The 121,896-nt window shown below is 45.4% G+C and overlaps 2 protein-coding genes across 10 annotated transcripts; one reads left to right on the top strand and one right to left on the bottom strand.

The window, feature by feature from the left end:
- The first annotated feature begins 723 nt into the window (after positions 1 to 723).
- On the top strand, positions 724 to 70,350 carry MFSD6 (major facilitator superfamily domain containing 6). Of its 4 annotated transcripts, none has more exons than XM_080798490.1 (7): positions 724 to 1,113; positions 25,739 to 27,338; positions 51,413 to 51,510; positions 64,826 to 64,987; positions 65,870 to 65,968; positions 67,413 to 67,693; positions 69,617 to 70,350. In XM_080798490.1, exons 2-7 carry the CDS (start codon positions 25,792 to 25,794, stop codon positions 69,818 to 69,820), a joined length of 2,391 nt encoding a protein of 796 aa, XP_080654616.1. In that variant the 5' UTR covers positions 724 to 1,113; positions 25,739 to 25,791; the 3' UTR covers positions 69,821 to 70,350. The 4 variants fall into 4 exon arrangements, with proteins under 4 accessions (XP_080654616.1, XP_080654617.1, XP_080654618.1 ...); XM_080798491.1 differs by lacking the exon at positions 724 to 1,113 and adding an exon at positions 1,717 to 1,785; XM_080798492.1 differs by lacking the exon at positions 724 to 1,113 and adding an exon at positions 2,238 to 2,337.
- A 6,317-nt stretch (positions 70,351 to 76,667) lies between these two features.
- Positions 76,668 to 101,950, bottom strand: NEMP2 (nuclear envelope integral membrane protein 2). Of its 6 annotated transcripts, none has more exons than XM_080798497.1 (9): positions 101,727 to 101,950; positions 91,962 to 92,077; positions 87,177 to 87,408; positions 86,973 to 87,045; positions 85,798 to 85,891; positions 84,876 to 84,990; positions 82,546 to 82,771; positions 79,199 to 79,434; positions 76,668 to 78,551 (listed from the first exon to the last, which is right to left on the bottom strand). In XM_080798497.1, the coding sequence occupies exons 1-9, from the start codon at positions 101,830 to 101,832 to the stop codon at positions 78,502 to 78,504; spliced, it is 1,248 nt and encodes a 415-aa protein (XP_080654623.1). In that variant the 5' UTR covers positions 101,833 to 101,950; the 3' UTR covers positions 76,668 to 78,501. The 6 variants fall into 6 exon arrangements, with proteins under 6 accessions (XP_080654623.1, XP_080654622.1, XP_080654624.1 ...); XM_080798496.1 differs by having other exon boundaries at positions 79,199 to 79,375; XM_080798498.1 differs by having other exon boundaries at positions 78,551 to 78,723.
- Positions 101,951 to 121,896: the final 19,946 nt, after the last annotated feature.

The following is a 121,896-nucleotide window of genomic DNA, read 5'->3' as shown; positions in this document are numbered from 1 at the left end:
CCCGCCCTAACGAGGCCAATGAAAACCACATTTTCTGCCGTGCTGACCCCTGAGGCCACCCTGTCCTTTCCGCAACAGAAACACCAGCGCAAATCTCTAGGTGACTCGGCTTCGCCAGTCCCCAGGCAGCCCCCCTGGAGCCCCCGTGGCTTAAGAGCTGCCCTTCCTTCTCCAGTTTCCTGCTCGTCCCCCCCCCCCGCCCCCCCACTATACGCAGGAGAGAAGCGGAGCCACGTCAGACCATGTTTTTTTAAAGGCTCCTTCTTTAAGAGCCGGACAGAAAAGAATGATAATTCTGTTATCGCAGCTACCAGCTGGGTACTTTGGGAGCTGTCCGTTCCGACGAGGCAGTAGGAGGCCACACTAGGCCAAAGTGTCTCGTTCCCCAACAAGCCGCCTTCGTCTCTTTCATTTGAAAAGGCGGCATTTACGGCCTTCAGTCGTCTTGGCTTTTCCGCAGAAGTATTGCAACTGGATTTGGCCTGAGGCTAATGTAGTTCAAGCTTCCGGGACCCTTCCTGGCCTCCAGGACTTCGCATTCATAATTTTGTTAAATTTTTCCTCAAGAGGGACCTCAAGTTCTGAGGCTTCGGGGCCTCTGGAATTCTCATCAATATGATTTCATGGCTAAGAGCCTTAAATCCTGGAGATAAAAGACTTCCCTTCCTTCTATTATTTAGTAATTTTGGGTTGGTCACTTTAAGCTTCAGCCTCGGTTTTATCGTTGTGAAATGGGAATACGATCTGCATCTTTAGGACTACGGTAACGTTCGATGCCCGGAAGCAGTTTTTCATACATAAGAAACGTTCCTGAATGTTGGCTGTCATCATTATTGTTGTTGTTATCGCCTGAACAGGACCGTAAGCTCCCCGAGAGCAGGGTGCGGCACCCCGGAGCCCTTCACAGGCCTGTGGCCGAGGGATGCGGCCTTCAGCGCCGGCGCCGCGTCCCCACCTTCTCACCGCGTCTAACCAGAAATGCAACTTTGGTTACGTTCTCGGTGCGACACGCAGGGTTACCTCCTCGGCGACGCGCCGGACACTCAGCGGCCCCTTCCCACCTGGAGAGGCTGCGGTAGCTCCGCTGCGTCCCGGCCCGGCGAGTCCCGCCCGGTGAGTCCCGGAACCCGCTGTGCGCCGCAGCCCCGACCCCGTCCCTCTCCGGGGTCGGCCGGGGCCAAGGTCGGGCGCGCGGCGCCGAGAGCTCGGGCGTGCGTCAGCGCGTGTTTGCGCCTCACGAGCGCCCGGCGAGCGGCGGCGATGCTGCTTCCCGGTCGGCGACCATCTCCGCCCCCGGGTCCGCGCGGGAACCAGGCGCGCGGGAGCCGGGCGCGGGGACCGAGCCGCCCGCGCCCTCCCCTCCGCCGCGCGCTGCGCCTGCAGGCCGGGGCCGGGGGTCCCCCGGGGCGCGGGGCGGGCGGGAGGCCGGGAGGAGCGGCCCCGACGCATCCGCCGGCGCCGCAGGAGGCGGGGCGCTGCACCTGGCGGCGGGTCCTCGGGCCTGACGCGGGTCCGGCCGGCCGCGAGCTGCGCGCCCCGGGCCGCGGGGAGGGAGGCGGGAGTCCGCGCCGGCGCTGCGCCCGGCTGGCCGCTGCGGGTCGCCCCTCCGCACGCGCCCCTCGGCCGCGCCCCGCCCGCCGCAGCCCCCGAGCAGCCCCCGCCCGCCCGCGATGGCGCGCGCCGCCCCGACAGCCGCCGCCCCGGCGCCCCGAGCCGCCGCCCCGCGCCGGGGGGAGAAGGCCCCCGGCGCCCCGCGCCTCTGAGCGCCGGCGCCGCCCGCAGCAGGTGAGTCCGGGCCCCGCGCGGGGAGGGGGCGCTCGGCCGGGGGGGGGGCGCGGCAGCCCCGCCCCAGCTTCCCCCGCGGGGGCGGTCGGCTCGGAGGGCGGGGGCTCCCCTGCCGCGCGCGCACCTGCTGGGGGGGGGTCTCGGAGGCGCGGCTCGGGGCGGGCGTGGGCGGCTCTGCTCCGGGCTCACCCGCCCTCCCCCCTCCCTCCCCCCGGCTTCTGGGTCGCTTGTCATCCTCATGGGGCGCTGGGGGGGCTGCAGCGGGCACCCCGGGCCCGGGCGCGGGCGGCACTTCCGCAAACGTAACTGCGGCAGGAAAACAAAGGCGCTGCCCGAGGGGCCCCGCCCGGCGCCGGCAGCTGCGGGGGTGCGGGTGCGGGTGCGGGGACAGGGCCGGGCCCCCCCGCCCCGGGCAGGCCCTTCTCCTCCGCGCTCCCGGCGCCCTCGCGGTCAACACCCTCGGGGAAGGGGGAGCGAGAGTCTCCGGACAGACCCAGTGACAGGCCCGGACCGCCTGTGCGCCGGGAGGACGGACGGCGCCGGATCCCGCAGGTGAATAAACAGGAAAACTGCCTCCACCCTCAGCTGCGCCGCCCGCGCCTCCTCCCTTAACCGGAGCCTGCCTGCTCTGACGCGTCCCCAGAGCCCTTTGCGGATACTAACGGGGGCTCCTCGCCTGTCGGGGTCCTGGTTATTCCCCACCCCCCTGTAATTTTAAGTGGGAAGGTGAAAAATTGGAAACGCAATTTACGCTTCGTTTCTCCTCCTCGCAGACAGACAGGTGGATTAATTCTGCTTAAGGCAGGAACACGGTGCATTTTGCTTCTCCCACACACATTCAGGACCACAGGCATTTTCTTTTCAACCAAAAATATTTAATAAACACCTTGCAGAGCTCCTGGAACAGATAAAACCTCGCCTGATATTTGTAGGAAAGAACCTTAAAGCGTCGAGGTTCTGGTGACAATTGCTGTCTAGATAGTCGTGCGTCCTTGGGTATGTCACATCTGCCCCAGCCTCAGTTTCCTCGCATGTAAAAGGAGATGGTTGGATACTATGGTGGCCAGGTTTCCCCTTCACTGTTCTAGAAGTTAAGGATTTTGTGGAAATCTAACCTCTTCAATATAGAGGACTACAAGGGGTGGGGGGACAGACAGTGGGCCGACAGAGGTGTATTTACTAGACTTCTGGGGTGGGCAGAGCGTCCCTTCCCTGGAGACTCGGGAACTGGCCCGCTGAAGGCGCATGCATCATTGATGGCCTTGCTAAGTAAAAGGAAAGGACAGGAACCCTAGTCATTGTTAAGACTGGCTTTTGACACCTTGAGCAGCTGGCCATTAGCAGACATCAAGATATTCTCAGTTATTTTGATAGCCAGATGGCCTGTGTTTATCGCAGGTTGGAAGTAAGATTTAGGATTGCTTAAGAGCAGGCTGGGACATTGCTGTTGAGCCCAGAGCAAGACATGGGGTGAGTAGGAGAGAGGCTCACATTTCAATAATGCGTTAAGTTACTAAGCATGTTCCCAGTAATTTATTTCTAAGGCCCTTTGTGTTTCTGTATGGATGAGGCCGACTAAACCATGAAGCAGAGCGGCAGCAAGGTTTGCACGTTCGGTGGTAGGAGGCCTGGGAACCCCTAGTCTGCCTGGATTGCTGACAGTAAGAAGGCACTTTCTGAGCTCTTACGATGTCCAAAACACCATCTTACACACTTAATTTCTAAGTGTCTGTGAGAGAAGTCTTTTCCCCAGCACTGAAAACGATGAAAAGGAGGCAGGGAAGAGTTAAAGAATTGACACAAACCACATCATCAGTGAGAGTTAGATGGGCCCCGTGTCTCTGGCTCCAAAGCCTAAGAAATTTCCACCCAGGTGTTCCTCCTTATTCAGGACCCACTGGGCCTCACTACCCAGGCAGATTCCCTCCTTCACTTTTTGACTTTGAAAATTAACTACCTTTCAGGGTACATATATTACATATGTTCGTATCTATGTAAGATAATCTGTAATTTGCATTGCAAATTACATATTCATGCATATATACCTGTTTGTTCTCACCATTTTTAGGTTGAAGGCAAGTGTAAGAAAAATGAAAATAACCAAAGATATATTTAGTATTAGGCCAACAGGTTTTTTTGGCTTTCTTTTTTTGATATCCAGGAAATCTTGATTTAGCAATCACGTTGTAGATGAAAGGGAGATAAACGATAAATGTAAATATGTCTGTTAGCCACCTTGGCGCATTGTCTTGGGAAAAGTCAAGACACAGTAAGTGAAAAGAGGAAATAGAAAAAGATATTTAGATGCATATACTTAAACATGCACGCAGGCCCGCGTGCACCTCATTGTCCCGAAACCGTTGACATCGACAGCGTGAAGGAAGTAGGATGGGCTGGGGTGATAAGAAGATGCTTTTACTTTTTTCCTTATGAAGTTATGTTTGGACTTGTTTTTTAAGGGTCTCTGTTAGCCTGATTTGTTGCCCTAAATCCCAAATGACACATTTATGTAGTCATTAGCCCTGTTGTTGGTTTCAGTAACATTTCTTTCCTAGCTGCTTTTCCCTCTCTATATTTAGAAGACAGTTATTTACTATTTTGTAAAATGGCACTGTCTCAATTTAGGTGACCAGGAAGCTTTAGGAAACTATCAGAGTCCTTTGTTAAGGCAATGATTTCCTGGTGCAGAGCCCCAAGCAGAAAACCAAACCCAAACAAAATAACCTCAATGTGAAACACCTAAACCTCGAGCCTGTATATCAGTATGTATTTGCTATAGATGCTGCAACTCATCTTGCTAGTTTCTGGGTCTAAGTAGGTCCCAAGCAGGCCCACACCCCTACCTCAGCACCAACAAAAAGCACACAGAGTGTTGTATTGAAAGTAGCCTCCATCTGCCTTGGTCCAAGGTAATGTAAATGCGGCTGAGTCGAGGATGTGTAGAGGGGTGTCTGAGGCTTGGAAATGTGAATGAGAACACTGTACTACCTTAGGACCTGGCGGTCCTGCTGCATTTGAGGCTGGGGGGCGGGGTGGGGCAGATGGAATGAAATGTAGGCTCAGAGAAAAACCCGTATTCCAGAGGTAGGAAAGAGGATTGGGTAAAGGAGGGCTGAGACACCTTTTTTGACATTTGTTCTCATGTGTGTTTGGGAAGGGAAGACAAATCCAGGGAACATGTTGCAAATAGAAAACAGGAAAGTCCAACTTTTAATAACTCAGGGGAAATCTTTTGATCGGAGACTAAGCGTGGGACTGGGGGAGAGTGGGAGTCTGGCCCTCATGAGTCAGCAGTGGCCAGAGGGAGCTGCGCTGTGGCTTTGTGGAGGATAAAAGGAGAACTAGAAAGAGGAACTGATGTTGTCTCAACAAGCCTGATTTATAGGTTAATCGTGCCAAGGGAAAGTGAGTAAGGAGCCTGGGGTGGTGGTGAGCTGCTATGTAGAGAGACCTCCGCTGCCCGCAAGGTGCCTCACAGTGGGCCCTGCCGCCCGTGGGGTGCCGAGCCGCAGAGGATGTCTGGAATCCAGAACAGTGAAGGAGCGGGTCCCTGGGAGCCATGTGACAAATTCTTGTCTCGTAACTGCACTAGGTACTTTTAGGGACCAGATTGAGAGAACACGCTTGGGCCCAAGGTAAACAAGGTGTCTCTTAACAGAGCGAAGTCTGGAGCCCTTACCCTAAGCATCAAGCAGAACCACACAAAGGGACACGCACAGCGTCCACAATTTGACAGAAGGCACTCTTCTGGTCCAGCACAGTCAAGCCTCTGTGTGTGGCTGACGGGGAGCTAGCAGGGAGCGCGTTCTTGATTCTGTTTCAAAATAAGTTCTGCGGAGCTGGGTTTAATGAACCAGTGAAACTCAAATTCACCTTTATGAGGGAATTTGAATAAACGATTTTATTGTTATGCTTTCAGAGGGTAAAAATGACACACATTTTAACTTACTGTATAATCAGGTTCCTTATGTTTTGAAGGCATGACATCTTTTTAAAAACTATTTTTTATTGAGGTATAATTAACATACGATATTACATTAGTTTCAGGTGCATAACATAGTGATTCAACACGTCTATACTTTATGCAATGGTTACAACAGTAAGTGCTAGCTCATGTGTCACCCTACAAAGTTGCTGCAGTTTCATTGACTGTACCCCCCATGCTGGAGTCTTCCTCCCCTGATTTCACAGGAATTTGTACCTCCCCATCCCTAACCCTTCAACGTGCCCCCCCTGTGGCAACCACCAGTTCTCCGTACGTATAAGTCTGATTCTGTTTTTTGTTTGTTCATTCCTTTTGTGTTTTAGATGCCACACGTAAGTGAAATCATATCGCATGTGTCTTCTTGTCGGGCTTACTGCACTTGGCATGATACCCTCTGGGTCCATTCATGTTGTCGCGAATGGCAAGATTTCATTCTTTTCTTGTGGCTGAGTCACGGGCCGTTGTGTGTATATACACCACCTCTTCCTCGTCCGCTCATCTGGTGGTGGACGCGTGGTTGCTTCCGCAACTTGGCTGTTGTAGGTAATGCTGCGGTAAACAGAGATGCATGTATCTTTTCGAATCTGGTTTTCATTTTCTTTGGGTAAACACCCAGCAATGGAATTACTGGACCCTGTGGTAATCTCATTTAAAATTTTTCGAGGAATCTCTGTAGAGTTTTTTGTAGTGTCTGCACCAATTTCTATCTCATCAGCAGTGCACAGGGGTTCTCTCCCTATCGTGAAGATACACAACTCTTTAAGGGTATCTCAAAGCCCTTGTAACAGGCCTTTCAGTTGTCTCTACACATAAGTGGGATCAGCCCAAGGAAAAGCAGACTTCAATTTAGCAACTTCCCATGACTTTTCAAGAGCTCCAGAATCAAGGGGTCTTGATTGTAACTCAAATGCCCTGTTTTTTTTTTTTTTATAATTTTTAAAATATTTTATTTATTTATTAGAGAGAGAGAGCATGAGCAGGGGGAGGGGCTGAGGGAGAGAGGAGCAGGCTCCCCGCTGAGCAGGGAGCTCAGCCCCAGGCTGGATCTCAGGATGCTGGAATCATGACCTGAGCTGAAGGCAGATGCTTACCGTTAATGGACTGAGCCACCCAGGCACCCCGTCAAAGGTTTTAAAATAATGCCTCTTCTGTATTTTAAAAATGATAAATGCTCATTGAAGGAAAATCCAGCAAAGTAAAAGAAAAAATTAAAGTAATGCCTAACCTCTCAGAGATAGCCCTACTGACGTGTTGTTATTATTTTCCTCGGGTTTTTTGCAAAACATACTTCATATGAAGTACATAAACTTGCAGGTAGAACTCTTGCAGTACAGGGGGTTTGTGTCCTGCCCCTTTTCACTTAGTGTGATGCAGAGTAGATCATGAGCGTTTCTCCGTATTCTATTAACGGCAGTCAATTGAGTTCTCTTCTGCTCTTGTTGGATGTACCACGCTTTATTTAACTTTATTTAACTGCTCCTGTCACTGATTGCCTCCTGTGCTTCAGTTTGGTTATTATGAGAAGTGCTGAAATGAACATCCTTATACTTAAATTGTTGCATTCTAGAAAGGTGTTGCTCTTCTCAGTTAACGAGAGTCCCTGTCGGTCTTTGTCCTTACCAGCACTGAATATTTTCATTTTCAAAAGCATTGGTGTGGCGTGTGTGTATTTGTACTTTAATGGGCTCGACAATCAGTCTTTTTCTGAAAGAAACTGATACTTCATGTTAGCTGTCTATCGGGGTTCTAACAGTACAAGAAACAATTTAGGTTACGTATACTGGAATGTGTGTAGGATATAAAGTATTGTTTTAGATGCTAGCATCTGGGGATATAAATAAAAGTCAGAGATGGGAGCTCATGTGCTTAAATGTACTTTAAGTCTTGAGATCTATATTTTGATCTAAATTATAAATTCATAAAAGATGTGCCTGAGCACCTCTAAATTTCTGTTTAAAATGCCTTGTCTTGGGGCGCCTGGGTGGGTCAGTGGGTTAGGCCTCTGCCTTCAGTTCAGGTCGTGATCTCAGGGTCCTGGGATTGAGCCCCGCGTCGGGCTCTCTGCTCAGCAGGGAGCTTGCTTACCCACCTCCGCCCCGCTGCCTCTCTGGGTACTTGTGATCTCTCTCTCTCTGTCAAGTAAATAAGTAGAATCTTTACAAAAAAATGCCTTGTCTTATGTCTTATGGGTAGCTTGTGCTTTCCTTAGCCTTCCTAACTTCCCCAGTCTCTTAACCGTGTTGGAACAGCCAGGTAATCGCCCCAGTCATTTACTGAATAAGCTTTCATCAAATACCCATTATAAATATAACATCATTTTTCATTTGTATGCCCACATGCCCATAAGTGCTCTAACGTAATGTTTTATTACTAGTACCTGGAATTGTGTTTTTATTTTTTCTTATAATTCTTATTTTTCCACAATCAGCTTTTCCTGTGTTCCTAGTATTTTTATTTTATTTTTTTTGTTATAATAGTCTTTTTTTTCATTATAATAGTCTTTTTTTTTTAAATTTCTTTTCAGCGTAACGGTATTCATTGTTTTTTCACCACATCCAGTGCTCCATGCAATCCGTGCCCTCCCTAATACCCACCACCTGATTCCCCCAACCTCCCACCCGCCGCCACCCCTTCAAAACCCTCGGGTTGTTTTTCAGAGTCCATAGTCTCTCATGGTTCACCTCCCCTTCCAATTTCCCTCAACTCCCTTCTCCTCTCCATCTACCCTTGTCCTCCATATTATTTGTCCTAGTATTTTTAGATCTTGAACCCATACTCCTATATTAATATATTTAGGGTCAGCTTTTTTCTGAAAAGATTTGAAAAAAAAAAAGTCTCTATGTATAAAACAGATTCACATAACAAGGTTTAAAAATAAACCAAAAAGCATTTTAATAGAATTATAATGTCTTTTTTTAAACTAATGCATCTTCTCTATAAATTGCTCCTCAAGTGTAGCAAGCAAAGATTTATTGAGAAAAATCTTTCTCTAAAACCGTAAGCAGATCACTTCTTTCAGTATCAACCTTTTAAAAACCTTTTGTTTCATGCTTTGAAAATATAAGTCTGAGATTTTCCATGTTGGCTTCTTGGCAAAGAAACAAAGGTTACATTTATATTCATTGAAACAGTAAATCATTTCATAATAGAGATTGATAATAGGGAGGTAAGTGTTGACTTGCTGAGGTGGCCAGGTTCCCTGTGGCCTGGGCTGGGGCCGGCTGGGTTCCACCTGCGCGCGCGCGCGCTCTCTCTCTCTCTCTCTCTCTAACCCTGTGCCTCTTCTGGTGCCTGGAAGCTGTGGGAAGCCACCGTTCGGTGTCAGTCGACTCTCCAGGCTCTCACGTGGGAATAGCTGCGCGGGTAGGGTTCCCCGTCCGAGAAAAGCGAAGAAGAATTACATTCACATTTGAAACTGAGCAGGCAGCTTCTGGGTGACACGTATTTAGCTCTCGGAGACTCCTGGGAAAGACTGCACGGCCCCCCAGGTGGGAACCCGTGGCCCGGAGGACCCGAGGGGCCGCTGCGGCTGGAGGGCAGTGACAGGAGCGCTCTGGGTGGGCCTGTCTCGGGAGACGGTTGTCGGTGTGCCAGACTGCAACACAGGATTCCCTCTGGTTTAGAAGTGATGCACTCCGCCCAGCCGATCTCGGGGTCGTGAGTTTGAGTCCTACGTTGGGTGTAGAGATTACTTGAAATAAAATCTTAAAAAAAAATAAATAAATAAAAGGTAGGCACTCTGTGGCGCCCCCGGGGCTCCAGCCCTGCTTGTGGGGTGGCTCAGAGGGGGCCGCTGCCGGGCTCCAGCAGCCTGCGGCCCAGGAACGCGGGACCCTCTTCCTCCTGTGCTTGTGCCCAGCCTCCTCCACCGCGTTTCCTTTCTGGCTGGTGCCGGTGGCTCAGGGGACCAGGGGACGGGGAAAGCAGCGCGAGCACCTGCACGTCCGCTGGCTCGCGCCCGGCTCGGCACCCACTGCGTTCTGCTCCTGTTGGAGAAGCTCACGGGACCGAAGTAGCTTAAAACGAAATTCTGTTCGTGGTGTGATTTGAGCTGCCGGCTTACTCCTCACGCTGGGCTTGTTTTCAGCCGGGAAGTGAGTAAAGGCGTCGAAGGAAGCCGGGTTCTGGGGCCCGCTTCACGCTGGCGCTGCGAGCTCCCAGCCCAGCCCTTCACCGGGAGCCCGAAGCAAACGAACAGGAATTTGCTTCCGTGATGCTCGCCAAGGTCTAAGGCCACCCGTTTTTGAATCGTATTTCTTGTGTCTTCCACAAAGTCAAAGTGAAAATCCAGGCGGCTTGCTGCTGAGCCACATGTAGAATTAAAGACTATTTTCTCCCCCACAACCACACCCCGGAGAGATGAGAGTACCTGCTTCCTTCCGCTCTCTTAGCATTGGAGGGGAATGCGCTGGATTTCAGCTCCGGTCCCTCACGGTTGTTATGTTACAAATATAACTGAAATGTTCCTACAGGTGGCTCTATTCTAAATGAATAGGTATTTCTGGCCGGGAGATACCTGATTATCGTTCCAGTCCCTAAAGAACCCTGTGTTCTCCTGGGAGCCGGCGTGCTGCTCCCCTCCCCACACCCCCATCCCCGGAAGAAACTAGGCTGACAGTGCAGAAATCGACAGGAACGTGAATTCACTCTTGCTCCCTCAAAAATAAAAAATCTTTAAGAAAAAACGAAAAATGCTTTTTCACGCATTATTTCGTTTAAGCCTTGGAAACCCTCTTGGGTTTGTGTTTTGATCCCCACGTTACAGTGAGTAAAGCGAGGCTCAGAGAAGCACGGATACGTTGAAGCCAGGAGAGCACCTGGAACTTCTCTCTGCGCTTCCTAAGATTAATCTCCGTCACATTAAACTTCAGTAAAACGTCCATCAGGCTCCAGTATACGCCATCAGATGCTTGTCAAAAATAATCTTTATTGTGAGCTTAGAAGAGTAAAGGGAATATGCTTAGTACCAGATCCCTCATTCAAGTAGTTTATAATCTAGTCGGGAAGACAGGAAATACCTATAAAAACAATAAAATCATCCACAAGTCTTGCCACAGCTCAGATATGAGAGTAATCAAAGGAGTTTCTTTTATTTCCAGATGTTAATAAAAGATTGCATTAAATGCAATTCATAGAGACTATCTAAAGCAATTCTAGGGTCACCTGGGTTCTGGGCTTAGTTGGTTAAGTATCTGCCTTTGGCTCAGGTCATGATCTCAGGTCCTAGCCCGCCTCTCCTCCTCCCGCCTCGCCGTCCCCACTTGAGCTCTTGCTCTCTTTCTCTCAAATAAATAGTAAAATGTTTTTGAAAAAAGTAATTCGATCGGGGTGCCTGGGTGGCTCGGTGGGTTAAGCCTCTGCCTTCGGCTCAGGTCATGACCTCAGGGTCCAGGGATCGAGCCCCACATCCGGCTCTCTGCTCAGCAGGGAGCCTGCTTCCCACTTTCTCTGCCTGCCTCTCTGCCTACTTGTGATCTCTCTCTCTCTCTCTGTGTCAAATAAAAAAATCTTAAAAAAAAAAAAACCAGTACACTAAAATAAAAGATCAGATGTTAGGAAATCCTCAGGGGTTACAGTAGTAAAATATTGCCATTCTGTTTTCCACACTGAAGCTATAATGATCTTCGTAAAATACAAACGTGGCCATTGTATCCTAGTTCTCTCGGGGGCTCTCTGTCGCGCTCAGAATGAATAATACCAGCAAGTTCCCGCCATAGATCAGGTGCTGTAAGAGTTCGGCATTACACTTTTTCATCCCCCCCCCCCCCAGCTACCGAAATGGAGAAGTATTATTAAATTCCTCATTTTGTAGATGAGGAGACTAAGAGAAGTAGCTTCCTCAAGGCCACACAACTAGTCAGTGACGGAGCCAGCATTCCGAAAGTCACTGCCAGTCTCTCCTCCCCTACTCAGCCACCCCTTCGGAGCGTGTAGAAGGCCCTTCTGGGGCCTTATTAAGGGGCTCAGACCCTCCCCTGTGCCTCCTCTTATGGGCCACTCTCTCATCCCCGGAGAACCCCCCCAGCCCCCCAAGAGATGCCTGTGTCAGCTGTACTTGCTCCTGCTTTAACAGACAGCACGGCGCACTGTGGCTCTTGTCGCCCTCTCTTACCACTGGACTGGACAGCAAGGACTTGGTCTTCACCTTTGGAATTACTGATCACCAAACACACATCCCATCCAGTGGTTGGTGCTAAGTTTATATTTGTCGGGTTAAAGAACCTCTTTCATTTTCAGTAGAAGTCTCTAACGTGGCGGTCTGTGTTCTCTCCTGTCACCCCTCGGTTGATTTATAGGGCCTCTGTGATCTGTTGGTGGGTGCTACCCTCAGGTGCCCCTCAGCCCCAGCATCAACATTTTCAGGCTCTCCTGTTATCTCTTCTTTTCCCCTATCGTGGAATAGTTTTCCCATTCATCTTGGCCCAAGGCAAACCCTACACATCTTTCGGGGTTCAAGTTAAGTCCTTCATTCTCTTGACAGCATCTATGTGAAGTTCGGGCTCTCTGCTCCCCATGCACCCCATGCACCCCATGGTCTGTAACTTTTCCTGTTAATTGCTCTGTGCTCTGTAGCTTCCGTTATTCTTGTCACTTGCCATTTAAATCCTCCTTGTGGGGACACCTGGGTGGCTCAGTGGGTTAATGCCTCTGCCTTCGGCTCAGGTCATGATCTTGGGGCCCTGGGATCGAGTCCCGCATCGGGCTCTCTGCTCCTCGGGGAGCCTGCTTTCTCCTCTCTCCCTCTGCCTTCCTCTCTGCCTAATTGTGATCTCTGTCTGTCAAGCAAATAAAAAAAAAAAATCTTAAATCCTCCTTGTGTTTTGGGGTCATCTTGTCAACTATAAAGCAAGCCTTTGAGGCCCAAGACCATGTTTTGGACATCCCTGTCCAGTAGCTACATGGTGCCTTGAGACACAGCCCTGCACACCCTGTCTGGGTTTGAGCGCTAGCTCTGCTCCTGGCTCCCTACTCACGTTGGGCTCATCATTTTCCTTCTCTGCGGCTCGCTGGCCTCATTGTAAAGTTGGGAAAGTAATCTGACCCCAGAGAACTGTTGAGATGATTAAATGAGTTGATACATTTTAAACCTATAGCAGCTATTACTTAAGCCTTGTTGTGTTGTGGTTAGTAGTAACTGTGATGCTAATATAGCCCACTGAGCCCTTATTGAAATACAAATATGTCATCAAGATGGCCAGCCAGGAGGTATATATTCGCCACTGTATGAGTCAGGTTGTTTGTCACCCAGCAGACAGGTTTTGCTATGAGCCTGGGAAAGGTCCATCATGAATAACAGGGAGGCACTTTCTGGGAGGAGTTTCCTTCCAAGTGGAACGATATTGGCAGCAGCTGTGGGGAGCAGTGAGTGACTGGGAGGGCTCAAGCTGGACCTTGGAGGATCTGGCTGGGCTGACAGGACTAGAACCAGTTTGGCTCTTTTACAGCTTGGTTTAGCCATAGAGGAGCCATGTCAAAGTGCTCCAAAAGGAAGGAAGATTCCAAAATAGTCATTCACCTCTGTAGACCTTAATGCCTTTGTAGCTTGTGGAACTATTATAAAACCAACCTTGTGTTTCTTTTTCATGACATCGGCTAAAGGTCTAAAGGCCTAGCAGATGCTCAAGCAATCATTATGGGAAAAGATCTGTTGGAATTGACATTGAATGCTGGATAAGCCTCTGAGGGAAGCTCTTCCTGGAAAATCTGGGGGGTGAACTCAATGTTCAAGATGCAGTGGCCGAAAACCAGGACTGTCGGTCTCGTTTGGGTGGTTTCTCTGCGTCTGTACCGCTAATACAGTGCAGCAGTAGTTAGAGACCTGCCCTGACGCTCACATCATGTAAAGGCCTAGAGAATGGTCGGTGACAGTTGACAATGTAGAGCCGGCTCTAAGGGTTCCAAGTGTGGATTTTACCATCTTGCAGCCTCTGTACTGGTCTCTGAGCAACATCGAGCTGTGACGGAAGTGGTGCCGAGAGGGGATTGGCCTTTCTGTGTTAGCCGGGCACTGCTTCCTCTCCGTCACCAAGAGTCATGTTGCTGCTACGTTATAGTGTTTGTCAATCTAGCCTTCGGCGATTGCTACTCCAAACGATATATTCAGGTTTAAGGTGTTTTTCCCCCTGAAAAGCTGAATCCAGTTCCATACTCACGTATTTGTGGATACCTCAGTATACGTTTGAGCGGTTTCCAGTTAAACGCATAATGATGGTAGCTATCAATTTTAGCAAGAATTATTTCATCACCATCATCAGTAATTCAGAAATACCTGCTGATTGAATGACTGAGTATAAGTACTGATGGAACGTCTTTCTGCGTTTAGAAGGCTGTGTTCTATTTTCCCAGTGACGGTGTTGGTTACTATCATTAGAGAGTGCTCACTGAGAACAATTTTCGACTTTTCTAATAAATAAAAGCCCTTCTTATCCAAGTAGTATTAACTGTAAATCTACAGTACAGATTTCCCAGAGAAGTTCATAAGTTTAATTCTGTGTCTGAATTGAAATGTCTTCTCTCCTTTTTAGAAGTTACTTTTAAAAAAATCTAAAAAATAAAAACGCTCAGAGGTTTAAACAAAATGTTAGCTGAATGGGTTCGTATTGTTAGACGACTTAATAAACAGTACCTCCCCTTGGGGTAAACAGATGAAGTACTTCATCCAGCATATAAATATTTTTACTGCTCTTTTTTCTTGCTCTATCAATCCTTATGGCCAATGAAATGTAATCTAAGTCAGCCAAAGCATGCTCTGCTTTGGGGGCATATTTTAATTTTATTAAAGATTGTTTTGGCTCATTTGCTTCGCTTTGTCCCTGATCCCATGATCGCACAGATGACTGCATTTGGACTGTATTTTGTTACTGTGTTTTATTTATTTATTTATTTATTTAATTTTTAAAAAAGATTTTATTTATTTGACAGACAGAGACCACAAGTAGGCAGAGAGGCAGGCAGAGAGAGAGGGGGAAGCAGGCTCCCTGCTGAGCAGAGAGCCCAATGCGGGGCTCGATCCCAGGACCCTGGGATCATGACCTGAGCCAAAGGCAGAGGCTTTAACCCACTGAGCCACCCAGGCGCCCCTGTAACTATGTTTTAAATGTGATTGTTTTGGTTCCTTTTCCTCAAAATCAAAACATAACCTGAAAATATTAAGTCTAAACATTAGCATCCTGAACTGAAACTAAAAGTTTTGTTTGTATTTTTAGAATTAAAATTCTTATAGGAGTTACTGGATGTGACATTCATACAAAGGTACTGCCTGTTATAGAAGAACATTCCAGTACTTAGAGAAGTACTTAGAGAACTACTTAACATCTGCGCTCACGGAGCAAGAGAAATTCTTCATGGTCTTTTGATAATCAAAAATCGTTTAAATAAGATGGTGAGGAAAGAATGGTTTCGGAGAAAGTCGTTCATCAAGATTGAAGTCGATGGTCCAATGGCAGGTATTTTTCAGCTTTGAATTAGTATTTGGGCATCAGTTCTCAGCATCGCTTGGACAAACCAGAGACTTAACGCCCTTTTAAAAGGACTTGGTGTCCTTCTGTAACCTACTCGTTAAAGACTCAGTGGCTGATCTATGGAGGATAATTAATTAAAGCCCACCTGATTGGAGTTCAGGTCGGAATTCATTGTGTACAATTCTGAAAACTATTTTTCGTCTGGGATAGAAGGGCATGGTAGCTGCTTTTAACTATTGTCTTCTGTAGAGGTGAAGCTCTACGATGGCGTATTTCCTTTTTAGACTTGAGCTGTATTTTTTAAAGCAGAGAGAGGCATGCACCGTTTTTTAAAAAGAAAAACAAGCTTAACGATCTTGTTTAAAAGTAAAACAACAACCAGATTCTACCCCATCGCTCATGTCCCCTGTCGGAGGCAACTGCTTCCTCTGCATTTTGGGCTGCCGTTGTGATACTCACCTGTGTATTTTGAAATAGAACGCTTGTATTCTTAAAATCTTCATTTTTGAGTCAAAGCATTAGCTACTGTCTTCTGACCGTGGAAGATACGGAGTTAACTCTCCTCTGCTGCCCCGACTCTCGGTACCTGCTCAGCCCCCTCCTTCTGCATCTTCCCAGTGCGCTGATGCTGATGCGGCAGTTTCGGTGAGTTCGGAGTCACTGTCTGCGTTAGTGAAGGACCGTGTAGTCACAGCGGAGACTTGGAGCAAACTCTGATTATTTTCTTCTCCTGTGCAGCCTTTTGTTTTCCTGTAATGTTGTGCTTACTTCGCTTTCCCCGTACGTACACTAGTGCACCCCTAAACTCCCCCATCATCTGCGTTTCCCCCTGGGACGTTCCGATGTGCTGTTCCCGTCGGCGACATCTCGCTGTCAGAGGCCGTCTGGGAGCCTCCCACCCGCCTCCCGCTCCACCCGCCGCCCTGGGGCTCTGGTGCGTGGCGTCCCGCGGGACCTGCAGTCACCAGCGTGCCGGTGTCCCTTTGCCTCTCTCCCACGTCAGGCCTTTTGTGTCCTGTATCCCCTGTCTTTCTCTTGATTCCGTCCCTTGCTTGGTGGCAGCCTGAGAAAGGGCAAAGAAGAGGTATGTTTCTTGAGAAGTCACATAGGTAAATGTCTTCATTTCACCTGCGAACTTGAGTACGATTTGGCTGCCCATAGCTCCCACCGTTGTTGTTGAGAAATCTGAAGCCGTCTCCGGTTCCTGATCCGCGGTACGTGACACAGTTTCTTCTCTGAAGCTTTGTGGGGTCCTGTCCGTGTCCCAGTGTCCTGAAATCTTCACGATGTGCTTCGCCCTGGGTCTGCTTTCTTCTCTGTGCTGGGCCCTCAGTGCGTCATTTCAGTCAGATAATTTATAGCTCTCAGTTCTGAGAAATTTTTTTTGGATTAAAAAAATTTTCTTTTTTAATTTTCTCTATTTTCTCTTGTTAGAGACATTTTTTAGAAACTTGACTTCCCGGACGACCCTGTATTTGCCTTGTCCTTTTTCTCCTACTTTCATCTCTTTTCTTTTTTTCTTCTTATTTTAAGGTGTTAAGTTTCATTCTTAATTTCATTAAACTTTTCTTTCTTTCCAAAAAAAGAAAAGAAAAAAATGATATACCCATTGAACACATCCATATGTTAAAGACCCAGATCAAAAAATCATAAATTTCTCAGGACCCTAGAATACCGTGTAGTCACTCCTTTCCCCAAGGGGAGCTACTATGTTAAAAATTAAGCTTTTTTGTTTTGACATAACTGTGGATTCACATACAGTTGTAAGAAATAACACTGACGGCCCATGTATCCCGTGCTCACTTTTCCCCAGGGGTAACATCTTGCACACGTTAGTACAACACCACAGCCAGGATACTGACACGAATATGGTCAAGATATAGGACGGTTTATCACCACCTGAATGTCTCATGTCTCCTCCTGTGGCCGCCACCGCTTTCCTCCTGCCTCTGCCCTCTACGGAACCCCCCGCAATCCCTTATGCACTCTCCATTTCAGGAATTTTGTCGTTCCAAGAATGATACGTGAATGGAAAATCATACGGTGTGTAATCTTTTAAGATTGGCCTTGTTTCATTCTTTACAGCTCTCTGGAGATCTGTTCAGGTGACTGTATGTACCAGTAGTCTGTTCCCTTTTATTGCTGTGGTGTAGTCCGTGGTCTGGATGTGTCACAATTTGTAGAACTGTCTGTCCGCTGAAGGACATCTGGTTATTTCCAGTTTGGCGTATCACAAATAAAGCTGTTAAAAGTATTTGTGTCTTGTTTTTTTGTGTGAAATGTTTTCATTTCTTGGATATAAATGCCCAGAAGTACAATTGCTGGGTCATATGGTCGTCACTGTTTCGATTGTTAAGAAATTGCCAAACTGCTTTCCAGAGCGGCTCTACCATTTTGTGTCCCCACCAGCAATGTATGAGTGAGCTGGTTTCTTCCTCTTCTTTTCAGAATTTGGTCTTGTCACTATTTTTACTTTAGCTGTTGTTACACATGTGTAGTGGTATGTTTTTTTTAATTTTTTTTATTTTTTTATTTTTTTAAAGATTTTATTTATTTATTTGACAGAGAGAGAGAGATCACAAGTAGGCAGAGAGGCAGGCAGAGAGAGGGAGGGAAGCAGGCTCCCTGCTGAGCAGAGAGCCCGATGTGGGGCTCGATCCCAGGACCCTGAGATCATGACCTGAGCTGAAGGCAGAGGCTTTAACCCACTGAGCCACCCAGGTACCCCGTGTAGTGGTATGTTTTTAATTAAATTTACATTTCCCTAATGGTTAATGACAAGAGACATCTTTTCCTATGTTTATTTGCATCTGTATATACGGTATCTCCTCTTTGGTGAAATGTCTTATGTCCATTTTCTAATTGGATTGTTTGGATTTTTTTTTTTTAACTGTTGAGTTTTGAGAATTGTTTACATGTTCTAGATACTAGTCCTTTGTTGAATGTGTCTTGCAAACATTTTCTCCTATTATAATTTGTCTTTTCCTTCTCTTAGTAGAGACTTTTATAGAACAAGATTTTTAATTTTGCTGAAGTCTGATTTAGCAGTTTTTCCTTTTATGAATCATGCATTTGGTATTAAGTCTAAGAACTCTTTGTCTAGCGCTAGAGCCTAAAGATTTTCTCCTAGGTTTTTTTTTTTCTTAAAGTTACGTGTTTTTACATTTTACATTTAAATCCACGCCCATTTTGAGTTGATGTTCATATAATATTCATATAATATTCATATAAAAATGTGAGACTTAGATTGACGTTCGTATTTTGCCTGTTGATATCTAATTGCTCTGGTGCCATTTGTTGAAAAGGTTATCTTCCCTCATAAAATTGTTTTTGTGGGCGCCTGGGTGGCTCAGTTGGTTAAGTGACTGCCTTCAACTCAAGTCATGATCACAGAGTCCCGGGATCGAGTCCCACATCCAGCTCCCTGCTTGGCAGGGAATCTACTTCTCCCACTGACCTTTCTCCACTCATGTTCTCTCTCATTCTCTCTCTCTCAAATAAACAAATAAAATCTTTTTTTTTTTTTTTTTTTTTTTTAGATTTTATTTTATTTGACAGAGAGAGAGATCACAAGTAGGCAGAGAGGCAGGCAGAGAGAGAGGAGGAAGCAGGCTCCCCGCGGAGCGGAGAGCCCGATGCGGGGCTCGATCCCAGGACCCTGGGATCATGACCTGAGCCGAAGGCAGAGGCTTTAACCCACTGAGCCACCCAGGCGCCCCAACAAATAAAATCTTTAAAAAAATTAAATAAATTGTTTTTGCATCTTTGTGAAATATCATCTTGACATATTTATATAGATTTATTCCTGGGTCCTGTGTTCTGTTCCATTGATCAGTGCGTCTGTTCTTCTGCCAGTGCCACATAGTTGTGATTATTCTGTAGCTGAAATAAATCTTCTTTTTCAAAATTGCTTTAGCTGTTCCTGTTCCCTTTTTTCCCATAGATTATTCATAGGGAATAATCTCTGTAGCTACAAAAAAATCTTGTTCAGATTTTGGTAGGGATTGTGTTAAACCTGTGCATAAATTTAAGGAGAACTGAACTTTGCAATGTTGAATGTTCTGATTCATGAACATCATTTGTCTCTCCTCTTTTTTCTTTAAAGTGGACTTCACGCTGGGCCCAGTGCAGGGCTTGAACTCATGACCCTCAAATCAAGACCTGATCTGAGATGAAGAGTCAGATGCTTAACCGACTGAGCCAACCACATTTATTTAGATTTTTTATGTCCATTTATTTAGATTTTTATTTCTTTCATCAGCATGTGGTAGCTTTCAGCGTATAGTCCTTTGCATTAACTTATATTTAAATATTTCTTTTTCTAGTAGATTTTGTAGATTTCCTGGGATTTCCTATGCAGACCATGTCAGCTGCAAATAGACACCATTTCTTTCTTTCTTTTTGATTTGTATATATTTGTTTTCTTTTTTTTGTCCTTACTGAAATGGCTAGAGCTTCCAGCACTACATTGCATAGGACTGGTAAGACCAGATGGTCTTGCTTGTCCCCTCTCTTAGAGAGAAGCATTAAGTCTTTCTCCACTAAGTGTAATGTTACCTATAGATTTTTGTAGATGATCTTTATCTAATTGAGGAAGTTTCTCTCTATTCCTTTTTTTCTGAGACTTTTAATGAATAAGCATTTAATTTTGTCAAAATCTTTTCCTGTACTAATTAATAGGATTATGAAACTTTTTTTTGGTTAGTTAATATGGTGGATTTACATTGATTGGTTTTCAAATACTGTAACCAGCTTTGTATCCTTGGAATAGATCTCAGTTGGTCGACGTGTACCATTCTTTTTATATATTGCTAAATTTTCTTTTCTAATATTTTGGTAAGGATTTTTGTGTCTATGTTTATAAGGGATATTGTTCTATAGCTTTCTGGTGTTTGGGCTGTTTTTCTTATGGATATAAGATTCTGGGTTGACAGTTGTATTCTGCCACTTTCTTCTGATGCACACGGTTTCTGATGAGAAATCTGCTATCATTTGAATTGTTTTTCCTATATGGGTAAATTGTAAGTCATGTCTCACTGCTTTCAAGATTTTTTTTCTCTGTCTTTGGTTTCCAACTTTGACTATGATGTGTCTTGGTGTGGGTTTCTCTTGTTTGGAGTGCATTCAGCTTCTTGAATCTGTAGGTCTTTTGCCAATTTGAGAAGTTTTCAGCTTTTATGTATTTGAGTAATTCAGCCCTGCCCTTTTCTTCTCCTTTCAGGACTCTAATGACATGACTGTTCAATCTTTTGTTATAGTCCCATAGGTCCTTAAGGCTCTGTTAATTTTTTTTCCCAGTCTGTTTTCTTTCTGTTGTTCAGATTGTGTAATTTCTACATTCTGTCTTTCAGTTGGCTCATTTTTCCCTCCCTCCTCCATTCTGCTGTAGAGTCCATCCATTGAATTTATCTTATATTTTGGCTATTATCTTTTTGAGTTCTGAAATTTCCATTTTGTTTCTCTTTATATATTATATCTCTTTCTGGGACTTTCTATTCCTGTGCTTCAACTTTCTTCTTTCTTTCTTTTCATTTTTTTAAGCATGTTTTTAATTGCTTTTTGAAGCATTTTTTTGAAGTCTATCTGGTTCTAGAATGCATTATTTTTGTTGAAACTTGGAATTTGGGGTATTATGTTATGAAACTCAGGATCATATTTAAGCCTTCTGTTTTAGCTGGATTTTTCTGACATGCTCTAGCAGGTGAATTGGAGATATTGCCTCATTACAGCTAGACGGAGGTTGAAGTCCAGGTTCCCCACTCACCCTCTTGAGGGTGAAGGAGCTCCTTGTTACTATGAAGTAGAGATGGGTGTTCTGGCTCTCCATTAGGTATCCACTGACACTTCCCTGGCTGGGAGAAATAGGAGTCCCTCATTACTGCTCCCTATGTGGTTTCCATTGATACCACAGTGGGGGTGGGGAGAGGAATCTCGTTATTGCTGGGTGGTGGGAAAAGTCATGAGTCTCTACTAGGCCTCTTCTGATACCACCCCGGATGGAAAAGTAGGGATATCTTGTTACTAATAGGTGGGGATGTAAGTCCAGGATCCCCCAGTGTTCCCCACTAATGATGTCTTGGGGACATGACCTCATTACCACCTAGCAATGATGAAAGTCCCAGGTCCCTACTTGGTGTTCTCTGATATCACCTCAATTTAGGGGTTGGGGTGCCCTGTGATAGCTTGGTGGAAGTCTAGGCTCCCCCTGTAGCCTTTGCTGGTGGGGTTGGGGGTTAAGACACATTATCCCCCAACCCCAAATCCCACTCTGTGCTATTTGGCTGGAGTAGAGCTGGTATTATCTAAAGTTTTCTGTTTTTCTAGGCTGCAGTTTTCCTCATCTTTTAGCCAGAGAGGACTTTGTGGGGTTTTTGTTTGTTGTTGTTGTTTGGTTGGGGGTTTTGTATTATTTTGGTTTGTTTTTTGGTTTGCAGTCATTGGTATTTCCAAGTTCTTTAGCCCCATTCATCCCCATGTTGTTCTTTGGGTACCAAGGTCCCTAGCTTGTTATAGTCCCATAGGTCCTTGAGTTCTGTTAATTTTTTTTCCTCCAGTCTGTTTTCTAGCTGTTTTTTCCAGCCTTTTCTGTCTACCTTTCAAAGTCTTCTGTATTTGCTTTCTATATAATGTCCAAGATTTTTAGTTGTACTTAGCAGGAGCAGTAGGAAAAAGTGTGTCTACTTAATCTCTTTGGAAGCAAAAATCAACCCTGACTTTTAATACCCCAAATTAGTTTTGCTTGCTTTTGTAACTCTGTATAAATGCAATCATATGGTATATGTTCTTCTGCTTCTTGCTTTTCTCAGTCCATATTATGTTTGCGAGATTTATCTGTATCATTGCATGAAAGTGTAATTGTTCCTTTTTTACTGCTGTATAGTATTTTTTATATGAATATAGCATAGTTTATGTATTCTGCTATAGATAGGTTGTTCCCAGTTTTGAGCTATTAAAATTGGTCTGGTGTGAACAGTTTTGTAGATGTTGTTTGTTGAATACATTACTATTTAATATACATCGAGGAGTTCTCATCAGGTAAACCTTCAGGTTTGGTAGCTATTTCCAGTTGTCAAAGTAGTGTATCAATTTACATTCCTAACAGCAACTTATCAGAGTTCCAGTTGCTCTACATCCTCACCAACACTTGGTATTATTTATTTTAGCCATTTTGGGAATATGTTTATTATCGCATTCTGTTTTAATTTGCTTTTACTGCTCACTTGACTCAAGCTGAGCATGTTTTTACATATTTATTTTCTGTTTGCATAAGCTCTTTTGTGAAGTAACTGTTTAAGTCTTACTCATTTTTCCTATTAGCCTACCTGACATCTTTCTATAGATTTTTAAGAATTCTCTATATATCTGGAGACATTCTTTTGTCAGGTATATATAATATTCATCCTCACCAGAATACCTTATTTTAGTCTTTGGCTTGACTTTTCCATCGTTAATATTGCCTTTTGATGGAAAGAAGTTTTTAATTTTAATGTAGTCCAATTTACTTTTTCTTCCTTAACACAGAGCAGTCTTACATCCTATTTAGTAAGTCTTCTTCTATCCTAAGATCTTCAAGATATTTTTCTGTTTACAGTCTATCGGGAATTGATTTTTGTGTATGATGTGAAGTAGAGGATCTGTTTATTGTTGTTGTTGTTTTAAGTAGTCGCCTTAAATTCTTCTTTTACATCATCCCTTACTTTATCATTTATGCCTTTTTCCCCACAAAAAAATTCCATAACTTTTTCATTCAAGCATTCCTTTTCTTCCCCTTCATCCCCCTTCTTCTTGAAAAATAAGTATTATCTTATTTTTGTTTCATAGTTGCATTTCTTTTCCTATTTCTGAAAATAATATATTTAGGAAATATTTTCCTCCTCACACAGCTCCTATTTTCTCCAGGTTGATTTTTTGTTTTTGTTTTGTTTCTGACTTTCATGGAAAGCACTTTCTTCAGACGTCTTACAGTTCTGGATGGCTGCCCATATTTAGTGGCAAAACTCCATGACTCTGAACTTCCATGTAGAGTGATTGGGTGGGTGGTTTAGTGGGGGAGGCTTTGGTGTCGAGATCCTCAGAGAACCTTCCAGTTTCCTGCCTGGAGGATGATAGCCTTGCCAGCCTCTGGAAACCTTGTGAAGGAAGTGGGATGGGGGTTCGGGGCAGGGCTAAAGTTTGGAATCAGTATGTATATGTTCACTTAATGCCCTGTTTGCAGTACGGTGCCCCAGCTCTCAACTCCAGCTGTTTCTGTACAACGGCAGAACCTGTTTTATTCTCTCCGGAGGGGAAAACCCTCTCGTTGTCTGGTTCGATGTGTGGAGTAGAGAAGAGCGCTGAATGATCTCAGCTGGAGTTCAGGCTTTCAGTCAACTCTGTTAGCAGCAGCCTCCCCTCCTCGCCTCTACACACACACACACACACACACACACTTGCATGCACTTCAACATAATGTGACCAACCCATGAGACTTTGAAGGATTCAGAGTAATAAATTCTGTTAATGGCTTTCCCCACTGTCAACCAAGATTTCAGTTTTCTAAGATTTACTAAGTTATTTACCAACTGTCTAATTATATTCTGGCTTCCAGAATCTTATTGCTCCATTTATGGGCTCTTTAATTCTCCTAGATTGGATTATGACTTTAAAAATGTGTGTGTGTTTTCATTTTAGTGGAGTTTCGGGATGAAAGTCAGATGTGCTCCGTCTCTCATCTTCACCCGGACGTGTCATATAACTTTTATACACTGTAAAAACAAATATTTCTTTTAAGTTTGAGCTCAGAAATGAAATTAACTTAGAAAATAAGTCCAAAGGAGAGTTATTGTTCTTTTCAGATGATGAGATGAGATTGGAGCTGCTGATGTGGCCAGGGGAAGGCACGAATGGTGAAAGAAACGTAAGTCTAGAACATTGAGAAAAATCAGCTGGATAGCAAAAGATAGGATTTTGCTTTTCCTTGAAGTTTTGTGGGGAAAACAGATTTTCCTTTACGCTAAAGAAAACATGTCTTGGGAACTAGATGGAGTTGGGGGTTGCACAACTTTGGGAATGCACTAAATTCCACTGAATTGTCTACTTAAAATGGTTAATTTTATGTTGTGTGAATTTTAACTCAAATAAAACAATTGCTTACACCTAAAAATAAGAAACACGTGAGCATTTTAAAAACTTACAGCCACACTGACACTTGGCTTCGGAGAGGAGGGGTTAGAGGACCAATGGGCTTAACACACCGGCCTCATTACGTTGTGTTTCACGGCCTCCCTAGCAGCAGTTTTTTTTAATGTTTGCAAGCCTGGTTCTGGGAGATTTTCAGCAAGTTAGTCTTTGTTTTGGGAAAAAGGGAGAACAAGATCTTTTCCAAGGGGGTAACAAGTGAAGTTGTTCCTCTCTGGTATAGAAGGTGAAAGGAATTACTATGTATTTAACGTATATACCTCCTACCTCAGCATATACTGATCGCAGCTTGGCAAATCTGGGCGCAAGCAAGATCTTTGGACTCTTTAATTATCTGTATAGTGAAAGAAAGGGAAATTCCGATGGAATGTGGCACAGTTCCTATAAATTTATGCCATTGATAATGCCATTTCATATGAAACACCCTGTCTTATAAGAAGGTTTAATAGCATTTCATTATCCAGAATGTAGCATTTGGCCGTTGATGGGGGTACATTAGTGTGTGCAGCTTAAAGCCATGATATTAGGGTTCAGACCCTCACTCTGCCATTTCTGAGTTATTGAAGCTCACCATGCCTCATTTTTCTCTTCTGTAACACAGAGAAAATAATAGGGATATCGAGATAAATATGAATTAACACATTTAAAGATTAAGTGTTGCCTGGCACAGAGTAAGCACTCAGTGAATGGTATCTGCTGTTGTTTTCTGAAATTTCAATCTATAAAAGCACACCTAGAGAAACGTATGGAATATATACAACATAAAGACTGTTTCCTTACCAGGATACCTTTGTCATGGCTGTAGTGAGCACCTCCAGGTGCAAACGTGCAGCTGACTCCCTCTTTCTCATCACATTTGTGGTTGTGGTTGAAAACTTATTTCTACCCTGCTACAGACGCTGAACGGTTTTAGCTACCTTCATTTTCTAGAAGTTCCACACTTCAAACGTGCAGTGGATTTGTTTGAAAAGTAAAACCAAGAAACTGTAAATACTATTTACTTTCAGTTTTCTATATTTGGTTTAGACATAATCCCTATCATTTGTACATTTTCACCAGGAATCAGTGAAAATATTTGAGAATGAACCTGAGCTATAAACCTGCCATTAAAACATGTAATTAGTCAGTCAGTAGCCAAAGAAGTATTTGATTCTTTGAAAGCTGTTTCTCTTTTTTAGTATTGTGTGGCTGCGAGTGGTAAATGGGAGAATTTTCTCTCACAATTATTATTTTTAGCTGTAGTTTGAAACTCCTCAGCTTCTTGCAAGATGAAATTCTGGGTTTAAATATTATTTTCAAACTAAGCCATCTTTAAAATTTTACTTTACAGATCAACAGTCGAGATTCTGAAGGTGATAAGCTTTCTGATGGTGGTGGGAAGCCATGGCGTCAGATGATAAAGTCGCCATCTTAACTGACGATGAAGAGGAACAGAAGAGAAAGTACGTGCTCGCTGACCCCTTTAATGGTATTTCCAGGGAACCAGAACCACCTTCCAATGAAACGCCCACCTCCACAGAAACGGCCGCTCTTCCTGAGGAGGAAATAGACTGGATAGAGAAACATTGTGTCAAAATAAACAATGATCTTCTGATATCCAAGGTCTTCTATTTTTTCTTCTACTCTGCATATGGCTCTCTTTACCCGCTCCTGCCGGTGTACTACAAGCAGCTGGGGATGTCGCCCAGCCAGAGCGGACTGCTGGTGGGCATCCGGTACTTCATTGAGTTCTGCAGTGCCCCCTTTTGGGGTGTAGTTGCAGATCGCTTTAAAAAAGGCAAAATCGTCCTCCTCTTTTCTCTTTTGTGTTGGGTGTTATTCAACCTGGGCATCGGATTTGTCAAACCTGCTACCTTGAGATGTGTACCAAAGATCCCCCCAACATCTCATCCCGCTAACTCAAGTCACCTGCTGACCATCCCGCCAACCAACTCTTCCCTTGCCGCGTCCCCACGAGTGCGGGAGAAGAGGGGCCTGCCCCCTTCCACCTGGCCAGTGATACCGGAAACGGAGCCCAATGTCACAGAAACGGTCATCTTCTCGACAGCTCCGAACAAGACCAGTGGGCCCACTCTGCAGCCTCAGACAGATGAAATTACGGACCATATTACGGACTTGACCTTGAGTCCAAGCACAGCAACGCCTGCCTTCCTGGGAAACACAACCAGAGAGACAACCACCGCTGTTGTCACCACCACCAAATCTGTACCGTCCAGTCAGGTCACTCTTGTTTACGATCAGCAAGAAGTGGAGGCTATATTCCTGGTGATCCTGGTCGTCGTCATAATCGGAGAATTTTTCAGCGCCTCTTCGGTCACCATCGTGGACACGGTAACGCTCCAGTACCTGGGCAAGCACAGAGACCGCTACGGCTTGCAGCGCATGTGGGGCTCGCTGGGCTGGGGGCTGGCCATGCTGTCTGTGGGCATCGGGATCGACTACACGCACACGGAGGTGCTCGTCGACGGGAAGGGGTGTAGACCCCCCGAGTCCCGGAACTACCAGGTCGTCTTCATCGTCTTCGGGGTCCTCATGACCGTGGCTTTGGTCGTCGCCACGCAGTTCCGGTTCCGCTACAACCACTTCAAGCCCGACGAGGGCCAAGGGAGAGCGGAGGAGATCCCTGCGGCGGACAGGAGCAGCTCCACCGAGTCCTCCGAGGGGACGCCCGCCGGCCCGGGCCGCTCGCCGGCCTTCAGCTTCTGGGCCCTGGTGCGGCTGCTGTGCGGCGTGCGCTACGGCTCGGTGCTCTTCGTCGCCTGGTTCATGGGCTTCGGCTACGGCTTCGTGTTCACCTTCCTCTACTGGCACCTGGAGGACCTGAACGGGACCACCACCCTCTTCGGGGTCTGCTCCGTCCTGAGCCACGTGTCTGAGCTGACGGCCTATTTCTTCAGTCACAAGCTCATCGAGCTCATCGGCCACATCAGGTAGGAGCGCGCGTCTCTCGCTGCCCCCGGCCGCTGCCCCCGGCCTTCCGCAGTGACCGCTCCCGGGAGCGCATCTAGGGAAATCGGTTTGTGCGGGGCTGGGGTGGGAACGGGGCTTGGTGTCGCTCTTCCTCCTCCGAATGGAAGCAAAAGGAAGGAAGTAACGAAGCTACTTGGGTGACGTGAACCAGACACAAGATGCTGCCTCCCGCCGCGTGCGGGAGGCTCGGGTCGCCGGCTCCGGTGCAGGAGCCCTCATTCAGGGAGCTGGACCGGCCTGCGGCCCAGAAGGGCCTGTTGCTCCGGGCGTCTGTGAAGCAGGTTTTTGTTTGTTTGTTTTAAAGATTTTATTTATTTATTTGACAGAGAGAGATCACAAGTAGGCAGAGACGCAGACAGAGAGAAGAGAGAGAGGAGGAAGCAGGCTCCCCGCTGAGCAGAGAGCCCGATGCGGGGCTCGATCCCAGGACCCTGAGATCATGACCTGAGCTGAAGGCAGAGGCTTAACCCACTGAGCCCCCCAGGCGCCCCAGTGAAGTGGGTCTTAAGTGGGTAGAGCGGATTCGGTTCTTCCAGCTTCAGATCTCCTCCGCCTCCCGCGGACGCAGATCGGGCTTGGATCCGTGGTTGATGACGACGTTGGTCATGTTCAAGGAGGCCGTAGCCGCCATAATCGCTCAGCCATGATGCTACCCGAGGAGATTCTTGTATGTTTTTTTCTCACTATTACATCCATCTCTGCATTTTTGTCTGCCATGAACACATGGGACATTTAAAAATCTTCCTTTTACCTAAATTTCCCATAGCATCTTTTTAGTAAAAAAAAAAAAAAAATCTACCAATGCCCAGTGTTTCTTCTGTGATGTTGCTCACGTTAATGTTTGTCTGAAGTTGACCGAACAGTACCTGTCAGTCCTCCAACAACTTCCTGTCAGTCCTCCTGCTCTGCTGTCGGCTGGAAGGCTTAGACCCAGCTACCCGTGAGTGCTCTTATCTCAGAGAACAGCATGGCAGCTCTCTCCCTAAATTTCAAATCGCTGTAACTGAAAGAAAGCAACCATGTGTGTCTGTGTGTGGTGATTGTCAAGTCTGTCTCTGGCAAATTGAAGAGGAGGAATAGATACGGACAAGATTTAAGAAACAGTGATCTTTTCCCCTTTCCTGTTAACTGAAGATTTTAATTAATTAATAGCTTACATCATTTGATTTAATTTAAAGCTTCAGCCTACAATCACTCTTTTCCCCAAACAATCGTGAATATTGTTTTCTTGTCGGGAAGCTGTGTCCTCCTGCTTTTGTTTCTCAAGTCTTTGACCCCTTTGTTGTCACTAAACAAAGTCAAGCATTGTGTGGTTGGTTCCCAGACCCACAGGGTCCCCAAGGCACATTCAGTGGAACCAATGTGAAAAGAGTCTTAGAATATCAGGGGCTTGGAATGTCCTTCAACTTTGTCCAGGTCATGTTTACATTCTCTGCGTTTTGTGGATTGACCATGATGCATGTAGACACTTCTCTTCAGCTCGAGTGTATGAGGGGTTCCTCTCCTCAATGAAGCAGCTTTTTGAAAATAAATATTTTATTTGTTGATTTGTCAGAGAGAGAGAGAGAGCATGCAAGCAGGGGGAGCAGGAAGCAGAAGGAGAATGGGACTTGATCCTGGGATCATGACCCGAGCTGAAGGCAGATGCTTTACCAACTGAGCCACCCGGGTGTTCCTCAAATAAACATCTTTAAAATCAGTCATTTATTCCCAGAAAGGCACACAGGTCTCATAAGTGAGCAGAGTTCCTAGATGTCATGGTTTAATCAGTCACTAGCATTAATTGAGCACTGACTCTGTACAGAGAATGAATATGCGTTCTATTTTCAAAGAAATTGTTAGGCTCTTCTCGTGCGCTAAGAAAAGGAAGTTTATTTTTTGTCTTTGCCTTTTGTCTGAGGTGTATATTTTCATGATAAAATCCTAGCAGTTTTACTAGTAATTTTGGTAAGTACGTGAAACTTATACTTGTTTTTTTTCCTTTTTCTCCGGAGCATTATTGATTACTCATTACTTAAAAACCTACAGCTCAGGGGCACCTGGATTGTTCAGTTGGTTAGGCGTCTGCCTTCGGCTCAGGTCATGATCTTAGGGTCCTGGGATCAAGGGCCATCATTGGGCTCCCTGCTCAGCGGGGGATTCTGCGTCTTCCTCTCCCTGTGCCCCTTCCCCTTGCTCGTGTTCTCTCTCAAATAAATAAAATCTTAAAAAACAAAAAAACAAACAAAAAAACCCTATAGCTCATTCTACTTTAATTTTCTGATTTTATGTACAGAAAACATATTCCTTTTGTTACTTAATGATGTGATGGAAGAAAAAGGCTCTTGTGGTCACACTGCTGTCCCAAGAGTCTGCTGGGATTCTGTCAAGCTGTGGTCATTTATCTCTTTCGTATTTTAATTCTGTCCATTGAACGTATTATCTGAACTACTTCTAAAAGATTCTCTTAGCTGGCCTGTGATTATGCCCACTGTTCAAACAGAACAGGTAGGTTTCTTTTGGTAAGAATTTGGGGAGCCCAGTCAAGTGGTGGCAGTTGAGATTTGGGGCTTTGAAAGCGTGACAATGACTGTCTGAACTTCTCACTGGAGCACTGTCAGACATTAAATAGTTGACAAAGAGAAATTATCTTTCCATGATTGATAGTCTTTTATGTTTTCCGTGTAGACTCATAAGGAGGGATCTGTCTGTGGCTCTTATGTATGCACTGATGTTTTTTCAATATTCTGTGACTGTTTTATTGGGAGCTTGTTTTCAGGAGTCAGTACTACCATAAAAATTAGAAATAGCTTCATGTGGTCAGAAGTAGATTTGCCACTTTTTTTTTATATGGATGCATAAGAAAAATTCATACCAGAAAATAGTTTTTTAAAATAGCATGTCCAATTTTGAAGTACTTAGTATTTTAATAGTTAACACAGTTGGGGCCCAGTTTTTCAGGGAATAAAGTATCAGTCTCATGACGCGCACACACACACACACACACACACACACAGAGTAAATGATTTCTGGTTTTTTGTTTTTTTGTTTTTTTTTTTTAATTTTTTTATTTTAATAAACATATAATGTATTTTTATCCCCAGGGGTGATTTCTGGTTTTGATCTTGGATTTTGTCCTTCTCTGGAAAGTAGCTTTCTCAGGCAAGTAGGATAATGCTCAATCTTTCCACGCAAAAGGTAAATTTCTTTTGATGTGAAATCACGAGACTTTGGAATTTATAGCAAGTATATTTGTAGGCCAATTTATGTAGAGATGATAACTAGACTTCTTTAACTAGAAATGTAAATGTATCTTAAGGGTATATTTATGCCACTGAATGTTTTAACAGTCATGAGTAGGGTTGTGGTCAAAATGCATTACAGTTAGTCATGTGTACATTTGTAAATCATTCCTATCTAATGTTGCTCCATCATCTATTATTTGATTGAAATTTATTTATATTTTAAGGGACACAAAAATCTATTCAGTCAACTTAACTTTTCCCTAAGATTCTTATACTCAAGGTCAGTTTTGCCACGCAGATATTTACTGATAGGGTAATAGATTAACCACTTTTAGCCATTAATTACTACTTAATAGTAGCTAAGTATCCCAGTGAGCTAGCGGGTCAGCTTAGGAAAGACGGAAATGTATGACGCAAATATCAAGAGGAGGAAAACAAGTTTTCCTAGTGTGGGAAGACCGAGAACAGAGAACGAGACACTGGGCTACCCGAGGTACCTGAGGTCACAGGGAGGTGGGACGTGACATTTTGTCACTGGGGGAACAGAAATCGGCATTATAAGAAGGAAGAAATTCTGCTGTTGGCGCATTCAGGGACGGCTTCACAGAGAGGGGGAGTTTGAGCCTGCCGCGAAGGATCTGGAAAGATCTTGTTCATTTACTTACGTTTTGCTGCTTCTCCTCTCCCTGTTCTTACCATGCTTCCGTGCCGTATTAGCTGCCCACCACACGCTTGAAGCTCAACCTGTGTGCCCAAGGGTTACCGATTGGCGGCAGTTCAGACTGTGAACACGGAGAAGATCAACAAGGAAATTTTGTGGTTAAAGAAGAGAAATGGGCCAAGGAAGATCAGTTAGGCTGTCTCCAGATTGTATTCCAAATGTCTGATCTTACTGAAATGTTGGTCTGTGCTTTATTGCTTGAAGTGGGCACTCTCATGCTTCGGCGTATTTTGCGTCGGGGGAAGGGTGTGGTACGCTCTTTACTGTCACCTTTTGCACGTCTTGCTTCAGGAGGAGCTGGCTGCGTGCGCTCCCCGCGCGCCGTCCGCTGGGCCAGGTGCCCTCTGTGAGTGCGTCTGAAGCCGACCTGAGGCCTGAGCAGGGGAGAGAGGAGAGCAGAGGGAGAAGGCATGTGAAGAGCAGAAAGGGAAAGAAAAAGAAAGAAAGCAGATGCTGCTTCCTCGAGGGGAAGCTTTCTTCTTGCCTCCCTCCTGAAAGGCCGGGCTCCACAGCGCTTCCGAGCACCGGCTTGCCGGCACATCGCCCGGTTCAGAGCCTGGCTTCGCCGTTTGGAACTGCGGGGCCTTGGGCAAGTTAGATAAAAGTTTCTGCATCGCTCTTTTGTCATCTGCAAATACGGAAACTGTAAGGACCTACCTCTTAGTTCTGGGTTTTTTTTTTTTTTTTTTTAAATGAAGATGAATGAGATGAAACATGGCAACAGCTTAGTACAGTGAACGGCATGTATTAGGAGTTCAGTTGATTTTTAAAAATTATTACCACTATGCTAACCTTCGGATAAATTATGTTGCTGTAGGGGCCACTGAATGAGAAAAACACAAAGACTTAATAGAGTATCGTAAGTGTACAGACCATTAAGGTTGCAAAGTGAAAACGTTTGTGATTTTCAAAACTAACATTCTTTGTCAAAGACGACCTGGTCAGATTGAGTTTTTCTCCCCATGTTATGACGACTGTGGATTGTAATAGAGTCCTTCGTGCCATTTTTTAGAGCTGTGAGCGGCCGGCATACAGGGTGGATACAATTGTTGCTGTCGTTATATGTGATAGATTTCTTTTTTTTCTATTGCTTTCCTGCTTTACCTTCAAAGACAGCGATACCCATTTTTATAGGAAAAGCCTTTTAGGGAGCTATTTCAAGCAAATACAGATTCTCACCATTAAAACGTATAAGCCATAGAATCCCAGAAGTAGAGGAATTTATGGTCAAGAGTTGAAAGGCAGTGATTTGGTTCTTACAGTCCCTTGAAAAGAACAGCTTCGTAAAGAGAGATGTCACCACGTGACAGCTGTCAGGCTGACTTGCTCGTAACCGCGTTACGTTAATCGAGCAACTCACAGTTCAGAACGAAAGGCCCGTACTGCGGGGCAGTGCGAGTGAGTGCGGGGCTTCTGGTCCTTGGTGTCGTATCTGGTTTGTTCTCTCTTTTCCCTTTGGTGGACGGAGGCACTGAGTGGAAGAGAGCAGCTCTCACTCCGTATAAGCTGCACCCTGGGGTCTCACACAGCCCCCTTCCCCAGCTCACAGGCTGCGGGATGTTCATTAGGGTGTGCACCGGCGACGGTAGAGACAGCACGGTGGAGACGAGGCTGCCGTCCAGGGTGCGCTCAAGTTAGACATTCTCTATTGCCTGAAGATTGCATTGTAAGGTATATACCTATCTGGAAAAACACACACATGCAGAAAGACGTTTGCTTGCTTGTCCAGCTTCCTAAGTGGAAAAGAGAAAGAGTCCAAATGCCCGTCAGTTGGAGAATGAGTGTGTTCGCTACAATATAGTCGTTAAGATGAGAGATGATGCAGAGGTTAAAAGGAAGGGACTAGATCAATATGTCAATATGAAAAGTTCTTAAAAATATGTTGAATGGACAAAAAAGCAAGTTTCAGAATGAGACATAGCTTGGTACATTTATGCACATTTTAACAATGCATATTAAAAGTCATATTGTGTGGGTACACCTATATGCATGGAAAGACATTTACATTTGGAGAGGAAAAAATTCATTTCAAATTCATATTAGCCCTTGTTTTCTGGACAGGCTGTAGAAAAGAGGGGGCTGGGTTTAGGGACAAAGAGGATAAGGAGAACCTCCACTTAATCTGCAATATTTCATTTTTTAAGGAAATATGGAAAAATACTCATAATTTTCCATTCTTGGCACTGGACATATGTATTGCAGAAGTTTTCTTTTGGATTTCTTATTGGAAAATAGCTGAAAGCTTGTCTACTTATAGTGAATCTAATATAATTATCCTCAGATAGAAGAATTATTTGTGTGTGTGTGTGTGTGTGTATAAACTATAGAGACATATTATATCCAAATACATAAAACATGGAGAATTTGTACCATATATATATACATATATGTATATGTATGTATATATGGCCCATGTGTTTCCCCCTAAGCATAAATATAAATGACTAAAAATCTACTTTATGTAAGTATCATGGCCGCATGTTTCTTTAAAATGAGATAGGGTGCGAATTTATAGTATCTCATTGGGAATTAATATCAAAGTGCCCAACATCCCTGATTGGGGCAGTAATTACATTTCTTTATATATAGAAAGAAATTAGGGTACCAGAAAGCCGCACGAACTCCCGAAGACCGTCCTTCACCGCACGCGGTGAGTCCAAGTACAGGTGTTCGCTCTGGTGGTTTCAGTGTCTGGAGTCATTTGGTGTCAACTTACCGCCTTGTGTGGACAAGTCAAAAATCAAAGTAATCTGGATAATTGTGTTTCTACTTATCCACAGAAGCATTTGGTGGGTTGCCGATATACAATCGTGTGGGGTGCTCTGAAGAGTGGGTAAGAATGGAGACTCCCTTAGAAGTTTGCCTCATAGCACACCTGTTCACAGCCTTCCCAGCTGGGAGGCGGAACCCCACTCCGTTCTTGTTTCTGATGCATTAAGCATCTTTTCCTCACCTTTTCTCCGCTGAAAACAGCATCTCTGCACGGTAATCTGTAAGCAAACAGTACCTTGTTAACTTTTCCTGGAAAAGATAACCCGTAGACCGACACTCAGGCGTGATGGAGAAGAGCAATGTCCCGTGCGTCTGGGCGCTGTGTCCCCCGCACCGCGCCACGGGGGGCCACTGCGGGCTGAGTGCGGCGAGGGGTCCTGTGGGCGGGAGCTGGCCACGGGCCTTGCTGGATCCGTGGCATCTTGGCCAGACAGCTCATTCCACTTAGAATGAGAAAGAGATGGGAGCACGTTGGTTCAGCCTTGGCTTCAGCCACCTTTTCAAGGCCTGGTGGGACGGCGGGGTGGTCGCTTGCTGTCCCGTGTCCTTTTACTCCTGTGCCAGTCCGCCTCGAAGGGGCATGCGTGCGTGAACACATGCACATTTGACCTAAGTTCGAATCCCACACTTAGCATGGACAGCTCAGCAGTTTAACTTGGATAGGTCTTTTAGGCTCCTCGTTTATAAAATGGGGTTAATAATTGCAGTGAGCTTCACAGCAGTAGATTAAATGAAATAATAGCCGGTGACCCTGGGTGCTCGACCACAAGCAGTAGGTGGTTTTCTTACCGCTCTCGTTAGCTGACTCCTCCAACGACATTTATGAAGCACACACTCGGTGACGGGCACTTCTTCTAGACCCTGGGCGGACAGCAAGTGTGTACTAAGACAGACAGGCTCTCCGCGGACTAATAAGCTGTTGGGGGAGACGATAAGCAGTGAACAGGTTATCTTATTCCCAGTGATGATGAGTGGCGTCCAGCAGAAATGATGCAGGAGGGGGGCTCACAGAGTGACCGAGGAGACGCGACTGCTTTAGCGTGGGCGGGCTGGGAGGCTTTCTCTGAGGAAGTGACATTTGAGCGGGGTCCTGACTGGAAGCCACCCAGTGAAGACGTGGGGTACAGGGGACACCGCAAGTCTGAGTGGCTTGAGACAGGGTGAGGCCTCACGGGAGGTCAGCAAGGTGGCCAGGGCTCCTGCAGCGCCTGAGGCCACGGTCAGAGCTGGCAGGGCTACGCGTCCAAGGGAAGTGGGAGCCGTCGGTGATCCTGAGCGGGGGGTGAGGTGACAGGAACAGATTTCGGCTTTTTGGTGGGTTTGTTTTTGTTTTTTTTCCCAAATGCGTACATGGGTGGTGAATCTATCATCACTGTTTACCTTGCTCTAGTTTAGAAGGGACCCATTTTACGTCATTCTCTGAATTACAGAGAAATCGAGTCATTTTCTTCCCGAGCCCTGAGCTGGTGATGACACAACACCTCTGTTGACTTATGCTTTCTAGCAATCCCGACGAAGGGCTCAGGGTTTTTAGGTTTTTGCCTTTTCAGCAACTTCACAATTTCAGAAAAGCCACACAATCTAAAGGATAAACAAAAAATGAAAATTAAAAATTTAAAAATCTTCAACCTTAACAAGAAATACAATTCCAGCTGGTATGCTGTCATCTGAGGGCTTAGTCCAGAAAAGTGTTTAGAAAGGTGCATACTGAATGCTTTACCTCCAAGGCCTCCTTTAACCCTTTTGATGGCCTTCTGGGGCAGGCACTGGTGTGTCTGTCTCAGGGAGGAGGGATTCCGAGAGGTTCCATAAGTTGCGCACTGTGACACAGCTAGTAAATAGCGGAAGTAAGACTCGAACCCAAGCCCCTCAGACTCCAGAGCCTGTGATCTCAGCTACTTTATTTATTTAACTAGTTTTGATCTCAACTACTTTGTAGATTCATGGGCACAGGGGCGGCGCAGCAAGTATTTTGTCCTTTGATGCAACCCAATCTCACCTCTTAGTCTAGCTTTTTTCTGTTCTGAGACACCAGTGTCCAGTACAGCTTCTTCACCTGTCTCAAGCACTCTCCCATGTCTTGCTCATAAGATCTCCATTCCTCTGAAATGCCCCATTCTCTCCAATTATTCCTTTCACCATCCCCCCAATAAAATTCTCATCTCTCCAGACCAGCGGCCTTCCAGTAGTGTGAGGATGAGAGTAATGCAGAACGCACACTGAATGCAAGTGGCAAAAACGAATGTTTCTAAAGAAGACTGTGTGTCACATAGAGTTACTTCACGATTAAATATTATGTTCGCACAGTGTTTTCTTGAAGGAAGTCTTTATTAAAGACCAGATTCTCTTCTAGGATACAGCATTGAACAAGATACCCAAGGCACCTCTCTCATGAGGTTCACGTAGCATGGAAGACCACGAAACAAACGAACGAAAATGTTGAGCGCTACAGAAACATCAACTTAGACACCTAAGACGTGGGGAATGGGAAAAGAGTAAAGCAAATGAATGTGAGTGTTCTTTGGGGCAGGTCTCAGAATAGATGGAGCAAGGGAGAAGTTATTTTATGAACCAGATGCCAGATCAGTGGTGGTGCCACTCCCCAAGGGAGGGACACCAGGGCGGGGGAAGAGGATCCTGGAGTATGGAACTTACGGAAATCTTACGAGACGGTGGAGATGCCATTGGGAAGTTGCATTTGTAAGTCCAGATCTTGGAAGAGGGGACAGGGCTGGAGATGTCTTTTGGGAAACATTGACCTGTACGTAGGACAGCAAACTCCATCCCATGATTTGAAGTTTTCTGCAACCATCTTCCTCCTCTACTTCCCTCCCTTCCCTTCAGCTAGTCAGTCCATTTTGGGAAATCATCTACCCCAAACAAGGAACCTGTTACTATCAGTGTTATCTCTGGAAGCGATGTCACAGAACAGGACTGTTGAAAAGAGACAAGTTCAGTGCTTCTAGGATGGGGATGAAAATTATATCCTGAAGTCAGAACAATAGTCTTGATAAATATATCCATAATATTCTCTTGAGGTTACTCACTCATAACTCAAGACTTTGATCCTAGAGTGAGTGTCCATTAGAAGCGGCCCATTTTACGTCATTCTCTGAATCACAGAATCCCAGGGGTGGGGGGTGGGGAGGGAAATGTCGGCTAGCAACCCTGAGTGCTAGTGGACCCTGCATTTCTGTGCGACCGGAGGAAACACACTGCTGGAGGGAAGATGATGTCCAAAATAGCCTCTCAGCTTAGGTGTGATTTTTCTGGGCCTAGGGCTTATTTGATAAGTGCAATGTAAACTAAGAAAGCAAACCAAGATAGGCAAACAAATCAGTTATTATTTTTCAATACACACGCTTGAGCGTAGCATCATTTTTTCATTGCCTTCCCTCAGGAATGCTTATAGCTGGAATATACATTATGCAGCAGAGAAGATTCTTCTATCTTTTAAAGGGAACCATTTTCTTCTCTTTTCTAATTAGGCTAAATCAGAAGATCACTTTTTCCATTTCTAATTTCTAGATCACCAGTAAAAATAAAGGGAAACAATATTATTGTAGGCTTTACAACTTATAGTTTTCATAAATATTTTTATTAGCAAAACCACAAAACAGTGACGTTTTGCTGTCCTCATTTTACAGTGGCCGGATAGAGCTGGGTGTCCTCCGTTGGTGGAAGGACCATGTTGGCTCCCTGGGGCTCTGGGGTGGAGCACCTGAGAACCTGCAGCCGGGCGTCATGGAGCCCCAGGGTGGGTTCCTAATTGTGTCACCGAGTGTGAACATTAAGAACAGGGAAGCCTGTTGCTGTGGACTGGATTGTGTCCCCCTGAAATCCATGTGTTGGAGCCCTAACCCCGAGGGTGATGCATGTGGAGATGGACCCATCAGGTGGTGACTGAGGTTATATGAAATCATGAGGGTGGGGCCTTCATGATGGGATTAGTGCCCTTATGAAAAGAGACACCAGCAAGCTTGCTCTGGCTCTTTCTCTCAGCCATGGCAAGATGCAGTCAAAACCAGTGTTCCTAGAGTAGTTGTCTCCTCACAGCGGCTTCCGTGGAGGTACTTCAGGGATCAAGGAAGGAGAGGAACAGATCAGGGATCCTTTCAACCCGTCGGTAGGCTAAGCCCATCTCAGAGATTTCCCAGGCTTGTCTAGAGACCCACAGTGTTGACAAACACGGGCTCTGCCTGTGGTCGGACCAACCCAAGGTGGAGACTCTCAGCCCCTGTCTGCCCTCCCCTCACAGACCTGTTAGGGGTGTGTGTGGGGTGCTGCTCCCTAATTCCTGTTCCTTGGCCCAGCCCAAGCCAGAGAGTCAATTTCTGAGAATTTGATTTCAAAGTCTTCTTGCTCGGGGGCAGAAATGCAGGCTCACCTTGTGTCCTACCTCAGCGAGACACCTGAGCTCTCTCAGGCTACCTCAGCAGAAATGGGCTTTTGGCCCATTTTATCACATAACAAAATTCTGCTTCTCAGTGAACTTTTCTTTTGTGATCCAGGATACGGGACAGCTGTTGACTGGCATTTACTTTACTGCTTTCCTCTTATGCCTTTTGTCCTCATGACTCATCAAAGTTTAAAATGTTAACCGTCTTCTAAAGCCAACTCAAACATACAACCAACTTCCTTGATCCAAGTGCACAGCTGTCACCGGACACAACCACGCTGACACTGCCAGGCCCTGTCGCTGTCTGTCCACTCCAGAGGTGCTTCTCGGGCCCTTGTCTAGGTCTGACTTCATGCACGAACACAGCCCCTTGTTATTATCGACCAAAAGAGCCATCAGGCAAGGGGCAGGGACCTTGGCCTTACACTGGCCCATGGATGTGGCCCTATTCTGCCTCTCCGGACCTGTGTGTCCGTGTGTCTGTAGAAGGATTGGACTTGATGCCTTGGCTTCTTTGAGATCTGACTTGAAGGGTCTCCTTTCTACTGCGGTTGGTGTTAGTATGTGGGAAACCACGCAGTGGACCTCACTTCTCCCTCCCCACCCCTGTCCCCGGGAGGACTCAGACTCCCCATCCGAATGGCCCTTGCTGATAGGTCACAAATGCGCACCAAGCCGCTCGTGCACACTCATCCCGGCCGCGTCCTGACGACAGAACTTGTCAGAGATGAGCCACGTGGGTTATGAGGAGAGTCACTGGGAACTGGACAGAGGATTTTCTTTCTGGAAAGCCAGTTGACTTGAATCGAGGTTAGAATCCTCAACCCTGGACATTTTCGGGGTCTGGCTCTGAAAGAGCGCGTCCGGGACTCGGCGGCCCTTGCTGACATATTTGCATTTTAGCCAGTGGTAGTTGCCACGTCTGCACCGTGTTGTGCGGTTTCTCTTTACGTGTTTATCCAACCTTTTCAGAGCCCCAGAGTGTAAGCGAGGTGGTCCCGCCGGTTCCTGACGGGAATCTGTCCCCAGGGGTCTGCGCGCCCGGTCAGGCCGCGGCCGCCATGCAGCCCGCCGAGCCGCCGCGCTCCTGAGCTGAGCAGCCGAGCCCGGGAGGAGTAAACCGCCCCCAGATGACAGGAGCGCGGACAGACAGTCGGACGAACGCGGACAGACAGACGGACGGGGCCGCGCAAACCCTGCACGATTCTTTCCGAGGGCGCGGCCTGGCTCTGGCTCTGGAGGCCCAGGGCCGCCGCCCCGCCCTCGCCACGGAGCCGAGCGCTCTTGAGCACAACGTCGGCCTCTTTACCGAACTGTGCTGGAATTTTCGGTAACCTCGAAGCTGGACGTCCTTGTGTGGCCTGAGCTGTGTCCCCCCAAAGTGCACGCGTTGAAGTCCTGACCCGCAGGACCTCGGACGGTGGCCGCGTTCGGAGGCCGCATCTGTCAGGGGTGGTTCTGACGTTTGAGGGGACGTTGTGACGTGGAAGGCGGAGCGATGCCGAAGCCGTCGGTGGCGGGGGGGGGGGGACCCCAGGCTGGCGGATGGGCGTCCCCGTCGGGGAGGGGCCTGGGCCGCGGTCACAGAGCGGGGACAGCGCGTGGGACGGGGAGGAGCCGCGAGCGGCCGCGGGAGCGACGGTCCGGCCGAGGCTGTGACCGCAGGCCGCGGCCCGCAGCGCCGCGAGAAGTCGGTTCTGCTGCTCCGGTCCCGGCTGCGGTGCTGGTCGCGGTGGGACCCGCGGACGGACCCGGGCCTCGCCCTGACCCGGTTCCGCGCCGCCCGGTCCCGGCAGGCGGTTGTTGAGCCTTCGTGGGGCCGCTTCTGCCGCCGGAACCTGCTCCTCGCGGGGCGTCACCGCGGGCTCTTCCGTGGACGCGGCGGAAAACCCGCTCGAACGGCTCGAGCGGAGCCGGGGCCGCGTCGTCTCCCTGAGAAGCCGGCGAGCGGCCGCGGCCGAGTCTCACCGGGGCCGCGGGTGCGCTCAGAGCCCGGTTGCTTGTCCGCGGGCTTCCCCGGCCCGTCCGGCGTTGGGGGGCGGCCGAGCGGGACGCCCGCGGCTCCCTCGGCGCCTGCTTCGCGGCCGGAAGCGCTTCTGCTGCGCCGGCGGCTCGCGGGGGTGACGCGGCCGGTCCCTCCTCAGCCGCGAAGGCCTTGGTGCGTCCGAACGTCCCCTCGTCGGCCCGCCGCCCCGGTTCGCTCCCGGGTTTCCCGCGGAGCGTCGTACCCCGGACGGTTCTTTCCCTCCTGGTTCTGCGCCTCCTCGTCTCGTCTCGTCAGCGATTCTCTTCCTCGTCGCCGCCTCCTGCCGCGCGGCGACCGTCGCTGTTACAGGAACAGCGACTCCTCCTGGTCGGGTCGTGACACTCCCTCAGCCTGGATCTTGATGAACGTGTTTAATTCCCTCAGATTGAGCTCGGGGCCCACGAAACCTCTTGAGGCCTTCTTCAAGCGAACGCGGTAGCGATGTCAGTGACTCTCGCGTGGGAACGATAGGGCTTGTGTTTTGTATTACGGCAGCTCAAAGTACCGAAAGCGCTTAAACAGAAATTTATACAAGGCCTGCGCCTCTCTGTGTGTGTGTGTGTGTGTGTGTGTGTGTGTGATCGCGCAACTGTCACTCCGGCGGAAACTAAGGAAGCAGCAGACTGTGCTTTCCGAGCAGTCGGGTTCCAGTAGTCAAGGTTGTTTTGTCTTGAACATCCTTATTTTTCCACCTAGAGAGACAACCTAAGAAAAAGGAGAGAAACTGGAGGAACAACAGAGAGATGTGCGTACGGCCAGGACGGGCGCAGTGACCTGACTGATGGCTACCGTAGTTAGGCTCTCAGCTTACCAGTCACTGGGAGAGGAAGCATTTGAAGGCAACAAAATAGAGAATAACTTCAGACCCACAGAGGCTCAGACGTCACTTTCACTTTTTTTTCCTAATAGAAAAAATGGAAGCGTTGGTAGCTGCACAAAACATAGGTAAATAAATAGGCTTTTCCTCCATTCACTCTTCGGATGCACAATGTGGTTCTTCCGCTCTGTTGTCCGAGGACGAGCACAAGCCCGCTATAGGCGCTTAATGATAGTAGCTGAGGAGCTTGGTGCCCGTCGCTGACCCCCTTGGCGGTGCTGTGGTCGGTATGGGAGGGCCGCTGGCTCTTTGAGCTTTGTGGCACAGATGCTCCCTCTTAGTCTTCTAGTGAGGTAGGGCGGTGGGTACCCAAGAACCCTGTTACCTGCTTGTGCACATGTGTTGAAGACCCACTGTGTGATGCTTCAGGAGGCCCCACGTAAACCCCAGAGAGCTAGTTGTTGAACTACTGCTTGTTCCTACAAATGACTTAGTATGTATCTTCAACCATAGCCTAACATTAATCACAAATGGTGCCAAATGTGGGCGCCCTTTTTTTCAATCATCGTAGTTCTAGGTCTTTTTGTAGGTCGATTCATCCTTTCACATGCCCGTCTCTTATATGCATACACACACACATAAAATTATAAACGTAATACATGCACAGAGCACATCTCATTCACCACCATATGCCTGGCACTTAGCACAGTGTATTCAAATATTTGTTGAGTGGTGTTCTATTTAAAGTATTCATATTTTCGCTCTAGTTGAGGAATATTTATTGAGTGCCTGCTGTATGCCAAGCACTGGGGATCAAATCCAGCCAATATTAAATGGAATTGACTTTACCCTGCACGGAGCATACATGGCTGGAGGACAGAGAGCTGGGCAGAGCACTGTGCCAAATAGGCTGCAAAGAAAGATGTTTCCTAATGGAATCTTGTTTCTACTAGAAGCTTTGATTCAGAGGTTCCCATTGTGTTACACATTATACTTTCTGATGAACCAAGTGCTCCTTGAAGCAAATAAGCACTTAAGACTCTCTCTATAGACTGCCACTTCCTTTGTCTAGAAAGAATACAATAATGGCAATGCTGATTATTTCATGCGCCTTCTTTTTTCTTTTTTATAAGTTTTCTTAACTTACATGTTTACGTGGTTTACTCGCACCCCGTCTCACAATAGGTTCAAAAGATAAAAATAATACTGAATACTAGCTACGATGTCATATTATTTTGAAGCCAAAATAGAGACTCAGATAATGTCCCTTCAGGTTGGAGGACTATGGGTCAAACACCATACATCATTTAGCGTGCTTATTTATAGCTACATGAAACATAAGTGACTGATCTCTGTTCATTATTTGAGAAAGTAGATAATGCATGGGAAAAAATTCAAGCAGTATTAAAAGATACCCAATAAAGTCTCTGTCCCACCCATGGGACAGTTTTCCAGTCCTCCTCCCTGGAGGCAATCATTGTTATGAGGTTTTAGTGTTATCTTTCCAGAGATATTCTGTTCACATGTAGGTGCATACACGTATGTGAAACTCTCCTTCTCTTAGAATGCCATACTTAATATTCTGTAGTGGTTTTTAGCTTGCTTTAGATGGCATGTCAAGGAGTTAGAAGTTGGCAGATTGATAATAAAATGTAACATATTCAAAATTTAAATATTATAAAACAAAAATATGAAAGAATTATCTAGTTTTTGATACAGGGTCAGACTTTTTTCTTTGAAAACAATGTTGCTAGCTGGGGTTAAACCAAATGTATAATCTATGATTTCTGTCAGTTTTGGTATCTTTTTTTTTAAAGATTTTTATTTATTTATTTGACAGACAAAGATCACAAATAGGCAGAGAGGCAGGCGGGTGGTGGGGGGAAGGCAGGCTCCCCACTGAGCAGAGAGCCTGATGCGGGGCTCGATCCCAGGACCCTGGGATCATGACCTGAGCCGAAGGCAGAGGCTTAACTCCCTGAGCCACCCAGGCGCCCCAGTTTTGGTATCTTTAATGCAGAACATGAACTTAAAGATACTTTCAAAACAACCTGAGAGGGGCACCTGGGTGGCTCAGTGGGTTAAAGCCTCTGCCTTCAGCTCAGGTCATGATCCCAGGGTCCTGGGATCGAGCCCCACGTCGGGCTCCCTGCTCAGCAGGGAGCCTGCTTCCTCCTCTCTCTCTGCCTGCCTCTCTGCCTACTTGCGATCTCTGTCTGTCAAATAAAAAAAAAAAAAAAAAAAAAGCGGGACAACTACTGATTTAGTCATCTTTAAAAAAAAAAAAAAAAAAAAAAAACAACCTGAGAGCTGAATTCTTTCAGTTTTTTATTATTTTAACCCAGATTTTTTATGGTTGTCTTTCCTATGTCTAATTTGACAGTTTTACCTTTTAAATCTTGATTGTTATATGATTATCAAAAAATACATAACTGCACAGCAAAGGAAGCAGTCAACAAAACTCAAGGACAACATGCTGAACAGGAGAAGATATTTGTAAATGACATATCCAATAAAGGGTTAGTATCCAAAATATATAAAGAACTTACACAAAATACCAAAAAAAATCACATAATCTAACCAAGAAATGTGCAGAAGTCATGATCAGACATTTGTCCAAAGAAGGCATCCAGATGGCCAATAGACACATGAGAAGATGCTCAACACCACTCATCATCAGGGACATGCGGATCATAACCACAGTGCAGTATCACCTCACACTTGTCACAATGGCTAAAATTGAAAACTCAAGAAACAACAAATGTTGGTAAGGAAGTGGAGAAAACGGAACCCTCACATACTGTTGGCGGGAATGCAAACTGGTACAGCCACTCTGGAAAATAGTATGGAGGTTCCTCAAAAAGTGAAAAACAGAACTGCCCTATAATCCAGCAAGAGGAACAGCACTTCTTTTTGCCCCTCTATGTCATTAATTTACTTAAGATTACATTAAATTGTGTTACTGTAGGTTCACTGAGCTCTTGAGCAAGGCAGGCTCCTTTTGAGGACAGAGATAAAGACGTCTTCCTAGTCTTCCAGGAGCTCACAATCTTCTGCGCACAAGGTGTAGACTGTGACAGATGGTCTAATGGAAACAAATAGTCTAATAGTATTAATGGAAGAACAGAAGGAGATAGGATCAGTTGCTCCTGGAGACATTTGGAGACATTTCTCAGAGGAGATGATCTCTTTCAAGAGTGGACTCTTAGAATCACAGATGCCAGTGCCCAAAGTTGTGTTGCGGACAGGTGTGTTGTCAGCTCTGGCACTTCTAGGTAAACACTTGGTCTGAGCATGGGGGGTGGGAGCTCCTGCCACATGTTGTTCAGGTCACCGACTGTGGCCACATCTCCTTCCCTCTATCTGGTTGCTTTTGCTACGGTTGGGGCATGAGAAGAGTGTACCCTGATGGTGGCTTGGGTCACCTTCTTAGAGTCGGAATTCCAAGGAATGCCAGCTATGATCCTTTCAAAGCAGCGAGCCATGGGAATGGAACACAGGACAGCGGGAAAGGACATGGAGAGAACAAGAAGAGGGAGGAAGGAGAGGAGATTCCAGATAGTGATGGTAAAAACCTGTTCTGCTAGACAGGGCAGAGAAATCCTGGCAGGACGTCCACAGTAATACTGATGGAGATTGGTTGGGAAGAGGGAGATGGATTTGAGAACACATGAGTTTTCTAGACTGACATTTAACTCTTGGAAGGCCTAAACTTTACATTTTAATTATTTTCTAGAGAGTTTGGATATATTTTTTCCTATATTCTTAAAATTAATGACTATGGGAAACCTCATCATCTTAAGGTCATCAGTATAAATTGGTGGTCATGCTTGAAATGAGTTTCATTCTTTGGAGGAGGGCAGTGCTTACATTTGAATGCTTCCAAGAAGCTCCAAAATCTTGACTGTAATTAGCAGCTGACATCTGCCTGGTCTAGAAAGACATCTGTAACAGTATCTGAAGGAGTTTTTTTTTTTTTCTTACTGACAAGTTTATATAGACTGTGAAAGGATGATCTTGGAATAAGGGAACCCAAATCAGGGGTGAGACCATACACTGTTTACCATACAGAAAACCAAAGGGGATTCATACGCGAGGCAGACTGTAGACTCGGCTCCAAGCACCTGGTGTAAATGACCAATTCTGTCTCATTAAGAACTGCGAAACTCCAGCCAGTGCTTGTCCAAGTGCTTTGTAACCTGTTTGGAATGTTCTCTGAATCTTAGTTTGTTGCTGCTGTATCTTCGTCGCCCACTGGGCCCATAGGCCACACTTCCTCTGCCCTGGAGTGCGTGCATCCCACGTGCGGGCCTTGGACACGGTGGCGTGGAACCATCAGGCTGTCTGCAAATACCCCCCTTCTGATTTTGCTGAAGACAGTCTTCATCCAGAGCATTTTGTCTTATTTAGGGGCCTTTCCTTTCTGGGAGGTTTTGTTTTTCCAGTAGAGGCTTTGCAAAGGCTTGCTGCCAAGTCATTTGGCTGAGAATGGGATCCCTTCGTGTCGTCTGGCTCTTCTGTCTCCCAGAGCTGAGCATTGTCTGGTAATCCTGCTTGGGTCCTTCTCTGAGGCTCATAGCCTGTGCTGTCTCTGGAAGAAAGAGCAGTTTCCAGATTGGACCTGAACTGCAGAAGGTCCCTCATCTCTTCATAAATCCTGGACTCTGATTCTCCTTGTATCTTTCAGACGCCCTCTCTGTCTGGTTAAGAGTTTTTCTCGTCATTTCTCTGCCTGTGATGTCCTTCCCGGTTACCTCTGTCCAGCTAGTTCCAGCTCAGTGTCCGGGCACCCCCAGGGATAGATAAGATCCTCTCCTTTGTGCTCCCTAGTGTTTTGTGAATACCTTTTAGTATTAAATTATTTGCTTATATTTCTGTCTCTCTGCTACACTTAAGTTCCTTGAAGTCAAGGAGGAATTCTCTTCATTTCTTATTCCCCTTGAGTACAGCATAGTGTATGATACATAAGGGTGTCTCAATAGTGTTTACTGAGCAGAAGTCACGTTCATTGTAGCTTAGAGAGACTTTTGGGGGGAGGGTATTCAGCCACATTATAGAAGGGTTAAAACTAGACAAGTGGCCTCGTAACGAATCTACACTTTGTGGGGCATTGCAGAGTGGCTCACAATGATATCTGCCAATACCATGAATTGTAGTTACGTAAGAAATCAGAATCTCCTTTTATGTTTTTGCTCAAATACAGAATCAAGGTATTTGAAGAGTATTTGACAAGTGATTTGCGTTTTCCATGGTGTAGTTGTTTTCTGCTAAATCATTTGCCTTCTTACAATTGTGTTCCTCCTCTTTATAGTAAGTTCACTTACACCAACAACCTGTCCTAAAATTGCCTTTATTTCTTGCTTAATTTTATACTTACGGACTTCATGTTGTGATATAGGAAAGCGATGACGTCGTCTTCGGACTTCTTTATTTTAGGGGTTCAGTAAGTATCTGTATCTCACTGAGAAGCGTTTTTCAGCCTATTCTTGGTATTTCCAGACCTCTTAGTGCTTAGGAATATTCTAGGACTTTGAACAAGTGCTCTAAATTCAGTGTAAACACTTTGATTGTCCAGAAAATGATTAATAAAACATTTTAGATTTCTTTTTATTTGAAAGTCCTTAATTTCATGAGTGTGCATGAATTCATTTTCTAGGGCTGCAGTAACAAAGCGCCGACTAGATGGCTTAAAAACCAGAAATGTATTTCCTTACGTAAGTTCTGGAAGCCACAGTCCAGGATCGAGAGGTCAGCAGGTCGTATTCCCTCTGAAGGACTTTCCTCCTTGGCTTGCCTTCTTCCCCATCTGCACCTGGTCCTCTCTCTGTGCCTGTTCCTGACCTATTTCCTCTCCTCTGACCAGGACACCGGTCATACTGGATTAGGACCCACCCGGACGACATCATTTTATCTTAATTACCTCATTACAGGTCCCATCTCTTTCACAGTCACTCCAGGTTACTGAGGTTTCGGACTTGGGACTTCAACATAGAAATTTCGTAGGGACACAATTTAGCCCATAACAGTGAATAATGTGGCAGTTTAAATATCGCATTCAGGTATTAAAGAGATTCTTAGGTTGCTGAAATACTTCTAAGTGACTATTTAATAAATTCACACCTACTTCTTTCCCTTTCCATAGATCAAAATGTTGCCTTCCTTTCTGCTTACAGTTTTACCCTTGCCGCTTTCTTGATGCCACTGGCTGCCCCAGAGTGGTTGGTGAGGACGAAATGCTAGTGCTCCTCTCACTCTTGTCAGAAAACGAAGGGATACTCGGATCCTGTTCTTTAAAATGATGATGATGATGATGATGGTGATGATGATGGTGATGATGGTGATGATGATGGTGGTGATGATAGTGATGGTGAGGGTGATGGTGATGCCGCCACCACTGCGATTTACTGAGCACCTGTTTTGAGTGAGTCACTGTATGAGAATCATCACAGCCAGCCTGCAACTAGAAGTGATGATCTCTGCTTGATAGAGGAAGAAACTGAGGCTCAGGGAGATGAAGTAACTTGTCCTGAAAACTTCGGTTCCCTTGTCTCCTGTAAGGCATCTATTTGGTCCTGAAGGACTATCAATTGTGAAATTAGAAATGCGGGACAGAAGTGAAAGGTATCAAGCTGATAGTCACCTGGCTTCTTGGTGGCAATTTGAGACCCAAGGATCCCAGGTGTTACAGACTCCAGTGACTGAATTCCATGTGGTAGCGGTTCGAAGGCACAACACCATCGACCTCTTGAGCAGGGCTGATCGACTTCGGGTTACTTTTAGGCTAGGACCTGTGGATTATGGCCTGCAGTGAAAACCAGTTATCAGGATTACTGATTCAGAGGTGGTCTCAAAAGAAAGGTTCAGAATATGCAGTATGAACACAAGGAAGATGTATTATCAAATTTTTTAAATAATGGGATTATGGGAAAGTATTAGTGGGAGCTGCTTGGAATGAGCTAGACCCGTGGTTCTTCATCCTGGCTTAGTATCAGAAAAACTGGGAGGCTTTCTAAAGGGCAGTGCCTGGGTTCCAAGCACAGAGATCTTTATCGAAACTAGCATGGGTCTGGACATCTGTTATTTTTAATAGTTACCTGAGTAAATCTGACATAAGCCAAAGTTAACAAGAACTAATGAGCTAGATCAGGGGTTAGCAAGCTACAGCCCATGGGCCAAATCTGGCCTGCTACCTGTTTTTCTATGGCCCAGAATTTAAAAAAAAAAAAATGGTTTCTATACTTTCAAGTGGTTTAAAAAAAGTCAAAGAAAAATAATATTTTGTGATGCATAGAAATTACACTTGTCCCTTGAACAACATGGGTTTGAACTGTGCAGATCCACTAACACACAGAATCTTTTTGAATAACTATAGTACAGTACTGCAAATATATTTTCCTTATGTTTTTCTTAACATTTTTCTCTATCTTATTTTAATAATGCAGTATATAATACATACAACATATAAAATCTGTGTTAATTGACTTTATGTTATCGGCCGAGCTTCCAGTCAATAGTAACTACATGTAGTTAAATTCTGGGGGTCGTCAAAAGAGAGATGTGGATTTTCTCCTGTGCAGGGGGACTGTGCCCCTGACCTCTGCCTTGTTCAGAGGTCAACTGTCTATGAGATTTTAAGTTCACTGTTCATAATTCAGATTTTATTGGAACGCAGCCATCCGTGCTCCTTCACGTACACAGTGTCTGTGGCTGCTTTCACGCTGCAGCGGACGGTTGAGTAGTTGCGAGAGACATACACACCCTCAGCTGCTTATGGCGTGGTCTGGCCTTCATAGGAAATGTTTACTGACCCCTGAGTTAGGCTATGTCAAGATCATCAACAGAGCTAGATTAGAACTGAAAAAGAAGACATCGGTCTGGGTGACTTGTATGTTTGTGTGTGTGTTTTGCCCTTTAATGTCCTGTGGGCTTGTTGTGTTGCTGTTGTTTTCTACCACCTGGTGGATCCAAGCTAGTTTGTTCAGGAAGTCTTTTACCAAACAGGGTTGAAATACTTTTTTTTTTAAATAATTTTTTAAATTTTTTTAATAAACATATAATGTATTACTAGCCCCAGGGGTTCAGGTCTGTGAATCGCCAGGTTTACACACTTGACAGCACTCACCTTAGCACATACCCTCTCCAGTGTCCATAACCCCAACACCCTCTCCCGACCCCCCTCCCCCCAGCAACCCTCAGTTTGTTTTGTGAGATTAAGAGTCTCTTATGGTTTGTCTCCCTCCCGATCCCATCTTGTTTCATTTATTCCTTTCCTACTCCCCAAACCCCCCATGTTGCATCTCCACTTCCTCATATCAGGGAGATCATATGATAATTGTCTTTCTCTGATTGACTTATTTCACTAAGCACAATACCCTCTAGTTCCATCCACGTCATTGCAAATGGCAAGATTTCATTTCTCTTGATGGCTGCATAGTATTCCATTGTGTATATATACCACATCTTCTTTATCCATTCATCTGTTGATGGACATCTAGGTTCTTTCCATAGTTTGGCTATTGTGGACATTGCTGCTATAAACATTCGGGTGCACGTGTCCCTTCGGATCACTACGTTTGTATCTTTAGGGTAAATACCCAGTAGTGCGATTGCTGGGTCGTAGGGTAGCTCTATTTTCAACTTTTTGAGGAACCTTCATGCTGTTTTCCAGGGTGGTTACACCAGCTTTCATTCCCACCAACCATGTAGGAGGGTTCCCCTTTGTCTGCATCCTCGCCAGCATCTGTCATTTCCTGACTTGTTAATTTTAGCCATTCTGACTGGTGTGAGGTGGTGTCTCATTGTGGTTTTGACTTGTATTTCCCTGATGCCGAGTGATGTTGAGCACTTTGAAATATATACTTTTTTCCTTAAAACATACCAGTACAAAGAACATAATGTCCACAGAATATGATAATCCAGACCTTTTCAATACTGAAGTTCCCCTAAATCCCTTTTAATATCCATTTCCTCTCCCATCTCTGCCCCTCAACCCTTTTTTGTCTTTCTCCCATCCTTCTGTTCCATATTTGCAGATGATACCAGCTGGATGTCTCGAAGCTTTCCTTTCCCTGATTCAAGGTTGTTCAAAGAGAACCGTGTTTGCTGGAATAATTTTAATGCAAAAACGTAGTTGAGCAAGATGAGGAAAATACCACTGACTGTCCTGTTGGCTTATTTCTTTTACCTTCAAGTTTTCATCCACTTGAACTTAGAAAAAAAGAAAAGCGTTAAGGTTAGGAAGAGTAACAGAAAATGGAAAACAAACTAGAAACAGAAATCCCCACCATCAGGTTGCGTTTTATGCAAAGACACAGCCACCATTTGCTTCCAAGCCAGCTCACTTGGTTCAGAATGGGGGAGACCATAACCCTGTGCTTGGAGGCATCACTGAAGGCCTTTTTTTTTCTCTCGTAATTTTGGTGGTAGTGTTTGTGAGGGAGGAAGCGATGTTGACATATATTCATTAGTTCGGTCAGCATATGATATCATGGATTTATTTTTAAATAATGAAGATGTATCCGTTGAACTGATAGGAAGAAAGTATTGGATTTCCAGATCGTTTATTATTCATCATTGGATGATAGTTTTTGATGACCTTGAGAGTCTCCTTATAAAAAAAACTCCTTGGTGTCTTGGGTATTGCATGTGGGACCACGTTCATGTTCACGTTCTCGTTTGTGTCCTGCCCTTCCCCCATCATCGTGAAGTAGCTACAGCTCCCGGCATGTTTACCCTACGGCCATCTGGAAGGAAGCCAGTAAAGTCATTAGAGATGGCCGCGTGCCCGGACTATCTTAAAAAAGCACTGGCTGTGCTGCTAATTCAGTTTCAGGAAGGGTGATGTTCGCTTTTACATTAAGGAGTGTTTTGCAAAGACTGAGGGCAGATATGTTGGGAGCGGTTTTCTTCTCCTTAGAGGCCGTGGTTAAATTTAGTTGTCCTTTAGCTTCCCAACCTCCAAGTCCGAGCACTGGTGGCTGACGGAAGATGCGGGCGGGAAACGTACGTAATGTTGGTGTGTTTTATGTCTCGTACAGGGTCTCGACTCACTTACCTTTGCTTGTTTGTGTTCAAGGGTTCTTTACATTGGCCTGGCCTGCAACACGGCGCGCTATATTTACATTTCCTACCTGGAGAATGCCTGGACTGTCCTCCCCATGGAAGTTCTTCAAGGTAAGCTAACAGCTGGAATTAGAATTATTTTTCTCCGTGACTGAGCTAGGACTATGTAAACCTTCAGTGGCCGTGAGCATCTGAGTCTGAAAGGCAGGGCAGACCTGCTGTTCTGTAGGGTTCCGAAGGGTTCAGGAAGAGGTGACATCAGGGGGTTGGTTCTTCGGCGACTCTGAGTGTGCTGTTTGTGCAGCCAAACAAAGCTGGGTTGTCTACGCCCTTGTGATTAAACAAAGAAGGAGGAACTCGAATGAACTCCGGTACAGTTAAGCCTCTACATCCGAAGGTGGTTTAAAGTATAAAAGACTGATCTTTTAAAGACTTTGGTGTTTTGGTGTTTCTGGGTTAACTGTACATGCTGCAAACAGGTTGTCATAATTATTTTGATTCTTCAGCTTCTTTGATCACATTTAGTGATTTACAACTAAAAGTTCATATTCAAACTGTTATTTTCCCATGAACCTTTTAAATCTTTGCTCAGATGTCCTGACCAGAGTTCTCTTTGCTTCACTGGACTGCTTCCCTTCAACAGATAACAGTGAAAAAAAAATTTTCTAGGAGGCTCTTACCATGGGCTTAGGAGCAGTAAAAGCTGGGATTTCTATCCAAAGCTCATTGCCATATTAGCTCCTTTAATCTATATACTTTAGACCCTTGTTAACTGCTTGGTTGAACCACTTGGTGGTTGGCGTGATGATTACAATAAAAGTTTAGGCCAAGATTATCAGAGTCGAGGCCTTCTGGGACAGCTTAGGCTTCAAATCATTAATTCTCCTGAGTAGTCTGTGATTATATACAATTTCATTAGCTTTATAGGTTGCCATTCTCATTCTCCCCTAAACCTGAGGAAACAAATACAGCACCATCTACATAATTTCTCGTCATGGTATCTGAGAGGACTCATTATTGTACATCTGAACAAAAGGTACAAAATGCAAGCGTATTCATCAAATCCCATTGTGGCAATTAAAAAAAATTATCCTTATTGAAAGGAGGTATAATTTTTATTCACATGATAATTATAAAATTAAAATATATGCATATTCTAAAGATGCTATTCTCAGGCCTGATCCAATGGTATAAACGGTGAAAGGAGATTTTGTTTAAAACAGAAAATGGAAATTTGTCTTATAATAAATTATTGTTTATAATAATTAGAACTCTGGAAGAGTCTTGAGGTAGAGCACATCTCAGCATTGTGTCACTTAAGAATAACAAAGCACTAACTGTGGACTGTAGGAAAGGATTGTGCAGCATCGAGGTCAATGCAGCGCAGTTCTCAGGATTTCCCAGCTCTGGTTTCACGAGGCGGGACCCCCCTTACTTAATTAACCACTTTACTTGTTGGTGTCCCGCAGTGTGCAGACTCTAGATTAAAAAACAAACTCACTAACTGGTGCCCACAGAAAAGATACTGTAATAGTATGTGCATATATATTTTTTCTCCTTTTAATTTAATATTAGTTAGATGGAAAAGGACATAAGTGACTCAAGAAAAGAGAGCAAAAGAGAAGCTTTTTAAATGAAATGCTTAAAGGAACAACAAAGGAATTTTATAAGAGAAAAAAATGCTATTATGAATCAAAACACTTTTTTCCTGTTAGTTTATCAAAGATCGGTTAAATAGCTACAAGAATCAGGTAGTATGGCGGGAATGTCATAAATGTAATAAGATATAATAAGAAATAATATGTTAACTTGGGCCCCAAGGCCCTACCATCTGTTGTGGAAGCTGGATGTGTGAACACGGAACTACTGCAGTGTGTGAGAAGGAGCCAGAGAAATGTGCCCGCTCACAGAGAAGACGCTCCTTGGGACGAGCAGGGCATGGAATGATGGAGACATTCTTGAAAGATTCCCCCCGGGAAGTCACATGAGCTGGATTTTGAAGGGAGCACAGGAATCCACTGTGGCGTCGGGAGACGGCCACAGAGCCACGCGCCAGAGCTAAGAAGCGGAAAGCAGAGTGGCCACTTCGGGGGAAACAAAGGGTATGCCGTGGCATCCGCTTCAGTATTTCTGGGTGCCTCGGGGGCATTAGCCCAGCTTCTGGGGAGCTAGCCGGGTCCGAAGTACAGACGGGCATCCTGCCTCCCGCCGCAGGCTGTGATTTGTACCTCTCTGCTTCGCTTCATTTCCCCTGTGCCAGCAGAGATCTAGTTACTGATCTGAAACAAGTAAAAAGGAGTATCTGCAAATACACAGAGTCTCCTTATCTCCCAGAGGACTCTGTGGCCACTTCTGAGAGCTCTTTGTGTCTGAGACTGGAGGAGACAGTCTCATTCCCTGGCAAAAGTGAGTGCTTAGTATGTTTGGGCTATGCAACGAAATCAAAACCCTTTGCCTTTGTTAGACCCATTACCCACCCCCCCGCCCCGAAAATAGTGGAATAAATCCTCATTCCAGAGATACACCTATGACCGAAGAGGGTTGTTTTGCCGATCTAGATTCTTCTACCTTTACAGATACTGCCCACATGACTGTAAAGTCTTTGTGTTTAAGGCAGTTCTACTTAGGATAGGGTAAAGGCAAGGGACCAAGATGACAGAACACTGGTTTAATTATAGGACAGTCCCAGTGTCATGATATAGCTGCTCCTTAATTCCCGGACTGGAATTATTAGCTGAGGATCACCGAAGACCTGGTCTCCGTGGGGCGGTGGCTGGGAAGGGGGCCTTTGGCTCTTTTCATTGACGATCTTGACACGGAACACTCAGCGCGTCCACTCTTCGATTCCCAACCAGCGCCACCGCAGATGGTCTTCTTAAAAAAATAGAGGCGAGGTGAGGTCTGTCTCTTCATCCTGTCACCCCCTCCCTTCCCCCAAACACCAGGAGAACTAGTGTCACCTAGTGGGCTCCTGAAGGGGAGGGCACAAGGGATGCACTTTACCCCCCGCCTCCCTGCCCATCCCTTCCTCTTCTGGGAGGAAGGACTCCGTGTTCTCCTTCCTTCCTTGGAGCGCCTGAGCAGCGTCTCAGCATCGGTCCCCTTAGGCCACGTTGCTAATAATGGGCAAATGAGGTGGGGATGAAGTAAATGTCCTCCTCTCTAGGCCCCTAGCAAGGAGGCTCTGCAGGTGTCCACGTGGGGATGGAGGCGAGACGACCGGAGGCTCCTGGGAATCCCGAGGAAGCTTCTTTCCCACGTGTGGTCTCTCTCGCCCGTCGCGGCCGGCATCGTGGTGAGCTCGTCCTTCGGGCGGCCCGGGCACCGCCCGCGGCAAACACGGGTTCTGCGGGCCACGGGCAGCGCCGAAGAGCGAAGCCCGAGACCCGCCTCCTGCAGTTTGTTTAAAAAAGACACAGGGAGTCTAAGTCGCGAACGCGTTGCTGGTGGCGTGGAACGGGGTGTGCTTGTGTTTACTTCTCAAGAGCTCATTTGCAAAGACCCGAGGCATTTTCTCTGTTGCTGTTGTACGAGGAGCCGTTCCGCGCTGGGGACTGTGATGGGGCGTGTCTGTGTCACTGTGTAGATGACAAGTCAGACCCGGATGGCCAGTGCTCCTTCCTGGGCAGGTCGCGGCTGTCAACCTTACAGACGTCCAGAGGAACGTGATCAAAACTGTTGTTGCTGCTAAATGCATGCGGGAGATGAGGGCCAGCCCCGGCGGCTGTGACTGCCGAGATCCTTTTCGGGTGCTCGACGGGCTCGTTTGAGCCCGGAAGGGTGAAGACGAGTCTGTGTCGCGTCCTTCCCTGCAGGACGCTCCATCAGAGGGAGCCGCGGGAAGATTTTCGTGGAAGACGGTTTTTTAGTGTCACCCGTAGGAGAGCTTGAATGGGTATTTACGAAAATTCCCTTTTTATTTAGCCTTTTCAGCAAGTGAGGACCGTGTTTTCCTTCCCCTGGGGTTCTGGAAGGCCACAGAGACAAGTATGAAAGGATCACTGTGCAGTGCTCACCTGACAGTGGAGTCCCGGACGGGTCGGGCTTAACCCTTGAAACACAAGCAGCCCGCAGGGGGGACGGATGCTCTGGGTCCGCATTTCCCTCGATTCACCCGCGTGTAGAAGTCCCTGGTGCCGTCCGAGTCCCGTTCTCATCCGAACGGTCACGAATTACAGTAGAGCAGCCTTATTCTTCCGCACGCCCTTGGCTTGTTTACAGTTACATAACCTCTTACACAACCGTTTCTTCGAAATCGGCATTAGTTTGTTCGTTTAAAATTCACTTTGAATGTCTGCCTCAAGAGTCCTGTTCTGGGGACCGCACGTCATGCGTAGCTGTTGTTTCCTCAACTGTTGTGATTCCCGGGCCGCAGCACTGAACGGCTGCCCGGTTATTCCACAAACACGCGTTTTACTTCCTCGGTTTTAACTCTTAAATGCAACAAACACGAACATGCTTAGGCTGTTTGAAATCTCCAAAGAAACATGCACAGAGGAAGATATACTCTTTGATTTCAGAGTCTTCTGCAAAATGCACTGTAACTATATTTTCTAATTTTTAGAGCTCTTGAGTAATACAGAAAGTTCTATCTCAAAAATTTATAAATATGTAAAGAAAATTTGAAAACTAGATTTAAAAGCTAAATCTTCAATACAATAAACTTTTTCTCTAGGGTATCACCCTTTCTCCACTGCACATTTATAAAACATCAGTTTTTAAAACACTGCCCATTTAGAAAACGTGTGTTTTTAATCATTTATGTTCCTACCCCATTCTATAAATTATATGACAACTTACTAAAATATGCACTAATCTACAAACTATTAAGTTCTTACGCCTGAATTAGACTGTCTTGCATTCCAGCTCCCCTGTCATTAATCTAAGTGTTTTGGGGCAAGATACTTAGTCCCTCTAAGACTTAGATTGTGAGGCTATAGAATAGGCTGATAACAGTATTAAATAGCCTAATCCGTGCAAAGTGTTCAGCATATTAGCTGGCACATAGTGAGCCTTCAATAAATGTCAGATATTATAACAATGAAAGTAAAATAAAAAATTATAAATAAAAATCAGGACCAAGGGCAATATAATTTAAAATTAAGATTCTACTCTACAAGATTAAATTGCAGTTATGCATTAAAAGCTGGCCGTAAATGACTAGTCATGCACACTGTTCTCAGAGTTATCTTTGGGAAGTGAAAGTTTTACTGTCTTTGATATGACAGCAGTTCTCACATGAGAATTGATACGGGGAGATACTGAGCCCGGAGCATACATCGTTGGCCAGTCTTGGTACTAAACACAGTTTGGGTGGCAGCCTCCTCAAACTTCTTCTAAGGCATGCCGAGGGCATGGGGCCAGCATGTAAAATTCACAAGGGCCTGTAAAACATCGTATCAGTTACACACCTTAAAAAAAAAAAAAAAAGCGACTCACTTTATTAACTTGTAAAGTGAAGTTTAGGAATTTACAGAAGCTTCGTTTCCTCTGTTCATTTTGCCTCGTATGTGGGATCTGGAACTCTTCTCCAGCCTTTTCCAGGGCACCTTTTCTCTCCAAATGCTTTCTTCCTCACACCCCAAGCGCAGACCACCGGCTGCTTAGTTTCAACATTGTTTTGCTCGGCTGTGTCAAGGCCCTGGGGATGTTTGTTCTCAAGGAGCTCAGTCTCTCTCTCAGATAAATCCCGGCCCTTTTCACGCACCAGACTGTAAACTCCGAGGTGGTTTAAGAAGATGCTGTGCCTTTTCTCTTCCTCAAAGCAGAGCAGGGGTCCTGGCACACGGTCTGGCTGCGCAGTGAGTCCTGCTGAGTGAACTCACGAAGGGGATTCTTGAGGGGCTCTACGTTGGTGGATAAGGGAGCTTCGGATTTTCGCACTGATGGTCGCACGCCCCTTAAAGCCGCGTGGCTGCGGGGTCCGCGGTTCTGTGGCGTGTTCTCTGCTGTTTGCGGAAGGTCCGTTGCTGTTGGTGGCCCAGACTTGCAGAGACACTTGCTGTTTACCTGATGTTTCTTGTTCTTCACGGACACATAGCTTGACTCTGCTTCCCAGCCTCCCTTGCAGTTACTTATGACCATTTGGCTAATTCTTCTTAGCGGGAGGTGAGCAGAAATGATGGGTGTCACTCTAACCCCAGACCGTAAAATCTTCCCTGTGCCGTCCTGTCCTCCCCACTCTGAAAGCTGCATACGGGTACCCAGGGCGACTGGGTGTTGGAGGTCGTGGTGTCTCCGCAGCCTGGTCCCCGCATGGAGCAGAGCTGCTACTGCTCTTGACCCCTGCCCGTTGGACTTCATTTGAGCAGAAAAACAGAAAACAAATAACATCTAATGCATGAAACCACTAAGATTCCAAGGTTTGTCTGTTACAACAGCTGTCATTACCTCAATACAGACTCTGTTATTGTGAGCCCAGTGGAGCTTTCCTTTTTAGAAAGAACAGTCTCTTTTCACTAGATTGATTTTCAGAGCTTTTTTTAATCCTAGCATCCGAGAGGCACCCCGAAGTAACTGAAATGTACGCTTTGGTCCGCCAATGTGTAAGGTTTGTCCCAACTGATTCAGCGTGCCGGTGCTGTGGGGATACTGATGTTTTGTTTCGTGAGCATAAGTCAGGGGCAGAGCAAGAAAGAAACAGTCATCAAAACAAAGAGGCAACCCACGGAATGGGAGAAGATATTTGCAAATGACAGTACAGATAAAAGGTTGATATCCAGGATCTATAAAGAACTCCTCAAACTCAACACACACAAAACAGATAATCATATTAAAAAATGGGCAGAAGATATGAACAGACACTTCTCCAATGAAGACATACAAATGGCTACCAGACACATGAAAAAATGTTCATCATCACTAGCCATCAGGGAGATTCAAATCAAAACCACATTGAGATACCACCTTACACCAGTTAGAATGGCCAAAATTAGCAAGACAGGAAACAACGTGTGTTGGAGAGGATGTGGAGAAAGGGGAACCCTCTTACACTGTTGGTGGGAATGCAAACTGGTGCAGCCACTTTGGAGAACAGTGTGGAGATTCCTCAGGAAATTAAAAATAGATCTTCCCTATGACCCTGCAATTGCACTGCTGGGTATTTACCCCAAAGATACAGATGTAGTGAAAAGAAGGGCCATCTGTACCCCAATGTTTATAGCAGCAATGGCCACGGTCGCCAAACTGTGGAAAGAACCAAGATGCCCTTCAACGGATGAATGGATAAGGAAGATGTGGTCCATATACACTATGGAGTATTATGCCTCCATCAGAAAGGACGAATACCCAACTTTTGTAGCAACATGGACAGGACTGGAAGAGATTATGCTGAGTGAAATAAGTCAAACAGAGAGAGTCAAGTATCATATGGTTTCACTTATTGGTGGAGCATAACAAATAATATAGAGGACAAGGGTAGATGGAGAGGAGAAGGGAGTTGAGGGAAATTGGAAGGGGAGGTGAACCATGAGAGACTATGGACTCTGAAAAACAACCTGAGGGTTTTGAAGGGGCGGGGTGGGAGGGTGGGGAACCAGGTGGTGGGTATTAGGGAGGGCACAGATTGCATGGAGCACTGGGTGTGGTGAAAAAACAATGAATACTGTTACGCTGAAAATAAATAAAAAATTAAAAAAAAAAAAAAGAAAAACAAAACAAAATATCCTAGTTCTCCAGTACCTTGTCAGTTCTTACCCCTCCCAGCCGTTCTGACGTGATTTCCTCAAGCCAAGCAGCATTTTACATTACAAAGAGCAGCTGCCCATTTGGGAAGAAAGGATTTTTTTTTCTTGCTCATCCCTGCATACATTTATTGCAACAGAACATTCTTCTGGGCCCAGACTGAATAGTCTTGAAATTTGTGTTACAGGATCAGACACCAGTGTTGAAGATTATAAGGTCAAGAGTTGTTTGGGGCATATAAAAAACGTATGATGTGAGCTCTTTAGAGGAGGAGTAGTAGGTAGTAAGAATACGCTTTTTTCTTTGTTCTTTTTTTTGTAGAGAAAGCAGGAGCAGGGAGAAGCAGAGGGAGGAGAGAAGGAATCCCAAGCAGGCTCCACACTCATTGCAGAGCCCAGTGTGCGGCCTGATCTCATGACCCTGAGATCGTGACCTGAGCCGAAATCAAGAATTGGAGGCTTAACTAACTGAGGCACCCTGAATATACGTTTTTTTTTTTTTAATTGACAGATTGTTGGACATGCTTGATATTATCGAAAAACCTCGTAAAGTTGATTCCTATAGTTATGTTATAATAACTTTGAAAAAGGTTCAAATCCTGTTCTCCTTCCCTGTTGTCTGTGTGACTGTGGACAAGGCACTTTAATCTCTCTGTGCCTAGTTTCCTTTTTTGGGAAAATTAGAAAAAAAATAATACTTATTACTGGGAGGAATAAATGAGATAACGCATATAAAACAGCCCAACTCCCAGCAAACTCCTATAATACCATTAATGAAAAAAATTTAATATTCGTCGTTTCTCCTGGTTCTTGGTTCTTCATATGTAGTGTATTCCCAGACAGCTCAGGGCTTGGTCGTAGGTACTGTGAAGCTATCTCTGTTTCTGCTGGGCCTTGTAGGTGATCCTGAGTGGCCCCAGTAAAGGTAAGGAAAGACTGAGAGGCTATTTCTGTGACTAAGGTGGTTGGTCTTTGAGAGTCAGTCGTTGTCAGGTAACGTAGGAGGTTGAATTGCACTCAAACATACACATTGGGCACCTATTAATGTGAGTTGGTGTTTGAATTGCCATTCACAAATACTAATAGTTTCCTGACAAGGAGCCGAGGAGGGGTTAACACATATTGCAAGGAGAGTCAGTTCCCGTACCTTTGTACCTTTGTTACTGTTCTCTGTCGGGACTAGCTTCTGTTTTTCTTAGACTGTCTGAGCCACCAACCTAGTTACTTCATACTAAAAGGTTTAAAAAGGTGTAGCTTTTTAAAGGTAAAAGTGTGAAGACACTTTTACCTATGCCACTGAATAAGTCTGTTTTTTTCATCAGATAGAGAGTAATCATCTACTACTTTTTCACATTCCTTAATAAAAAATAAAGTGGACAGAAGCATTTTATTTTCTCAGCTTTTATCTTTTACTGTCCAAATCTTATAGGAAAGTTGTTTTGGGCAGCAAAATTATTAAGACTTTCTTTCTTGCCTTACAAATATGAAAAACGATGGAGAGTTTTTAGTTTCTAGATTGCTTTTTTATTATTTTAAAGTTAGAAGACCAGAACTGTAGTAAAAACACTGGCAAGAGTTTCAGGTAACTAATATGATTATTAGAAGTTTAAATATTTAAGAATAGGAACCACAACTGCACAATTGTTTTATATACAAAAGTGATATTACCAAGCCAATCCCATCTTGGAGACTTCAGTTTTGCTAGTTTCTTTTCTAGGAAATGATATGGACTTTTTATTTATATATTTTGAAATAAAGTATCTCAGAGAAACCGGTTTTTAATTCTACATCCGCCCTGGAAAATATTGGAGCATACAGACAGAGTGAATTTCATTCTTTTGCTCTTGGTACCAAAGACAGTTTTTTGCCAGATGCTTCACTGCATTTTCCTTCAGCTAATGCTCTGAGTTGCTTTAAGGAATGTAGTTCCCAGTTATCTAATTAGTCCCAGAAAGCAGTAGGGAAACTCTAGAAATCTGACTACAGAGAATCTTTTACAACTGCCACATAATACTAGCCCCCAAATTCTAAGAAGTTTAGAATCTTTAAAAAGAATCTTGACTTAAGTCATCCTTCTGGAAGATGGATCCTTCTTAATCTTAGAAGACTTGATGTTTTAGAAAACCCTTAGAATTTTGAAGAAAAAGAAAGAAAGAAACCGTATTTACTGCTAGAATTGTATTTGACCTGGAATTATAACAAAAATGTATTTGTCATTGTTTTGGTTACGTAGATACGTAGGCCCATCTTTGTCTACTTGTGAATCCAGCAACGGAGCGCTCGCACACAGACGTGACGATAGATTTGGCTTCACTATTCAAGTTAATTTATAGTCATCTGATGTGGTTTCAGGTCTTTGATGATTCGTCTTTAAGAAATGATTTCCAGGGGCGCCTGGGTGGCTCAGTGGGTTAATAAGCCTCTGCCTTCGGCTCAGGTCATGATCCCAGGGTCCTGGGATTGAGTCCTGCATCGGGCTCTCTGCTCAGCAGGGCGCCTGCTTCCCCCTCTCTCTCTCTGCCTGCCTCTCTGCCTACTTGTGATCTCTCTCTGTCAAATAAATAAATAAATAAATCTTTAAAAAAAAAAAAAAAGAAATGATTTCCACATCCATGTTGGACTTTACCCATAAATCCAATTTGGAATACATTCATCTTATTTCTTAGAATATTTGAGTTTTTTCCTTAGTGTTGTTAATGAAGAAATATGTGTATCTGAAAAGAAAGGGAATTATCAGCAGCATTTTTAATATAAAGGGAAATATTTTAAAATATTTCCATTGTTACTACTGTGTCAATACTTATAATTAAGACTCTAGAGGGTACCTGGGTGGCTCAGTTGGCTGAGCTTTCCAACTCTGGATTTCTGCTCAGGTCATGATCTCAGCGTCCTGGAATCCCAGCACACATGAGGCTCCACGCTCAAGGGGGAGTCTGCGTGGGACTCTCTCTCCCTCTCCTTTTCTCCCTGCTCACTTGCTCGCTCTCAAATAAATAAATGTCTTAAAAACAACCTACCCAGGAATCATTCAGTTCTGAGAAAACTGGCATTACCTAAGGTACCTCGGTTGTTTAAACAGTCAGATAAAGCAAATACTTTATTTGACTTCTGTGGAAATTAAATATGCATACTATTTCTAACCATCTAGTCCATTTTTCTAGTTAAAAAATAACCTAGTTGAAATGATTACTGAAACACACAAACCTCATAAAAATTATTTTTAGCATTTAACTATAGGGCATATAACCTAAGGTATCCATGAAAAGTGTTTTTTCCATTATTGGATCCACTTAAGATCATCTCTGGTAATTTAACTGTATGCTAGACATCATGAATTTTACTTTGTCGGGTGCTGGATATATTTGTATTTCTATAAATATACTTGAGATTTGTACTGGGATGCAGATAAATTACTTGGAAATAGTATGATCCTTTTGGGTTTTGCTTGTGAAGATTACTTAAGTGGGACCAGAGCCGTGTTCGGACTAATTCTCATTCTTTCATAATACCAACACAAGGCCCTTTCGAGTATTCTCCCAATCCCAGGAATCGTGAGTTTTCCAGTTAGGTGGAAACAGGTACTCTTCCTGGCCCTGTATGGGTTCTGAGTACTGTTTTCTGTGATGCTTTTGGATGGTTCTTTCCCCGGCTGTGGACAGTCTGTACCCACGTGTACCCACGTGTGTACCCACGCTTTTGCAGCAGCCCTCTGCTGAGTGCGTGAGGGAAAGCACACGCAGACAGCGGGGGTCTCCCTCTGTGGTATCTGCCGTCTCTGGAACTCTCGCCGTCCTGGTCTCTCCAGACTGTGGGCTTCATCTCCTCAACCCAGTTGCTGCCGCTCTGTGCCTTACAGCTTTTAAACTCTAACCAGGCAGTAAGCTAGGGTTGCTCGTTTGTTTCCCATCAATCAGAGATCATTGTCCTTGTTTTGACGTCCAGTGTCTTGGGAACTGTTATGTCCAATTTTTTTTTTTAAGATTTTATTTATTTATTTGAGAGAGAGACAGTGAGAGAGAGCATGAGCAAGGAGAAGGTCAGAGGGAGAAGCAGACTCCCCATGGAGCTGGGAGCCCGATGCGGGACTCGATCCCGGGACTCCGGGATCATGACATGAGCCGAAGGCAGTCGTCCAACCAACTGAGCCACCCAGGCGTCCCAATTTTTGACTGTTTCAGAAGGAGGGCAAATCCAGTCCATTATTCCAGTTTGGTCAGAAGCAAACTAATGTCATATTAAATCTTAAATGAATATTAATCTTTGTTTAGTGTTTCAAAACAGAGGTAATGAGATGCTATTATCTCCAAATGAGATTATTTTTCAGGGATCAAGCTCATGACTTAATCTAGGCAGAACCAGATGATTTCTTAACCCCTTCTAGCTCTAAAACCTGCTGTGGCAGTATCTTTTCATTACATTTAAAGCCGTGCTGTAATAAAGATTCAAGTTCAGACAATGTACAGTTATTATACCAAAATTATCTTTCATCTGTTATCTTTATCCTTCCCTCCCTCCCAACAAATGGTGACAATATAAGGAAATGGGTATTGAGGCACTGTCAATGGTCTCTATGCTCTTTCGGAAAACAAATTGGAACTATGTATTAAAGGCATAAAAATCATTATATCCTTTGAATCAGTAACTTTATTTGTAGAATTATAGCCAAATCTCACATATATAAAAAGCTGTATCTCTAGAAATGTTAATCATGGTACTAATTATAATGGAAAAAATTGGAAATAATCTTAAGTCATAATAGGTGTCCAGTGAGGGGTTAAAACCCAAAATATATAAAGAACTAGAACTCAACAGCAAAACCCCCAAACAACCCAGTTCAAACATGGACAAAGGACTCAAACAGATATTTCTCCCAATTAGATACACAAATAGCCAGTAAACATAGAAAAAGTTTTTCAGCACCACTAGCCATTAGGGAATGGAAATCAAAACCACAGTGAGATGACCACTTCGCGCCCGTTAGGAATGCTGTCACAAAAAAGAACACGAAAAATGACAAGTGCGGGGAGTGGAGAAACTGGAACTAACTCTTGTTTCTCAGGGAACGTAAAACAGTGCCAGGCTTGTGGACAGCAGGCGGTTTCTCAAAGTGTTGAGCACAGCATGACCCTGTGACCTGGTAATTCCACTGCCGGCTGTACGCCCCGAACCACGGACCGCGCAGGCTTGAGCAGGTTCGAGCACCCACATTCGCAGCAGCAGCATTCACAAGAGCCAAAAGGAGGGAACGGCTAAAATGTCCAGCAACGGATGAATGGATAAAATGTGTTCTCTCCATGCAAGAGAATATTAAAAAGGAGGGAAATTCTGAAACAGGTTACAACTTGGATAAACTCCGCTAAGTGAATCAACCAGACACAGAGGGCCGGTACCAGTTCCACTGGGAGAGGATGCACTCAGGGGAGGTGCCCAGAGTAGTCAGACTCAGAAACAGAAAGTGGGACGGTGGCTGCCGGGGCAGGCACAGAGCTATTGTTTAATGGCTACAGAGTTTCAGTTTGGGATGATACGAAAAGAAAAAATTCTGGAGATGGACGGTTGCGTACGACTTTGAATGTACCTAATGCTACTGAACTATGCACTTAAAAATGGTTAAGCTGGTAAATTTTACATTATGCATATTTTACTAGAAATCAAGTCTACGTCTTTAATAAGTGTGAGTGTGACGAAAGAAAGAGTGGCCTACGGAGCGCTCATCAGACCCTCCCTCTCTTGTCCCTCCGCAGGGGTGACGCACGCGGCCATCTGGGCAGCCTGCATCTCCTACCTCAGCGCGGCCGTGCCCCCCGAGCTGAGGACGTCTGCTCAGGGCATCCTGCAGGGCCTTCACCTGGGCTTGGGGAGAGGCTGCGGAGCCATGATCGGAGGCGTATTGGTCAATTACTTTGGTAAGAATGGCTTTTCCCCTTTTCTCTTTCTTTGTTGAAAACTGACGCTTCTTCAGCAGCACCTCAGCAAAGGCTCGGATTATTACTAAGATTGCCAGAGGCCAAACTCCCGGATTCGGACGATCTTACTCACTTTCGCGGTAGTCGTCATCGTGAAACCGGGTGCTCAAGTCCTTAAGACGGGCAGCGCCAGCCCGTACCCGTGCCCGCTTCGATGACAGACTAATGGGGCGCTACACGGAAACCTCAAAGGAGCCAACGATGAGTAAGCGCCTGTGCTCTGGGGTTGGAGCCAAGTACCCTAAACCTGCTGATCATGATGCTGGGGGAGGGAAAATTCATCTTCCTTATCGCAGAAAAACCTAGCGACTTGCTGCCTTTGGTAGGTCAGTGCCTCTCTGACCGCACAGTCCGTCCCGTCCGCTCTCCCTGCCGGGCACACCGGGGCGGGCTGGAGAAGAGACGGCCCTGCTCGAGGCACCTGCGCCGCTCAGCCACCGGGGAAGGCGGCCCAGGGTGCCGGGGTTTCTAGCATTATTAGAGCGTTGCTGTTCCGACCGCTGATTAATAGGGCTGCTTAGCAGGTGAATGGGCTTTATGAAGTAGAGCACCGCTGAGTTTTATGGTAAGAGGCACCCAGAGACAATCCTTTATAAGTGTAGTTTTAAAATCTGATGAATGACCAATCCAATAGCGGCATCTGGGGCTCCTGGCACCTACCAGACCTGTCGTTCCACTGTATGAGGGCAACGGTTAGTCATCTTCTCTGGTTCGTCCCAAGCTCTGCTGCCTCTGGCCTGGGCTCCGGCACCTGGTCAGTTGGGGATGAGGGCGCTCTGCGGTCCCTGGAGTTCTCTGAGAGTGCGCTGCCTGTTTCCCCAGGGGCTGCCGCGACCTTCCGAGGAATCGGCATGGCCTGCCTGGTGATCCTCCTGCTTTTTGCCCTGATCCAGTGGCTGGCAGTGCCGGATGAGGAAGAAGGTAAACCTGTCCATTCTCTCTTACTGGGTCCTAAGGCTGAAGCCCTGGAGAATTCTACACGGAGCCCTCAGAAACCCAGAGGCGCTAACAGACCCGCCTGGCTAGATGTTCTCAGGGGTGTGGATCAGTGAACTTCTGTGTACCACTGCGAGGGAGAAGCTATCTCCTGTGTTGAAACGGATGCTGGTCATTTTAAGTAGCTCGGGACTTTCTTGTTTGTTTTGTTTTGTAGTACAAGGTAGTGTGGAAGAACTGGTTTTAAATTCCTCTGGCATTCTAAAGGAATGTCAACTTTAAATCACATACATTTGACCGATACAGTAATTTTACTCCTAGGGATGGGAGTGGTATTAATTGCTAAGCTTTTATATTCATTTGAAAAACAGTATCTTAAAACTTAAATTTGAAGTTTTCCCTTAACCAGGCATGACCCTCATTAAAATTGTCACATAGGAAGGAGGTTGTATCAAATATAATGTACAAGTTGAATCAATTTTTTTTTTTTAATGAAGAAAACCAACCAGTGATGGAAATACTCTTGCTTAGATCTTGGATCCCAGAACAAGGCTCATCTTTGGTGTCCTGTTCTTCTTCTTTTCTTTTTAAAGATTTTATTTATTTATTTGAGAGTGCGTGAGTGAGCATGCGCATGAGCAGGGAAGGGGTAGGAGAAGAGGGAGAAGCAGATGCCCTGCTGGAGACGGAGACTGATACGGGAACCCTGGGATCATGACCTGAATCAAAAGCAGACACTTAACCGATTGAGACACCCAGGCGCCCCTGGAGTCCTATTGTTTAAGAAGAATTTGCCTCAGGCACCTCAAGTGCTTCTGCTTAGGGAAAAACTAGCTTGTTACGCAAAACCCGAGGCAGATTTTAATGCTAACAGGTTATATGGAAAGAAAGACAAATGCTGATTTTTCTCACTTAAAAAAAAAAATCCTAAAGGGATTATACAGCGTTAGTCCAGGCCTTTAGTAAAAGGCCAGTGAAAATAGCTATTACCGTTTAGATGCTTATCTTTAAACACTCAGTCCTATAAGTGGGCTTAAGACCACATTCACGATAACCCATGGCCACAGATTCGATTATATCTAAGAGTAGTGAGGAATACATTCCATAAACAAATAGTGTCTATTAATACCTATAAAGAGATCCAACATCACATCTGTTGTTCAGTACTTGCACCGAGAGGCCCCTGATACACAGCAATTGAGTTACTAATGTCGCCAAGTACTCTAGAATGGGCTTCTGGGATTGTCTGCTTATTTATTTATTTATTTATTTTAATTTTTTTTATTTTATTTTTTTTTTATTTATTTTTGTTTGCGTTTTATGTTTGCTTATTTATTTTTTTTATTTTATTTTTTTATTTTTTTTTAATTTATTTTTATGTTTGCGTAGAAAACTCTGAAAAATGATTTAAACGTGATTTTCTCTCCAGACAAGACAATGCTGGCAGAAAGGATTCCTGTTCCCTCTAGTCCTGTTCCCATAGCAACCATCGACTTGGTACAGCAACAGACGGAGGACGTCCTGCCGCGCGTGGAGTCCAGACTTCCGCCCAAGAAGACCAAACACCAGGAAGAACAGGAGGATGTGAACAAGCCGGCCTGGGGGGTCAGCTCCTCTCCCTGGGTGACCTTTGTCTACGCGCTCTACCAAATTAAAGAGATGGTGCAGCTGATGAGAGCGAGCCGTGCCCCTGAGATACAGCCTTTGCAGGTAAAGGTGCTCCCCCAGGGGGGCTCAGCTGCGGTGCTCACTCAGCAAGGTTTGTGGAGTCTGGTGGGCGAGACAGGCAGGCAGACGAGTCATTGCGGTAGTCTGTGACAAGGGGGTTACAGACGTGGACACACGGTTCTGCAGACGGAAAATTCTGCCTTAGGGAGCTCAGGAAGGCTTCCCAGAGAAGATGTTTCTTAAAAGAAGGAAAATAAATAAATATAAGAAATTGTACGTTTCTTTAAAATTTCAGTGTTGACAGTTCCAGTGAGGATATATGGGTCTTGCCATGGGAGACCATTACTTGTGACTCTCTGTAATTCTGAAATCACAGTGAGGACATTATATATGCTAGGACTTCAGTAACTATCTGATGAATTCGTACCCTGAGCCACCGTAGGAGTCCGATGGAATCCTCAGCTTGGGGAAGTGTTGTCTGGCTGGTGGCCTCACGTGAAAAATTGATTTTTCTTCCTCGTCCCTAGAGATGTGGTCCCTCCTGAGTAAGTCAGATCATGTTGTTCAAACGGTGTGGGTGACTGTTAACTGAATCTATATTCCGCCTTTGGAAACGATCAAGTGTGACTTCTATGAATAGTTCGGCTGAAGTAATGAGTCTGCTTCCCTGTTTACATTAATCACATCCTTTTACTTAATGAGTCATGTCAGCTCTCTATCTAGAGTAGCTTCAGAGGACACAGAGGAAAGACAAAAATAGAGAGTAATTGGATAATTTCCCTTTTAGAAAATTTGAACTACCTTAATTAAATTTATCATGACTTTGTAAACCTAACATGTAATATTTCCATAATGTAAACCAGATCTGATTGTTCAGCCACATCATAATGCACCCTGGTCCATGCACGATCCTGCTCATTGTCGAGATTATAAACTCACATGAACGTCCTGCTCAGTCAGAGAGGAGAGTCTTGGGGTGGGAGAGCGTATAGAGGACGTGAAGCAGAAGAAAGGATGAGATCTGCTGCGCGAAGGGCGGTGCCTTCATTACTCTGGGCACTCATCCTCCTTTTCACGAAGCCTGGTGGGCCTACATAGCATCATCACATTTGTCTCTCTGTTATGTTAGGATTATGAGAAACTGGCTGGGATGGCTTAGTTATTCTTACAAGTAAGAAGTCATATTAAGATTTCTTTACATTTTAGAATGCATCACAGAATAAATCACAGAAATAAAACATTTTCTTTGTCAGTCAGCTATCTGAAGTGATGTACAGTGATTCAGAGGAAAATGTGTTTTTAAAAAACACGTTCACGGACTGTGGCGATGGGGCATCTTACAGACTTGCTGGGGGAGATGGGCTGGAGCATGTGCCGACTCACATCACTTACAGCTGCTGACCTGAGTGCTTGCTTCCGATCGCCTTCTTTACACAGATTTCTGTCTCGTTTAACTTGTAGTGTACGCTTTAAATCCCAAATATTCGTCAGGATTCTGAATTTCGGGACACCTTCTGCTGGTCTTGTCTCTGGGGCGGAGAATGCCTCACTTACGTCGGACAGGTGCTCCCAGCTCCTGAATTCTGTGGTCTCAGCAAATGGCCCGAGTTTCAATTCCACGCTGCTTGCTCAGCGACTTGTCACCACGGGGGAGGCTCAGTAAATATGTGCTGATGTAAACTGTCTTCCTCGTAATACCAGGCATTTTGGTAGTGATGTTCCTTTATGCACAAGCTACGTCTGCTTAAAGTGTTTGTGTTTTTCATGCGGCTTTGGCAGTTGCACATAGGAAAGGAGATGAAAGGTAAGACATTCTATCTTTATTCCTCCCTTATTTGTCCCCTGAAGTTACTTTGGGACGATCTCCCCATGTTTCTTATATCTGACTTGAAGGCATAAAAAAAATGTTGGATTTATTTGCAAGCAGCCCTGACTACAGAACATCTTCTCTTTTTTTCTTTCCAGGGGACCAGTGAGAATCGGGAAAATTCTCTAGCTGGTGGAGTCCGGCCTGTCCCACGTGAGACTCACTCTGACCCATCTAGAAACCAGCCATCCCCTCAAGCAGCAGCATCTCAGACGCGGAGCGGCCCCACTCACCCCAGCGTGGACCAGCGTGCGGAGAAGAGGGAGGACCAGCAGGCTCAGCCTGCCGCTGGGGGACACTGAGGGCTCCACTCATCTCACACCCTGCATGGAACCGGGCTCCTCTGCCGGGACAGAGGGAGAGGCTCCCCGAACCTAAGACATGCCTCACCACGAGAAGCATAGCATTGTATACGCTTCTAAATACCTAAACTCATCAACATGGAAACACACACACACACAGGCGCTACAGTACATACTGGCAGGAACAGGTAAACTCCCATAATCCCACGGGACTCAGAAGGGGAATGGGAGTTCGGTGAAGACGTCCAGCTCCTTGGCTGGTCAGGTTCAGGACTATAGGACTTCTCTGCCAGTGCAGTAAGGGTTGAAAGCAGCAGTCACACTAAGTGGAGGGGAAGGAAGTGTTTCAAGGTGAATGCTGATACAGTTTCCCTCTTCTGATTATTTATTCTAATTATTTGGTTCTTAATGCACACTGGGAAGAAATAAAATATAATTTTGATTCTCTTAAAGAGAACTATTTCAAAAATGACATGACCTATTTAAAAAAGTAGCCAGATAAAAGTTACTAGCTTATATGCTTTTGTTTAAAAAAAAAAAAAAAAAAAAGGAAAAAGTTTCATTAGAAACTTGGCATATCTCTAGCAAATATATTTTTATATGTATATGGTATATAATGAAAACAGTCAATTCTTTGAGCAGCAAAAGCCGTACTGACTACTGCAAACTAAGCTGAGCTTTAACATGCCTTTTGTTTTAAATGGGCTTTAAGACCAGAGGAGGGAATATTTCAAATCAACCAACCAATTCAGTATCCTGTGGCTTGACAGACAAGGGTTTACTAAATATTATCGATACTGTAAATAGCCTCTATCACTATTTAATAATTTTATAGTGATTTGGGCTCTAAGTAGCTGATGGAATTAAAAAAAATCACTGAATTCCTAAGGGTTTCTTTAATTAAGCAGTACTATTTACAAACAACAGTATAAGATTTAAGTGCCTGGGAGAGGGATACAATTTTTAAAAATTACACAATGGGTAAGTTTTTGTTTTGTTTTTGGTGAGGGGAAAGGTGGTGTATAGGAAGCCGGGAATGGGAAGGATGAGAATCAGTAACTGTACTGTCCGATGACTGACGGAACAGATCTCAGTACGTTCTTTTCCATGAAGACTCTGTCAGACCGTGGACAGATCAGGCAGAGGCGTGCGCCTGTGAACATCACAGCTACGTCAGAACAGGGGCTGGGGTGGCTCACAGGGAAAGCTGAGGATGGGAGGAAGCCTCGGGGGAGGGGGGAGGGCGGCTGCTTTAGCCCAGTGAAGGTCAGTAATGGTATGTGTGATGACTGAGTGAGCAGAGGAGGAAAGGACAGAACAGAGTTAAAAATGAGCGACTCACCTCACCTCTTGACCCTGATGAGACAGGATGAGTTGTGAACTGAGGGCTTCTCCGTGACACCATACTTCTGCCCAATACTGCAACTGGGAGAAGAAATTCTATATTTGGATGTCTAGCTTTGCCACAAAACACAGCTTAAAAATAAAATAACAGAAAGAAATAGAATTAAGCAAATAGTTATTTTTGCACTTGAACTGAAACGTACTGTACTGTAAATTACCATGACTCATTTTAAGTGACCTTTAAAATCAGATGTATTTATTATGCTTATGTAATTATAGAAATAAAGAAATGGATGACGGGCTGAACCTCACCTATGAATGTACAGTATGTGGATTTGTGAAACTGACTTTAGGAAGTCAAAAACTTATACTGTGTCTTGTGTTTACAGTTCTGATTTATTCCTTTGAAAAGCCTGCTGTTTTGGAAATGCACAGTTGACATGTTGAAATAAAAATAAATATCATTTTTAAAAATTTCTTAAATGATAAAGATGTGACCAAATAAAAGCCCTTTACTCTCTAATGACGGAGACCAAATCCAACAGGCCGTTGTTATGGAACATTTATTCTGTGAGCTGATTCGGTGATTTCTAGCCTTTTAGGGCAGACGCCTTCATGGGTTTGTGGACTTCCTGACTTTTTCTTACTGTTGCCAAAGCACCATTTGCATTTTATTATTTTTTTAATTTGCTATTTATTTATTTACTTTTTAAGTGGGCCCCACACCCAATGTAGGGCTTGAACTCATGAGACTGAGATCAAGAGTTAGATGCTCTACTGACTGAGCCGGTCAGGCACGCTTTAAAAAACATTAAAATGGATTCAAATTAAAATCTGAGAATTTCATAACCTCCCCTGAGACTCCCTGGAAATCCCCAGGGAGTCTCAAAGCCTGGGCTGATGCCATCACCGTCTTAATGTCTTCTTTCATACACTTTCCGCCTGCAGAAAAGTGAGTGAACGGAGGGCCGCGTCTCTGTGGATCCAAAGAGGTTAGTTGCTACCAAACTGTTACTCGGAGCCCTTCGGAGAACGTCGGGTGCTCACACGCAGAGCCACCAGCCGGTGAGCCTCGCGAGAACCCCCCGTTACAAGAAGAACGCGCCGCTGTCCCGCGTCCGACCGCGCCGCGGCCGCAGGAGGGACCGGCTGAGCGCCGCCCGAGTGGCACTTGTCGCGTACCCGGGCGGGGCCCCTTCGGCCGCGGTCCGCTGAGCCAGTCGAGTGAAGCCGAGTCTTGGGCAAGGAGCGCCGGGTGCACAGTTCGGGGCGGGGGCGGGCTGCGCCGAGACCGACCGTCCGTCCTCCGGTCCTTCCGTCTGAGAGCCCAGTGCGGCCCGCGCGGCCCGTCCCCGTGTCTCACGCGGGGCCCCTAGAGCCGGTGGAGCCGCGGCCGACGGAGCCCGCCTCGCGGGACGGACGTCGCTAAGCCGGACTCGAGGGGCTCGGACTCAAAGCCGCTCGACGCCAAAGCTCCGTCCGGCCGCTCCTTCCCCCTCCGGCGTGGGGGCCGCTGGCGCGGGCGGCGGTGGAGCCCCGGGGGGCGGCGCCGGCCCGGACGCGTGCCTGGTGCGTGTGCAGCCGCGCGTCCAGCCGGATTTCTCCATCTCCCCGGGCCCCAGGAGTCCGGCACCGCCAGACCCCCGGCGCGGGGCTCGCGGGAGCGACCGACCCCGGCGCACTCCGGGGACCGCCTGCGCGGGGTGCGGCGTGTCCGCGTGGGCGGCCGGCGGGGCCGCGGGGGCCGCGTCGCAGGAGTCGGGAGGGACCAGCAGACCCGCCGCTCGGTACCCGGGGGCGCCGTCGGGCGCGGCCCCCGCAGCACAGGTCGCTGCCGAGCGCGGGAGTCGCGGCCAGTGCGTGCGGGACCCGCGCTTCTCACCTCCTGAGCGTGAGCGGCCGCGCGAGGCTCGCGGCCACACCGGATGGCGCGGGCGGAGGGAGACGTCGGTTTGGGGCGATGCCCCGGCCTTGGCATGAGCGACCGGACCCTACAATTCTCCGATTCTGTGCGGACGCGGGAGGCCGTGCCGGCGCGGACGGCAGGGGAGCAAAGTGGGTCTCCTTCGAGGGGGCTTTGGGCCGCCGCCGCCTGCGGACGCGGTGCCGCGACTTCGGGAGCCCGGATCCCGCCCGCGCCGCCTCGGCCGAGCTCCGGGATCGCCGGGCTCGGGCACCCCTTGCCGGCCGGACGCGCGGGGAGATGGGGCGGAAGGACGGGCCGAGCCCGGGGCGCGGTGTCCCGGGGCCGAAAGCGGCGGGCGGTGCGCCAGGGCACGCGGCGGCGCGGGAGCGGCTGGAAGCCGACCGGCGTCGAGACGGGGGCGCAGCTGAGCCGTCCGGGCCGTTCTCGCTCGGCTCACACCGCCGCAGCGGCTCCGGGCCGATTTCCGGGGCGGCCGGGAGCCTGGCCGGGCCGGGGCTGGAGCGCGGGGTCTAGAGTCCACGTCCGGCCCCGAGTCTCCGCTTGGCCGGCGAGAACCCACGGACGCGGAGCCCCGGAGCCCTCCTCCGCCCGCCGCCGGCGCTCACCGCACCCACCTGCCCGGCGGTTCTGCGGCGGAAAGGAGGTGCCGGTAACACTGGGCAATGCTGGCGCCACGAGCGACGCAGCCCCGGCGAGAAGGTGCGGCTCGTCCCCCCCAGGGCCTGGCGCTCTCAGGAGCGTGTCCCCGCTCACATCGGCGACCATGGCCTCCCAGGCTTCAGGGCCGCGTTCAGGCGTCCGCGCGCACCCAGCGCTCCGTTCCGACGTGCGGGGCGACCAGTCAGCCGCCTGCAGATCCGAGTGACTGAAAAGACAAAATGAAGCAACATATAAACTGAAGAGCTGGGGAATGACAAGTAACAAAGGCAATTCTGCGGTGTGCAAGAGCCACAGACAGGAGGGGTTTTAAGACATTTATTGCACAGTTTCTCTATTTTTTCCTCTTCTATGGGTGTTAAAAAATGTAAGCAAGAATTTTATAAGCATTTAACAAGTTGCGTACCTTTCTCTTTGCCAGAAAGCTGAGGACGTTACTCTCTTCAGCTGTAAACTTGTATTTTGAAAAGGTCAGGAACTTTCTGTTCCCTGGAAAGATCAATGGGGGTCTGGAAAAATAACACATAGACCAGTCCTACTCAACTTAATTCTCATTTGTTTTGTGCTTGATGGAAGGCAGGGGAATGGGTTCATTGCCCCAGAGCGGGCGCGCATCTGCCATCAGATGTCGTCACCTCTTCAGCTGATTAGCCGAGCGGCCACCGACTTGACTAACTCCACTTTTGAGAGATGCCAGTAAAGGCAACACAAAGGCATGGGCCCGACACACTGAGGCTCACACTTTGATTCTACCACTTTAGCTACTATGTCCTTTGACGACCTTCTCTGAGTCTGCTCTCAGCTGAAAAATGGAAACGATGCTAAAGCGCATCACAGAGTGATTAGAAGTCTAAATGAAGAGGCACAGAAAGGGCCTAGTACAGCACATGATACATCGCTGATAAATGCTGGTCCTCCTCCCCTTTCTCCTTTTGATTGCTGCCTTGTTGGAAAACGGACGAAATCTAAAAAGTATACAGATTCCCCCAAATAACTTAAGTAAAAAACAAAGAGCAGCTACCCAAGTGAATGTATCTCCCATTTATCCTGGTAAATACACTTAACACTCAACCCACATCCCCGGTGACCTATTAGGATACCACACTCAGGGGTCACAGCCAAAGCAGCACAGTTACCTGAAAAAGGTAACTAGCCTCCTGCGGACTTCAACAACGTATCTGAATGAAGACCATGCCCAGTAGAAGGGGGTGGAGATGCTGGTCAATTACCCAAAAAATACAAAAACAACAATCGCAGAAGGAAAAGCTGGTAGGGCCTGCGTAAAGGAAGGGTGGTCTCTGCCAGGAGACTGAGTATCTCGTCCCATTAGCAACGGTAGCCCCACTGAGGGGGTTGCACTCGACTTGTTCTGGTGACATTAAATATGTGAATAATGCACCAAACTCCCTTTGTTCTTTCTGCTCAAGCAACCTTCTTACCACCATTTGACCTTCATAGGGGTCTTCTGGGAGAGAATCTGCTGGTTTCATCAATTCAAGTGTTTTTAATCCTTATGCTGGTTTTTTTGGTCTGTTTTTGGCCGTGAATCACTAAATAGACAATACGAATCGGCTGGTATGAGACAGGTCTTCTTATGGTACAACGACAAAAATCAGGTTCTAAATCAATGAGGTCAAGGCTCACACCCACGTGCTTATGTCTCCAATGTTGTATCACCAACCGCGGGGGTCTTTCAGGAGGCAGCTTACTCCTGGGGTCACCTGCAAACACCTCTGTCTTATGGCAGGCTTCTTAAAATTCTACATCCATTATGTTATCTATGCCTAACAGCTACACAAAAAAGCTGATTTTAAAAAAATTGTACTTCTCTAACTGCGAAATAATCACATACAGAATAATCTTTTTTCTTTTCTTGACACAATCGCAGCAGTCTTAATTCTTTCCCATGTTTAGATACACGAATCATCCATCGCCTATTCCAGGCCTCTTAAAGTCTGAAATTTCTTAAATTTCTAGATTTAATAAAAAAGGTCATAAATTCAAGTATTATCCTAAACATCAATGGACACTCCCCTCTAATTCAGCCCTTACTATTATTGGCAAATTGTACATGCAATTCACAAATCATTTTTTGTGAAATGTAAAATGTGTTTTAAAACCCTTAAAAATACCATTTGAATGATACAATTGTTTAATCATTGCCACCTACGCTAAATCTCACCCACACATTTTGGTGTCAAATAGTCCCAACTTGCTAACAACAGTAAGCTTTTATGAGGCACCCTGCATAAGCAGTAACACAAAGGTTCACTTATGGTCCATAATTGCACACCTATGGCGATAGGAAGCACGAGGCCAACTTTCAACCACCTGTGAAGGGCAGAGCCATTTTACTGACTGATCATTTACACAGTTTAAAGGCCTTTAAATAACTAACGGAGGGGGAAGGAGGTGGGGAAGAGAGAGAAAGAGAGGAAGGAAGGGAGAAGGAAGAGAATAAAGATCTCTTACGGGAGTCATCTCTATACTGCCTCACGGGGATCAGAACAGTGATCAGCGCTATAATAAACCCCAAATCCAATGAACACAACATAAATAACACCAAACGCATCACAAGCAATCCTTGTAGTTGTTTAGCTTCTCACAGTTCTCACATAACAGAAACTGACAAATTCATGATTTCCTCTAAAAATAAACATGAAAGACAGTATCCTGGGAGACTCTTGTTCTTTTCCTTTCGTTGTGATGGTGACACCCAGCCTGACCCAAGGAGAGCTGCTTCCTTCTGTGGTCAGCACCTCCTCCAGCCTGCATAGGGAGGCCCCAGGGGGTCTGGCGTGGACGGCCCCTGGGAACCCCAACCGACTGCTCACATGTTACTTGCACACGCACACGCATTCTGTCAAAAACCGTCCCCGGGAGGCGAATGTGGTGAGCACAAGCACTGATACATCTGATACATTTATATCAGGAATAAATTTAATTGTAAAAAAATCAGATTAAACTATAACAAAAATGACATGAGAACCATTTATACTTATAAAACATCATCATCACAATCATCATAAATTTGAATGGAAGATTCTTTGGTATTTGAAATCAGTCTCTGAAAGCACAGATTGAATTTAGGGCATTTCACAAAAAATTGCAAAGCTCCAATATTAAAAGGTACCTGGCCAAAGAGAAACTTGTTAAAAACACTGACACACTCTTTCAAAGAAGAAATATCACTGAAAATGAACCTAGAAGTTCCAAATGGGAGTCATGCTCTTACTCAACAATTTAGAAACATTCTGCCGAGCGTGGCTCAGGACAGCAGCTTCAAAGTCTCTCTACGCCCCTCCTCCGAAATGCTTCTTTTAGTAAAAGGGGAGTCCTCATTCTTTATGCCTCTATTCTTTAAGAACCCGTCACAGCAAAAAAGCCCATGTTTGTTCTTAAAGTTAGCCAGTTTAGCCTGTCCTAACCCTTGCATTGTTTTGCCTTTGCTCACAGCATTTCTCGGCTCTTACGTGTTGGCCTTCTCGCCCCAGAGTTCAAGTTCACAGTCCCTCATTTCACTCTGGAGAATCAAGAAAAAAAGATGTGTTCTGTGAAGAAAGATCACAAATCTGTTTTGTAGGAAACTGTTACAAATATATATAACTAAATTTTAAAAAATGGACCAGTCAGCTCCAAATGTCACAGGAAGTTAAATGTCTTTAATTTCAACATACAAAAAACTACAGAAAATAATTCTCATTTCTAATTTTTACATGTCTATAAAAATCTTTTCATGCTTTAAAATATAATCTTAAGAAATGTTTCTCTATCATAGTTACCAAATAGCGAACTGTCCATTATTTAAAAATTTTTAAAAAGTCACCAATATGGTAAGACCCAAGGTTCTAGGGAGATGGCCTCTAGGCTCACCTCTGAAAGTCTCTTCTTAACCCTGAGATGCAGGAAACACTAGGGCTGCAGTTCTAGTCCCAGTGCCGCCTCTAAATGGTTTTGGACAAGTTATTTAACCTCCTCAAACCTCAATCCTGCCATCGTTAGCATTTTCCAAACTGTTCATAGGAATATGAATCTCATGAAAAAGGGATCTGTGGTCAAATTAAGTCAGAAACCGCTGCACACAACTTCTCTTGAGGAGATTCACAATGTGCATCAGCAGCATTCAAGGCTCTGAGAAATCCTGCAGCATGTTTGTTCAACTTTGCATCAATCTTAGATGACTTCAGAATCCCTTTGCTGACTAGCACTTACTGGCATCCTAGGGATCATTCTCTGGAGAACACTGGTCCAGCGTGCCGCAGGTCTCTGGCAGCACTTTTACGGACAGCACGGAGGAAGAGGAAGCCAGTCTTCTGACACGGGTTCTGAAGGTTAGGAGAAGATACAATGTCCCGGTGTTGACGAGGCAGATGTTCGTGTCCAGCGGCTCCCCGAAGATCAACGTGAGTCCCCCGTTCCCGATGACAGTCTTCCTTCAGCGAAAGTGGTAACGAGACGGTCCCAGAATCTTGATGGCCACCTACAGCACAGTAAGTATCAGAACTCACCAGGAACGAAAAGTTACCTTCGATAGGGTTCAGTCTTCCTTGCCAGTAGGCCTCCTTCCTGTAGTAAGTGCTTTTGCCACTGTTCCCTAGAACGGCTCTGGCCAACGTTCATAGGATCCTGGCCCTTAACCCATTTCCTTGTCCAGAGCGGAGTCAACGCCCAGGCGGCCATCAGGCAGTCCTCAGGTGGAACAGCTGCTCCTCCAAGAAGGCGCCCCCGAGCCCGTACTGCTCTTCATGCAGACTCATTTCTTCAGGTGACAAGTGGCTTCCTCCAAGAACAAAGTCTGCGAATCTGATAAGTATGTATTTGTTTTAAATAAGGTCAATGTCATCACAGAAAGGTTTATTTGGAAGAGAACATGTTCTCTTGCTATTTATCCTCCTTAATTAAATTTGACTTTATGTCAATAGAGAACGGCCGTTCTACACCGGACGTAAAAATGGCAGCGGCTTATGTGATCCTTCTAGAGAAATTCAGGGGAACAACAGAGAAGCGGGCACACTTACAAGCACTGGCCGCTGCCGAACCACCCACTCCGGTTGGCTCATCCCCTCCCCCTTTCTTACTAGGTTCATTACTCAGGTATTTTAGCGCATCAATACTTTCCCCTTTCAACGTTCCGTCTGAGGCCACGGTTACGCGGACGAGGCCGTGGAGAAGGGGAAGCAGGAAAGAGGCGGCGGCGCAAAGATGTCTCCCTTGGTGAACTCCGAAAGGGACCTTCCGCACCGGGGACCCCCACACGGACGGGATCGGTCCGCCCCTCCCTCTCCGACGCGTCCGGTGTCTGTCCTGACAGTGGCGGCGGGAGGCGAGTCGGGGCCCCGAAGGGAAAGCAGAGCGTCCCCGCAGCCGCCGCCACCCGCCACCCGCCGCACACCCGCACACCCGCACACTCGCGGTAACCCCCGTGCGGCCGGGCGCGGGGCGCGGCTTACCTGCCGGGGGCCCGGAGTCTGGAGACGACCACCCACGCGGGGAAGTCGGGCCGGCGGCAGGCGCGCCGCAGCTCCTCCAGGGCGCCGCTGGTCTCGGCGTCCGCCTGCTCGCGGTACTCGTCCTCCGTGAGGAGCCGGAGCGCCGGCCGGTGGGCCGCGCGCCACCGCTTCGTTTTCCTGAAACACGCGGCATTCGGTCGCGGGAGTCCCGGTCAGAGCGACTGCTCAACTCGGCCCTTACGACGTATAAAAACACGTTTCTCACAAAGGAACAGTGACACCTGACTTCCTTGATGCGACACTAGTCTCAGGGCTCGCGCGGGGCCGGGCACGCAGAACACGCACGGCCGGGCCTCGCTGGGCACTTCCTCTCCCCCGGGCCGTCCTGAATTATGTCTCTAGGAATCCGAGGCTCCATTTCCGACAGACATATTAGTTGTATTTGTCATCTCAGTGACTTCTCTTTGCACGAGCGGACCGTTCACAGTCTGGCCCTTCTATGCTTGGCCCACTCACTACCTGAGGCACGAATGGAAGCGGTTCTCTGAGATGCCCTTTTAAGGAGACCCGGGAGAGTCAACGACCACTTAGTGCAGAGACCCAAAAAGGAGAAGGGAGGATCTGCGGGATGTCGCCTCCACCTAGTGGTGGAGATCCTGCCTAATCCTAGAGAGGAGGAACAAACATTGTACAAGGATCATTTATGTACAATAGTTTATAATAACTCCTCCCTTGCCATATGCTGAGGGGCTCGCGATCGGAATTTTTTTTTCCAATCAGGAAAGTCCCAAAGGGAAGAATCTCATAAAAATGGCAACGATGATAACGTTTTAACACATATGTTACATTTAACGATGAGTTTTTAAAAATATTCTTGGGTGGCTTAATAATTTAAAAAAATAAATAAATAAAAATATTCTTGGGTGGTTTAAAATTTAATTTAACCAGAGAGTCCCAAATCTAGATGAGTATAAGAATTATCAGGAGGTGGTTTAAACAGATATTCTCTTGAGGGTTGGGACCTGAAAAACCTTTAAACTTTTAAAGACTGTGTGGTGGTGAAGGGTCAGATCGGGGCACGACTGACATTATTTCACTCTCTTTTTCTGAATACCAGTCCGGTCTCCCTCGAGGAAAACCTCTGGCCTCTGAGCAGAAGACTAGGGCACACGATTCTGGCTCTGAAGTTTATCCGCTGTGTCAGCGGAAGCAACTCCTTAGCCATTCTGAGTCCCGCTTTGCGCGTAAGAACAAAGGGAAAGCAGTAAGTCTACCTCACAGGTCACTGTGGGGAAGAAATGAGGTATTCTGTGTAAAGGGCTTAGCACAGTGAGTGGCCTCTAGTGAGAGGTCAACAAAGATGACTGAGAGGGTAGCGACCCTACACTAGGGCATATTCAAACAGCTCTTCGTAAAACTAAACTACTGTACAAATCAAGGTGTTCTTTCTCTGGTTTGTGAGTTAACCCGTATGTTCCTGTTTTACCCTGTTGTTCCTCACATAATTATTCACTGGCAAAATGAGAAGCTAAGGAAGTTACAGAACATCGTATTAGGTTCACATTAACAGGGTGTGCAAGTGCGCAGAAGGACCATCATCCTGATAACAGAACACGCTTCACACTTCGTGTGGCAACTGGATGTTTGAGGGGAAAGAGGCCCAAATTCTATCTTCCTCAAACCACAAGCCTGGTAAAGAGCTGGAGCCCCGGGAAATGCGACTGGCCAGCCTCCCCCTAGCAGAGGGACCTCTGGCACTCCCAGTCACTGTCAGCCTCTGAGGCAGAACCAGGAGCAGCAGCCGGCAGCAGCCCCTCCGACCCGGCCCTGCTGCCTTTCAGCCTTGCCAACATTCCCTACCCACGGGCCCTGTCCTGTCACTGGTCACACGGCGACACGGTTACAGATGCAGTCCCAGATCCATAAACTACCACTTACCAGAGTCTCCTTCCTCTCTGCTAGGTTTGCCTCATAAATATTTATTAACTCCCTCACTGCCTGACTCTAGGCCCTCGTCACGGTGTGCGTGGCTGCGATGTCACTGCCTCGGGGCCTCTGGGTTCCACACACCCCCTGTGCCAGAAGGCAGCTGGGCCACATCCTGCCACCCAGGGAGGTTCACGGTCTCCGCTTTGATCCTGACTGCTGAATGTATTTTTATTTCCAGATTAGTTGCCAACATTTAAACGTAAGAATTCACATTCAAATCCACATTCCCAGCTTTTCTAAAAAACAAAAAACAGAAGATCTGGCAAGGCAGGGCCCGTACTCCTCCATGGCAACAGTGAGCTCAAGCTGAGTAGCGACTACCCCCTTTCTGAGGAGGCTGCACTGTAGAATTTCCCAGAGTCCTCAGGAGCGCCCCACCGCCTGACCCCTGCCCAGCATCGCCCCCTCGGTTCCAGCCCAAAGCCACTGGATTCATGACTCTGGTCAGAGAGCAGGCAGAGAGCAGAGAGCGCTGACTGAAGTGCGTGATGGCTTCCGGCCTCCACTACCTACAGACCCAGACGAGATTCCTTAAAATGGCCTGTGATGCCTCCACAACGTTGCCGATGCCCACCGCGCTCGCCAGCCTCATGATGCTACCAGACTGGACCATCTCCCTGTCAGGAAAGTCCTTTCCACATTTACTCACCTCGCTGTTTTAATTCATGAAGATTCAGCCTAGTAATTTCTTCTTCAGGCACTCCTGGGAACCCTCTCTATGTGCCGTAGTCCCTGATCAGGTATGTCTTAACATTTCAAAGACACAGAACTGTAAGCTGCTGTCTCCACGAGCACACCTCAGGGGGAGAAACTGTCCCTCCGTTTGTGCACCCGACTCAAGGTGTTTGGACTCGATGACTAAGGACAGACATAATACAGCTATGGCAACGGAAGTTCCCTCATCGCTCTTTCTGTATTTTTAAAGGGCTTAAGCCTTAGCTTAAAACCTACAAGAAAAGTCCTAAGCATACATAATACTTTTCAATCATTTTTCTAGCTCTATTTCATAAGCACAACAAGTACCTTTAAAGCAATCTTGGGCCCTAATGAAAGGAAATGTAGAACGAAAGTACAAATTTTAGGCAACCCAGAGTGCAAGTAATTTTGCCACTGATTTTAGTGAATTCTGGGTGAGCTGTAATCACCTAGTAACTGGGGGCAGTTCCCTGAAAGACTAATGAAGACGAGGGATGGAGATGGGCTTCGACGCTACATTCTCTAGCCTCCTCCTCTCTCAAATCCCCAGATGAAGTACAGTTAATCATGATCGAAATACGACATGAGCAAGAAACTTACCAAAACAATAAATAAAACCAGAGCTCAAGATGTCCAATTTACAAGGCAAAAAAGATACGCACCACCTCACATAACTGAAGGCTTTCAGGGGGTAGCGCAGACTCCTGCAGGACAGGATGAGGACCATGACTGCGTAAGAGCACTGGGGCACGGTGGCCCCGCAGTAGATCAGGACCAGGGCGAGGAGCCGCAGTGTCCACGCCAGGAGATTTACGCTCCTGTCATCGACAAGGGGCCCGTGTTTGTAACAAACAGCAAAGCTGACAAATCCCACCATTAGGACATAGCCTGTAAAAAAGCAAAAGAACTTGAAAATCTGAACTTGAAAAGCTGTATGAAAAATCCTGGCAAAGCCTTGACTTAAGCTAAGAACATATCAGAAAGTTTTCATATTTATGATTTCTTTTTCCGGAGAAGTAAGACTGAAAAACACATAGAGGGATGGTTACTCCTTCCATGTGACACTGCCTTTTGTAATAATTAAGGATATGCAATAATAAATTATTAGGATATGTATCTGTTTTTTAGTCCAGAGTCCTCGATGGACCAATGTTCTCATGGTTGCTTTGGTTAGGATATGTCACAGGGTATGTCATAAGGGTATGTCACAGCTGGCTACAAACTCTATTTTTTATTTTTACTTTCTAGTTAAAAAAGGAAAGTATGATTTTATAATGGAGGGACCCTGCTGCACCCCCCAATGCAGTGCTCAGTTTCTGTACTAACAATGGTGGGATGATGAGACAGTCCGCATCTCCTGCTGGGATCCGACGTGAAACGTGCATTTCTTGTATATCCCACTGTGTGTTTCACTCATACCCAAGCAAGATTCAAGATCGACTTTCCAGTTTAGAAAGGGGAGAGAGGAGCAAGTTAAATTATACCACAAAGGAGTAATGAGAGAAATCTAGAAAGTGGGACACTCTGTAAGACAAGTAGATTGGTCTCGTCAGCATATCACTATGATGAAAAAAGGAATTGTTACGGATTTAAAAAGACTTAAGAGACATCGCAGATGCAAAATATGGTTCTGGACTATATCTCCCCTTATACAACCAACCATCAAGGACGCTTAGGAAATTTAAACATGACCTGAGTAATCTATGTAATTATTATTTTTTAAATTTAATTGTTATTTAACTACAGAGGAAAATGCTCTTGTTTTTTAGAGATGCTTACTGAAGTAGTCAGGGGAACATACCATGATATCTATAATTTACTTTAAAAATACTTTATCATGGCGGGGTGCCTGGGTGGTTCAGTGGGTTAGGCCTCTGCCTCCGGCTCAGGTCATGATCCCAGGGTTCTGGGATCAAACCCACATCGGGCTCTCTGCTCAGCGGGGAGCCTGCTTCCCCCTCTCTCTCTGTCTGCCTCTCTGCCTACTTGTGATCTCTGTCTGTCAAATAAGTAAATAAAATCTTAAAAAAAAAAAAAAGAAAGAAAAAAGAATACAGGCTAGTTATATATATATTAAAAAAAACAAAAAACAAACTTTACCATAGGAACTCCTGGGTGGCTCAGTTGTTTAAGCGGGTGACTCTTGATTTTGGCTCAGAATGTGATCTCGGGGTCCTGGGATGGAACCCCACAGCTGAGTCCCTGGCCAGCTACATGCTCAGAGTCTGCTTAAGAATTTTTCTCCTGCCTCTGTCCACCCCCCCACGCCCATGCACATACTCTTTCTCTCTCAAATAAATGAATAAATAAATCTTAAAAAATACTTTGTCAAAAAAAGGAGCATTAGCTAAAGACAAAATATTCATGTAAAACAAAAAATTGATTGCTTTTGTTCTGGGTGGGTGGACTTCTGTGAAAAATTTGGTGCTAAGGGGTTAGGAGAAAACTGATCCTCCCATTCTCCATGATTTCCCAGGTAGAACAAATAAATAATTTTAAAAAGCTGTTTGGTTTTGGTTACATGAAATAAAAACAAGTGGTTTCCTAATAGCCTCTCTGCTTCTGAAAATTCAAGTTTTCATTAGTCATTTATATTTAGAATTTCTCACCTTTCATGCTGACTACATTAAGAAAAGGAAAGAGCCACATTTCAGAGAAATTTTTTCATTACAAGTTAGATCTGGCTAGAGCTTAACCACAATTCAATGGCATACAAGCAGTCAAAAGAGACTTTTTTTTTTTTTTTGCTCTTTTGATAATTAGTACAGAAAACTAAGAAAGATGTCATAGGGAAAAAAACAGTCTAAAATGAGATCTATTGAACTGAAATCATCCACTGTGGGAATAAAATTTAAAAATACTTTTAACAGCACTTCTCCTTAGTTCAAAAGGAAAATTTAGACTCTGGAAAGAAACTTATTTCCAAAGAAGGACCCCAGTTGTACTTTTCAGCTTTACCAACAATAGAACATATTTTTAAAAAATTACCTACCTAATACATATACTCTGTTTTCATGCCACAGCCACTTGAGGTCCTCCATCCATCCGCACACAGCATAAACTGAAGCAAACCAACAACCAACCATTAGAGCCCAAAAGGTGCTGTACTGTGTGTGGAAGAAAATAAATGACAGTTTTTGGTTCATTCACTCTCACAAAAATAGGAGTAAATAAATCAGCCCTTTCTATTAGAAACTTCTACATCAAATTACACTGATGTCAATTCGAGATACTCTCTAGAGTCTTGTTGAAGTTATGGTCCATGAACCAGCAGCATCAGTACTACCCGGGAGCCTGCTGGAACGCAGACTCTCAGCCCATGGCAGACTATGAGTCAGAGTCTGCATTTCAACAGGATCCTCAGGACACTGGAAAAGCACTATTTTAAAGAAGAAATTTATCTCAAAATGATGCCGGTGTTACAAGCTTTAAAGAGAGTATCTGCAACGTTATCATCATGAACTACTTTTTATCCTCAACTAAGTACAAAGCATTCTTTCATGAAAGATGTTCTGGGGAACTAATAATAATGAAGAAAATCCCCAGATATAGCAACGCAGCTATTCAAGGCCTTGATGGTTCAGCATCACGGCCTTCCTCAGCTCTGCTAAGACAAGACAGATTTCTACTCAGCACAGGTCAGCCCCTGCCACTCATAAGAAAAATTTATTACCTAAAAGTAAAAAGGTCTCAAAAAAATTATCACCAAAACTTAATATTTACTTTATGGTATATATAGTAACAAAGACAAATGGAAACTCTAGAAAAAGATACCTTTTCAAGTCAGTTTATACAATGTAGAAACAGTTTTAATTAGGAACTGTCACAGTCAATGCGAATTAACTTTGATCAATTTTTCATGTCTATGAGATCATGGTTTCCCTCTTCTAGTCATTTATACACAGTATGCCTACCTTAGGAATAAACCTTTTCACCAGCAGCAGGACAAAGACTAATGTCATTAGAACACCCAGCACGGTCCCAGAAGAGTAATAGAAAACAGGACTTCTGTCAAGACAAGCAGATAAAAGCCATTTAAATGTTAAGCAGGACTTTCAGTATTAAAACCATGTTTAACCTGATGACAGCAGCCACAAAGAATACTAAGAAGAAAAACTCAGATGGTACCTTTAATTATATCCTATACTCTTAAAAAATGAAGTCTGTACTTGAAATTTATGGTAAATAGCTTGCCACTAACTCAAAACAAAATGTCTGAGTTACCTTCTATGTTTAGAATCTGATGCAAGAATTAACTGAGCACCTCCCATGTAGCAGACGCTGGTCTGTGAGCTGTGCATCATTCACAACAGCCCCATGAAGTGGCTATAGCCAGGTCTGAATTTCACAGAGGAGAAAACAAAGGCACCGACAAATTAAAGACCATCCCCCAGTGAGTATCTGCCAGCTGGAGGACTCCGGCTTGCAGCCTAGTCTCTCTGAGTTAACTGCCATTGGGTTCTAAAGGCCGCGGATTACATTAAACGCACTTAATTATACTACGAGAGAGATGAACACTATTGAGAAGAGCTGGCCAAGAAGTAAAATATTATTGGAAAAAGACTCCTTTTTCATGAGAGAAGTGGTAATACACCAAATATCAGGATATGTTTCTCCAAGAGTCAGACACTTGTTAAATTCAACTTCTGTATCAGAGCCACAGATCTTGGAGGCAGCTTGACTCTAATAGAGAGAGTAAGGCACCTGGCATCAGATGAACTCTCAGAAATCTCAGCCCTAGCAAGAGCGGTCACGTGATGCTGAATGTTGGCCTTCTCATCTACAAAATGAGAACAATGCAGCGCTGATGCAATTGTTAAGAGGATCAGATTTTTAAATGTCTATTAATACATAATACAAAATAATGCATGTAAAAGCACTCCGAAATATACACATACCTATCCCGTGGGCTGTTACTCAGTTTTTAAAGGCCTTTCAAGCACTATCTTCAGACCTATTGTTTGTAAAACCACAGCAGGAACTACAAGCTAGTGTGGAAATATTTAGCATGGGGTCAAAATTGTGCTATCCTCTTTTTAAAAGGATAAAGAATAATTGACAAAATTAAGAAAGTAAAATGGATACTTACTGACTCAACGTCTTTGCATAAAAGAAGAGCAAAATGCCTGCCACAAACACAAGGAAGAGTTTGAAATCCACGACTGGAGGAAAAAAGACAGACATACACGACAAAGGTTTTGCATCAATGTACTTAGTGAAAGAAGAGAAAACTCAATTTATTGGAATGTCACTCCAGAAAAATGAAATCCAGAAAATCAGAAAAGAGACTTACTGTTTCGAGTCACGCTAATTGTATAGACAGCTATCTTCCTGACAGGTTTCACAGAGAAGCACATGGTCTCTCCATATGGATTAATGATTATGGTTATTTCATTAGACTCCTTTGGTGTCCAAAAATTATGAATCATACATTTGATAAAAGACAGAATGGTTTCTGGATATTGACAATTATATCTTTCTGTGATATATACAATACTGAGCAGGCTTGAACTGGTAATTTTCACCTATAAAATAAGAACAAACAAATCCATAAACACACAGGCTCCTCATAAGCTCCTTAAAATCATGAGCAGAGGAATGAAGAGAGCCCGAGATAACGGAGTAAAGAATGGACAGTCAGATGTACACAATTCCGGGGATCCCAGCGATGGACCTACAGATCTGTGTTTAGTTCTAACATACTGGAGCACAGAGACTTTGCGAGGTGGGCGTTTCTTCCCCTGGGCTGTAAGTGATTTAACTCCCTCTTCTAGCAAGTTGTTGTGGCCCAGGGACATGTGAAAAAGGATGGCAGAAAGCAACAGGTGGCAAACTACTTGGTCTATAAAGGGGTTTCTATCTCTACCGTCGTGTACTGTGTTTGAGGAAAAGCACTTCTTCTGGATCAGCTGCGCACGTGTAATTCAGGCTTCTCCCCCGCAGGCCTCCTGAAGAAGAATCCAACCACAGGGCCCAGTCCAGTCTCACAACAAAGCACCCGCTCAGTACCAAGCAGACACTGACGATCCAGCCAGTGATCATTAAATGACAACTGTGCCGCCGCCTTTGTCTGTCCCTCTCTATTCAGACTCTTCTTTGTCTAAGAGTAAGGTGAGCCGGAAAAGGAGAGGGAGATCACCAGCTCTGAATCTCCGGCGTTAGGTGACATAACCCGCTACCTACCCTCCTTTCTCTTGGACTTCAGCTCCTGGCTCACTACTGCTCTCTATTTCCTGTCATACTTCTCGGGGATTCAACGCACATAATACATACACCAAACTCCTTCCTATGCTCTGACTCTCTGCATCTCGAACCCCTCCCCTCTTGTACTCTTGCCGTCTGCCGGGCCTCAGTTCATCACTCATCACGGCCACACCCTGGACCCTGTCATTACCAAACGACAGGCCCTCTAGAGGTTGTTTTATGCATCCCACTGGCTGACCACCAACTCCTATCTTTCCAGTAAGCCCCTTACAGGACCTTGACCCCAGGAAGCCTCTGACCTCACCACAGATCAAGCATTGTCCCCCTGCTCCTCACTCCTCCCTCTCCAGCTAAATCCCACGGCCAATCACTATAAATCATCCCCTTGCACGTACCCGCCTCCTTGCACCGCTCTTGTTTGTCAGCCCCACCTGCAAAATCCAACTCTCCACCCGTTTCACGCGTGGATTTGTGCCACCAAACGGCACCAGATAAACACACAGCAGTCCAACTTCAAGCCCGAGTGTGAACCTGGAGTGGGACGTAAAGCTACAGGTGGTCACAGCACACATCCCTATCTGTTCTCTACTCTCTTCAACAAAGATGTCACAGCTTTCCCTTCTCAACACCAACACCTCCTCCTCACCCTCACTCTTGGCTAAAAACGGAAGAGGACGAAGTCAACAGGCTCCCATCCCATTACCCAACCACCAGTGAGTACCTGCAGGGGTGTGCTCTGCTTCCGGCCTGTGGGGAGGAACTTTCTGCCACAGAGGAGATTTAAAGGAGGTTCTAAAGTATCCTCTAGAGTATCCTTTGTCTGCTCAAGGACATCCTACCAATAGTCCTGCCCTTTCTATTGGACCATCCTACTGATGTGGGAAACAAAGACAAAAGAAAAATTAAATTTCCTTACTACCTATAGCCCACTGGTTAAGTCCTTGAAACAGGCAGAATGACATTCCTCTAAAAACTCAGCTGCCTGGATGTTAACACTTTGCTAAGGGCAAAAGGCAATCTTAGCCCAACACCCAGGATCCTGTAAGTCTACTTTACACACAAAAATTCCTTTGGAAACTTCCTTTATCTCTATCTCCCCAAGACACATGTCGGCAATCATCCCCCAAGCATATGACCTACCAATGTACATCTGAAGGGTCTGATAACTAAGGTTTTATTAGGCAGTAGTAAATGACTTTTTCCCAACAACAGCTAGTCCCCTCAAGGTTCTGGAAACCTTGCTTCTAAATTCCTTAGAGACTTACACTGTCCCTAATCCCCTCCCAACTTAAGAGTATATAAGGGGGCCACTCCTCGTGACCCCAGTGTAGCTCTTTCTGCCCATGGGTCCTGTCTCCAGCTTTAATGAAATCACCTTTTGCACCAAAGATGTCTCAAGGATTCTTTCTTGGCCATTGGCTTCAAACCTTAACATCTTTCCTACATCACGATGAGTATACAAACATGTTGATACTTTTCCCACGCGGGGGGGGGGGGGGGCCTTCTATTGACTCCACTTTCCCCTCCAACTATCCCCTTGCTTCCCAATGCAATCAAACTCTCTAAAAAGTTGCCCACACCTGCAGTCTTCAGTTCTTTTCCTCCCATTCTCTCTTTAACCCTCTTCAGTCATCGAGTGTTTCATGCCCAAAAGGCTGTCCCTGACAAGGTCACCAACAGCCTTCACGTTGTTACAGCCAATTCATTCTCAGTCACCACATTCGATCGACGAACAGCATTTAGCACTGCGGATCACTCCCTTCTCCTTGTAACACCGTCTCCGTGCAGTGCTCCTTCTCTCTCTCCTCTGCTGGCTCCTTCCTCCTCCCTATGTGTAAGACTGACCCAGGCTCAGCTTTGGTCCTCCAGCTAAACTCACTCCTTAGCACTGTCTATAAATACGCACCACTGCTTACTTTTACAGAAAGAAACACAGGAAACATACAGAAGCTAGTAAGACTGCTACCCACAAGGGCTAGATAGGAATGGGTAGAGGAATGAGGGGGAGTGGCACTTCTCTGAGAATACTTCTGCATAGAGTTGCAATTTAAAACCATATTAATTCCATCCCTACTAATACATGTTAATAAGATCAACTAAGATAGGAAAAAACCTGAAAACAATAAAAACAAATATATTTCAAATGGAAATGGCAACAAATAAAATATATTTCAAATGAATAATATAATCATATTAAAGGAGGTGTGTGGGAATGAGTTAACCTAAGTGATTCTGGAGCACAGTATTTAAACTATACACTCTCACACTAGAGGTAAAACACACTCTAAACAAATACTGACAAATAAATTACTATTCTAGCATTAGACAAATAAATCAATGTATTGAGAATAATGAAAAACAGTTTCCCCCAACAGAGAAAAAAGTTACAAATATGGCAAGATGAGAACGAACCCAGTAGTATGGAAAATACCAGAACTCATGTTTTTCAACAGATGGAGAGACAGAAATAGATACGTCCACAGGTGTATGGCTGTGTATGTTTCTGTGTGTACACACATGACAATGGTATCCCAGCACTAATAAATACACCCAATGCTGAATGCTCCTTGAAAAAAATGTATGATTCCAGAGTTGGGCTGAAGAAATTATAAGATAAGTCTGGAACATCTTGTTTACCAGAAGATGCTCAAATGATAAGCACAAAATAAAAGGACACATGAGCTACCTTAAAGGTGCTCTTACTGGCCAAATCTAGGACAATGTGAATGTCAGAGTAAATAATGAGGTGACGGACTGTAATCCACTGGATGAATGGGCAGTCGTGACACTGTGTGGATACAAGCAGACTGGAGGAGGAAAACCTCTTCCTTACTGAAGAGCGCTGATGGATGTGGAAAGAATCATGGAATTAGAAAATGACCATTTGATAAACATCATGATGATAACTGATTCATGCAAGGATCATCAATGGATGATAAAACTAGGAAGTGAAAATATGACGAGGAAAAGGATATCTACATAGTTTCAAATTACCTCCTCAAAATACTCATTTATTAAAAGGGCAAAATGGTCACTTTACAGTGGTAAAATTGTAAATTTCCAGAGACCACCTTAACCAGGTGATCAAAGTGGTGTGTATCATCAGTAATGGCACAAATCAACATCATGTGCCTTCTGATATGCTGTCCTATCTTTTCCCTCAGCCTAGAATATGCTCTCTTCGTATAGTATCTTGGTAACTCATGGACTTCATTAACATCTTTCTCAAATATCACCTTCTCAACAAGAACTACCCTGACCACTCTTTTTATACTGTAACTTACTCCCCACCTCCCTCATTCCACCTCCTTTACTCTACATTTTCTGTTTTCATAGCACTTCCTCGTTTTATAATTTTCTTCTCTGCCTCCTACCCCTAGGAGCCTAAAAATCATAGGAACAGGGATCTGTTTTAGGATCCTACAATACTGATGTATCCTAAGAGCCAGTAATAGTCCTTGGCACTGAGCGAGTGCTTAATAAATATGTTAAGTGCTGAATGAAGGGAAGTACTAGGCTACTGAGATTAACTATTATCTTGGCCATACCTGGGATCAGAGGAGGGCTTGGGATAGAAATTATTTTGGAAAGTAGGAGAAAGGGTGTTGTCTTGAGTTGTGTCTGAACAGCGAGCACACTCTGCTCACTTGGATACCATATTTCTTTGGAATGGTTTGGAGAAGGGCTGATAAAAAGCATGAAGAGTTAATGTTCCCTTCCACATGCCCCTTTCCCTTGGGGCACTCTATGTGATTCCCGAGTCAGCTTTCGTACTGATACACTGCTCTATGCCATACAAAAGCTATTGTTTACTCTTGAACTAGAACATTTTAATTCTCAGTTCCTAAGACATGATTTAAATGTAGGCTCTTACCTGCATAGTCGACCACATATATTTCCACTCCATTTGGTTATTTCGATTGTAGCAGTAACAGTCCGAGTCAGATGTTTTAATAAAATCCATTTCCTTCAGAGCTTTACACCTTAGAACTGAGAGATGGAAAAGAGAACATATTTCCTAAAATATTGTATTTCCCAGAATCTTACCTTTTTTTCTTTTTCTTCACAAGAATAATGCTGTTTTTACATTCTCTAACCAATGAATTTTTCTACATGGTAGTTACAGTCCCTCAGTCTTTCCAGCCCACAGGAGACAGACAAAAAAATTATAGTCCCGTGTCAATTCTCTTATGATACAGGGAAGGTACTGTAGGAACACAGAGAACAAGTACTTCAGTCTTGGAGCAGAGGGCAAGAATTGGGGGCAGCTTCCTAGAAAGGGGGAAATGTGAGAGAGCACTGAAGGGGGAGCCGGAGGCAGCGAGACAGAGAAGACAGGTCAGAGGGCGGCAAGAGAGGAGGGAAACCACGGAGGCGGTTCAGTCATTCACTGAGGGCGCGCACGGGGAATACACGAGAGCCTCCAGCATCTGCGGGGAGAAGCAAGCAGCGGCCACCACTTCAAGGAGCACAGACTGCGCCTTGAACGCAGAGCACTGAAGCCTTTTAGGTAAGCGTCAAAGTCTCAGCGGGAAACTGCTGACACTGCAGAGGGTTCTACGGAAGAGTTCAGGAGGCTGGGGCAGAGTTAAGGCATTAACACTGGGAACTGAGCCACTGGGAACTTCCTCGACAGCAACAGCGGCAGGAAGCCTTTAACATCCCTAGGCCTGAGATGGCAAAGGTAGGGCTTGATGTTACTGGAGCTACTCAAGCCAGGAGGACAGTCTAATGGGATGCAGTCCCTGCCAGAATGTGGGATGGTGGCACGAAGGTAGCACTGCGTCAGCCTCTGTCTCCTGCCCCCCTAGCAGGGCCTCTCCCTGGCCAAACACAATGGGAACCAACGGGCCTTTAAAGAAGTCCCGGTGATACGGCCCCCAGACGTCAGCTTCCAGACACTGAGCAGGGGAGGGAAGGACAAACAGAGAATCACCAGTTTTACCCGGGAAACAACAGGCACCCAGTTAGTTGTGTTTTAGGAAAAGCATTTGCTAAGCAACGTGCGATTTTAGAGGTGAAGACTGAAAGCAGAACCACCACCACGGAGGTGGCGGCAGCAACGTGAGCAAGGACAGAGCTGGGTAGGAGGGAGAACGAACAGATTAAAGGTCACTTACGACCGGGACCAACAGGCTCTGGAGAGTCATTAGATAAGGGAGCACAAGAAAGGGAAGTTCTGTTAAGTGGAGAGACGGCAAGGCCCTTCACGCCGATAAGGACAGTGGAGGCGATGCTTGTGCAGGGAAAGGGGGATGGTTCAATCTGGGATATAACTAAGTGCCGGTTGTGGGACTATGTGAAGATGGACGGGTCTGCAGCACAGGAGAAATCTGGAGACAGAAGCAGATACGTATGTGTGTCTGTGTGTCTAAACATACGTGCATTTGTGTGCTATATGCAACATACAAATAACGTATAACACAACACCATATACCATAATACACAGAGGAGGAGAGACAGGTGCTTTATTAGAGAGGGTAAATAGCATAAGAAAATTATTAAGTAACGGGGTTCATTTATTCTGTGGCTGCCTCTGAATCAGAATTTAAAATGAGGTGAGATGCCTTTTACTCCTCAGTCAGGGCTGGAGGCCAAGATCTGCCCCTGGGGATCACGGTCAGGGCTGCCACAAGCTGGCAGGCTTGTTTTCCTGCCTCAGACACCTGTGCTTACTGGGAGCCCCCACTTGGTCTACACCAGGCGTGCTGACCCCCCCAGCCAGACTAGGGTCTGAAGTGGCAGCACCGGGCCCTGGGTCCTCGAGCTCTCCTTGGAGAGTGCCAGGTTCTCACAAGCCGATCCTGGCCTGTGTTGCCCCCAAAGTAGCTTGGCGCCCGGCCCGCCCCACAGGCAACACCTAACAAACGCACCTAAACGGGTAGTCATCTACCACAGAGATGCCTGTGAGGGGTGGGGCGCTCACCTCCTGCCCTCCTACAAACAATGGCGTTGGCCCCAGGACGTATCGCTGGGGAGGAGAGGGTGTCCGAAAGTGGCGAATTCGGTTGTGGAAGGGGCATCTGAGGCCACCTAACCCATCTTCCCCTGCCTGGATTAGATGGGTGCCCGCCAGGCCGTTCCATCCACTCAGAGTCGCGTCTCCCATGTGAGATCCCCACAGGACTGTGAGGAGCGCGGTGGTGAGGGAGAGTGTGAGTGGGTGCGGGAGGAGGAGCTCTGCAGGCGTCTCCGCAAGGAGGTCAGACCTGACACTCAGTACAGCAGCCACAAGCACAAAAGCCCCAGTTCTTTTTTTTTTTTTTTTTAAAGATTTTATTTATTTATTTGACAGAGATCACAAGTAGGCAGAGAGGCAGGCAGAGAGAGAGAGAGGAGGAAGCAGGCTCCCTGCTGAGCAGAGCCTGATGTGGGGCTCGATCCCAGGACCCTGGGATCATGACCTGAGTCACAGGCAGAGGCTTTAACCCACGGAGCCACCCAGGCGCCCCAAAAAGCCCCAGTTCTAAGGGTTTGCTTTCTTGAATACAGCTCTGGCCCCACACAGTTGCAAGTGGGAAATGTTCTACACTGAAGAGCCTACTTCCATCAGCTGACAAAATCATGTTTTAGAGAAGTTTTCAAGTTCTGTTTTTCTTCACTAACAAAAATTCTGAAAGCATCACATTTTGTTCTAAAAGCAATAAACCACTTTCTGCGGGGAAAACAAAGTGAACCGAGATGAAAATCCTAAATTCTTCTGGATCCAGGATAAGGTGTCACCACCGGCTCTGTCAACAGGAAACAGAGAACGCAGTGGGCACACAGAGAAAGGGACCTTACGCCCATCCCCATCTCCTTCAAGGGAAGTGCGGCTTTGTGATGAAGCCAGCGCAACCCGATACAGCGAAGCTGAGGAAAGACAGAGTAACTAGTAACTAGTCACGATTTCGTCCACTTCAGGAATAATACTGAATGAGCCCACACAGGTCCACGTCCTGCTAGAAGCATCCTAAGCATTCTGCTGGAGAAAGTGCAGAAGACTCGGGGAGAAGACGCAGAGAGTGCCCACCCATGTGACCACAGGAAAGTCACAGAGCTACACAAAGCAGGAAAGTCATGAGAGAATCCAGTATTTTCCATTGAGACACTGTCAAGTCATTTAATCTTTACTCTTAACATGGTGAGGAAATGCATATTTTTTTTAAAGATTTTATTTATTCATTTGACAGAGAGAGATCACAAGCAGGCAGAGAGACAGGCAGAGAGAGGGGGGAAGCAGGCTCCCCGCTGAGCAGAGAGCCTGATTCGGGGCTCGATCCCAGGACCCTGAGATTATGACCAGAGCCGAAGGCAGAGGCTTTGACCCACTGAGCCACCCAGGCACCCCGGAAATGCATATGTTTTTAAATTTTTTTTTTAAGATTTTTTTTTTATTTATTTGATAGACAGAGATCACAAGTAGGCAGAGAGACAAGGCAGAGAGAGAGGAGGAAGCAGGCTCCCCGTGGAGCAGAGAGCCCGATATGTGGCTTGATCCCAGGACCCTGGGATCATGACCTGGGTCGAAGGCAGAGGCTTTAACCCACTGAGCCACCCAGGCACCCCATATGTTTTTAAATATACGAACAAATTTGCTGAGTTTGAGAGTCTGAGATGCAAACACAAGAGTCTAAGAGACAGGTCTCAAAGAGGCACGTGAAGGTCCAGAGGCACTCTGCTGCATAGAGGATACGAAAAATTAAAAATGCATCCCCCAACATGGCCTGTTTATAAGCAAGACCAAAAGGAGAATGCAGAACCAGCGTGACCAACACAAAGCACCCCGCGCTGAGGCGAATTCTCGGGTATATCTGAGATGCAAAGGACTCCTGGCCACGGCCTACGCAGGGGAGAGGGCACTCCTGGCCATCCAAGGGCCGCAGCCAGCTGTAGAAAAGACCATGTCAAAGGCAGTGTAGAACTGGGAGCACCTGAGCAGCGAAAGCACGTTACAAGCCTCCAGCTAGGGGAAGCAGAGGCAGGACTGGACGGAGGGCCGTGGCCTGGCCTGCTGGCGTCCCTCGTTGCGCCTCTGCAGGGTCTCCTGGGCTGTCTCTGAGCAGAACAGGGCTAACCCAGGTGGCAAGAGTGGACGACTTTACACTGGGGGTCCTCAATAAAAGAGGGGGAATCCCTGCCTATTGTTGGAAAGGGAGTGCATTCCAACGCAACAGGGGAAGGGCGGGGACGCCTCAGGTCCAGACTCAGCAGCCCCGGACCACCGCACGAACACGGACTTCCAGCCAGCGCTCTCTTCAGGCTTTCTCCTGATCCCACACTTGCGCCCAATGCCAGGCGCTTTTCTTAAGGGTGGCTCCAGGGCCGCTGCCCGCACTGCCTCTCCCAGTGGGCCCCACTGCTTCAAGGAATCAGCACCGTAAGAACAGGGAACTACTCCTCTTGTTAGCTGTTTGAGGGAATCGCCTCTTTCTGGGACCTGAACTTTGCCAACAAACACTGCCCTCCAATGAGTTTTTTTCCACTTGGTCCTAAGACCATCTCCTAAATCATGTGACATCTGTAACTCTTAAGAGCAAAGTGGTGTAATACAGTGCAATAATTTGAATTTAGAAGTAAATGCTTCTCTGTCATCCAAGCCAGTCTCCCTGCACTTGGATTACTGTAAAAGCCTGGTCTCCCTGCTTCCAGCATCAGCCCTATGGTGTTCCCCGGCAACCCATTCTCCAATCAGCATGTAGATCATTTAACGACATCAATCAGAGCACATCACTTACCTGCTGAAAGCCGATGACTTCAGGCTGCAACCATAACAAAATCCACCCTCCCTTCCAAGGACCTAGGACCTCTGACATTCTCTCCTCTTCCCCCTTCTCTCAGCTGCTCAGGCCACACCAGCCCTCCCGTGCTCAAGATGCTGAGACACTCCTGCCTCGAGTTTTCCTACTTGCTGAGTCCTTGACCTGCACTCTGCTCTCCCCCGCTTTCGGCAGAGCTCGCTTCTCCTGATACTTGAGGGTCGCCCAAACGTCACCTTCTCAGGAAGGCCTTCTCAGACCCCACTGTCTAAAATGGCACACTCCAACCTTTCACCCACTTTCTTCTCACTCTGCTTTATTTTTTCCTCGTACTATTATTAGTTTATACTCTGTCTCTCCATAAAGTTAGGGACAGCATGTTCATTACTGGATCCCCAGCCTTTAAATATCTGCCTTTTGTATGTAGGTTATAATTTGAGAGTGTTGGTGGGTCATCTGGGCATGCATAGCAGAGACAATAAAAGCCTGGCCCATCTTTGTAAAAGGCCGCCCGGTACCAGTCAGCACCATAAAAAGAGGCGCACTCTGGCCTTCCCCTTGAAGCAACCTGATGTAATCAGCCACCCCATCCAGCCTGGGTCACATCCAGCCTGGGTCACCTACGGAACCCACAGGCTACATCTCCCCCTCATCCCACCTCATCATCAATATATCTTAACTACAGGGTTGAAAGCTGTAATCCTTACGATCCCTTGGGCTAAGGACCTTCTTTATCCTCCCCGGATAGAGAAGAACAGAGAGAAGCAAGAAACAAGAAGCTTGGTTTTGTTTTACTCATCTATGGTACATCAGTGTATCCTGCATAAGGGACCTCCCAGTCAGAAGAAAGTAACTTGCTCTGAATTTCTCCTCAGTCCTCTACAGGATTAAGCAAAGTACAGTCGGAGGCAGGCCGCTCCGGTATGGATACCCGTGGAAACAATACTAAAGGCATGTTGTGAGGTGTTCCCCCTGGAATTCTCCAGAGTGGCCTCTGGCTTTTGAGGTGAACCTGATGTCAAATTTACACAACACATGAGACATAACAGACGGTGTTAGCATTTCATGGTGTCCTCTGGCTACCCTCATTATTACTAACTCTCTTCAGAGATGAAATTCATTCAGTCCACGTAAGGACCCCTCAACATCTAAGGAACTAGAAACAGCTACAAGAAACCACAAATCCAGCTTCATGTCAGTTCGTGTAAACCTTAAGCCATGGCCTAGCTGGGCTGAGCATAAAGCAGTGACTGTGACAATCAACACTGGTTATCTAGGCTTCTCCTAGAGACATTTTACTATTCAGTTTCTACTTCCTCCATCTCCACCTGAGGGAGGGAACAGAAGACTTAGCAGCTGGACTGCTTATCTGAACCCTATCGGCTGCCCCAGCCCTGACATTCAAGGCCGGAAGTCTGGGAAGCTGCCTGCCATCTGCGGGCGTCATTTGTTCACGGGGCCTCAGTCTTTACTGGTTCATTCTGTCAAGATGGAACTTCCTAGAGGCAGATGCAGGCAAACCCAAAGATATCACAATGATACCAACAAAATCCTCTCACAATACAATTCAGAAAACAAAAGGGAATCTCTAGGGATTCAGAAAAATGTAATAATAATCGTTCCTTTGATCAGACGAGAACAATACCTGCCCAGGGACAGCTACTGCTTCCACCTGAGGCTGAGTATGTTTCCACCCCTAGAAGGTGCCCCATAACGCAGGTATTCACTGCCTCAAACCTGATTCCGGATCTAGCGAAAGATCTGCAGGGCCAGCCCTGAATGCCATCCTTCCTACGCCTACCCCTAGCAAGGCTGAGTCTCAGCCATGACACGATCATCACCTTCTGTAACTCCCTGCAGTCCTCAAAAGCTTCTCTTGATTCTGCAATAAAACTGACTTCTGACTTTCTGGACAGTTGTGCCCAGACTGCTAAGACAAAGCACAATTATTTACATTACCAAAGGATTTGAGTCAGGGTGACCTTACCCAGTGAGATTCCTTAGTTCATTTTAAATAGTACTCAATTTATAAATATTCAATTAATCTAATTTAAGACTATATAGCTTATATAAAAAAGGGGCAGATGGGTTATCACCTGCTTTAATAAATTACATTTAAAACTACTACTTTGTACAGCTTTTGTCATTTATTAGTTTTCCTAAATATAAAAGGACATATTTAAGTTAAAGAATTTAGTCATACATAAGGTAAAAATATTCATAACTTCAGAAAAAGGCAGGTAGTACTTAAGCCTACTTATAGAATATGCTAAAAATAAAAAGCACAAACACTCCTCAAATCTCAGCAGATCTTAAACAACTTCCAACATAAAAATATTTCAGCAATGTTCCTTCTCAAAATTTAACCTTCATATGGCCCTCATATGGGAAGAAAATATCTTCAGATGAAACTATAATAGAATAATAAGATCACTTATTAAATTAGAGAGCCATTTTCTCCATTTGGCCTATTACTGCTTTTCTTTTGGGGCAAGAAGAGGGAAAAAAATAAAAACAAAAAGCAAAAACCAATAAAACTTAGCTCCTGAAAGCTCAAAGGAAGGATTTTTCTGGGTATTATTTGTAGATTCACATTTTCAAAGGAGTCAGCATGGAGCACCAAAGTTAGAAGGTAACTTCTCTATTCTATTAACCCTAGTTTAACCAGAATTGACTATAAACCTTGATTTTTGTTTCTCCAAGAATGTGCATAGAGAATGAATCTGAAATTAGCACATACTGATGCACATTCAGGCTGATTTTAACTTCAAGGACTGATTTTTCTTCTTGTTAGATGAATTTGAAAGCTGTGGTTTCAAACGGCCTATCACTACATAGTTCAAGCCTGGGAACTCAACACAGTGGCCTGAACTACATCATAAGACAACACATGGTTTCAAGGGTCCTCAAGCCGGGCTGCAAACCATGAGTCCTGTCTTTCAGCCAGCCAACTACCTGCCTCTCCTGTCACTTGCCTTTGACCTTCCTCCAAATAGGGTGACAGAAAGCTAGCCTGGCTCTGGATGTTCTCTATTTTATGGAAGGGGGTGTATGCATTCAAGAAAATTTTACAACAATAAAGTATCATCTAATCCAAGTTTCTCATGTTGTAAATGGGCCCTATTATGAAAGAAAGTACCAGCTGTTTGATCTCAGTTCATAAAATCACTTTTACAGCAGCAATGTTCCTTAGACCTAGTCTAGTCCAAGGGTTCCAAAGTGGTGTCACTGGCACACCACAGGATCCAGGAAGCTCCACAGCCTGTCCCATATAAAGCGTATCTGGAATGGCGAGAGTTGCTATAAGGCTTCATAAGTTGCCATTTTTCTTGGCTCTGGGCTAGAATTTTATCAACTCAGTGTACCTCCTGCATGTCTTGGGCAGAACAGTAGTTCTGACATGCATTTATGTAGCTCTCTGGCTAACAAAACAGAAGAAGTCATAGTTAACACCAAATGTTGTAACACAAACATGAGAAATACTGGGTTCACAGAAGGAAATAAAAAGGTGAAGAAAATGCTGGAAACCATTCCACAGTGGAACAACTTTATCGTATGATGAGAAAACGATGGTCCATAAAGACTATGGGCCCGGACCAAGGTAATTCTACGAGTGGGTGGGGGCATGGAAGGAAAGTCTAGAAGTGATGGTTCTGGATGTTGATCCGGGGCTACTTAGAAGTTTCTGGCTGCTGCCATGCTCAGAAACCCTCCGTCTTAGACACGTCTGTGATTTATCTGTTCATCCGTGTAGAATGGTTACATTTCTTACTACTAAGCCTGCCTTTCCCCATCTGTAAAATGGGTATCTAACAGTACTTGCTCTCAGATGCACTCAGAGCACTTTTAACACTGCTGACACTTCGTGAACACTCAACAGCTGTGTGTTCGATGACCACCGGTACAGAGCAGTCGCCCAAAGTGGAAGTGACTGCAAGAGTCCCAGGCGTTGACAGCTCCGGCAGAATGCGGCCCTCGTCTCCATCGTTAGACAAAGAACCCCGACCTCGCTGGAGGAGGTCCTCTGCCCAGCCTGCAAGACCAGGCTCGGTTGCCTCCTGCAAACAGAGGTGGCCGATGAGATGAGAAGCTGGTGGACAACAGCTCCAGGAAACCTTTAAAGGACGTTGTGCGGGGGTGGGGGAGGGGCGAAACGGTGCTCTGCGCCTTGCGAGCGGCAGCGGCCGCTCCGCGCGAGATCCCGGAAGCACCCCCCGCAGGGGCCGCGGCCACGCCCCAGCAGCCACCGTCCCTCGTGCCCGCGTCCCGCCGCGCGCTGACCTCGCAGCGACGCCGCGGGACACGCCGGACCGGCCGCGGGTCCCGCTCCAGGCCACAGAGCCCGTCCGCGGAGGGGCCCCGGCCTCACCCCGGAGCCGAAGCCGTCGCCCGCTTGGCCTGGGTCCACAGCAAACCGCCCCGGGAGAAGCACGGACGTTTCCGACGCGAGCCACGCGCCTCCAGGGGCCGCGCGGGGACGGCAGCCGGGGCCGGGCAGCTGCGGGGCCGCACACGGACCACCGCACGTCTGCGCCGCGGCCGCTGCTTCGGTCGACAACCAGGAAAACGTGCAAGTGCGGGGCGCGGGGGTGGCTCAGGCCATGGTCTCAGGGTCCCAGGATCGAGCCCCGCGTCGGGCTCTCTGCTCGGCGGGGAGCCTCCTCCCCTCCCCCCGCCTGCCGCTCTGCCTGCTTGTGATCTCTGTTTCTCTGTCCAATAAGTAAATAAAATCTTTAAAAGACAAGCCCAGGTGCCGCCCGAGGTGAGCCGGGAGGAACCAGGAAGCGCCCGCCGGCTCCCCGCCCCCCACGACCACGCCGGGCGCAGGCGGAGCAGCTGCCGGGCGCGGGGAGCGCGAGAGCCGGAAGCCGGGAGCCCCCGCCCCCACCCCGGCCGGTTACCTGAGAGCGCGGCCGCCGCCTCCTCTCCGCGCACGGCGCCTGCGGGCGGGGCGGACAGCGGCGGCAGCCACAGGAGCAGCCACCAGCGCCCCGGGGGCCGCCGCATCCCGCCCCGGGACCAGGGCGGTGGCGCGGGCCGCCGCGGGCCGGCTGGGCCGTTAGCAGCAGAAACCGCGCGAGGCCCGAGAGACGAGGGGGCGGCGGGACCCGCACGCGGGAAAGGCCGAGACCCCGCCTTCCCGCGGCCGAGGAGCAGCCGGCGCGAAGCTCCAGCGGCCGGGGGTGGGGCGCGGCCGGCGCAGGCCCGCGAGGCTCCCGGGAGCCGCCCCCCGCCCCCTGCCCCGCCCCCTGCCCCGCCCCCGCCTCAGGGCTTCCGGGCCTCGCTGCCCCTGAGGCCTTCGGGCGCGCCGCGGTCCCGGCAGTCTCCGCGCGAGGCGCCGGTCGTGGGGGAGGGGGAGGGGAGGGGGAGGGGAGGGGCCCCTCGAGTGTGGGTTTTGCCTCAAACTTCCTCGACCCGTGCGTGACCTGCGGGGTTTTAGGGCTGACTTCTCGGACTTGAGTGATGCTCTGTGAAGGGGAAGACCTTGGAGAAACCCCTTTGTTGACCAGGAAGAGTTAATTTTCCCTGTTTCACTTTCCGTTGGTGTGAAACAGCAGCAGGCGCGGGTCGCTGCCCAAGGACGCGCGTGTGCGAGCGCCGGGGCGCCCCGCGGGGAGAGGCCGGGGCTGTGCCTCGCGCTGCGGCGCCGAAGTCCGCGGCCGTCCGGGAGGATCCGGAAGCCGGGTGCGCGGTTCGCACCGGGTCGGGCGCAGGGAGGGCGGTCGGACGGGCAGAGCGGGTCAAAAAGTGCGGATTTAAAGTTGTACGTACGTTGCGGTGACGTGACGCGCGGTGTGACACGGACGTTAACAATAACGCTCGCCCGAGGGCTGCCGAGAGTAAATCGCGGACGTTCCGTGACCGCGTGAGGTGACGGGTCCCGGCGTGCAGTGACATTCCGCAGCGCGTGCGCGGATCCGTCGCGCGGCGCCCCTGCAGCCGACACAGCGACCCAGCGTCGTGTGCCAGTCACATCGCAGGAAACTGGAGAAAATATCCCGAGCGGCCTGAATGCCGATCATTAGCATAGAACTCGCAGGCTTAAGTAAGTTAGATTGCGTTTTTGTGGTTTCGAAGCACAGATCTTCCTCAGGCCCTGAAAATCCATTAATGTGATTCACTCTCTCCTAGGAAGCATTGACTACAACGGAAGGGCCTCTCCTCGCTTCTGACTCTGCTCGTCTGCTTAGGTGCCTCGGAGAAGCCCGTGGGGACAGAAATCATCCTCCAAAAATAACGCAGCTTCATTTTCCCCGAAGGTGTAAGAGGGACTCACGAACCGGCCTTCCCCTGGCTTCGCCGTAAGGTTTAACCGGTTGTCCTCAAATCCCTGGCACCGTGTGGACGCCCATAGATGGCTTTGGGAGCTCCGTGATCTCCTCATAAGGAATTCTTGAAGGGGATGAGTTTTACGAATAAACGGTTAAACTTCCACCTGTGTGCCCTGAAGACTGTCTCCAGGGTGTCAGCAGAGCTCTTGATCCAAGTGTGAAGTGTGCACTTGCCTCCTGCACAACAGCGTTTTCCCCTAACCACATTCATTTTGATTCAGCCTCCTTTGGGACGGCATGGTGGGAAGTAGCTAAAAGAAGCAGGTAGCTCCGTGAAAGACAAACACGTGTTCCTGCAGCAGTATCTGGTAAAGGGCAGGCAGCCCTGTAAGGAGTTATATTTAAATTGCTGTTCACCGTAGCCCGTGTGTGGTGAATAGCTGTAAAGAAGTTAACTCAGAACACCACGTTCCTCCCTACAGGAGAGCAGTACATCTTTTTCCAGAGATAAGAATCTTGGAAGGTGGTAGTTCTGTCACTGGGGGGCAATCGTGAGATCCCATGTAACTTCCCCCAAACCCTTCTCTGATATGAAGACCTTAAGCTCTTGGGGAACGAGCATAAAACACTACGACCACTGGGCTGTGGCGAAGACACTTCTGGTGGAGAGAGAGAAGGGCAAACTCTCTGCCCCTGGGGGAGCAGCAGTAAGCGCTGGGGTTCAGGGGCCTGAACTGAACTGACACTGTAGAGGTTGGCAACTTCTGGGAAACCCTCTTTCATTGAAGGCACACCACAGAAACAAGGCAGCATTTGTCAGCGATGGTAAAAGGAGGAATAAATACTGAAAAAGCCCCACCTTTAAGGCTCAGTTACACAGGACTTGCCTAAGAACAAAGCTGACCAGGAGAAGGGAGAACCCTCTTGCCTCACCATAAGCCAACACTAGCAACAAGCAGCCTTACGAGGAGGAAGAAGAAAGTGGGGAGAGATCCCTCTGGAACCCAGGCATGCAAGAACTGCTGAAAGCTAAGGGACACGCAGAAAAACTTCAGCACCCCAGTTTCTACACTAAGAACAAGGTAATAGCAGAAAAATTTAAATCCTGTGGTACAGTACACCTCGGTGACTCAGTTGGTTAAGCATCTGCCATCAGCTCAGGTCACGATCTCGGGGTTCTGACATTGAGCCCCAGTTCCCTGCTTAGTGAGGAGTCTGCTTCTCCCTCTCCCTCTGCCCCTCCTCCCTGCTTGTGCTCACACTCGCGCTCTCTGTCAAATAAATAAAATCTTTTTTAAAAAATTCATGTGGTATAACAAAGGATTTATTGTTACCATAAGAATAGAACCCAAATTCAGCTCACCTCCTGACTAGATTGATTTGATCACCTACATTTCTAATCTGACAGAAGAGGCATACTCATTTCTTGGTATAAATATTTTTTACTTCAGTTTTTACTGTTCTACACAGATATCCATCATTCAATAAAAAATTACAAGATACCTAAACCAGAAAAGAAAAAAAATCCATTGTTTAAGAGCTTAAAGCAATCAACAAAACCAGATTCAAAAATGACCCATATGTTGGGCTGTGATTAATATGTTAAAGGATCTAGTGGAAAAGGTAGAAAGCGTGTGAATATATAGAAAATTTCAGTAGAGACTTGTTAATTATTAAAAATGTGAAATGGAAATTCTAGAAATTAAAAGCATATTATTAGAGATGAATAATTCCTTCAGTGACCTTAGCAGAATACTGGATATAGCTGAGGGAAAAAAACAGTGAACTTGAATATAGCAAATAGAAATTGTCCATATTGAAATACAAGGAAAGAATTTTTAAAAAAATAAAGAACAGAACATCCAAGGTATGTGAAATAATATCAAGTAGTTTAATAAACACAGGTTGGAATCCCAAAAGGAGGGGAGAGGAAGAATGAGACAGGGGAAGTATTTTATGATATAAATATGAGAACTTTCCAAAATTAATGAAAATAGTAGATATAGACAAAATCTTAAAGACAGCCAGAGAAAAATGACACACTGCAGAGGGCTAAAACTTACAGCAGAGTTCTTGTTAGAAACTACATAAGTGGGCGCCTAGGTGGCTCAGTGGGCTAAAGCCTCTGCCTTTGGCTCAGGTCATGGTCTCAGGGCTCTGCTCAGTAGGGAGCCTGCTTCCTCCCTCTCTCTCTGCCTGCCTCTCTGCCTGCTTGTGATCTCTGTCTGTCAAATAAATAAATAAAATCTTTAAAAAGAAAAAAAGAAACTACGTAAGTGACATTTTTGAAGTAGAAGAAAGAATACCATCAATCCAGAATTCTATACCCAGTTATATCTTTCAAAAACTTGAAGACAAATGAAGTTTTTTAAAATTTCGTTTTTAGACTTTCACTATAAAAAAGTTAAAGACATTCTTCAGGCAGGAAGAGTAGTATAGCAGATGGAAATTTGGATCTACATAGAGAAATAAATAGCTTTAGAAATGATGAAAGTAAACAAAAGTTTTTATTATTGTAATCACTTTAAAAGATGTGTCTAAAGCAAAAATAGTTGCAATGCACTGTGGGACTGACATGTAGAATTAAAACGAATGACAGTATGACAGAGGATGAGAGGAAGAAATGGAAGTATACTACCATAAAGTTCTTTCACTATATTTAAAGTGATATAGTAATCCTTGAAATTAAACTGTGATAAACTAAAGATGTATGTTGTAAACCTTAGATCAACCACTAAAATCTTTTAAAAAGAAGTATAATTAATAAGCCAATAGTGGAGATAAAATAGAACAATAAAATATTCCAAAAGAAGGCAAGTATATAGGGTGGAGGGGGAGGGGTAAGGAGCAAATTGACAAATACAAAGCAACTTTAAAAATGGTAGGTCTAAATCCAACCATATAAATAATTACATTAAATATAAATGGCTCAACATCTATTTAAAAAGCAGGTGTCAGATTGGATAAATAAGCAAAAGTTTATTCACATGCCATTTACTAGAAATATACTGTAAGTTTAGAGATATACTTAAATAGGTTAAAAAGAAAAGGATGGGAAATGATATGCCATAAAAAAATCAATCAAAAAAAAGTTGAGTGGCTATATTAATATCAGATGAAGTAGACTCAAGAATAAGTAATATTGGGTGCCTGGGTGGTTCAGTGGATTAAGCCTCTGCTTTTGGCTTGGGTCATGATCTCAGGGTCCAGGAATCGAGCCCCGCATTGGGCTTTCTGCTCAGCAGGGAGCCTGCTTCTCCCTCTCTCTCTCTGCCTGCCTCTCTGCCTACTTGTGTTGTCTCTCTGTCAAATAAATAAATAAAATCTTAAAAAAAAAAGAATAAATAATATTACCAGTAATTCAGTAGGTCTAGGGTAAGGCCTGAGATTCTGCATTTCTAACAATCTCACTAGTGGTCTGAGGACATCTTAAACAGCAAGTTCTTAGAACACTAAGCCCATAAAAAATTGACAGAGAGGGCAGATGGAAAGAATCTAAGTTCAAATAGTTTGGAAAATACAGCTTACTGTATTATCCCTCAAAGACATTTACAATGACAAGTAGTATCTTAAAGGCTTAAAAATTCCTGTAATAAAGAAATTTGCAGTAGGCAGCCTTTAGGATGGCCTCCAATGATTCCCTCTATTTCTTCGTATTCATGCCCTTGTATAAGCTCCTCTCCTTGAATGTGGGCTGGAAAAACTGACTTGCTTCTAATGAATAGTATACGAAAGACATGGGATGTCATTTCCAAAATTAGGTTATAAAAAGACTGTAGCTTCTATCTTGAGTGTTCTCTCTCACTTTCTCTGGGATCATTCTCACTAGGGAAGCCAGTTACCATGTTGTGAGGCAGCACTGTTGAGAGACCCACGTGAATGAGATGTTCCCCAACAGAGCTTTGAGATGTTTGTAGTATTGGTCCATGCCTTGATTGTGGTGCTTGAGAGACCTTGAACCAGAACCACCTAATTAAGCTGCTCCTATTTTCCTGACCCTTAAAAACTATGATATAGTAAATTATGCTAGGTTAGTTTTTACCCTACTAATGCTGGGTACTACTAGTGCTACCTACTAATGCTACTAATGTTTCCATCATGATCTCTCCTGGATTGAGGAATCCTGGGTGAAACATTTGGTTTACACATACATAACACCAAAATTTAAGCCTGATAATTATTTTTCTCAAATAAAATCCATTAATAACCCAGGCATACACAGTTTAGAAAACACTACACTTAATCTTTTGTAAAATCTTATTTCAAAGTCAGACTTTAGCTGTGTAAAGAGCTTTAGAGGTTAGCGCCACACTTAAGCTTTCTAGTAATAATGGAAATGAACCAAAAAAAAAAAAAACCACAAAAACAAAAAACAAACAAAACAAAATAAAACAAAACACCAAGGAGAAGAAAAAGGAGAAATACAGAAAGAAGGAATTGAGTGTGGTCAGACTCACAGGTTCTTTGACATCATCATGGAACATTGCTTCCTTCTCATGCGAGCAGATGGGATTAATAAACTGTGATTATTGCAAGGTATTATTTTTAAATTACACCAGCATTTTTTGGCATCCTTCTAGAAGATGAAATGTACTCATTAATCAAATCAAACCAAACCAATCGAAAACAAAACCCCGTGTAAACAGGGCACCAGCAGAATCTTCTGTTCAAAGCTCCTGGAGTATTATGCAGGCTTGCTTTCTGCCTTTCCATTAGAAAATAGAGAAAATGTTTGTCCACCAGTGGGTCAGTGAAGTGAGAATGTTGTAGTTGGAATCGCCATCAAACTTTGCCAAGAGGATGCAAAAATAATTGTCACTGGGTAATAACACCAGCCCATAAATTTCTACGCCAAAATGGGTGATTGAAGAAGGACAAAATTCATTACCTCTTGAAGCAGTTGCCCACTTGTACCACAGATCTTAGCTGTGGACTTCTGGCAAACAGCCCATGTCCACCTTTAAGATGGAATGAAGCTCTGTGGCTGGGGGGATCTGGATGCCCGAGAGAGTGAAGAAGTTGGCACTTTTGCCAGAATGCTGTTGGTGCGGGTAATAAGTAAATGTTTAGCATTGTGAATGCAGATTCCTAAGACAAACTCTCTGGAGACTGATTCATCAGGGGAAAGCCCCAAATGTACCTTTTTAATATGTACCCAAAGTGATTCAAAATCATTTGAAATAAACTTTGAGTTTTACAAGTTTCATGCTTGACAGAAAGTAGCTTTTTCAGCAAATTTGTAACCACAGCTAAAATATTTATGTATTTTGTGTAATTTATATTGCCATAATATGATATATTTTTTGAAAAAAATGTTTAATAAAGAGCTTCCTTAATAATATTTTAGTGACCTGAGTTTTTTAATTCCATTTGAATATCTCCACATGGTGTGAAAAAGATCATAATTCAATTTTCAGCCTCTGCATTTTTATTTCTAGAGTTCTTGTTCTTCATAACTAATTAATTTTCTGTAACTGTCATAGGGTTATAATCAGTCATTATGAATCAGATGTAAAATTTAGCTCATGTCAGAAATTATTTAGGAACTTTCCCTTGGTTTCTAGGTAGGTAGAACATTTAATTAAATGAATTAGAATAAAATAAAGGTCTACTACTTTGTGTTCTTTCATAGAGAAAGAATTCGTCTGTTACTGCAATGATGCCTGCCAATGCTGTAAAGATTATAGAGGCTATAGGTCATAACGTCTTCTTTTTAAAAATTTCCATTTTTGAATTTTACATAAAGATAGAGAGAAAAAAAACAAACAACAAATAACAGCAGGCTGTTCAAGACCGCTCCATGAAGGAAAAAAGTAAAAAGAGAAATTGACTCGTTGGATCATGTTTTTCTTAGCATGTTTCATTGAGGAAATACTTTGAAATTGACTTGCCATATACCAGTTCCACAATTTTAGTAATAATTCATGTCAAAACTAAAAGAGAGATAGCTTTTAAGTATAAGTGATGATGGGAAGGATTAGCATAAATGTAATTTATAAGAAAGGTACTATGTCCTCTATACTAAATTAGCTAAGTCCGTTGTAAAAAATAATTGGTTAAATTCAATTAGAATCTTTCCGTTCAAAAGATGTGGAATTCCTTAAGGTAGTGGTTGTCAAATTTTGGTGTGGGTTAGAGTCCCACCTCCAGACATTCTTGTTCAGTAGGTCCAGTGTATGGCCTGGGAATCTACATTGGTAATTAAGGTAAATAGTTTTGACTATACTGCATTAGTGGTGAAAAAAATATTCAAAAGTGATTTATGGTTAGTTGATGATAGCTAGAAAATAGTATCTAAGGGAAAAAATTGACGTATTTGGTTAATCTGAAAAAAAAGAAGATTGAAGAATTACAGCCTTCTAAGAGTTAATTTAAGGAACAGAAAGCCAGTAACCAGTTATTACGTTTTCAAAGAGAAGAGAAATCTTTCACCTGGACACTGTCCAATGCTACCATTCCACATCACCTAATTCCTAAAGAAATTCTATCGGAAGTGTTCTTTGCTGCCAACACAACCTTGGGAAGTATTTTTAATCGGCCATTCTCTACAATTAATCTAGGTCTTTTTCCCCCTGCTGGAATAATTTCTATTAAAATGATTATAGTGAAATAATTATATTTCCATTTCTATTTTTCTTTCATGGAAAGTGGCAAACTGCAGATATCCTTTTAGTTTAAGTTCCTTTACTGTCTTCATTAATCATGTATTGACAATGAAAAAGATTTGTGTGTGATTCAGGAGCTCTTCAATTCAGTTAAAACAGGGATTTTCTCTACTTGCTTTCAGTTCTCGACCATGCACTTATTTCAGAATGTCCCGGTGGTCACAGTCTATCTGGAAAATTCTTCAACCTATTTCTTCTCATGTGTTTTTGGAAAAAACTCAAATATTTTTTTAAAGGGCATGCAGGGACTTGGGCAATGGTAAGTTTCAGATTCTGTTCTTCTGCTTGTATGTTGTCTCTGTCTGTCTCTCTCTCCCTCTTCCTATCAGATCTAGCCTATCTCTATTGCCAATATTGCTGTCTCTTTGCATTCTCTATCTGGAATGCATACCTTTGGCTAGATGCAAATATAATATGGAGTTGTTATAAAGATTTTTGACTTTCCTTATTTTTCCAGGATGTTGTTGTTGATCATGGGAGCAGAAAGAAAGTGTAAGCAACTGTTGGGAAGAAATTTATAATGTTTTATTTATAATAAAAATATTTTATTTATGAAGAAAATTGACATGAGAGTCTATCTGTCCTGAACGGTTTCTATAACACAATCATAATTTCTAGATTAGTCATGTGTCAGTGGAGATTATGAAAAGTGGAAATAGTTCACGTCATATACTTCCGATTTTTGCTAATGTTATTAATCCTATTTTGCCTGCGAAGCCTATCTGCCTAAAATTAGATATATCTTGCTAACATTAAGCAAAGTCTATAAAGCTAGATAAAAAAAAATATTATTTAGTACATTTCAGTAACTTTCCCACACACTTATTTGTATTTCTTTGCTGGGATTTATAGGCCCTGTCCTTACCGACAGGGTCAAAAATTCCATCTGTGTCTTAAACAATGAAAATATTTATTATGTCACATGGAAGTCAGTCCCAAGGCAAGTTAATTTAGCAGCGTAAGCATGCTCTCAAGGTCTCGGACTGTTTTCAGCTTTCTACCTCACCAGTCTTAGCTTGTGGGATTTTGTCCATAAGCTTTTCTCCTCCTAACCGAAAAGGGCTGCCGTTTCCTCCAATACCGGGCCCTCGCACAACTGTGACCCAAGGCAGGGGGGCACTAACTCTTCTTTCATCTCTCGAATAGGGAAGTGAAGTCATTCTTCAAAGCCCTCCCCTTGACCCTCTCAGCAGAGTCTCTTGCTGGTCCGATCAGTGACTGCTCCAAGGTGCCGGGGTGGCTCCGCCAGTTGAGTGTCCGCCTTCAGCCCAGGTCACCGTCTCAGGGCTCCGGGAAGGAGGGCCGCGTGGGCTCCCTGCTCAGCGAGGAGCCTGCTGCTCCCTCTGCCTCTGTCCCCCACCTGTGTTTGCTTTCTCTCTCTCTAGTGCTTTCTCTTTCAGATAAATAAGGAAAATCTTTAAAATAAGAGGAGGAGGGGGAGGGGGAGGGGAGGGGGAGGGGGAGGGGAGGGGGAGGGGGAGGGGGAGGGGGAGGGGGAGGGGCAGGAGGAGTGACTAGCCCCCGCCCTCGCTGGACGGGGCGGCGTGAGGATCCGGCGTTTTCCGCCCCGGTGGCGGGAAGGGTCTCGGGGGCGGCGGAGACTGGGGGAGCCGCAGACGGGGGAGTCACGGAGGTGATGCTTCGGACAGATCCCGGCGGCCTTCGGGGCTGCTGAGATTCACGCCGACTTAATAAGCGAGTTTCATTCCCGATCCTAAGCCTCGATAACTGTGTTTTCCTTTAGAAGCTTAACTCACCGACGCGGAGCGGGAGTCGCTTCTGGGTCAAGCAGGCGGGTCCCCTCCTGCTGCTGTTTCGTGGGAAGGACGCGCCGCGCGAGCCGCTAAGACTCCGCGGGCAACAGCGGAAGGAGGAGGGCGTGAGCTCCTTCAGGCCCCCTGCAAGCTGGAATCCGTCCGTCCCAGCCGCGCCGCAGGGGTGTCCCTGGAAATGCGTGTTCGGAGGCGCGGCGCCCCCGCTGCTTTCTTCTTTCCCTTAACGGTATCTCGCGCGACAGCGATGCTTAGACTCGTCCACCTACATATTTCAGGTTCCTAACTTGTTTCAGCACTAATTAAAGCTGAACCCACGAAATCGTTCCTGGATTTGTTTGGGATCGAGAGGCTACTCTTCCTGCTTTCCATTTTCCACTTCACCTGGTTCTTTATTGTCGGGTCGTATTCACCAGAAATATTATAGGTTCTTTTCAACACTTTATCGATCTTGAATGTTACATGAGAGAATCTTGTTGAAATTCTCCCGTTGTTGTGATAGGTATACTTTATGTTAAACAGGTTTTGTTGTTTTAATCCTTACATCTATTATAAAATCAAAGTATAGAAAGCAATACAAAATGAATGTATACCCTAATTAATTATTTATCATGAGGCTAACATTCTTGTAGCCAACTCCCCAAATTAAGAAATAGAATTTTCCAGCCATTCCAGAAATCCTCCACGTCCTTCACCAATTTCAAACCACCTACCTCCCCCCAAAGTACCCATCATCCTAATCTTTATAGTAATTATTTCCATGTGTTTCTTTATAGTTACATGGCAGAAGCACACTCCATAAACATTGTATTTCTGACCACTAAATATTTTTAATATATCCTTTAAATCTCATTCTCCAGGTTCATCCTCCACCATGTGGAGGTGTTTTCATACTCATGGAGCCGTGTGGCATGTTCCTCTGTCCTGGGTGGGTCCTGAAAACTAGCAGCTGGATTCAGAAGCGTCACTGAACGTGGGTTTTATCTCTTTGAGCAAGATGATAAGTTGTGTTGTGTTCTTTCGTAAGGAGGCATATGATGTCTTGCTGATTCTCTTTTTGTGATATTATTAACTGTTGATGTCTGAATCCATTAACTCCCTGGGAGGTTGCAAAATGGTGATATTCAAATTCCATTATTTTTTCACTTATTGGTTGGAATACTTCTATAAGGAGATACCTGTCCTTATCTATTATTTGATTACTCAGTGATAAACAGTTCATAAAGAAAAGGTAGGACAAAGTACTTGGTTCTTTCCTTCTATTTACTAGTTTTTAAGAGAATAATTTTTTTTTATCCTTCTCTGAAGGTGACTGTTTTTAAAAAAGATCTTATCATAAACTCATGATTTCAACATATTCGGTAAGTTTTCAACCAATAGCAATTACTTCTTCTTTTTTGAAGCTCATATTGTCCTATCTTTGGCCAATAGGATTCTTTTCAGGTTGGTTTCTGAGCCCTTTTGATATACCATGCTAATTTTTGATAACTTCTTAGATATTTGGTATCAGCTAACCAGGTTCATCCTGTACTTGTTTTGGCCCAGACATGGAATCAGTCATGTTTCCAAGAGTCCTGATTTCTTCTGCAATTTCAAGATCACAATCCAGCTGCTCATGTCTGTTGCTCTGGGGATGCTTGTTTCTGGGCCTTTTCAGTGGCAAAGCTAGGAAATCTATCTATCTATTGATAATTACACCTGCAGACGTAATTTTACAGATCAATATGCCTACTATACTGATATTTTCACTTAAAATTCAGAAACTATGGGGTTTTTTAGTTTGCCTTTTTTTAATGCTTTTACTACATCTATATCTCTTTTCCTCCATAACAAGATTTCTGGTTCCCAAGGATACAGTAGATGATGGAATTAGAACATCTCATAGTTACTCATCCACATTGTACACATGACAGGCTCAGAATAACAACCCACATATTACGACCACAATATAATTACAAAGAAGAGCTTAAAATATTTTTTATATGCTCTCGCCACTCTCGCTCAGTTTTTTATAGTTGTACTATTTCTACATTAGGCAAGAATATAGTTTTTACATATTTATTTCCCTTAACTCTCATTTAATATTATTTCTTCAGACAACTATGTTTTACTATATGCCTTTAACCATTTTGTCTAAAACTCACCCTCTACTGGATTCTTCAGGAAGGACTAATGAAAACAATATTCTTTGAGATCCTGCACGCTGCTAACTGTTGTTCTGTGACTTTTATGGTTGAAAGTCAGTTTTGCAGGATATAAAAATCCTTAGTTCATGCATTTTATTTCTTGTGTCTCTTAAATATGTTCTTTCATTTCCTTCTAGCATAAAGTATAGCTGTCAAAAAAAAAAAAAACCAACTGATGATAATCTAATTTTTTACCCTATAAGTTACTCAGTGGTTTTGACTGAATACTCAATGAAATATTTTCATTTTTTTAAAATTCACTCATTTTACTAAAAATATGTCTTGGTATTGATTATTCTAGGTCAATAGTCCCAGCTACATAGTGTGCTTTTTCAATACGTAATTTCACATTGTTTCTTATCTAAGGAAAGTTCACTTCAATTATTTCTTTTGTCCCTCGCTTTCCATCGCTTCTTCGAAGGTTCTGGTTACCTGCGTTTGAATCTTTTTTGTCCATCTTCATCATTTGTCGCTTCCTCTCAGATGTTTTTTAACTTATTTTTTAAACATTTTGTCCCTTTTATATTTTATTTCTCTTAAGACATAACCTCTTTTTTTTTTTCTTTTTAAGATTTTATTTATTTGTTTGAGGGAGAGAGAGAGCACGAGAGGGGAGAAAGTCAGAGGGAGAAGCAGACTCCCCTGGAGCTGGGAGCCCGATGCAGGACTCGATTCTGGGACTCCGGGATCATGACCTGAGCTGAAGGCAGCTGCTTAGTCAACTGAGCTACCCAGGCGCCCAACGCATAACCTCTTTAATTATATTTGCTTTTGTGTTCCTTCTAGTTTAGTGTTGCTTTTGAATTTTTTTTTGTAACTTCTGATTATCTCCTGGGTTCTGCCACCTCAGTGTCAGTGTTTTTAAAATTTTCCAAGCTTTAACAGTTTTGATTAATGTTTTCATTTCATGTCTTGTATCATTTTCTTAATGTATTTTAGCTTATCTTGAGATAGAAAGTTTCAGTTTGTATTTGTTCTATATATCTCTTTCTGGCATACGGATATTATTCTACTAATTATTTTTCTTAGATACTTTGCAAAGGATATGGCCTCAATACTTTCTTGTTTCTCACTTTATGTAAAAATTGTCTTCTATAACTTTTAGTAGGAGATGTGGTTTTGAGTAGGCTTCTCTAACTTCACAAATTCCCTCTTCTGCTATTTTCATGTAGTTAAGAAGGATCAGCTTGCTTTATGAGATTTCCTGGTCCCGTTGCCTCCCCCCAACACACTTTTATTTGGGTCTCCTTCTATCTTTATTCTGTTGTCTCTGTCCAGCCCAATTTTTATTCCACTCTCAGCATTTCTCTTCTGTGGGACACTCTGTCCTTTGAAGGGAGCTGTGGCAGGTCAGTTCTCCAGAGAGTTCATAGGACAGACACGGCTTAAACACCTTCAGCCTTTTTAACAGACATGGTGCACTCACCATCTACTGGATTGGGCAAAACCTACCTACATTTTCCAGGAAATAGCCGTTGCTATTTTGGGTTTCTCCCCTTCTCAAGTCTGTCAAAATCTGTTAAGCTTCACTGCTTCTCTCTGCTTTTCCTGCTCAGATGCTGATATGATCCAGGTCTGTGGCTGTTGGTTTGTCCTTACTCATGTGCATTTTGAAGTCTTTGTGGATGCCTCATTACCTAGTGTCAGTGTAGATGTTGTCCATGGGTTTTTTATTTTATTGGGTAGTTCTATGTGTTTTGATGTTGAGATTTGGATTCAAAATTACATTGCTGCTGTAGTCATCTTCCTAGAACCCACCAGATAGTTTTAAAATATTCTCTTCTTTAAGTAGAATCCACATTTTAAGAATTGGAAATGATAAATTGCTAATAACTTCCCAAGCTGTGATAATTTTATTAAAATTTCAGCAAAGCTTAGGGGATGTTCTCTCAACGTTATAAAATCCCCTGAGAGCTTTAGAGGTATGTATTTTTCCGTCTTCTTTCAGTCTTCTGACACAATTAAAGAGAGAAAATTTCTGTGTCCTCAAACCAGTTTAAAATATGAAGTGTTCCAGGTATTAATGGAAAAACCAACTTCATATAAAACTTTGGTGCAAAGCAGGTTACAAGCTGAAAATAATAGAAGTAAAATTCTTCTTGCTGTGTAAGAGGAGGTGTGTTTACACAGTGTTTTCACGTATATTATCTCATTTCAACCTCAAAATAACCTGAGAGAGGTATTGTTACTATGAGCCCCACTCTTCAGAAGAAATAGAGCTTAGAGGACTTGAGTGACTTCAGATTTTAGCAGGGAGGATCTACATGCAAAAGGTTTACTCCTCCACCGAGGACTCAGCTTTGGAGAGATCCCTGCGTAGCTTGTGACAGGGATATATGGCCAAAGACATAGATATATCATATTTAAGATTTATTTATTTATTTCAGAGGGACAGAGAGAGAAAGTGGGGGAGGGGCAGAGGGAGAGAGAATCTTTAAAGGGACTCCTTGCTGAGTGGGGAGACCGATGCGGGGCTTGATCTTTTGACCCATGAGATCATGACCTGAGCCAAAACCAAGCATCCGATGCTTAACCAACTGAGCCTCCGGAGTGCCCCATACCAGTCACAGATTTCTCGAGGACCCATGGGGTGACAGGTGCTGCGGCTGGATCTCTCTCACGATCTGGTTGAGAGCCACACCTAGCACCTCAGAACCTATAAGTGACAGAGGGGCACCTGAATCTCAGACTCTCTACCTTTTGGTTTTCTTTTTTCCCCTCTGGCTAACATCAGTTTCAGCAGCGTGCTTTGTGTGACCTGTGGCACACTGACCTCCGTGTGACATCACTATAGCTGTGTGTCATTGGACAGGAGTAACTTTGGTTCACGGGAGACGTGAAAGGACGGTGCCCGAGCATTCCGTGTGTCAGCAGCGGTTCTTCTCCGACGTTTAAAGGACAATCCTGTTCCAGACCTTCAGGGAGTCTTTCATTACATCCTAATATTTCACCTTAAAATTCATGCAACTTTTGAATTTGACTGGCAAAACATTTTGTGTTTTTTGAATACAAAAAGATGATTTGCCATACGACTAGCTAGCAAGTAACATTATTGCTGTAAGGGAGGACCCAAGCTGCTTCTCCAGTGGTTCTCTTAGTCCCTTCTGGCATGTAACCATGTACTCCTGAAGTTCCCCAATTCGAAAGCTTGACAGGAAGTGGAAGAAGTAGGCTGCCACTCTGTCATGGGAATTTTAAGATTTTGCTGAATATTTGAACTTTATTCTCTAGACACTAGCAAGCCAGTGAAGCAAGAAAGACACTGACCTGGTCAATTTTGTGTTTTAGAGGAATGGCTTTGAACTTTTAGGATTGTCATGTATAGTAATGCATTTTACATGGTGATTCACATGCACAGTATATATATGTGTGTCATATATGGTGCATATACATATGTGTACATATATGTGAAGTATATAGGTATATAGATAAAACAATTCATTAAATCGGTTGCACAACCTATCATCGAATGCGCCTCACAATTAAAAAAAAATATTTTGGTGGCAATATGGAGGAAGGGACACAGCAAGACCATTCAAAGTGCAAACAGGTCAGGATAATCAGGATACAAAGCAGGGCAGTGGCCATGGGGGTAGAACTAGAATCCACAGAAACTGGTTACTAATTGCCCATGAAAGTGACTCAAGGTTTCTGGTTTGAGTGAAGATCCATCCTACTTCCTGAGACTAGGAAAAAAAAAATACAAGTTTAGGAAGGAAAAGAATAAATTCCATTTGGAAGTGATTCTGGAGTAAATGCGGGACTGGTGTGTAGCCGAGTAGGAGAGCTGGAGCTCGGGAAGGGGATGTGAGCAGGAGAGAAAGACCTGGGACTCTTGAGCACAGACGTCTGAATTGAAGGCAAGGGATTGGGGGCAAGATTGCCAGGATGTGTGGGAAGAGACGAATGAGAGGAGGACGGAGGACAGAAGCCTGAAGAGAGCACCTCCATTTACAAGAAGGGCGACGGGGCCCCTGAGTGGCTCGCTTGGTTGATTTTGGCTCAGGTCCATGATCTCAGGGCCATGAGATCGAGCCCCACATGGAGCTCTGCGTGGGGCTCTGTGCTGGGCGTGGAGCCCGTTTAGGGTTCTCCTCTCCCTCCGCCCCTCCCACCCTGCTCCCACAGGCACTCTCACTCGCTCCCTAAACAAACAAACAAACAAACAAATGGAGGGCAGAAAAAGAGGAGCCTGCGACAGAAACTGCAAAGTGGACGTAGAGCAGAGGGTCACCTGAGCCGGGAAAGAGAGTTTTCAAGGAGGGCGTGGCCAGCAGTGTGCCAGGCCAGAGGAAGGTCTAATAAGATACAATCTAGCAATTGGAAGGGCATATACCTTGACAGGTGTAATAGTTAGACCTCGACAGATAGCAACACAATGGGGCGGTAGTTTAGGGAAGCAGTCAGAAATGCTTAGCAGGGAAACATCCTGAAAAACTGCAGGTAGTCCTGGGAAGTGGGTGGAGAAGGGCACCCTGATCCCTGATGCGGGCTCTGGGAGTAGGGGAGGTTTGGCTGCTCCGGGGAGGCAGCCCGCACCCAGAAAACACAAACCAAGTTGCAGAATTGTCTCTTCGGGGTCCCAGGGGCCCGTCACCAGTTGCTGAAAAGGAGGACGGTGACAATGAGACGGGAACTGAGCCCGAAGCGGGTGACATCATAGCCAGGTCTCCAGCTGTGGCTGAGGCGCAGAGACGAAGGCAGCTACCCCTCCAGGGTACACTGTGTGGGCCCGACCCGGGACTGAGGGCAGAAGGTTCAGAGCAAAAGGAGAAGTCGGTGACTCAAGTGCTGAGGCCGGGGAGTGCTCAGACAAGAGCTGGGGGGGGGGTCTCTTCAGCCCGGAAGGAGCCTGGAGGTGGGGTCAAGCAGTTCCTGCTGCTGGGACTGGAATGGGGTCGGAGGCAGGTGAGGAATGCAGTGGCTGCGGGCCAGTGGCCACCATCAGATCACACTTGTCCCTCCGTCACCCACCTGCCTGCATGCACCTCCCCCTCAAGTGCTCACTGAGCTGCTTGGAGCATCTTGCTGCCCTCTCATTTGCAACATGTTGAATAAAATGCTTCTACCTATTCATTTACTATTGGGTCTTAGTCATTTTCTCTTTTTGAGAATTATACCCTAGCAGTATACATGATTCAAAATTAAAGAAAATGTGACATTTGCTCTCCATTACTGATCACCTTCTTTTAAAAACAAGTTGGGCATCTGGATTAAATCTTTGAACTTCGGGACAAATATGCCATGTGTTGATGATAACTGTGGTTTTAGGTGATATTTTCTCTTTTAATTCAATGCGTATTTGTTGAGAGCCTACTTCGGGCAAGGAGTTTATATTTCATTTCCAACCACAAAGATATTAAATTTGGCTGTTGTGTAGTAGTGCCATGGATTTATTGTGAATTTGGTTCATTCACGTGGCTCATTGTTAAGATATGTAGGAGGCACAGCCATTAAGTTGACTTAATCCTGTTAACTAGAATGCACAGAGTTCTGGGTAGACTTAGACATCTAAATATCACTTTTCATATTCCAAGTGATTCTCAAGTACTGAAATACTGTATTTGTTTGTTATAACATCATTAGTATTTTTTTAAATTAGAAATCTTAATCATTTATGTGACAGGTATCCAGAGAATTTAGACATTGCATTAATATTGCAAATGGAACAGAGCTGTACTCGTTAAGAACATTGTAATGCTTTTTCCAGGAGGATTAGAAGTTGCTACTGGGCAGGAAGAGAAGGGGATGTACCCAGACCTCATTGCCATTTTCCCAGGGGCTGGGTCCTCTCTGCCCCCCTCAGTACTGTTCATTTTCTTGCAGCCTGTCCCCTCTCCAGTCACCCTGTGTGAGACGACTCAAGAAGTAAGAGAGCATAATCTCTGCCTTGAACCACCGTCCTCTCTCAAAAAACACTTGAAAGCAATGTGTTAACACAGAATGAAGACCATATGTACTAGATTGTTAGGGCTGCCATAGATCTGGTGGCTTAAACCACAGAAATTTATTTTCTCACAGTTCGAGAAGCTAGAAGTCCAAGATCAAATGTCAACAGAGTTGGTTTCTCTGAGGCCTCTCTCCTTAATTTTTTTTCTTTTTTAAAAATTCAAATTCAACTAATTAACATACAATGTAATACTGGTTTCAGAGGTACAGGTCTGTGATTCATCAGTCTTATATCACACCCGGTGCCCATCACATCACTTGCCCTCCTTAATGCCCATCACCCAGTTACCCCATCTCTCCATTCCCTCCCCTCCAGCAACTCTCAGTTTGTTTTCTATGATTAAGAGTCTCTTATGGCTTGTCTGCCTTTCTGGTTTCATCTTGTTTTATTTTTTCCCTCTCTTCCCCTATGATCCTCTGTTTTGTTTGTTAAATCCCACATATCAGTGAGATCATATAACAATGTCTTTCTCTAATTGACTTATTTCGCTTAACATAATACCCTCTAGTTCCACCCACATCATTGCAAATGGCAAGATTTCGTATTTGATGACTGAGTAATATTCCAGTGTGTGTGTGTGTGTGTGTGTGTGTGTGTACACATACATACATACCACATCTTCTTTATCCATTCATCTGTTGATGGACATCTAGGTTCTTTCCATAGTTTGGCTATTGTGGACATTGCTGCTATAAACATTTGGGTGCACGTGCCCCTTCGGATCACTATGTTTGTATCTTTGGGGTAAATACCCAGGAGTGCCATTGCTGGGTCATAGGGTAGCTCTATTTTCAACTTTTTTGAGGAACCTCCATGCTGTTTTCCAGAATGGTTGCACCAGCTTGCATTCCCACCAACAGTGTAGGAGGGCTCCCCTTTCTCCAAATCCTTGCCAACATCCGCCATTTCCTGACTTGCTAATGTTAGCCATTCTGACTGGTGTGAGGTGGTATCTCATTGTGGGTTTGATTAGTATTTCCCTGACGCCGAGTGAAGTGGAGCATTTTTTCATGTCTCTGTGTCATTTGGATGTCTTCTTTGGAGAAATCTCCTTGACTTTTTAGACGCCAAATTCTCTCTGTGTCTATACATGGTCTTCCTTCTGTATTTGTCTGGGTCCTAATTTCTTGTTTTGAGGAGACTAATAAGATTGAATAAGGGCCCATTCATAAGACCTCACTGTAACCTAACCCTCTAAAGGTATATCTCCAAAAACAGTCACGTTTTGAGGTACTAAGGGTTCGGACTTCAATATATGAATTTGGATAGGGGAGTGTGTAAGACACAATTCAGCCCATAGCACCAAATATGTTTCTTTCTTTCTTCCTTTTTTCTTTTTTTAAGATTTTGAGAGAGAGAGAGAGAGAGTGAGAGAATGAGCTGGGGGGAGGGGGGCAGTGGGAGAGAAGCAGGCTCTCTGCTGAGCAGAAAGCCTGATGCAGGGCTCAATTCCAGAACCCCGGGATCATGACCTGACCAAAGGCGCATGCTTAACCGATAGAGCCACCCAGGTGCCTCTAGTTCTTAAAAATCAAACATAGGCATTTAAATATTCTGCAAAATAAATGTCAAAATACCACTGGTACAAATAACATTACAGCTGTTCTTATAATGAGTTGTTACTTAATTATTTTGTAGATAGATTTTTCTATTTCAGTGGCCCCTAGTCTTGGAGGCTACTAACTTTATTTTTTAAAAAATAAGAGGATCTTAGTTTTTCTTTCACTGTGCACTTATTGCCGCTCAACTGCTTCATCTCCCCCGTGACCGGATGTCCTCAACGCACAGAAAAATTCTGCGTGAAAAGCTAGTTTTTAAAGGATCATTAAAGGACATCAGTAAAACATGAAAAAGACAAGAAGTCTTGGAGCTGGGGTTCACTGGGTTGACGGAAAGAGAAAACCCAAGCAGCGCTGTCCTCCTTGGCGAGGGCCGGGAGAGGCGCCCGGCAGAGCGGATTCGCGCAGAGCCCCGCGGCCATGGGGGCAAACCCGTCCGCTGGCCCCGGCCGGCTGGGGCCGCTTCGGGGCGGGAACCCGACACCGGCGCGCCGAGGAGCGCGGACGAGGCCGGGGCCCGCAGCCCGCGTCCCAGCCGCCCGCAGAAAGGGCAGCCCCAGGGCGGGCGCTCGCGGCGCCGCCTCGCGCTCTGCCTCCCGCGCGCCCCTCCGCGGAGTCACGGACGCTCCGCGGTCACGTCTGGGGGCGGCGGCGGCGGGGACGGGCC

Source organism: Martes martes, assembly GCF_963455335.1.
Source record: "Martes martes genome assembly, chromosome: 3".
In the NCBI taxonomy this organism is placed as follows: domain Eukaryota; kingdom Metazoa; phylum Chordata; class Mammalia; order Carnivora; family Mustelidae; genus Martes; species Martes martes.
Note: the sequence above shows the minus strand (reverse complement) of the source record. Positions and strands in the feature narration are given on the sequence as shown.

Excerpts from the sequence above, each read along its gene's own strand:
- MFSD6 (XM_080798490.1), top strand. The coding sequence starts at position 25,792 with ATGGCGTCAGATGATAAAGTCGCCATCTTAACTGACGATGAAGAGGAA. Across the intron at positions 51,511-64,825 it reads CCCCATGGAAGTTCTTCAAG|GGGTGACGCACGCGGCCATC; the intron begins GTAAGCTAACAG and ends GTCCCTCCGCAG. Across the intron at positions 64,988-65,869 it reads CGTATTGGTCAATTACTTTG|GGGCTGCCGCGACCTTCCGA; the intron begins GTAAGAATGGCT and ends CTGTTTCCCCAG.
- NEMP2 (XM_080798494.1), bottom strand. The coding sequence starts at position 101,832 with ATGCGGCGGCCCCCGGGGCGCTGGTGGCTGCTCCTGTGGCTGCCGCCG. Across the intron at positions 87,046-87,176 it reads AATTAGCGTGACTCGAAACA|TCGTGGATTTCAAACTCTTC; the intron begins GTAAGTCTCTTT and ends TTTTTCCTCCAG. Across the intron at positions 85,892-86,972 it reads TATGCAAAGACGTTGAGTCA|AAGTCCTGTTTTCTATTACT; the intron begins GTAAGTATCCAT and ends TTGTCTTGACAG.